General features: G+C 50.1%; 7 protein-coding genes and 2 long non-coding RNA genes across 14 annotated transcripts; 2 read left to right on the forward strand and 7 right to left on the reverse strand.

Annotated features, from left to right (window-relative positions):
- Positions 1–8,463: 8,463 nt before the first annotated feature.
- On the reverse strand, positions 8,464–22,757 carry LOC128827539 (interferon-inducible GTPase 5-like). Its single transcript, XM_054011486.1, has 3 exons — positions 22,661–22,757; positions 21,650–21,719; positions 8,464–12,611 (listed from the first exon to the last, which is right to left on the reverse strand). The coding sequence occupies exon 3, from the start codon at positions 12,608–12,610 to the stop codon at positions 11,372–11,374; it is 1,239 nt and encodes a 412-aa protein (XP_053867461.1). The 5' UTR covers position 12,611; positions 21,650–21,719; positions 22,661–22,757; the 3' UTR covers positions 8,464–11,371.
- Positions 22,758–37,532: 14,775 nt separating this feature from the next.
- Positions 37,533–43,211, reverse strand: LOC128827548 (uncharacterized). The gene is made up of 4 exons (XR_008442978.1): positions 43,075–43,211; positions 38,816–38,896; positions 38,156–38,227; positions 37,533–37,833 (listed from the first exon to the last, which is right to left on the reverse strand). It is a non-coding gene; the product is annotated as an uncharacterized LOC128827548 (long non-coding RNA).
- A 5,323-nt stretch (positions 43,212–48,534) lies between these two features.
- Positions 48,535–59,411, forward strand: LOC128827538 (interferon-inducible GTPase 5-like). Of its 4 annotated transcripts, XR_008442971.1 has the most exons (3): positions 48,537–48,802; positions 54,613–57,579; positions 58,240–58,324. XR_008442971.1 is itself a non-coding variant. In XM_054011485.1 (2 exons), the coding sequence occupies exon 2, from the start codon at positions 54,614–54,616 to the stop codon at positions 55,856–55,858; it is 1,245 nt and encodes a 414-aa protein (XP_053867460.1). In that variant the 5' UTR covers positions 48,537–48,802; position 54,613; the 3' UTR covers positions 55,859–57,690. The 4 variants fall into 4 exon arrangements, 1 of the variants encoding a protein (XP_053867460.1); XR_008442972.1 differs by lacking the exons at positions 54,613–57,579; positions 58,240–58,324 and adding an exon at positions 59,140–59,411 and having other exon boundaries at positions 48,535–48,802; XM_054011485.1 differs by lacking the exon at positions 58,240–58,324 and having other exon boundaries at positions 54,613–57,690.
- Positions 59,412–76,102: 16,691 nt separating this feature from the next.
- LOC128827545 (matrix metalloproteinase-2-like) lies at positions 76,103–77,773 on the reverse strand. Its single transcript, XM_054011493.1, has 2 exons — positions 77,691–77,773; positions 76,103–76,640 (listed from the first exon to the last, which is right to left on the reverse strand). Exons 1-2 carry the CDS (start codon positions 77,704–77,706, stop codon positions 76,246–76,248), a joined length of 411 nt encoding a protein of 136 aa, XP_053867468.1. The 5' UTR covers positions 77,707–77,773; the 3' UTR covers positions 76,103–76,245.
- A 4,306-nt stretch (positions 77,774–82,079) lies between these two features.
- Positions 82,080–92,162, reverse strand: LOC128827546 (uncharacterized). 3 transcript variants are annotated; one of them, XR_008442975.1, is made up of 4 exons: positions 91,981–92,162; positions 91,369–91,485; positions 90,701–90,749; positions 82,080–86,444 (listed from the first exon to the last, which is right to left on the reverse strand). It is a non-coding gene; the product is annotated as an uncharacterized LOC128827546 (long non-coding RNA). The 3 variants fall into 3 exon arrangements; XR_008442976.1 differs by lacking the exon at positions 91,981–92,162 and adding an exon at positions 87,355–87,522 and having other exon boundaries at positions 91,369–91,510; XR_008442974.1 differs by lacking the exon at positions 91,981–92,162 and having other exon boundaries at positions 91,369–91,510.
- On the forward strand, positions 91,294–96,829 carry LOC128827535 (interferon-inducible GTPase 5-like). Its single transcript, XM_054011478.1, has 2 exons — positions 91,294–91,413; positions 95,319–96,829. Exon 2 carries the CDS (start codon positions 95,365–95,367, stop codon positions 96,688–96,690), a length of 1,326 nt encoding a protein of 441 aa, XP_053867453.1. The 5' UTR covers positions 91,294–91,413; positions 95,319–95,364; the 3' UTR covers positions 96,691–96,829.
- Positions 96,830–101,332: 4,503 nt separating this feature from the next.
- On the reverse strand, positions 101,333–111,117 carry LOC128827540 (uncharacterized). Its single transcript, XM_054011487.1, has 5 exons — positions 110,979–111,117; positions 109,167–109,243; positions 105,935–106,288; positions 104,646–104,993; positions 101,333–104,267 (listed from the first exon to the last, which is right to left on the reverse strand). Exons 2-5 carry the CDS (start codon positions 109,234–109,236, stop codon positions 104,074–104,076), a joined length of 966 nt encoding a protein of 321 aa, XP_053867462.1. The 5' UTR covers positions 109,237–109,243; positions 110,979–111,117; the 3' UTR covers positions 101,333–104,073.
- A 4,284-nt stretch (positions 111,118–115,401) lies between these two features.
- Positions 115,402–119,563, reverse strand: LOC128827542 (phospholipase A2 inhibitor gamma subunit B-like). Its single transcript, XM_054011489.1, has 5 exons — positions 119,457–119,563; positions 118,899–119,015; positions 118,228–118,380; positions 117,502–117,642; positions 115,402–115,756 (listed from the first exon to the last, which is right to left on the reverse strand). Exons 1-5 carry the CDS (start codon positions 119,503–119,505, stop codon positions 115,542–115,544), a joined length of 675 nt encoding a protein of 224 aa, XP_053867464.1. The 5' UTR covers positions 119,506–119,563; the 3' UTR covers positions 115,402–115,541.
- An 11,706-nt stretch (positions 119,564–131,269) lies between these two features.
- On the reverse strand, positions 131,270–135,501 carry LOC128827543 (phospholipase A2 inhibitor gamma subunit B-like). The gene is made up of 5 exons (XM_054011490.1): positions 135,292–135,501; positions 134,734–134,850; positions 134,066–134,218; positions 133,445–133,585; positions 131,270–131,634 (listed from the first exon to the last, which is right to left on the reverse strand). The coding sequence occupies exons 1-5, from the start codon at positions 135,338–135,340 to the stop codon at positions 131,420–131,422; spliced, it is 675 nt and encodes a 224-aa protein (XP_053867465.1). The 5' UTR covers positions 135,341–135,501; the 3' UTR covers positions 131,270–131,419.
- Positions 135,502–140,170: the final 4,669 nt, after the last annotated feature.

Genomic DNA, 140,170 nt, shown 5'->3' on the forward strand with positions numbered 1-140,170 from the left:
AGTAGTGAGGGTGATGATGGGATGGGAAGAAGGCAGGGAGCCCAGTTTACAAGCAGGGAACGGGATTGGGGCCACGGTGGATTTGGAAGGACCTTGGGCATGGAGAAGGGAAGAGGAAAATAGAGGCAGAGGAGAAATGGAGCATGGAGAGAAGCAGGTGCTTCCACCCTCGAATAGAGCCACAGCCTCCATTTCACAAACAAGAATGGCCACTTCCTTGAACCCCTGGAGATATGTTCCCCACCGAGCCCAAGCAGATAATTTTAACACACGCAAGGCACTTACTGGGTTGGGACGGTGTCTCCTGTGCTGCATCGTCTTCCCCCTGCTGCATGGCCACCAAGGAGTCCAGAGACCTAGGGGGTTGGCCCACGTCTCAGAAGAGGGTGTCTGCTTCTCCAGCACTATGCCACACACCATGGTAGCCTGCATTAGGGTTTGCAGCCTTGCGCTGGAGCTGTCTCTCATGACAACGTCCATTTTGTCATCTAGACAATTGATGCTAGAGGTGCTCAGAAAACTGGGATTTCTACCCTCAGCCCCCTCAATCCCTTTGTACTTCCTCAATATCCCCCCTCAGGAGCACCCCCAGTCGCCCATCAGAGAACACCACAAAATAACACACCCCCCGTCCTCCCCAGGAGCCTAAAAAGTGGCTCCACTCATGGTAGCAAGGCCCCCTGGTGGCTAGGCAGGGCATAGCAGTTGTCTCCCCATACGACACCGCCTCCAAAGGTCGCTTCATTGCTGTGGTGGTCTCTTTTCCCACAACCTGACCTTGCAGCCAGGTGTAACAATGTGGCCTTTGGCGGAGACACTACTGAAAGTATCAATTCAGGACAAATTGCTTAGAGCAGGGCAGCCCCAGCCCCAGGCTGGGGGTCCTTCATTACTCAGGCACCAAACCAGCCAAACGGAGAGGACTTTGGTTATACCTCACTGGCTAACCAGAAGTCATACAAGCAATTCCCTCAGACACTCCAGTTCCCTTTTATCACCACCAGCACCACTCCTTATGGGAATGAATGGCTATGAAAACCAATACCCCAGTAAAAGAAAAAAGGTTCTCCCGATCGCAAAGGAGCAAGCCCCAGACCCAGGTCAATATACAAGTCAGATCTTACCCACAAATCACGTTGTTGCCAATCCTATAGAATCTAAAATCCAGAGGTTTATTCATAAAAAGAAAGAAATATAGATGAGAGTTAAAATTACTTAAATGGAATCAAATACGTACAACAATTGCAAAGTTCTTAGTTCAGGCTTGATGGGATTACTGCTGATTCAAACCAATCAAATCTCTGGAGTACAAACATCAGAGCCTGGATGGGTCGTTCAGTCATTTGTTCAGAGCTTCAGTTTCTAGCAAAGTTCCTCCAGAGGTCAGAAGCAGGACTGAAAACAAAATGGAGGGGTTTCCAGGGCCTTTATATCCTCTGCCTGGTGGAAGGAAACCCCTTTTTCTCACTGTGGAAAATCACAGCAGCAAGATGGAGTTTGGAGTCACATGGGCAAGTCACATGTTCATGCATGACTCAGTTTGCAGGCGGCAGCCATTGCTCAAATGCTAACTTGAACGTTCCCAGGAAGGCTCCTCAGATGTGGATTGGAGTCTCCCAAGGTCCATTGTCAGTTGAGTGTTTCTTGATTGGGCACTTACTCAGAATAGTCTCTTCGCAAGAAGCTGACCAAATGCTTCACTGATGCTACTTAGAATCAAACACATTGAGATACAAGTACATAGCCAATATTCATAACTTTATTCCCCCCCCCTTACAGTGTAACAGAAAGTTCAACCCAGCTATAGTCCAATGACCTTACAGCAGGTCTGTCTGTCTCTGGGCTCTGTGGTCTGTACACACCTAACCTCAGGGGGGTTCCCCCCACCTGCCTCAGTGGCTAGAAGTGTTACAGACAAGCCACTTAAAATATATAACATTCAGGGGAGAAATGAAACTTAGGCTCCAAATCCCACCCCTTTTTACAGGATCAAACCCTTCCCTACCTGTCACCGGGTGTATTTAAAATAAAAACTGACAGGTAAATAACAGAAACCAGAGAACATTTATTACCTAACATCTTAATAACAAAGATAATACATTTGGCAGTTACAAAGTCCCTAACAAAGAAATGACAGCAGCAAGGAATAAAAGAGGAGAGAAAGCGAAGAAGGAGTGGGGGGAGGTTTCATAATCACCTGACTACAAGCGCTGGACATCCCGATATCCTGCTATTCCAGGGCCTACCTCTGCAGTGGTGGGATGGACAGCAGCACCTGGATTGCTCCGCCCGAGCTGTCCCTGAGCCGTGAGCGATGAACTGACGGCGACCTGACAGCCACTGCTTGGGCTGCCCAGAGCACCAAAAAGGGTGGGGTCTCTCTCTCTCTCTCTCTCTCTCTGTTTCTAGGCAGAATAGACATCATAGGACAACCAAAGCTTCTACAGGGCAACTCATGGGAAGCCAGGGAGTGAACTTATTTAAAAAAGAGCAAAAGGGGGTATTATCCCTACAGTAGGGGAACCCAGGCCCTCCCTGTACTTCCGTGCGCCAATCCCAGAACCATGTCTCTGTTTAGCCAATATCTATTCCTATCCAGTATTTTTAAAATTTGTAATATTGCTTTGTGAACGGTGCCCCATTGTCCTTGTAGAGATATTAAAGAAAGTACTAATAGTGATTCCCCCAAGTGACAGTGACCCCCCCTCCCCCCCGGTTTGTCCCCCACACTTTAAAATCCAACAGTTTCACCACGTACAAAATCCTCTTGGGTCTTCTGTTAAAACTTGTAAGCTCCTGTCTGTAGAAACCATTGATTGTATCTGTCCTGTGAAAGATACTTTATTACTATGTAAAACTTACAAACAAGTTAATTGACTTTGTTCTTGAAGTGAACACTACGTTACCACGCCTGCTGTGAGCCTTAAGCCGTTAACTACTCTGTGCGCTTCAGGTAGTTTATTCTGTAATTGATACAATGTGAACAAACACTATAAGCCATTAAGTGACTTTCATTTCATTAAAAAAAAAAAAAAAAAAACAGGAGTACTTGTGGCACCTTAGAGACTAACAAATTTATTAGAGCATAAGCTTTCGTGGACTACAGCCCACTTCTTCGGATGCATATAGAGTGAAACATATGTTGAGGATATATATATACACACATACAGAGAGCATGAACAGGTGGGAGTTGTCTTACCAACTCTGAGAGGCCAATTGAGTAAGAGAAAAAAACTTTTGAAGTGATAATCAAGATAGCTCAGTACAGACAGTTTGATAAGAAGCAAGTGTGAGAATACTTACAAGGGGAGATAGATTCAATGTTTGTAATGGCTCAGCCATTCCCAGTCCTTATTTAATCCTGAGTTGATTGTGTCTAGTTTACATATCAATTCCAGCTCAGCAGTCTCTTGTTGGAGTCTGTTTTTGAAGTTTTTCTGTTTTAAGATAGCCACCCGCAGGTCTGTCACTGAATGACCAGACAGGTTAAAGTGTTCTCCCACTGGTTTTTGAGTATTATGATTCCTGATGTCAGATTTGTGTCCATTAATTCTTTTGCGTAGAGACTGTCCGGTTTGGCCAATGTACATGGCAGAGGGGCATTGCTGGCACATGATGGCATATATCACATTGGTAGATGTGCAGGTGAACGAGCCCCTGATGGTATTTTAGGTGCCTGAGCTTGTCACACAAAACCCCACTCTCAGTGTGACACTCTGCACTCCCAGAGGATGTGATCATTCATTTCTGTGGCCCGGCCTGTCTCTCACAGCCCATCTCTGGGAGGGTTTATTAATTAAAGCCAAGTTACTGGTTAAGCCACAGTGGCCAGTAAGTATTCGGAGTAGAGCGACCTCATTCGTTCTCCCAGGTTCTTGCAATTTGTCATTTTCAGTTTTAGGGCAGGCGTCACAACATCTCTCTCTCCGTTGATTTCGGTTTTTAAACTCCTGTTGACGTAGAGGGATGTCTGTGGAATTAAAAAAAAAAATGAAGTATTTTTTTGCTAATTTTCCCACCACCTCATTTCCTGCTATCCCAGTGTAACCCCCAGGAGCTTGCCTGGGTCGATGGGCAGAGGAGCTCTGTGCGCTGGTTGCTCACAGAGAAGCACGCGCTGTCCCTGGGAAGGAGGGGGAGCCAAGACAGATTCTGAGTCTGCTCGGCTCCCAAGAGAGATGTCCCTCTCAGGGAGCTGAAGGGATGGTGGGGGAGAAGCCATTTTGGAGCAGTCTGGAGCCAGCCAGGGAGGGAGTTGACTGGCTGTGTGTGGGGCTGAGGAGACCCAGGCCTGCATGCAGGGTCCCCCCTGAGAACTGGTCTATAGGGATCTGGAAGCCAGATCCCGCAGCTTGAGACCTTCCCGGTCCAAGGTGACTCCCAGTTTGTAGAGTTTGGCTGGGAAAACTACTCCTAGCCTGGCTGAGTGAGCTCCCCAGCTCCCTAGGTGAGACTAGTCACCCCAGGGCACCACTGCTCTGGCTGCTAGTCCAGCTGGGAGTGTGTCTGGGTGCTGGGAAGGGAGAATAAGGTTTGAATTTATGGGCGGTTGGTTTAATAGGCCAGGGGAGGCTATACCTCCCCAAACAGCAGCTGACCCCCCCACCTTTAAGAGCAGGGATTCCTGGGCTCCCCCCGCCCCCCCGCTCGGCCTGTTCCCCCTGAGGACCCCACCTCCCGCTGCTTGCTTAGTCACTCCTCTCCTCCCCAGTGGATTAGAGGAGCAAGCAACGAGGATGAGCAGCAGGCAGGGGGGTGACCAAGGAGGGGGCTGAATGGAAGCAGGCCCTGGGGTGGACGGGGGTGGAGCATGCACAGGGCTTTGGGGGGAGGGGGCCCAGCGAGGACAGGCCTTGGGGCTGAGTAGTGGGTGGAGCCACGGTCCAGGCTCCACCCTCCCCAAAGGCGGGAGCCATGCGCCACCCATGTTTGGAGTTTAGCACAGTTTTGTAATGTGCACCCAGAGCCCTGTACCCCTGGGTGGGGATGGGAAATCCTGGCACCTGACTCCTGCATGAAGAGGATGCCTGCCATCAGTGATCGTCAGCTCCTCGGCAGCAACTGAGGAGTCCAGAGCCAGCTCTGAACCTGAGGATCATTCACAGAGTCGTGAGCGCACCATCTTTTAGTCAGTCACTCAGGGAGGTTGTTTGGGAGACCCCCAACTCCCTGAACTGTGTCCTCAGGCCAGTGGGTCAGGGTTTGGGGATTTTATAAACTGCTGCCTATTAAAGCTGTGGAAGGACTTACCAACGTATCCCACGTGTGAGTCCTTTGGGCTGTCCCGAACCCAGGCAGCCACATCACTAGCAGCTGCACAGTTGGTATCGTGGTCATCAGCCATCACGGGTCCCTACAAAGTACACATGCCAACGGGACACTAACTTTACATTTGCTATATCAGGTCACGTGACCGGGGAAATTCATGGGTAGTATCGGCGTGGGAACCAGTGACCCTGAGAATCGTATTTTACCCTGTTCTGTTCTATTTATCACCTGTTTAATAGAAATATTGTGTTGAAGATACTGTGGGTGTTTGTGTTATTTCTTGGGAGTCTCCAGCTCTCTGGCAAGTAAGTGGGGGTTACCCTGTGCTTAGAATCTTCCTCCCACGCTGCCCTGGTGAACCCGCCAGGAAGGAGTTACAGGGTGGAGGCACCGCCAAATAAATTCATATGGGAAGAAATAAAGAAGTTACACTCTGCTGAGCAGGTGGAGGGACACAGAAGAACCCAGGCCTGTCCAGCAGAACCTGTAAGCAGATTGGCATTAAAGGAGGTAAACTGGGTGGAGAGGAGGCGCTACACCAGCTATCCAGGCTGTCTCTATGTTTATTTCCATCTGTCCCAACTCTGGTGTTAGTAACAACATTTTGTTTATATCATTTCTATTTCCATTTGTGATTGCCAGTACTAATTGTCCTGTCAGTGCATCTGACAAGATGATCACGGAGGTGGGACACACTTCCAGTATCAAAGCTGGCGGTGCTGTGCAAATGTGGGTACCATCCTGCTGTAGTGGGGGGTGTCTCCATGGTTACAGTCCTTCTGTGGCAGGGTCTCTGTGGTTGCCGTGCTGCTAATTGGGGGTCTCTCAGTGGTTAGAGTCCTCCTTGGTGTGGTCTTCATGGTTAGAGTGGGGCGGGGGCTGGGAGTCAGGACTCCTGGGTTCTGTCACCAGATCCTGGAGGGGAGCGAAGTCTAGTGGCTAGAGGGGGGGAGGAGTGGTTGGGAAATGGGACTCCTGGGTTCTGTCCCCAGCTCTGAGAAGGGAGTTTGATCAGCTGGGCCAGAAGGCCTGACTAGGCTGTAAAGACTGAATGCTCTTCTCTCTCCTAGAAGGGTTCCTCCAAGGCAGGTTGGCACAGGGGGGAAGAGGGAGGGTTGTGGGTTGGTTCTACTTAATGCTATCCCCGCTCTGGGGTCACACAGAGCAACCAAGAGCTGCCAATCCAGCACCTCCCTCGCCGCCTCCAGTCACTGAAATGCACGCAGAGAGAAGGAGCCTATTACATAGCTGGAGTTTCATTCACTAATCAATTTTCCTGCACTCTGCTGTGTATATTATTGCCACCTAGGTGTTTTTTTTAAGATTTATCCTTGTCTGGGTATTGCCAGATCCCTGCCTTCAAAAAGAATGGGACAGGGCCCCCAAAATCATGAGATAAACAAATAATCAATGTGGGGTTCTTTTCATTTGTTCTCTGGTGCCTTAGCCATTATGGGTCATGTGTTCAAGCTTGTGTCCACAGTTACTTAAAAAAGAATGAAAGCTGAGATTCTCACATCATCACCTGACTCCTGGAGCTGGGACTTCAAGGAAAACACCAAACATTGTGAGACTCGTGATGAACTCGTGGAAGTTCGCAATACTGTTGTGTTTATATTTGCATTGTGTGCAGGGAGAAGTGGCTTCTTGTGTCACTTTGAATCAAATAAATGAATAAAATACACTGATACCCAAATTCATCACTGAACGTAGGAATTGCCAGACTGGATCCAGCCCAAGGTCCATCTAGTGCAGTCTCCTGTCTCTGATCGTGGACAGGGCCAGATGGTCCAGAAGAAGGGTAAGAACCCCACAGTACCAAATGTGGAATCATCTGCTCCCTGCTACCCGTGCTTTAGTCTCTAATAGTTAGAGATCGGCTTAAACCCCAAAGCTAGAAGTTTAGTGTCCCCACCAAAATTTTCCATTATGTTTCTTTCTGACAACTCTGACTATTATATCCAACTAAACATCCAACCCCCTGTGACGCAGCTGTATGGAATATGTTGGGCACTTTGTGATATTATTGATACCAATATTATAAATTGCAATGAGTCTGAGCAGAGAGGCTATGTAAGGTATCTATGAAAATGTTATAATTTGCCAAGTATGATCATCTTGTTTCTATGTCTGTATCTCCTTTGTATTGTGAGTTATAGAGACATAGGGTACATCTGTATTTCCAAACGTGTGCTTTGTTTCTGGGTGACACCCCCAGACAGACTGGCATCAGCACTGCCTAGCCCGTTCAATGGTCCATCAAGGGTATTCAGCTGTACAATTAACCCTTTGAAAGGTGCCAGGGGATGCACCTTATGTGTCAGCAAGGCATGTAGTGGCAGGCTGGAGGACAGAGAACTTTTCAATGTCATGTGCTTTGCAGCTTATGTTTGGGACACAGGAAGCACAAGCCACATGGCAAAAGGAATCTAAAGGGCAGCTGCATCTTCTCCATTTTGTTTTCATTCCTGCTTCTACCTCTGGAGTAACTTTTCTACAAAATGAAGCTCTGAACAAAGGACTGAAAGATGCATCCAAGCTGTGGATCTGTTCCCGGGGGACTTTCAAGCCAGAAAACTGACCAACCCTACTAAGAACCTGATTTATAGACTTCGACTTCTTATGTATGTATCTGATTGATTTGGCAATTTAACCAATTCTCTTTTCCTTCTTTTCTTTTATAATAAACATTTAGTTTTAGATAATAACAGATTGCCTGGCAGCGTGGTATTTTGGGTAGGATCCAAACTAATATTGACTGGTAAAGTGGCTGGCCCTTTGGTTTCAGAAGAACATTTGGTATAGTGAGCAGAGGTTTTAAATAACTTCTCACTGTACTGAACCGGTTTGCTGATTGGGAGCCAGAGAACTGGAATGCAGTAAGGGGGAGGGGGGTGATTTCTTTTTTAGCTACTTGATAACCAGTGTGGGGGATCAGGAGTACCCTTGTTGGCGAGTCTAACTTCAGTGTTAACCACCAGTTTTTGAGAGAATCTGCTCTCCTTTTTTCAGCCTGCCCTGAGCTTTGAATTTTCAGAGAGGGCTGTCCTAGGCACACCAGGTCACATCTCCTTCCCAAGATATAAATATGCAATCCGAATACCCAACCTACAGGAGTGGAGTCCAAGCATGGATCCAGTTTATGCCCCTTAATCCACGTTTTCCTAAGAGCAATTAAGCTCAGATGCACAAGTGTCAGATTAAATTCTACAGCAATTTATTGAAGGATAAATGCACTTCTACAAGGTTTGGAATTAATATCAAACCACAAGCAACTAGTACATGGAGCAGTGAAATTGAATCCACACAGATTACCAGGTATGAAACACTGAGCAAATGAATAGTAACAGTTTGATACATAGCATCACATGAACCAATAGCCATGAGAGACAAACACCCTGTGATTACAATCCCAGCACCTCAGCTCAGTCTGAGCAGGGTCGGTGGTTCCCGGACACTCAGGCAAATCTAAACTCAGCATCAATCAAGCAAATCAGGGATTAAACGCATCAGCAGTAGCTCAACCCGCAGCTCAGGGTTGTCAATTGCAGAGGTGAGATTCTCAGTAACCATTAAGCCTCTGATACACGTTTAGCAGCCGGATGCTTCCAAACTCTGCTCAGGGTACAACTTCGTTACAGGTTAATAACAGCCTTGAGTTTCATCACCTCAGCCAGAGAACAGAAACTTTAGCCAACCCCTGGGATGAGACTGGGTAAATGGCTGTGCATGGAGGAGCAGATCTAGAGCTGTGTAAATGGGATTGAATCAACAGAGCTACGTCCATTCACGCCAGCTGGGGATTTGCTCCCAGGGGTTTCTCAGAGAGGCCATTTCAGGCTACATCTACACTTGGAGCTGAGGGTCCAGGTGGGTTTTCACTCAGTACATCTAGCCCATACCGCCATTCTCCATGCTGCCATGATTACACCACCATATTCCACATGCTAGCTCCAGGAGAGCGATCGTGAGGGTGTCTCTGCGAGCTGGGCATCGCACCCCTAGCTCCAAGCATAGACAGACTCTGACTTGAGCTCCGGGCCCTGAGTTCAAGCAGCAGGAGCGGACATCTGGGTTGCTGAGCAGGCTACAGCTCCCAGATTGTTATCGTCGGGCTGCTCAGAATGTGGATGTGATGAACTGTGGAAGATTATCAGCCATTTTGTGTAACTGTGTCTGCTATTCACCTTCCATTTTGTGTGTCCGTGTCCACTGTACATCATCCATTTTGTATGTCTGTGTCAGCTATACACCATCCATTTTGTTTGCAGGCTTCCATGTTGGATTCTGTTCGCCATTTTGAGGCCTCAGCTCAATCCAGTTTAATCTACTTTATGCACAGCCTGTTGTGAGGCAATACCGAGACATCTCCGCTGCTGGGAGGGGAGCGTAACACCCCATAGAGCACTGGAACAGAGAGCTGTCGAAATGACAAGCAGGGTCTGCTGACTTTGTGATGACTCTTAACGGTTGCCCCACCCCTATGAAAGAGTTGGGGGGGATGGAGTTTCGCAATAGGAGCCCAGATTGCTGGTTGGTGTCTGTGGTTAAGAATTTCCTTTGCTAAAGCCTGTGTGTTTTGCTTCCCTGCCACATGTTCCCCAAGTGGTTAAAGGGCAAGTTCCGAATTTCCACAGCTGCGCTGAAATTCTGAGGTTGTTTCCATGCTGACATAGCTACGGCGATGAAGCTGCGCTGATACACAGTCTCCATAGTGCAGACAGATCCGTAGGTCCAGTACTGCAGATGTAGTAACATAGTATAGATGCTTCCTACATCAACAAAAGGGGGTTTTCCACTGATGTCATTAATCCTCCTTTCCAGAAGAGAGGAGCTAGGTTGACAGAAGAATTCTTCTATCGATTTAGCCGCATCTACACCAGGGGTTACTGACCTAACTACAGTATTCAGGGTCTTTGTGTGACATTTTTCACAGCCCTGTGCAACGTGGTTAGGTTGATCTAACTGTCTAATGTAGGCGAGGCCTGAATGGTGCTGAGAGTTCACACCTCTGCCTGGTGTTATTAGTGACACAGGTGAGGAGTGTGTGTTTAATATGGTATTTCATTGGACAGTGTCCCTTTTCCTGTGGGATGATCAGAAGTAATTGTAGAAGCTGGGAATTCGACCTCAGTTTTGTCTGTTTCCAGCCTTATTAAAAATCATCTTCATTTAACAGAAAAGAACCTAGCTGTTCCCTCCCCTCCCCACACCTTAGTCAGTCTTTCTCTCGTCTGTCACATTACATGTGAAAAGGAAGGAAATGCCACCTCCTCTCTACTCAGATCCAGTCCCCACTTGCCATGGGGTTGGTGTCAGATCTGTTGCTCTTTTGTTCTCTGTCACGGGATGTCTGGCCCCTGTGACTGAAGTGGGTACAACCTCACTTCTCCCTCCTTGTGCTAGAACAGGAGCTCCCAGCTGGGACAATTAAGGGATGGGCTGCACTGGGGTAATACAGGTCCAAGATGGTACTTCTACACTGCATTGTATCCCTGGGTCTATGGGACCCGAGCTTGTGGACTCGGTGTTTCCAAGCCTGCACTTGAGTGTCCACACTGCACTGGAAACCTGGGTTTACAAGTGCTGGACCCGGGTCTCAGGGCTGTGCTAGTGTGTCCACACTGCACTACGCAAACCTTCTGATTGGGTCTGCAGCTTGAGCTGTGTCCACACTGCAGAATGACAGGGCTTGGACCTGAGACTCAGCAGGACTAGGGCTCTGACCCACCCCCCAGCAGGGTCCTAGGTCCTATTCCCGAGTGCTCACTGACCCGAGTCAGACTGATTTGGGTGAGGAAGGAAGCAGGGTTTAGGCTCAAACCTGAGTCAGAGCTCAGGCTTACTGTGCAGTGTGGACAGACCAGGGACCCACTGAGGGGGGACTGGTTGAGAGAGAGAGAGAGTGGAAACAGGAGCAGCAGGACTGCCAGAGGCCCCGGAAGCGGAGGCAGTGAAAGTCGGCAATGCAGGGGTGAGCCAAGAAATGGTTTTGGCTCCTGGTTTGTTTAAGTTTGGGACAATAAAATTACAGAAAGGAGGCTTGGGGTGTGGCAGTTTATCCTGCAAAGCTGGGGAGAAGCTCTACTTTGGGACATTGTTATTAGTTATCCTCTGCTCCCTCCAAAGCCTTTTTCAGGACTCGTTGAGTATCTTCTGCAACTTCATCCAAAAACGTATGTAGCATTTCATAGGTGACATTGTAAGATCTCTCTGCTGCTATCCCAGTGCCAATCAGTGGTACCACGCTGATAAAATATTTAACTGTCATCATATTTTCCCCTGTAGCCTCTCTGAGCCGCTTCAAAGCCTCTTCTCTTGTTATATCTTTGGCCAAAGCACACTGCATCACAGATTTCAGCTCATCAGCAGACATCCGAACTTGTTTAGCAAGTGATTTGAGTGAATCATCATCCAGGCCAAAGGACTTGCAATACTCTCTCATGTTCTCCACCAGGATGTCGACATCGCACTTAACTGAGAGAAATGGGAGAGGAACAGCAGCGAGAGCGCACGACTTCAGGGCTTGTTTCCAGATCTGTTCCTGCAGGGCCTTCTGTTTCTCTTTCAAGATTTTTTCAGAGGTGCTGGGCAGGGCACAGATGAGAACATGTCTCTTGTGAGTGTCGAGGTCATTTGCGAAAGTCTGCTGCAGTAGGGGAGAATCGTACTTGTGAAAGTCCCATCTTGACACCAGGAAAACCTGTGGGGAGATGATGCCTGATTCTTGCAGGTGCCTCATGCATCTATTTCTCATTACCTCTAGAGTTTTCTCCTCTTTGAAATTTCTTTTTCTTTGTTCATTATCCAAGTCCACATCCACCTTGGAGCGAACAAAGTAAAACTTCTTCCCCATCCTCTTGATTTCTTTGGCAAGTTTGGTATCAGTCTCTGTGAAGCGCAGGGCTGCGATGATGATGAAGAAATCATACTGATCAAGGTTCATATCTTTGACATATGTTTCTGTTGGATACTTTGGTGATCCGATCCCAGGTAGATCCCACACAATCACATTTGGGTGAATGGGATGGGGGTAAGCAGTTGGAACCTTTGTTGTTTCATTCACCCCAGTCTCAGCTGCACCACTGTCATCATCGTTCAGGCTCCTTATGGCATTGATGAAAGACGACTTCCCAGAGCCCGAGTTCCCTGTGATGGCGATGTTGAGTTTGGTATTTCTTAGCAACTGATCAGACTTTTTCACCACAGAAATGGCTTTTGACAAGTTCCCAACTTTGACAGCGGTCTGGAATTCTTCAGTTTCCTCCTCAGACAGACCGGGAAGTTTACTGCCCCATTTTGAAAACAAATCATCCCAGTGCGTTTTTGAATCTTCTGTCATCCTGGGAGAAGAAACATAAATTCCAGTCAGGATTAGGAATTTTCCCTCCCAGGGCTATTTACTATCAGAACTGCATGTGGAACAGGCTGGTCTGAGTTGGAACAACAGCAGCTGGGCAGGGAGCCAGGGCAGAGGGGCGCCAATGACAGACACTGACTGAACCTGGCCTGAAACCCACAAGCTCCTGTTTGCAGGACTAGAGACTGGAGTGGCGAGGGCGGCCCAGGCACTGACCCTGAAGAGCCCCAGGGACCCAGACAGGAACCACAACCACTGCATCTCACTCTGCACTGTAACTGTTTAACCCTCTATACCTAGGGTCTCACAGCCCTATGCAACGTATCTGGGTCAATCTAATTGTTAAGCGTAGGCCAGGCCGTAGTGTTGCTGAGCATTCACACCTCTGCTTGGTGTTGTTAGTGACACAGGCGAGGAGTGTGTGTTTAATATGGTATTTCATCAGACCGTGTCCCCTTAAGCTTTTCCTGGAGGGAGATCAAAAGAAATTGTAGACGCTGGGGATTTGACCTCAGTTTTGTCTGGTTCCAGCTGTAGTAAAAATAATCTTCATTGAAAAGAAAAAAACTAGTTGTTCCCTCCCGTCCCCCAGTCTTAGTTAGTTTCCCTCTCTTCTGTCACATTACATGTGAGAAGGAAGGAAACACCCCCCCCCTCCTCAGTCCAGTCCTCACTAGTCATGAGGTTGGTGTCAGACGTGTTGGCCTTTTGTTCTCTGTCACAGGGTTGCTGGTCCCTGTGACTGAAGTGGGTCCAATCCTCCCTCGCCCTCCCTGTGCCCGAACAGGAGCTCCCAACTGGGTTAATGAAAGGGGCGGGACTGCACTGGGGGCGTGTAGCGGGGTGGACACCCGCTGCTGCCTGGGAAGGGTTAAAGCCAGTCCTGCAGAGGGCTGGGGCTGTGGGAAAGGCTACCTAGGCTGATTGGGGAAGTAGCTGCAGTTGGGCCATGCCCCAATCAGGCCTCAGCTGGTCTGTATAAAGAGGCTGGGAGCCAGGAGCTCAACAGTCTCTCTATACACTCAGAGAGAGAGAGGGGCCTGGCTGCAGGGAGCGAACAGGGTACCTGAGTGGAGCAGGGCTGGGGACAGGCTGAGGAGCTGGGGAGCTCCAGCCTGGAAAGCCCCAGGCTGCGGCCTGGTAATAGGCCAAGGGGTACTGGGGGTTGCAGAGGGCAGCCCAGAGGTAGGCCAAGGCAGCAGGTCCAAACCCAGCCTTGCCTGTGATGAGTGGCCTATACTGCAGTCTGCCCCAGGGAGCAGGGGCTTGATAGTGACTGGCAGTGACCTGGTACTGAGGTGAGGTGGGGTTTGTGGGTGGGGGTTCCCTGGGGAGGGGAAACCCAGAGCAAGGGGTTCTGCCAGAGGGCAACCCCCCAGATAAGGGCACCGGGGTCCTGGGAGGGACATGGGGGCCAGAAGTCATGACAAGATGGATCACTGGCCTGCAAAGGGCGCTCTGGATGCTGGACTGAGCTGATTCCCCAGACAACCAGCAGGAGGTGCTGCAGGGGTGAGTCCGACCCCTTACAGGGCGATACAGGCCAGAGAGGGCACGTCTACACTGCACTGGAAACCTGGGTCTGTGGGACACAAGCTTGTGGATTTGGTGTTTTCAAGACTGCGTTTGAGCGTCCACACTGGAGTGGGTATGTCTACTCAAGCTGAAAATGACACCTTCCCTCTCCACTGCAGACATATCCCTAGACAGAGCTGGTCACGTCACCTTGGGATGGTTGTCTAACACTTCACATTATAAGCCCCTCTTTTCAGTTGCTTATAACTTTGCCAAACTTGAACCAGTCACCCTGAAGTTTCCTAGGACAGGCATCTGCCTCAGGCAGATTTTTGGTACGTTTCTGCTCAGATGGCTCGGGCCATTTCCAAGAGCGAAGGTAAGGGAGGAAAAGCACATTGTTTTTCCAGATGAAGAATTCTTACAATGGTTTCATTGAGAAGCTCTAGTGCCCCCAAGCTTTGGAGCAGGGACCTCAACACCTGAGCTTTAGCAGGAGGACATGCCAGGGACAGGCCTTGACCATCTCTGTGAAAACCCTTCCCAGACTGGTCAACTTAAGTTCTTCCCAGTGCAACCGACCCCCAAGCCCCAAATAAAATTCCTGATTGCAGATGTGTAACCTAAGAATTTGACATCTAAATTCTCTGAAGACTGTCTGTACTGAGTATGCTCCATCCCAGCACTGAGCAGAACTTTTCCTGCAATTGTTTCTCACAGCTGGCACTGGGACACAGAGGGGTGGAGAGACGGGACTGAGAGATGCCGGAGAGGACAAGGGCAGAAGGCTCTGTGATTACTACCCTCCAGAACTTATAAGGTTCCCATGACTCAACCTTCCTCTGCTGTCAGTGAGTATCCATGAAATCCACTGGCAAAGAGCATCTCTCATTCCCCTCGGCCACTCTGAACATATACAGTGTGACGATAAAGTCTTCAATTACAAGGCCACCTTTCTTTTTCCTTCACAGAGCCTGAGCATTTCCTTAGCTGTGCACCAAAATATCCAGAAGGAGCCTTGCAGACTGTCTGGGGCAGAGTAACATTCGAAAGCAACCTGCCCCGTGCAGGACCTGGGTTACATGTACACAGGTGGTGCCCGGGATCCTGTTTATCCCCTCCCCAGCCCTGTTGCGCTTGCAGTTTACCCCCGGCCCCTCCCTTGCTCCAGGGACCAACCCTTATTTAAATCGGAGTTTTGAGGAAAAAACCCACGTAAAGATACATTATATCTCATCATGGAATAGGGATTATACATTCGAATTCTATAGTATGAGACAATATATTCATGTCATGTTTAAGAAAAGTTTTGTAAATGAGTTCTAACAGTTCATGGAATGAAGAACCTGATCTTATGGGGTTCCAGGGTCTTCTGTGAAGATTATTTAGGTTAATCTTTCTATCTACCCAATGGGACTCAGTGTTCAGTCTAGAAGATGCCGTCAGAGAGGCTTAGTTTTGCAGTTCTCAAACTGTGGATTTGTGTCTTCAGAGGTAACATGCTTGTTAACAGTAAAAATGTTTTAAATAAATAAATAATATAGAGAAGTGAGAAATAACAGACCTCAACGCTATTGTCCCTCTGCAAATTTGTGTACACAGAGTCAATCCCTTACCTCTCTCTAAAAGTGAAAAGTTTCAAAAAGTTAAATGAATAGAAGATTGTTGGGGGGCGGAATAGATCTGGACAAGGAGAAGTCTGGAGATAAATGTGAGAAGTGAGGGACATATGCTTTTTTGTTAAAATATTATGTTTGCTGTTCAAGAAAAAAATCCAGAATACTTAACGTTGTTGTTTTAGTAAAAAAAACAACAACACAATTTAAATGTCTGTCTGTTGATGTTCTCCTCCTAATTCAGCGTGGCAAGAAAATCCTCCAAATATGAATGATTGAGATTGGAGATAGTTCACCTCCCAATGACTTCATAAATATCTGCTTCAATTATCTTTGGTAAATGAAATAACCAAACAATCATTCATTTTCTGATATAGCTGTAAAACTCATCTGAAAAGTTTTTAAAATAGATCATGGCTTAGAAGTGTAGAGTGTAAAAAGAACAGGAGTACGTGTGGCACCTTAGAGACTAACAAATTTATTAGAGCATAAGCTTTCGTGGGCTACAGCCCACTTCTTCGGATGAATATGTTGACGTCACCAGGCATTACCATCACCCTAGGGGACTCAGGAGGGTGGAAAATCACAAGTGTCAATGAAGCCTTCCTGTACTAGGCCTGAACCAAACTCCTTCCATGTTTAAACTCTAATCGACCTCAAAAGCCAGGTACAAGTGGAATGTGTAAGCAGCCCGCTATCAGTGGTAACCCCCCTTACCAGTACCAAGCGGTAATAATGAGGCCTGCAGACCACTGGCTGAAGGAAAGATAGTAAATCAAAGGAAAGGGACAAGATAGTAATTCAAGGAGTCTTATTAACGAGCTGAATTTATAGCTGCCAACCTAATCTAACTGAAATGTAATTGCTATTTGCCTAGTAATTGTTACCAGGGAAGGGAGGGGTAGAGGGAGAGGAAGGGAGGGGAGGGGGGGGGGATGAGGCTTGACTGCAAAATGTATAAAAGAAGAAAAGCTGTTTCTGTTAGTGTGCTTGATTTGAGACGTGCCAGTCTCCTTGCACCACTTTGAGATCTCAAATAAACTTTGCTTGCTTCTCCACCTGGTGTGTTCATTGACGCGAAGCACACCGGGCAACGAACCCACTGTTGCTGTCCTCGAGCACACCTGTGCTGGCAACAGTTTTGGCGCCCAACGTGGGGCTCAAGGCTGAAATTTAGCCTTGCCCGGATCCCTCCTGGAGGCCGATGGATTACGATGACAACCGACGCCCAGAGCGCTCACCAGTGACTTCATCGGGGGCCTCGGTGAAGACGTGGTTTGCTCGACCCCGGAGGGCACAACGGTGCAACGCGCTCGAGTAGTGGAGAAGCAGCTGCGGGCGACGGTGGGGAACCGGTCCTGTGGATAGGGCAACGGTGCAGAACCGGACCCTTGGATAAGGTAGAAACAGTCCAGTGGGGACTTTATCTGTCTTGACCTGGGGACGCCCAGAGTCTCCCTAATATGGGGCAGGGACAGAGTATGGCAGGCAGGGCAAGGTGTACACCCTTGGAATGCATTCTGGTGAATTGGAAAGTGTTTGGATCGGATCCGTTGATTAAAAGTAAACTGAAAAGATACTGTACAGTAGACTGGCCTCGATATCAGCTAGAGGACCAGGAAAGGTGGCCACCGGAGGGATCACTCAATTATAATACGATCCTTCAATTGCTTTTGTTTTGTCAGCGTACGGGTAAATGGAATGAACATATGTATGTACAGTTGTTTATGTTGTTAAGAGATAGGTCAGATCTGTTGCAAAGGTGTAATTTGACTCCGACAGGTTCGGTAGTAACTATTGTTAGTCCCCAGAACCCTCCCCCGGTTGTGATGGCAGAGTCGGTGTCCCCTTCGGCTCCAACACCCCCACCGTATAAAGATAGGGTGCCTCAGGTCCCAGAGATTGCCCCCTCGGTGGGATTCTATCCATTGATTACTGAGACTCGGATAGCCCGTCCTGGAGCAGACAATCGCCCAGCCACTACAATGCAGGTTTATACCCATGTGCCTTTTAACCCAGTGGACCTAGCAGCTTTTAAGGCACAGGCAGGGGAATTCTCTACGAACCCAAGCAAGTTTATCTCGGTCTTTGAAGGGTGTCTGGCTAGCCATAAGCCTGACTGGGATGACTGTAATGTCCTTATGCGGACCCTGCTGTCTGAGGTGGAGCGTAATCAGGTTGTGTCTAAGGCACGGGAGGAGGCACAGCTTAGACATGAGGCAAACGCAGCAAACGTTCCTGTTGCTGCAGTTCAGGTCCCGACAGCAGACCCCCGGTGGAATCCCAACGTGCCGGCAGATCTCACCTGTCTCACTATACAAGGAGCTCCTATTACAGGGTCTCTGACACTCAGCTGTCCGACATAACAATTGGGCTAAGCCGTATGAGCTAGTACAGGAGCCAAAAGAGAGTCCGGTTGCTTTTCTGCAGCGTATTCGGGATACCATCAGGCAAACTACTAGTGCAAACCCCGATGATCAGGCTACTGAGGCAATTATGAAGGGTATCTTTACCAGCCGTGCGGCCCCTGATATTAAAAGGAATTGCAGAAAAAGGAGGATTTGATGGGCATGACCATGGCACAGATTTTGGAAACTGCAAACAGGGCTTACAGCCTTAGGGAGGGAGAAAAGGAAAAGAGGCAAGTGAAAATGATGGTTGCAGCAGTACAGGCTGGTGGCAGGGGAAAATTCCAGGAAGGTGGAAGGGGCTGGGGAATGAGAGGACGTGGACGTGGGCACCCTGGCTCACAGGAAAGGCATCTGGGTCGCAACCAGTGTGCCAGATGCCGAAAGGAGGGACAGAGGAGCAGGAACATGACTGTCTGGAAATCATAGATGTCCAATATTCCAGCCACCCAGACTTAAAAGATCAACCCCTCCCTAATGCTGATTATGAGTGGTATACTGACGGCAAGCCCCGCCCCCAGGAATCGGGCCCCGCTCTTGCTAAAGCCGGCCCTGGCCTGCTGGTCTCCCATACAGCAGCAAAGGTCGAAGGACACAAGAACTGGATCCATCACTCTCGTCTAAAAGCAGTGCCCGCTCCTGAACGGTGGACCGTCCAGCCTGCAGAGAAGACTGCCAGCGACGATCTGGGATTAAAACTGTTGTTCAAAAGACAATAAGGCCTGCTGGGGATGACCTGTGATCTCTTTGGACAGTCACAGCGCACTCCCCATGAGAACTCTGAGCGTTGGCTGTGTTTGTTTTCACAGGGCTGGCCTAACCTGGTGGCCTGGTCCCTTTTGCTTTCAGTCTGTCTGCTATTGGTAATTGTTATTTTGTGGGTATTTGGGGAATTGTAATTGTTAGGCCCTAGGGTCACCTGCCCAGCATGGAAACAGGTCCAGGGTCTGCCACAGTGGTACTCTTTGCCGTAGGGATATTCCTCTCGTTACCTTCCGTTTCCCCCCCAACCACATGCAGGATGGAAAGGAATCCCTACTAACTTGGAAACAAACACATATGAGTCCTTGAAGGTTTGCTTTGCCCAAGAGTTCAACCTCTCTAACTGCTGGGTATGCTCCCAAGTCCCGCACCACGCAGCAGGGTTACCCTGGAGGGCAGTTCCCCAAAATTGGTCAGATATCTGTTGGGGATGGTTCAGTAGGGGAAGAAACACCTCGGGTACCCCCTTGTCACAAAACTGTACCATTGAATCCCAGTATGCATTAAGGGACGACCCTTGGGAGCCGCAGGCCAACTCAACGCAGATCCCTTCCCCTATTAGGCTGCTGTCAGTGGCCCCCGGGTTGGTGTGCTATAGACAGTTCAAGTCCAGCCATCACACCTCGTCCGCTGGGAATAGCACCTGTCAGTATTATTTATCCCCTGACAGTGACGCTTCCATCCCTGTCTATGTTAATGGCAAATTCGACTTTACAGTTCGGTTCGCAACATTTAGTGACAAAGAAACAAATAGGTGGTGCCGCGGTTATAATGGCTTGGTAGGAAATGGCCACTCCTTTTACATTTGCGGAATGTCTGCCTATAAGTGGCTACCGCATCGGTGGTATGGGAGCTGCTATCTAGGATATCTTGCCCCTCCCCTTCGTGTCCTCCCTAAACTGCCCCCTGGCCGTCCCAGGCAGCGTAGATCTTTGTATGCCACCCCAGAGCCCATTAGAGAAGGAGACAGGTTGGGTATGATCCGCCTCCCATCCTATGGGGTGGACGGCTAACCCAATTTTATCACAGGCTCTCTGTGTTTCTCACCAAGTTCGCCAATGAAACCTTGGCCATAGAGAAAAGCCTTAACTCAGAGCTTTACCAGCTCCGGTTGCTGTCCCTGCAAAATAGACAGGCCTTAGATTATGTTTTAGCCTCCCAGGGCGGGGTGTGTGCCCTTATTGGGAGTGAATGTTGTACTTATGTCCCGGAAGACTCAAAGAACATTAACAAACACATCCTGTCAGCCGAACAGGCTTTCGAGCAGTGGGAGGCCCAGGAAAGGGAACCCACGGGTTTCGATTCCCTTTGGAGTTGGTTGCCCAACCTAGGAGGACTGGGAAATGGCCTTGTGCGTCTCCTCCTCACTGGTGTGGTACTGTGCCTGGTCACCCTCCTCCTGATGGCTTGTTTTAAGATGCTCCTCCGTAAGCTTTGTGCCCCCCGTTCCCCAGAAATCCCGGCATACCCTCTCATTGAGAACCCCAGCTTCACAGCACTCAATCATATCTTGTCCACAGAATATGAGAAAACTCAGCCAAAAGCTTGTTGAGTATTCTCAAAGGAGGGAGTTGTTGACGTCACCAGGCATCACCATCACCCTAGGGGACTCAGGAGGGCGGAAAATCACAAGTGTCAATGAAGCCTTCCTGCACTAGGCCTGAACCAAACTCCTTCCATGTTTAAACTCTAATCGACCTCAAAAGCCAGGTGCAAGTGGAATGTGTAAGCAGCCCGCTATCAGTGGTAACCCCCCTTACCAGTACCAAGCGGTAATCATGAGGCCTGCATACCACTGGCTGAAGGAAAGATAGTAAATCAAAGGAAAGGGACAAGATAGTAATTCAAGGAGTCTTACTAACGAGCTGAATTTATAGCTGCCAACCTAATCTAACTGAAATGTAATTGCTATTTGCGTAGTAATTGTTACCAGGGATGGGAGGGGTAGAGAGAGAGGAGAATGGTGGGGGGGGAGGAGGGGAGGAGTAGTGGGGGGTGGATGAGGCTTGACTGCAAAATGTATAAAAGAAGAAAAGCTGTTTCTGTTGGTGTGCTTGATTTGAGACGTGCCAGTCTCCTTGTACCGCTTTGAGATCTCAAATAAACTTTGCTTGCTTCTCCACCTGGTGTGTTCATTGACGCGAAGCACACCGGGCAACGAACCCACTGTTGCTGTCCTCGAGCACACCTGTGCTGGCAACAAATATGCATATGCATCCGAAGAAGTGGGCAGTAGCCCACGAAAGCTTATGCTCTCATAAATTTGTTAATCTCTAAGGTGCCACACGTACTCCTGTTCTTTTTGCGGATACAGACTAACACGGTTGCTACTTTGAAAAGTGTAGAGTATGTACCTTCTAAAACTGAAACCTACATCTGAAGAATATGTATTAAGGTTATAACGACCAACAAGAATGCACTTTTATATAGAAAACCATGATTAAATTGAATCTTTCTGACTAGTGATTTAAATCATGATTTAAATCAAATCCACCCTTCCCCCTGTGCTCCTGCCCCTGGCCCCTTTAGTCCCCACGGGGCCCACAACTATGTTTGGCGCCAGGCCCACAAAAAGTTAATCCGGCCCTGCAACTAAAATCAAAACTGGTGTGGAGAAAATGCATAAGGAAGTGCTATTTATCCCTTCCCATAAAACAAGAACCAGGGGTCAACCAATGAAATGAATAGGCAGCAGATTTAAAACCAACAAAAGGAAGTACCTTGTCACACAACGCACAGTCAACCTGTGGAACTCCTTGCCAGGGGATGTTGTGAAGGCCAAAACTGTAACTGAAATCAAAAAAGAATTTAGTAAGTTCCTGAGGACAAATCCATTGATAGCTATTAGCAAGATGGTCAGGGATGCAGGCCCCTGCTGTGGGTGTCCCAGAACCTCTGATTGCCTGATGGTGGGACTGCTCGACAGAGGATGGATTACTTGAAGATTCCCTGTTCTGTTCATTCCCTCTGAAACATCTGGCATTGGCCACTGTCTGAAGACAGGACACTGGGCTAGATGGACCATTGGTCTGACCCTGTGTGGCTGGTCTTATGTTCTAATCTGTAACCCCTAGCTTTTGTCTTGTGCCTACATAGGTGTTACATGGTGCCTTCCCCTTTAATGGTCTCTAACAACGTGTTACCACTTAGGTTAAACAATCTGTCCCACCTTGTATTTAGCTGTCACATGGAGCACCTTCCCCAGACCTGAAGAAGAGCTCTGAGGAACTTCATAGATTGCCTCTTTCACCAGAAGTTGGTCCAATGAAAGATGTTACCTCACCCACCTTGTCTCTATCATAAATTTTAGCATCATTTTCTTTTGTCACATTTTCCCAGGTGGAAAAATGGTTAAATAAATAAATAAATAAATAAAATTATATCAAAAGCAGTAGGGAAAACCCCACTTCCCCTCAATTTTTTTACACCTACCTGCCACACCTGTGTGTTGGATCGCTCAGACAATTCAACAAAAGGGTTCCCCAGAAACCTCTAGCCAAAAAAATCAGACAATGGGCCAGCTCCCCTCCCGCACTGCCCCCGAGGACCCACAGGCAGGGGAAGCACAAACAGAAGCACCCATGTGTGGGGGTGGCTGGTTCCGAAGGCAATGCCAGGGGCCCCAAAGCTGCCTGTCCCTAAAGCTAAAGGGGTTCCAGTGCGTCCAACCTGCAATTGCAAGTTACCCTGTCCCTTGGCAGCATCGTGGGGCGGCCGATCTGGGGCCGTACCTTATGCAGTCTGTGCTGATGCACCGTCCTGTGTCCTCCTGGTGGGTCGGGGGAATCGATCGTTGCTGCAGGAACAGAATCAGCAATTACGGGGGAAACTCCTGTGGAAGCAGGGAAAGGAAGAGAGGGTTTAAGTGCAGCCATTTAAGTGTCAGAGACAGAACAACTGTTCTGTCAAGTCTGAGCCTAATATGGCGAGACCTGTAGAAGCCGGGCTCACGTCAGAAGCAAGAGGAAAACAGCAGAATAGTCAGTGTGACCCAGCCTTGAGAGAACGTTTGAGAAGAGAACGTGAGAAAATACTGCAATAGGTAGGAAATAGCCTAAATAAAATGCAGAAGGTTTTAATTAATGCACGTCACAAAGAGGTATAAATGCATGTGTGATTTTGCTTGTATTTTGGAGAAACTGAGGCAGAGATGCTCTCTGTCAGCCGTGCTCTTCCCCTGCAATTGCATGTCCTGAATAAACCTGTCTCTGATTTTGTTGCTTTCAACCAGAGAGTGGAGTCCGTTTCTTCCACACTCCCCAGAACTTTGCTTCAGGGGCTGAAAAAAAGAGAAGGGACTGACTTTTTTCTACTGATTAAAGAGTTTTCTGTTTTTAGCGAGGCAGGGGTCAGGGCTGAGCAGGGAGCGGGTTCTTGTAGCCTGGGGTGGAACAGGATTCGTCCCTCCCCTAAGGGAAAACATCCTAGATTAACCCTGTTCAGTGTTTCTGATATTATATTTTCCCCGTTCTCTCCCCACAGCTGCAGAGTGAATCATTACAGCCATTGCAGGCCCTCTTCTCTTCTCCCCAGGGCAGCCCAGTAACCCCTTCCTCAGCCCTCTGCCAAGCAGAGCCTATCCCTGAAATCCCAACCCTTGCTGGTGCACAAAGAGACACATGGGAAATTGTTCCCCTCCCAAGCTCTCTCTCGACAAGGGTGAGGGGGCAAAGGGACATCTGCCCTGGGGCCTGGTGATTTAAAAGGACCCAGGGCTTCTGGCAGCAGCCGGAGCCCTGGGCCCTTTAAATTACCAGCAGAGCCCGGGGTGGCACGGGCCATGCAGCGCTGACGGGTTAGCTGTGGGAGTCTAGTCCCAACACCCCCTTCTGCCCAAAGCCTCGCCACTTCCGGAGGCCTGGAGATGTGCCCTCCCACCTTGCCCAGGGGCCTGGCAGTTCTGTCGGCAGCCCTGGATATGCTGAGATCAGGCACTGGGCTGATTCTGCATCATTTTGTGTCGTCATTTCCACCAGTGCACAACGAGTCTCGACTGCTGCTATTCTGGATCAAAACAGTTGTCTTCTCACTTTGCACTGGTGTGAACGAGTGTGCGAGGTGCAGGCAATGGAGAATCTTTCATTGCAAAAACACCCCGGTCTGATTCCCAGGGAGCTTTGTGACAGGCTCAGGAAACGATCTGCATCCTGTGCCCCTGGAAACCGAAAGCAACGGGCTGAGCTGCCCCTTTCCCAGAAATGGGAGGAACCTGGGAAGCGGGGTTGGCTCTGAGGCACCGAACTACAACCAAAATTCCTACAGCCCTTAACACTTGCAAGGAAACACAGGTGAGGGATCGGCAGAAAATCATAGAATCGTAGGACTGGAAGGGGCCTTGAGTTCATCTAGTCCAGGCCTCTGCACTCATGGCAGGACTAAGTATTATTCTAGACCATCCCTGACAGGTGTTTGTCTAACCTGGCATATGGAGCTGTTTAGCCTGGAGTCCATCCAACAGCAGCTTGAAACCTCGTCTCTCTCCCCAACAGAAGTTGGTCCAACAAAAGATATTAGCTCATCCCCCTCATCTCTCTCATAAACTTAATGTAAGCAGAGAAAGAGTCCCGCTATTGTGGGGAACTTTCCTGGCTTCTGCACCACCCTGTGTAATCGGAAAGCGAAAAGGTCTGAGTCCTCGCTCCAACACCATTCACCCAGAGGCCGGCCTGCCCTTGACGATTCCCCTTCCACTGTCCCAAAACTTGGTCAGGGTCCCACGGAGGCTGCATCCCCAGTTTTGTCATGGTCACTTAGACCAGAGGCTAGGATGTCTCCACCATAGGCGTTGACTCTGTGGGTGCTTCGGGGCTGGAGCACCCACGGAGAAAAATTAGTGGGTGCTGAGCACCCACTGGCTGCTCCCTGTGGCCCCACCCCCTTACTCCAGCTCACCTACACCTTCGCCTTCTCCGCGAGTGCACCACCGCGTCCTGCTTCTCTCCCCTCCCTCCCAGCGCTTCTGCCACGAAACAGCTGATTCGTGGGGCAGGGAGGGAGAGGGGAGGAGGGGGAACATGGCGCGCTAAGGGGAAGAGGCAGGGCCGTTGCGGGGATTTGGGGAAGGGATCTAATAGGGTCAGGGAGGGGGCAGAGTTGGGGCAGGAACTTTGGGGATGGGGTTGGAATGGGGGCAGGGCCAGGGGCAGGGAAAGGGTGGAGTCGGGGTGGCACCAGGGGTGAGGGGCAGGAGCACCCACTGGTGCCGGAGAAAGTTGGCACCTATGGTCCCCACTCCAGGGTGCTCTCTCCATACCCATACGCCCCTACATCCCCCAGGCAGGGGAAGCACAGACACAAGCCCCCATGTGTGGGGGCGGCTGGTCCCCAGGGGAATGCAGGGGCCCTAAAGCTGCCTGTGCCTAAAGCTAAAGGAAGTAGTTAGTGGTCCAAGCACATCAAATACCCAACAGCAAGCTCCCCTGTCCTCTGGCAGAATCGTGGTGCAGCCGACCTGGGGACGTACCTTACACAGTCTGTGCTGATGCACCGTCCTGTGTCCTGGAGCCCCTGGGGGGTCGGGGTAAACCAGCCTTTGCTGCTGGAACAAAATCAGCTGCTGGGGGAAACTCCCCGAGACTTTGCTTCAGCCGCTAAAACCAAGAGAAGAGACTGAATTTTCTCCACTGATGGACGAGGTCCCGGTTCTAGTGAGGCTCTGGGCAGGGCTGAGCAAGCAGAGGGTTTTTGTAGCCTGGCTGGAACAGGATTCGATCCCTCCCCTCGTGGGAACAGATCCTAGATTAACCCTGTTCGGTTTTTCAGTTATTTTTCTGTTGTCTGTGTCGGCAGAATCTGGATGAGCTCTCCCCTGACATCCAGTGGTGAGCTGTGGAAGAGGCCTTCCGGAGCTGATCTCCTTCGCCTGGGCACACCCACCCTGCCTGGGGGCTCAGCACAATGGGATTGCTTGCCCGAGACATCAGATTGGGCTGGTGTTGGATGCCCAGTCTCCTTGTTATTGCGGAAGGTAATAAAAGATTATTATCTGTGCAAAGGTGAAAGTAAGCCGGTGCACCAATAAGAAAGTGACCAGCTGGGGCAGGGCTCTGATCCAGCCCCCTTACCCCGGCCTGGCCCCACCCCAAGCTGAGTCCGGGAGTAAAGCCCTGGGCACGTGGGACTGGCAGCCCGGACCCCAGCGCACGTGGCCGGCAGCAGAGCCTCAGGCATGCGGGGATAGCAGCAAAGCCCTGGGCGCGCGGGCCCAGCAGCAGAGCCCCAAAGGGGAGGTTACGATACGACAGTACCTCTAAGAAATTTAAGTTACTTTCACCCCTGATGGTGGGTGAGTGAATTTCTTGTATTGGATCAACTTGTGTTGGGGAGAGAGACAAGCTTTCGAGCTGCTGTCGGGTGGCTGCCGGCTAAGCAGCTCCACGTGCCAGGCCTTCGCCTGAGTTTCCTTGCAAGAGTTAAGGGCTGTAGGAATTTTGTTTGCAGTTCGGTGGCTCAGAGCCAGCTCCGCTTCCCGGCTTCCTCCCATTTCTGGGAAAGGGGCAGCTCAGACTGTTGCTTTCGGTTTCCAGGGGCACAGGATGCAGATCAGTTCCTGAGACTGTCACAAAGCTCCCTGGGAATCAGACGGAGCAGTTTGAGGGATGAAAGATTCTCCATTGCCTGCACCTCGCACACTCATTCACACCAGTGCAAAGTGGGTGTACAACACTTTGATCCAGAATAGCAGAATTCTAGACCCATTTTCCACTCATGTGGAGAATCCGCCCAGTGCCTGATCTCAGCACATCTCCCAAGAGGGGAGAAACACAGAAGGGGAACAATTCCCCATGTGTCTCTTTGTGCACCAGGCAGGGGTTGGGGGCAGAGAGTTCAGGGTTTCAGGGACAGGCTCTACTTGGCAGAGGGCTGAGGAAGGGGATACCAGGCTGCCCTGGGAAGAAGGGAAGAGGGCCTGCAATGGCAGAGGATGAAATAATTCACTCTGCAGCTGTGGGTAGAGAGGGCGGCTGGTGAAGTGGCATCTGGCAAAGAGGGGTGATGATCGGCGAGCAGGACGGCTGGCGGGGGAGAGGCGAGCAAGTGTCGCAGCAGCGGAGCGAGTAAGATGCTTTCTTACACCCACCACCCACACTGGGAGGTGAATTCTGCAGATGCACCTCTGAGCTTTGGGCCTTCCCTGGCCAAAGATAGCAACTGTGCGTGGGGTGCAGAGAAAGGTCGGGCACGTAAAAGAGACTTTTGGGTTGCTGGACTTAAGACCCTGAGGGGAAAAGGACACTGCCCAACCTACCTAGGGGGCGGGTCTTTTGCTCATGGTCTATATTTATGAACCCTGTTTGTGGTGTTTTCCCAAAGTCATGCCGAGTTACTTTCCTCTTTTTACTAAATGTTTTTTGCTACACTCAGGGCTTGTCTATACTTACCGCGCTGGTTCGGCGGCAGGCAATCGAACTTCTGGGTTCGATTTATCGCGTCTTGTCTGGACGCGATAAATCGAACTCAGAAGTGCTCCCCGTCGACTCCGGTAATCCTGCTCGCCGCGAGGAGTACGCGGAGTCGACGGGGGAGCCTGCCTGCCGGGTGTGGACCGCGGTAAGTTCGAAGTAAGGTACGTCGACTTCAGCTACGTTATTCACGTAGCTGAAGTTGCGTACCTTACTTCGATTTGGGGGTTTAGTGTAGACCAAGCCTCAGACTCTGTGCTTGTGTGTAGGGAAGTATTGCCTCTTCCACAACCTCCCTAGGCAATTTTTCCAGTGCTTAACCACCCTGGCAGGAAGTTTTTCCTAATGTTCAATCTAAACCTCCCATTCTGCAATTTAAGCCCGTTGCTTCTTGTCCTGTCCTCAGAATTGATCTCATTTTGAATTGTTTTTCCAAGGTAGTGGTGTGTGTACATTTCTTGGGTGGTGACTCTTCTTAGATGCTCCTGGAGTACAGCATCAAACTCAGCCATCAGCTCCACAATATTAAGGAAGTTTCCATTGTTTGGCACATACAGCTGATCTGAAGTGCCACGCAGTGCTAGGTTTTGGGTAGCAAACATTCTCACAATGGCAATGAGCCTTTTCAGAACATTTTGCAAGTAAAGAGACTCTGATCCAATCTTCTCTTGATGCTGATCATCTATGGCGGCCTTTAACCTGAGTCTCATCTCAAGTTCTTTCCACCTATGGCATGCTCTCTGGTGATTTGCTGCTGTTAGCCAAATGGGCTCGTTTCCCCCTGGAGCTGCCCAATTACCCCAAGGAGGCACGGGAGTCGAGAAGACGGCTTCAAGTTCTTTATTGATCAGTCAGCTGAGCGGGTGTCCCCCTCGACTCATGCCAGAGGGAGGAACACACCTTACAAGCACAACTGGGCTTCTTTTATACAGAGAGACAAACAACTTAGCGTGTCTAAATTCTGCTAACCTATGCATTGTTTAAATTCAGTTCTAGGAGTAATCAGGATACATCTGTTTAGCTTCCCGTCCTTCACATTCCTTTCCCAGGGTCCGTCCAACCCCCTCCCCTTTTCCATATATCTTCTATACATCCTGTATACGTGCAGCTTCATGCATGGGAAACGACAGTGAGAACTGAGATAAGCATCTTTACTGGGATAACAAGCAGAAGCCGAGATAAACATGTTTTTCGGTTTTTGGGCCTAACACTGCCTTCTCATGGCATGTCAGATTTCTAGCCAGATTTTTCCAGTCCTTCGTTCCTGTAGTACCCAATGTGGCTGGAACATTAGACTGGAAGAGTTTGCAACAAACACAGTATGCAGCATTCTGGGTTTTTGAGTACTTTAAGCCATGGCCTCTCCACTTTGTCACCATTGGGGATTTGACGCCAGTAATGTGTTGGATGGAAACTTTTATTTTCATTGTCTTTGTGGAATATGAAGTTTTTCACTTGCTGTGGCCCCTGCAGTACAAGGAAGTCCCTCAGGCTACTGCTCAAGTGGGTCCACAGTCCTGGATCATCTAGACTCCACCACACTCTTCTCTGATCTACACTTTTCTTCAGGGATGTGCCTGGTTACATCATTTGAGATGGAGATATGGATGCTGCAGTAGCTGCCAGGTCACCTGCCCTCTGACTAACTGGACGATCAGGCACCACTCCCATCCTCACTGGGGCCGGAAGGCTCAGCGTGAACATTTGTGTCTGTGTATCTCAGGAGAGCTCCTTCCTGCTGAGATAGAAAAGCTTCCTTTGCTTTCTTTCTTTTTCTGAATGCTGCCCCAGAGTGGCATTTTCTTCTTTCACTCATGACTGCTGGTCTGTGCCAGCTACAGTGGCTCTGAACACTCAGTTGAAGGGGACAAATAAGCAGGCTGGTAGCAGGGCCTGAGTGTGGGAAGATATCAGCGTCTTAAGGGCCTAATTGGCTCCTACTACTTCAGTTGACTGCCTGTTCTCCTCAGGTGGGTTCAGGGAAGCAGCAGGAAACAGGAAGCTCCCTAAGAAGCTGGTGTGAATCAGTCCAGGCTCCTGGGGGTGCTGGAGAGGTACACAAGAGGCTCCTCCACTTCTCTCTCCCTGCAGCTCCTGCTGCTTTCTGTTATTCCCTCTCACCTTTTCTCCTGCCTGCCTGTTATGTCTCTTGTGCCCTCCTTCCTCCAGCCCAGCACTCCACCATCTCTGTGCATCTAGAGCAGAGAGAATACATAGGCACCCGCAGCAGACCCAATTTTCTACACTCTGGGTCCTAGTGGCGCCCCCCCACCCTCCCGTCTGGCACCTGAGGTGGCCGCTTCAGTTCACCTCATGATAAGGCCAGCCTTGGAGACTCCCTCACCTCCCCCACCACAGCAGGACTGCACCCACATTTGCACAGGATCCCCAGCTTCGATACAGGAAGTGTGACCCACCTCTGCTGGTGTAGCGCCCCCTCTCCACCCAGTTGCCTCCTTTAATGCCAATCTGCTTACAGGTTCTGCTGGCCAGGCCGAGGTTCTTCTGAATCCCACTCAGCAGGGTGTAACTTCCTTATTCTCTTCCAGTATGAATTTATTTGGTGGTGTTTCTACCCCCCACGCTCCTTCCTGGCAGGGTCACCAGGGCAGTGCTGGAGGAAAATTCTAACCCCAGGGTAACCCCCACTTACTTGCCAGAGAGTTGGAGCCGCCCAATAAATAACACAAACACCTACACTATCTTCAACACAGTAATTCTGTTAAACAGGCGATAAATCTAACAGAGCAGGGTCAAGCACTACCCATGAATTTCCCCAGTCATGTGACCTGAGATAGTAAATGTAAAGTTTTAGTGTCCCATTGGCACGTGTATTTTGTAGGGGCCCGTGATGACCACGATACTTTCCGTGCAGAAGTTAGTGATCTGGCTGACTGGGTTCAGGACAGCCCAAAGGACTCACACGTGGGTATAAGGTGGTCAGTCCCTCTGCAGGTTTAATAGGTAGCAGGTTATAAAATCACCAAACCCTCACCTCCGGCCAGAGGACAGAATTCAGGGAGTGGGTGGGGGTCCCCCAAACAACCTCCCTGACTAGCTACCTAAAGATGGTGCCCTCACAACTCCGGGAATGATCCGCGAGGTCACACTGTGCGGGGACTCCCTTTTGAGCCCCAGGCAGTACTGAGCACCCAATGCTAGCAGGGCAGATGTGGCTTTCAGGGGACTGCTTGCTGCCTGGGGACTCCTGGCAATTGCATGGGTTGCAGGTGCCTAATGCCACCACTTCTCCATCAGACCAACTGGGGGCTTACGGTGACATTCTGTGGTCATAGAACCTGAGAACCATCCATGTACTGGAATCCAGGTCCTGCCCTGGACAGCTTGATTTATAATGGCTGTTGTGCATGTGAGTTACTCTGCTCCTGCCGTCTTCCGGAGCTCCTTCTGGGTATCTTGGTGCACAACTTGGGAAATTCTAAGGCTCTACATAAAAAAATTGATCTTGTAATTTAAGGCTTTATCATCAATATGTATCTGCACAGGGAGGGTGAGGGGCATGAGAGATGCACTTTGCCAGTGGATTTCAATGATAGTTGCTGATAAAAGAGGAATGTTGAGACATGGGAACCTTAAATCCCATTACAAGTTCTGGAGCATAGCAGTCCTCTCCAGCATCTCTTAGTCCCGTCTCTCCACCCCTCTGTGTCCCAGTGCCAGCTGTGAGAAGCAGTTGCAGAAAAAGTCCTGCTCAGCGCTGGGTTGGAGCATCCTCAATACAGACAGTCTTGAGAGAATTTAGCTGCCAAACGTGTCGACTGTGCTGCATATCTGCAAACAGGAATTTTTTTTGGGGGGGGGGGGTGCATGTGTGCAGTGGGAAGAACTTAAGTTGGCCAGACTGGGGAGGGCTTTCACTAAGATGGCCAAGTCATGTCCCTGGCATGTCAACCCGCCAAAGCTCAGGTGTTGTGTTCCCTGCCCCAAAGCTTGGGGATACTAGCAATTCTCAATGAAACCGTAGTAGGAATTCTTCATATGGAAAAACGTATTAGTTTTGCTCTGGGAAATGGCCAGAGCCACTCTGAACTGAAACTTTCCAAGAAACTTCATCTTGAATGCTTAAAGTTTGGCAAAGGTATAAGCAACTGAAAATAGGGTCTTATCATGTAAAGTGTTAGGCACCCAAACCAGGTGGTGCTACCAGCTGTTCCCGTGGATATGTCTATAGTTGAGAGGGAGGGTGTCATTTTCAGCTTGAGTAGACATACCCTTTGATTGAGCTGGTGTGCTGAAAGCTGAAGTGTAGCCACAGTGGTCTGAGAGGTGGGAGGGGCTAGCTGTCCCATGTACGTAGGTTGGGTCTCAGATTGGATAGTATTCGGGTTGCCTTGGTCCTCCTGCTGTTGCTACATTTCTATTTCTTGCATGCTCATTCAATTAGAATGAATACGGGTATGTCTTCTAGAGCTACATAAGAAGTGGGCAGAGTTAAGGTTACATAGGCAGAAATTTGGCAACTCCCTGTAAAAATTGTATAAAATGACCACAAAACCAATAAGAAGTTGACGGTTTTGTACTCAGTTCTATAGGACTTTGCCATAAGGGCAAGCTTACTGGCAAATCTTCATTCCATAAATGCTTTAACAAATTATGTCTACATGTTTCTTATGATCATAGAAACTCGGGCAGATTTTGCTTGTGGGAGTGTCTTAGATACACTTCAGCTGCTACTTTGCAATATGTCTGTGACAGGGCATTCCATACGCTTTATGAAAATAGACTTATGAATATGAATATGACATAACTGGGATATGCTTTATGCAAAATGCCTCCTTTGAGATATTCTTGGAAAAGTTGTACTCTACTGAATATGATTTTCTCATTTATATGCATGTATCGTTGTGTAGCTCAAGTTAGGAATATGAAGTATAAACCTGTGTTATTTATGTAGTCATGCTAAGTGAGGGCCATGAAGGGTACTTCAGGATCTTAATGGCCCATTGTCAAGAAAACAATGAAGTCTAAATGGACTTGTTTTTCCTGTAAGCCCATGAGGAGGGGCTAGGAGGGGCGCTGTGAAAGCCTGAGACTGTCACCTGATGCTGGAATCCATCTTGGGTGCTTTTTTTTTCTACAAGAGCAGAGGAGAAGTTTAAACTGAGCACAAAGGATTCCCACCTCTTGCAGAGCCTATATCAGGGTGGGAAGCCAAACAATGGCCTGCTGCCAGTCATCAGGACACCCCTGCTTACCACCCAGGGTGTCTACTGGAAACAACTAACACTGAACAGGGGGAAAGGGTGGAGCCCAGACTGGAAGTGAGTCTAGGCTGTGGAAGTGATCATAAGAACAACTGTTGGGTAAGATATTACATGTAACACGTTTTTAGCGAATCTAGTTTTGGTTGCGTGTTGTGTTTTATTTTGCTTAGTAACCTGCTTTGTTCAGTCTGCTATCTCTTATGACCACTTAAATCCTACTTTTTATACTTAATAAAAGCACTTTTGTTTATTAATAAACCCAGTGTAAATAATTGTTACCGGGGGGAGGGGGCAAGTAGCTGTGCATATCTCTATACAGAGTAAGATGGATTTATCTGGGGTTCAGGTCCCATGGGGAAGAGGGGGCGGCTGAGGCAAGTCCATTTAGATGTCTTCCCAGAGCTGAGCTGATTTCAGTGTTTGTATTTGTCATGGACTCACAGATCGTGCCCACTCTTGGCCCCGTGCGGTCCGTGGGGGGTGCCCCTTTCAGTGCGACAGCCCTTCTTGGGGGTCCACTCTCTCTCGGAGTCAGGCCCCCTCCACCTCCTGGAGCCGCACCTCTCTGAGCCTTAGCACATCTGTCTCTGCCCGTGGGCCCCCTCAGGGAGTCCCCTCGCTCTGGACCCCCGGGGCCTCCACCCCTGAAGGGGTTGATGCAAGCCTGTTCTCTAGACCGGAGTGACTCTCAGCCAGCACAAAACAGGAGGGTTTATTGAGAGGTGAACACAGCACAGGAAACTCTCTGACCCTCAGGCCTGGCCTCCCTCAGCCCAGCACATCCAAGTCTTCCTTGCATCCAGTTGGGCTCTGCCTACTCCCCCTCTCCAGCCCAGAGCCCCCCTGCTTCCCAGCTGGGCATCTGAGATCCCCGGCCTCAAGCCCCGCCTCTGTCCATTGTCTTCTCTCCAGGTAAACAGGGTCGTAAACTGGGGCCTCCTCTCCTCGCTTCTGTCCTCTGGCTGGAACCGGCTGGTTAGGTCACTGGGTTCTCACTCTGCAGCCCATTGTCCTCCCACTGGCCAGAACCGGCTGCAACTCCTGAGCTGGGTCTCCAGGTCGCCAGGTCACCAGTCGCTGAGGTCTCCATCCTCCAGGCCATTGGCTGGGGTTCCAAGTTCCCTCTCCGGTCCTCTGTAACAACAAACTCCCTCTCCCACCACCTCGTTAAACCAGTAACACCCAGGGAAACTGAGTCCCACCCCCTCTGCATGCAAACCATTGAAACCCCACAGAAAACAAGAAACCCCCCACTTCATCACAGTATTATACTGCAGTGGGCTGATATGCTATCTCTTTGTCAGTGCTGACGGAGGTCCCAAGGGGGTCCCAGTGACTGAATCCATCAAATGTCTTCAAACAATTAGCGGCAACTCATCAATGTTAGAGAACAAGTGAACAAGGTGCAGACCAGGGGAGAAATTCTTACCGAGTGCTCCTGGGGACCTTAAAGAGTGATCGTCACTGGAAAGGAGCAGAGGAGATGTCTTTATCTCTCAGTCTCTCTTTCCCTCTTATCTTATATATGAATCAGGTATTTGCTCTGGTGTGTAATAAAGACCCTGAAAAGCTCCAAATGTATTTAGTTTTATCTTTCCATCCCTTCTCCTGCTATTGCCACATACAGGCAGGTGTGCACACTGTTCCTGCTACTGACAAAATCACCTCTCATCTCCATCCCTTCTGCTGGGCAATAAAACCAATGCAAATAGAAATCAGACTCACTTTAAGGGTGCGGCAGATTGGATTAAGCCCAAGGTTAGGATTCAGGACTTCTGGGTTCTATTTCCAGACCCCCATGTTCCCCACATGTAATCACTCCCCTCCCAGAGACAGGAATAGAAACCAGGAGATTGAACTTCCAACCTTCCCTTCTCTAACCCATCAGACCCTGTATCCTTCCCTTCCACAAACGCAGGTTTACACTGCAGTGTAGATGTGCCCTCTTGGAGCTGGATAGCCCCAAGTGCAGTCCTGCCCCCTTAATTGGCCCAGCTGGGAGCATCTGTTCTGGCACAGGGGAGGGAGGGGATTGGACCTGTGACACTGCTTCCCATCTTTTTCATAGTAATGTTATGATATGCTTGTGTCACAAGCATAATGGATTTTATGCAAGATGAGTCTTGTGAGATGTCATTGGAAAGGTCATGATTTACTGACCATGGTTATTCTATTTGTATGCATGTATCGTTTTTGTATCTAAAGTTAGGAAGATTGACTCTACATCTGTACTACAAAAGTGTTTACACCTTGGGAATGCCCACCAGACAGAATGCAATCAGTCTGGCTGGTTAGCTGGGAACAGACAATGAACCATTAGGGAGAACAATAGGTCTTTGAAGGTACTAATCTCCCACCTTCCTAAGAAGCATCCTGGGATGCTTCAGACATCCTTGGACTCATGGCTGCTTTGGTATTGCAGGGTCATGTGATCAAATCACCTGGTACTGGACTCCATCTTTGACTACTAATATTTTTCCACTGAGGGGAGGGGAACCACACTGGAAAACAGAGTTGCCTCCATATGTAAATCCTATTTAAGGCAGGGAAGTGAGTTAATCAAGGTTCATTCTTCACAGAATCCCTACCGAGGATGACTGCTGAAAACATATAAGAAACAAGGATGGGGGAAGGGGGATGTACTGAACCCACACTGGAAAATGTGTCTGGCCTGTGAAAGAAATACCTGGAGTTTTAAGGGGTAAGCAAGAACAGCTTATCTTAAGAACTTCTGCAATCTGCCTAAAACAACATTCAAGGTGAGAAATTACTACTTCATAGAATCATAAAAGATTAGTGTTGGAAGAGACCTCAGGAGGTCATCTAGTCGAAACCATGCCCAAAGCAGGACCAACTCCAACAAACTTGTAACCCATTTCTTTAGAGTATTAAGCTTAGTTTGTGTGTTTGCTTTATTTGCTCAATAAACTGCTTTGATCTGTGATCCCTTATAATCACTATCTTTTGTAGTTAATACACTTGCTTTTGTTTTCTCTAAAGCCCCCTAACAATCTTCACCCACAGTCTTGTTGTGGTCATTCTGGACAGGAGCTAGGGTGTCCACACTCTGGGGTACTCCCTCTGCACAGGATGCCTCCCTGACCCACTGATCCCTGCAATAAGTTCAAACCAAATACAATTTGTTAAACAGCAACTGTAAGAAAAATAAGGAAAATGGAAAAGGTTAATAGAAGAAGAAATCCCGCCCTGTGGGCACGAGGACATCACAACCAGCCATCTCTGGGAGATAAAGGAAGTTCACAGCCTGTTCCTCCTCCCTCCCAGGCCCTGGCTGTGCTGTGGTGACACCGTGGGTCAGACCCTATTCTGGCGGTGCCCTCATGACCTCAGGCGATGGGGGCAAGGCCCTTCTCCCCAGCACTGCCCCCCTCATCGGGGTCATGTCCCCCCCCTTGCTCTTTTCAATTGCTCACCACACTCAGCTGCAGGATTACGTGTGGCAGGGCCAGCATCTGCTATCCTGGTATGGCCCCACAGCTCCCCTGCAGCTCCGCCCTGGCTCCCTGTGGGTGTGGCTGGTCTGCACTACCCCGGCTCCGGCTCCTCTCGCTCAGCGCTGCTGCTCTGTCTCTAGCCTGGTTCGACCTGCTGCTGTCCCCTTAGCTCTGACCTGCCCTGCCTCAGCCAGCCCCAGCTCACACAGAGGACAGGACCCCGAGCCCCTGACTCTCTCATTGGTCTGTCTGCTGTGTGTATTGGGCTGATCTGGAGTGTTGTCCTCTCCACATTAACCCGGGAAGTCTCAGTCTCAGGTTCCTGATTCGTCTTTGGCCCTTTTCCTTTCTTCTGGTGCCGGGAGAGGGCCGGATCAAAAAATCCCAAGACTAAGTTTCAGTAAGGGGCCAACAGCCCCCTACCATTTAGCCTGTTAATCCCATCCTCAGCAATTGAATTTCCTCTTCTCCCCAGGGCAGCCTGTTAAACCCTCTTAGGCCTGGTCTACACTACGAGTTTAGGTCAAATTTAGCAGCGTTAAATCGAATTAAGCCTGGACACGTTCACACGACGAAGTCCTTTTTTTCGACTTCAAGGGCCATTTAAACCGGTTTCTTTACTCCACCTCTGATGAGGGGATTAGCGCTAAAATCAGCCTTAGCGGGTTGGAATTGGCGTAGTATGGACGGAATTCGACGTTATTGGCCTCCGGGAGCTATCCCACAGTGCTTCATTGTGACCGCTCTGGACAGCACTCTCAACTCAGATGCACTGACTAGTTAGACAGGAAAAGCCCCGCAAACTTTTGAATTTCATTTCCTGTTTGCCCAGCGTGGAGAGCACAGGTGACCACGCAGAGCTCATCAGCACAGGTAACCATGATGGTGTCCCAGGATCGCAAAAGAGCTCCATCATGGACCGAACGGGAGGTACGGGATCTGCTCGCCATATGGGGAGATGAATCAGTGCTAGCTGAACTCCGTAGCAGTAAACGAAATGGCAAAATATTAGAAAAGATCTCCAAGGCCATGAAGGACCGAGGCCATTACAGGGACACACAGCAGTGCCGCGTGAAAATTAAGGAGCTAAGGCAAGCCTACCACAAAGCCAGAGAGGCAAACGGAAGATCCGGGGCAGAGCGCAAACATGCTGCTTCTATGCAGAGCTGCATGCGATGCTAGTGGGTGCAGCCACCACTACCCCAACCGTGTGCTTTGACTCCATCAATGGAGAAACACACAGGGAAGCGGGTTCGGGGTAGGAGGAAGATGAGGATGAAGATAATGTAGATAGCTCACAGCAGCAAGGAAGCGGAGAAACCGGTTTCCCCAACAGCCAGGATATGTTTATCACCCTGGACCTAGAACCAGTAACCCCCAAACTCACCCAAGGCGTGCTCCCAGACCCTGAGGGCACACAAGGGACCTCTGGTGAGTGTACCTTTATAAATATTACACATGGTTTAAAAGCAAGCGTGTTTAATGATTAATGATTAATTTGCCCTGGCAATCGTGCCCAGTACAGCTACTGGAAAAGTCTGTTAACGTGTATGTGGATGGAGCGGAAATCCTCCAGGGACATCTCCATAAAGCTCTCCTGGATGTACTCCCAAAGCCTTTGCAAAAGGTTTCTGGGGAGGTCTGCCTTATCCCGTCCGCCATGGTAGGACACTTTACCATGCCAGGCCAGTAGCATGTAGTCTGGAATCATTGCATAACAAAGCATGGCAGCGTATGGTCCCAGTGTTTGCTGGCATGCAGACAACATCCATTCCTTATTGCTCTTTGTTATCCTCAGGAGAGTGATATAATTCACGGTCACCTGGTTGAAATGGGGTGATTTTATTAAGGGGACATTCAGAGGTGCCCGTTCCTGCTCGGCTGAACAGAAATGTTCCCCGCTGTTAGCCACGCGGTGGGGGGAGGGGGTGAAGTGATCATCCCAGAGAATTGGGTGTGTGTGGGGTTGGTAGTTGGGTTTGTGCTGCATGTTAACCCGGAAACCGCAGCCCCTCCTTTTACATTGCAAACCCATTTTAAATGGCCAACCCAACGGGTGCTTGATATGGGAAATGAGGGCGCTACTGTTTGAAACCATTCCCACATGTTAAGAAGGTTAATAAAGCCAAAAGACCGTGGCTTACCATGGCTGCCTGCAAGCCGAAATCTGTTGCCTGGCACTGCGTGAGTGATCTCTCATACCAAACCGGCAGGCCCTCAATATAAGAGGAAAAATGCGACCTTGTAACGAAAGCACATGTGCTGTGTAATGTGAACAGCAAAATTTAACGTGAAAGAGTGTACCCATTGTTCTCTAAAATGTCTTTTTTAACCACCTCTCCCTTCTCCTCCACCAGCTGCAAATGTTTCTCCTTCGCAGAGGCTAGCGAAGATTAGAAGGAGAAAACGGCAGACTTGGGATGATATGTTCTCGGCGCTCCAGATGTCCTCCCACGCTGAAAGAGCACAACAGAATACGTGGAGGCAGTCAATGACTGACTACAGAAAAGCACAATATGAACGAGAGGAGCGGTGGCAGGTTGACTTTTGCCCAACAATTTCTGTTCTTCTATGTGTCTGACAATTTTATTCTTTACTGTTGTTTAAACTAATTTGCCCGATACTGACATTAGACTTACCAGTCTGTAATTGCCGGGATCACCTCTAGAGCCCTTTTTAAATATTGGTGTTACATTAGCTACCTTCCAGTCATTGATACCTTCCCCCTATTCATGACAGGGACACTCACCAGAACTTCCCCCTTCACAGATACCCTTCCCCATGTTCATGACAGGAACACTCACTTGAAATTCATCATCAACATTCTTTTTTGGAGGAGTCGTCTGATGCAGCTGAGCTAGGAATCAATCATCCAGCAGCGTCGTCTACGGAGAAGGTAAGGTAGAAGGTATCCAGTTACCACTTCCTGTGCTTGCTTGTGTGTATGTTAGGTTAAGGCTCTATTGTTATTTCCCTCCTTTCCGTTCCTGTTCATAGAATCATAGAAGATTAGGGTTGGAAGAGTCCTCTGGAGGTCATCTAGTCGAACCCTGCTCAAAGCAGAACCAACCCTAACAAACTTGTAACCAGTTTCTTTAGAGTATTAAGCTTAGTTTGTGTGTTTGTTTTATATTCTCAATAAATTGCTTTGATCTGTTTGCTATCCCTTATAATCACTTTAAAACTATCTTTTGTAGTTAATAAACTTCTTTTTGTTTTCTCTAAAGCCTTCTAACAGTCTTCACCCCTGCCATAAATAGAGAGGGAAGGAAAGTATAAAATCCCTCCTTGGCAGCTGCACTAAATTGCCTTACCAGTAAGGGGTTAAATAGTTCAAATAACATAGTTGGCACTTGACCAGAAGAACCAATGAGGAAAGGAGATACTTTCAATCAGGGTAGGGGAGAAGGTTTTGGTTGTGCTCCCTCTTTGTCTTGGAGGGATATTTTGCGGGGGGGGGGGGGGGGGAGAATAGGGATTCCAAGTGACCCTTCCCTGAATTTTTGTGTAAATCACTTGGTAGTGGTAGCAATACCATCCAAGGACAAGGAAAGAAATTTGTGCCTTGGGGAAATTTTAACCTAAGCTGGTAGAATATAAGATTAGAGGGTATTTCATGCAGGTTCCCATATCTGTACCCCAGAGATCAGAGTGTGTGTGGGGGAACCCGGAAAACCACCAGTCTTGTTGTGGTCATTCAGGACAGGGGCTACGGTGTCCCCACTCTGGGGTGCTCTCTCCACCCTGGATGCCTCCCTGACCCACTGATCCCTTCAATGAGTTCAAACCAAATATAATTTGTTAAAAAGCAACTGTAAGAAAAATAAGGAAAATGGAAAAGGTTAATAGAAGAAGAAATTCTGCCCAGTGGGCACAAGGAGACCACAACCAGCCATCTCTGGGAGATAAAGGAGATCCAGAACAGGGCAGTAGACATGTCCTCCAAGCTGCCTAGAGTGGCTCTGTGGGAAGCAGCCAATCAGGGCTCAGCAGGCTAGTATAAGAAGAGCTTCAGGGCCAGAGCAAATTCAGTTCTTTGCTAAAGCTGGAGGAGAGGGAATGGTGCTCTGGGCTGGCTGCTGGGATTCCACCAGGAAAAGACCTTGTGATAAGGCTCAAGAATGAACCGAAGCTGTGGGGAAGTGGCCCAGGAATTGTAGCAGCAGCCAAGTTTATTTAAAGGGACATGGTGGATGGCTGCTCTCGATGGGGTTCTTGGGCTGGGACCAGGAGTGGAGGGCAGGCCTGGGTCCCTCCCCACTAGCCCCTGGGAAAGTGGCCTGGACTTTGATATGCCCCAGAGGGGGAGCAGAACTTCTTTAGTGACCCAGATGAACAGCTGGGGCCAGAAAGTCCCTGTGAGGCAAGGAGAGACCCAGGAGAGAGCCCTGGGGGGACATAGCCCCAAACTAGGGACAGGAGTGCTTGACTAGCAGGGAGAATTCAAGAGAGCCCAGAAGGAGTGTCATGGTATTGATTTGAACTGGGACCATATAGAACATGGTTGCAACCAAAGTCCTGTAGTGCACCAAATCTTATGTAAAGGGGGGTCATATAAGGTGTCTAAGACCAGGCTATGGTTTGCTGGTTATAATTATGGTGTCTATATGTGTGTAACATTTTTGTAGTTGAAGTTATGAATATTGACTCTATACTGTCTGTATTTCAAACTTATGCTATGCTTCTAGGTGACATGGGGGGGGGGGATAGCTCAGTGGTTTGAGCATTGGCCTGCTAATTCTAGGGTTGTGAGTTCAATCCTCAAGGGGGCCATTTAGGGATCTGGGACAAAATCAGTACTTGGCCCTGCTAGTGAAAGCAGGGGGCTGGATTTCATGACCTATAAGGGTCCCTTCCAGCTCTATGAGATAGGTACATCCCAGAAAAGTCGGTGCCAGCTCTGCCTAGCCTGCTTGATGGCCCAATAAGAACCATCACCTATACAATTGACCCAGTGAGAGTAGGCAGATATGCCCTGTAACTCAGCAAAGTATGTAGGCACTTGTCCATGTGACTCCAGACTCCATTTTGCTGTAATTTTCCACAGTAAGAACAAAGAGGTGATCTTACACCTGCAAAAGACTATAAAAGGCTGATGCCTCATCTCCATCTTGTCTTCAATCCTGCTTCATACCTCTGGAGGAACTTTGCTACAAACTGAAGCGCTGAACAAAGGACTGAAGGACCCATCCCAGCTGGGGATGTTCCAGAGACTTGATTTAAACCAGCCGTCTATTCCATCACTGCTACAAGCCTGAACTATGAACTTTGCCATTACTGTACATAATTGATTTCATTTAACCAATTCTAGCTCTCATCTATATCTTTTTTTTTTTTTTAATGAATAAACCTTTAGATTTTAGATTCTAAAGGATTGGCAACAGTGTGATTTGTGGGTAAGATCTGATTTGTATATTGACCTGGGTCTGGGGCTTGGTCCTTTTGGGATCGAGAGAACCTTTTTCTTTTTATTGGGGTATTGGTTTTCATAACCATTTGTCCCCATAACGAGTTGCACTGGTGGTGATACTGGGAACCTGGAGTGTCTAATGCTCTGTTTTAGCAATTTGTCCTGAATTGGCACTCTCAGCTGGGTCCCGCCAGAACCAGCATCGTTACAAGCGGCTGAGACAGTTCAAACCAGGGTACTATGATAGCTGCTGCTGGACTGATTGAGGAGCAAGCCCAGAGATTAGGCTGCAGAGAGCACTGGGATAGGTCCCCTGTTGGACTTACATCTGGGAAGGGGGTTGTCTTATATCACATACTGACTGTGGACTTGGCTGGAGGGCTGACTCACTGAAGACCCACCACAAACCGAGAGAGAGAGAGTGTGCAGACAGCCAAGGGGTGCACGTGAGAGAGGAGTGCAACCCCATCACACTATCCATAAAATCAGACAATTTTGCTGGAATCTTTGATGGTGTTTGTTTTATCCACAGTTGTTGTTTGGGTTCATAACTTGACAGAGATAAGGCCCCACTGCGCTTGTAACGACACAAACAGCTCCCTCTCCCAATTCACTACTGTGGCCCAGTGCTTATCGAGATGTCTGGTCACCCTAGGAATGTGCAGCAGGGGATGGATCACTTGATGATTCCCTGTTCTGTTCATTCCCTCTGTGGCCCCTGGCACTGGCCACTGTCGGGATAGATGGACCTTTGGTCTGACCCAGTCTGGCCGTTCTTATGTTGCACAGACCTCTAGTGAGGTCCAAAGGGATTCTTGTTAATGCAAGGTGTGACACTCTGTGCCTCAAAGCAGGACTCAGGAACTCCATAATCACCGCTGACATATCACTAGGATGTGTTTTGTACTAAGTCTGCCTTGTGAGGTATCATTTTAAAACTCTTGCTCTGTTGGACATTAATATCCTGTTGGATTGTGCGTGATCTCAATGTCTGGGAAGTTATCATGGGCAGAGTGTGACCGGTGAGCATGGGTAGTCTAACCCCGGCTGGCCCTCCCCTTCTGTCTGGGGCCCTGCCCCTTCCACCCCTTTCCCCCACCGGAGCCAAGGGGCCTTCCCCCAGCTCCAGAGTGCCTGGCGGGCACAGTGTGCTGGGTAGGTCGGCAGCACAGCCCCTCCTAGCCCCAGAGTGCCAGGTTGGCAGGCGGCGTGAGCACCGGCTCCAGCTGCCCAGACTCCCTGGCTGCAGCCAGCCCCCTCCATCCTCAGCCGGGGCAAGGGCACCAGAGCCCTCCCAAAAGTGCAGGAGAACCCCCTTGAGGTGAAGGTGAAGGCAGGCAGCCCCCTGCCTGTGCTCCAGATCCCCCACCCAGAGCAGGTGCCCCCACACTGCCCGTGCAGCTCTGTCTGACCTGGCTCTGGCTGGGGCAGGGGGCTCACATCCACAGCCCAGCCATGATAAGAGCCAGGCACGCAGCTGTGGGGCGCTGCAGTGGACCCTCCACCTGCCCAGAGTGTGTGTGGGGGTGGCTGAGAGCAGCCCCTGGCCTATTTCCCCATCCTCTAGGCTCCCCACCTATCTGGGGCAAGAGGACAGTCTGCAATCTGCAGCTCCTCACAGTTCCTCACAGCCACCCTGCGTGTGGCTCTTACCGTGGCCAGACTGTGGCTTCGAGGCCCGACCCCTGGCCGGAGCTGGGTCCAGGACAGCTGTGCATGCAGCTGTGGGGAGCCAGTCTGGAATCTCAGCCCCCCACACTCCGGGCAGATGGCGGGCTCGCTGCAGCTCCCCACAGCTCCCTGGGCTTCCTGCTTGCCTGGCCAGGGTGTGGGGTGGAGGGGCCTCGGGGAGAAGAAGAGGGGAAGGGGGCGGGGTCTGCCCTGTCAAAAAGTGGACAGGTCCACTTTCAAAAAGTGGGAGGGCTATGTCTCCCTGCCCCCCATCCCATGGTTCTGGCACCACTGGCCTGGGGCTCTGGTGGGAAGCAGGAGGCGGCTGGGGGTGAATGAGTTTCGAAGGTCCAGGAAATGGGGAATCTTTCATCACTCAAACAGCCCCAGCTGATTCACAGGGAGCTTTGTGACAGTCTCAGAAACTGATTTGGATCCTGTGCTCCTACAAACTGAAAACAAAAGGCTGAGCTGCCCCTTTCCCAGAAATGGGAGGAAACCGGGAAGTGGGGCTGGCTCTGAGCCACCAAACTGGAAACAAAATTCCTACAGCCCTTAACTCTTGTGTAAGCAGAGTCCGGATGAGCTCCACCCTGACATCTGGTGGGGAATTATGGCGAGTGTGGAAAAGAACTTCAGGGGCTGATCTTATTTGCATAGGCACACCCACTCGCCTGGCATGAAACAACAGCAACTCAAAGTGGTTACTTTGGCTGGTGTGGGATCCCCAGTTTTCTCTGTTATTGGGGTAGGAAGAATAAAGTTTTGTTACCCTGATTCTGTGAATCAAGGCCAGTGGAACTGTTGTATGACAGAGGGACTCACCAGTAATTAAGTAGCACTTGTTAGACAAGGGACCTGGGTTCCACAGCCCAATGAATTGAGAGAGGCTGGGGGTAGGTAGGTGTATCTGATAGGGTGGGGCCCTTTTTGGGTGTCTGGTGCGCTAATTGCACTACCTTCTCTCTCCACTGTTGAATGTCACAGTGAACTTTGATTCCATTAGGAGTCTAGTTACAGGCTGCTGAGCTGAATTCACTTTGGGCCAATGGCACACTAGCACTGGGGCTCCCCTACTATGAGCTGAAGTCACAAAAGAGCTAAAGTTATTAAGAGCTGAGATCACTGAGGCTGTGTTAAATACTGGGGGAGCCTGAAGCTATATTGCTAAGCGGCTGGTGGAGCTCACAGGTCAGTGAGCGGAGCCATTTGTTGAGATGGCTGGAGCGGCTCACAGGTCAGTAAATGGAACAGCTCGTAGAGCAGAGCAGTTCATGGGATCATAGAATCATAGAATATCAGAGTTGGAAGGGACCTCAAGAGGTATCTAGTCCAACCCCCTGCTCAAAGCAGGACCAATTCCCAACTAAATCATCCCAGCCAGGGCTCTGTCAATCCGGGCCTTAAAAACCTCCAAGGAAGGAGATTCCACCACCTCCCTAGGTAAGGAGCCGGGGGGATGGAATCTAGGGGGCGGTGAGGGGATGGGCAGGGAAGGAATCCAGGGGGCGGTGAGGGGTGGGGTAAGAAGCCAGGAGAGGAACGGGGGTTCAGGGCTACCCTGGGGGACGGGGTAAGGAGCCATGGGGATGGGGGGGGGAAGGAATCCAGGGGGCGGTGAGGGGATGGGCGGGGAAGGAATCCAGGGGGCGGTGAGGGGTGGGGTAAGGAGCCGGGGTGATGGGGGAGAAGGAATCCAGGGGGCGGTGAGGGATGGGGTAAGGAGCCGGGGTTATGGGGGAGAAGGAATCCAGGGGGCAGTGAGGGACGGGGTAAGGAGCCGGGGGGATGGAATCTAGGGGGCGGTGAGGGGATGGGCGGGGAAGGAATCCAGGGGGCGGTGAGGGGTGGGGTAAGGAGCCGGGGTTATGGGGAGCACGAATCCAGGGGGCGGTGAGGGGTGGGGTAAGGAGCCGGGGTGATGGGGGAGAAGGAATCCAGGGGGCGGTGAGGGGATGGGGGGGAGGAATCCAGGGGGTGGTGAGGGGTGGGGTAAGAAGCCGGGAGAGGAACGGGGGTTCAGGGCTAGCCTGGGGGACGGGGTAAGGAGCCGTGGGGATGGGGAGGGGAAGGAATCCAGGGGGCGGTGAGGGGTGGGGTAAGGAGCCGGGGTTATGGGGGGGAAGGAATCCAGGGGGCAGTGAGGGACGGGGAAAGGAGCTGGGGGGATGGAATCTAGGGGGCGGTGAGGGGTGGGGTAAGGAGCCGGGGTTATGGGGGGGAAGGAATCCAGGGGGCGGTGAGGGGTGGGGTAAGGAGCCAGGGGGATGGAATCTAGGGGGCGGTGAGGGGATCGGGGGGAAGGAGCCGGGGGGATGGAATCTAGGGGGCGGTGAGGGGATGGGCGGGGAAAGAATCCAGGGGGCGGTGAGGGGTGGGTAAGGAGCCGGGGGGAAGGAATCCAGGGGGCGGTGAGGGGTGGGGGAAGGAGCCGGGGGGAAGGAATCCAGGGGGCGGTGAGGGGTGGGGTAAGGAGCCGGGGGGCTGGGGGAGAAGGAATCCAGGGGGCGGTGAGGGGTGGGGTAAGGAGCCGGGGGGCTGGGGGAGAAGGAATCCAGGGGGCGGTGAGGGGTGGGGTAAGGAGCCGGGGGGCTGGGGGAGAAGGAATCCAGGGGGTGGTGAGGGGTGGGGTAAGGAGCCGGGGTGATGGGGGGGAGGAATCCATGGAGCGGTGAGGGGTGGGGTAAGGAGCCGGGGGGATGGGGGAGAAGGAATCCAGGGGGTGGTGAGGGGTGGGGTAAGGAGTCGGGGTGATGGGGGGGAGGAATCCATGGAGCGGTGAGGGGTGGGGTAAGGAGCCGGGGGGATGGGGGAGAAGGAATCCAGGGGGCGGTGAGGGGTGGGGTAAGGAGCCGGGGGGATGGGGGGGAAGGAATCCAGGGGTGGTGAGGGACGGGGTAAGGAGCCGGGGGGCTGGGGGGGAAGGAATCTAGGGGGCGGTGAGGGGTGGGGTAAGGAGCCGGGAGAGGAACGGGGGCTCAGGGCTAGCCTGGGGGACGGGGTAAGGAGCCGGGCAGGGCTGGGGGGGGAGGAATCCAGGGGCGGTGAGGGGTGGGGTAAGGAGCCGGGGGGCTGGGGGGGAAGGAATCCAGGGGGCGGTGAGGGGATGGGGGGGAAGGAATCCAGGGGGCGGTGAGGGGATGGGGGGGGAAGGAATCCAGGGGGTGGTGAGGGGTGGAGTAAGGAGCCGGGGAGAAGGAATCCAGGGGGCGGTGAGGGACGGGGTAAGGAGCCGGGGGGCTGGGGGGGAAGGAATCTAGGGGGCGGTGAGGGGATGGGGGGGGAAGGAATCCAGGGGGTGGTGAGGGGTGGGGTAAGGAGCCGGGGGGAAGGAATCCAGGGGGCGGTGAGGGACGGGGTAAGGAGCCGGGAGAGGAAAGGGGGCTCAGGGCTAGCCTGGGGGACGGGGTAAGGAGCCGGGGTGATGGGGGAGAAGGAATCCAGGGGGCGGTGAGGGGATGGGGGGGAGGAATCCAGGGGGCGGTGAGGGGATGGGGGGGAGGAATCCAGGGGGGAAGGAATCCAGGGGGCGGTGAGGGACGGGGTAAGGAGCCGGGAGAGGAACGGGGGCTCAGGGCTAGCCTGGGGGACGGGGTAAGGAGCCGGGCAGGGCTGGCGGTGGAGCCCAGCCCCTGCCACTCACGGCGTGACAGTGCGGCACGTTGACGCGCCCCGGGCGGGGCTGGACAGTTCCTGCAGCACCAGCCCCAGGCAGCCCCGCGCTTCTCTCCCGGTCGGAGCCGCCGCCACTGCACCGGGCGGGGGGGAAAGTGCCGCGCGCTGCGGCGCCCACTGCTCACCCCGCTGCAGGGCGCCCCGCAGCGCCCCGCGCTCCGCCTCTGTCCCGACCTCCCCGATCACGATCAGCAGCGCGTGCCTCCGTAGCTCCCAGCCGCGGCGCCCGCCAGACAGCCCGGGCGCTGCTGTATCCATGGCAACCGCCCCGTCAATGATCTCCATGGAAACCTCTAGCCGCTACTGCAGCGCGAAGCAGGTGACTGGCGCGCGGCTCTTAAAGAGATGGCAGGAAGTGGACTGGCTCGTGGTGAAGGCTGCGGCGGAACCCCACAGAGAGATGGCCGGATGGCCTTGGATCACGTAAGGTGCCCCCTTAACACCCTGCGTGCCCCCCTTTTACTCTGGGGCTGCACTGACCAGGGACAGAGACTTTGGGGGTTCTTGAACTTTTGGGACTTTGGGGGATTGCTGGACCCAAGAGACTTTGGGGGTGTTGGACTTTGGGGACTCTGGGTGATTATTGGGTTGCTGGATTCAAGAACCAAAGGGAAAGGACACAGCCCAATTTGCTGGGGTGGGTCTTTTGCTCATGGTTTGTGTTACGAATCCTGTTTGTGGTGTTTTTCCAATTTAATGCTGGGGTTGTTTACCTCATGTTATTAAACATTGTCTGTTACACTCAGACTCTGTGCTTGCGAGAGGGGAAGTATTGCCTCTTAGAGGCTCCCAGGGGGTGGTATGTAATTGTCCCAGGTCACTGGGTGGGGGTTCAAGCCGGTTTTGCATTGCGTTATTGAAACGGAACCCCTAGATACAGAACCCGGCCCTTGTTGCTGCCAACTTAGATGGGCAGAAGGGTTACACTTGCAAGGAAACACAGGCGAAGGCCTGGCACATGGAGCTGTTTAGCCAGCAGCCACCCAATAGCAGCTCGAAAGCTTGTCTCCCTCCCCAACACAAGTTGATCCAATACAAGATATTCGCTCACCCACCATCAGGGGTGAAAGTAACTTAAATTTCTTACAGGTACTGTCATATCGTAACCCCCCTTTGGGGGGGGAGGGGGCCAGAGGAGGGGGTTTGCTGGTGTTACAATATGACAGTACCTGTAAGAAATTTAAGTGTGACATGGAGTGGGGGGGTCTGAGGGCAGCAGGTTGGTCTGTGTGTGTAGGGTGGAGTGCGGGGCGGGGGGCGCTCATGGCTGGGGAAGTTCCAGTTGCTGACCCTGCAGCACCCCTGGGCTCCTGGCTACCAGCCCTGTGCTCCTGGGGCTCTGTTGCCGGCCACGTGTGCTGGGGTCCCGGCTCCCTGCCCCATGTGCCCAGGACTTTGCTCCTGGCCTCAGCTTGGGGTGGGGCCAGGACTGGGTAAGGGGGCTGGATCAGAGCCCTGCCCCCAGTTGGTCACTATCTTATTGGCGCACCGGCTTACTTTCACCTTTGCACAGATAATAACCTTTTATTACCTTCCGCAATAACAAGGAGACTGGGCATCCAACACCAGCCCAATCTGATGTCTCGGGCAAGCAATCCCATGGTGCTGAGCCCCCAGGCAGGGTGGGTGTGCCCAGGCGAAGGAGATCAGCTCCGGAAGGCCTCTTCCACAGCTCACCACTGGATGTCAGGGGAGAGCTCATCCAGATTCTGCCGACACAGACAACAGAAAAATAACAGAAAAACCGAACAGGGTTAATCTAGGATCTGTTCCCACGAGGGGAGGGACCGAATCCTGTTCCAGCCAGGCTACAAAACCCCTCTGCTTGCTCAGCCCTGCCCAGAGCCTCACTAGATCCGGGACCTCGTCCATCAGTGGAGAAAATTCAGTCTCTTCTCTTGGTTTTAGCGGCTGAAGCAAAGTCTCGGGGAGTTTCCCCCAGCAGCTGATTTTGTTCCAGCAGCAAAGGCTGGTTTCCCCCGACCCCCCAGGGGCTCCAGGACACAGGACGGTGCATCAGCACAGGCTGTGTAAGGTACGTCCCCAGGTCGGCTGCCCCACGATGCTGCCAGAGGACAGGGGAACTTGCTGTTGGGTATTTGATGTGCTTGGACCACTAACGGTTTCCTTTAGCTTTAGGCCCAGGCAGCTTTAGGGCCCCTGCATTCCCCTGGGGACCAGCCACCCCCACACATGGGGGCTTGTGTCTGTGCTTCCCCTGCCTGGGGGACCTAGGGGCGGTGGGGGAGAGGAGGGGAGCCGTCCCTTTGTCTGATTTTATGGGGAGGCTTTTCTGGGGATCCCGTTTGTTGAATTGTCTGAGGGATGCAACGCCTGGGCCTGGTGAGCAGGGGGATAAAACTGTGGGAAAGGGGAGTTTTCACCACTGTCTCTGACTTTGTTTTCAGTTGGGACAATCAGAGAAAAGTAAGAAAATGATGCTAAAAGTTAGGGAGCTGTTGGCCCCACACTAAAACTTAGTGAGGGTTTTTTGTTTTTTGGGTTTTTTTTGGTGGGCCTCTCCCGATACCACAAGAAGGGGGAAGGGCAGAAGGGGAGTCAGGTTCCTGAGACTGACTGTCCCTGGGGCCAATGGGCAGAGGGTCACACTCCAGCGCAGCCCAAGGGACAGCTGAGGCAGGTCAATGAGGGAGTCAGGATCTCAGGGTCCATCCTACATATGAGCTGAGGCTGCCTGAGCCCAGGCAGGGCAGAGATAATGGGAGAGAAGCAGCCGGAGCTGGCCTGGGGGCAGAGGAGGGGGAGCCGGGCACTTGGGTGGCACAGACCAGCTGCTCCGACGGGGAGCCAGGGCCGAGCTGCAGGAGGAGCCCTGGGGCCAGAGCTGGGAAAGCTCTGTCTCAGTCCCGTCTCTCCACCCCTCTTTGTCCCAGTGCCAGCTGTGAGAAACAATTGCAGGAAAAGTTCTGCTCAGCGCTGACATGGAGCATACTCAGTACAGACAGTCTTCAGAGAATTTAGATGTCAAATTCTTAAGCTGCACATCTTATTGCTCATCTGCAATCAGGAATTTTATTTGGGGCCTGGGGCTGGGGGTCGGTTGCACTGGGAAGAACTTAAGTTGGCCAATCTGGGGAGGGTTTTCACAGAGATGGTCAAGGCCTGTCCCTGGCATGTCCTCCTGCCAAAACTCAGGTGTTGAGGTCCCTGCTCCAAAGCTTGGGGGCACTAGAGCTCCTCAATGAAACCATTGTAAGAATTCTTCATCTGGAAAAACAATGTGCTTTTCCCCCCTTAGCTTCGCTCTTGGAAATGGCCCGAGCCATCCGAGCAGAAACGTACCAAAAATCTGCCTGAGGCAGATGCCTGTCCTAGGAAACTTCAGGGTGACTGGTTCAAGTTTGGCAAAGTTATAAGCAACTGAAAAGAGGGGCTTATAATGTGAAGTGTTAGGCAACCATCCCAAGGTGACGTGACCAGCTCTGCCTGGGGATATGTCTGTAGGGGAGAGGGAAGGTGTTATTTTCAGCTTGAGTAGACATACCCGCCCCAGTGTGGATGCTCAAACGCAGGCTTGAAAACACCGAGTCCACAAGCTTGTGTCCCACATACCCAGGTTTCCAGTGCAGTGTAGACGTGCCCTCTCTGATCTGTATCACCCCAAGTGCAGTCCTGCCCCTTTCTTTGGCCCAGCTGGGAGCTCCTGTTCGGGAACAGGGAGGGAGAGGGAGGATTGGATCCACTTCAGTTAGAGGGACCAGCAACCCTGTGACAAAGAACAAAAGACCAACACATCTGACACCAACCCCATAACTAGTGGAGACTGCACTGAGGAGAGAGGAGGGGGTGTTTCCTTCCTTCTCACATGTAATGTGTCAGAAGAGAGAGAAACTGACTACGACTGGGGGACGGGAGGGAACAGGTAGTTGTTTTCCTTTCAATGAAGATTATTTTTATTACAGCTGGAACCAGACAAAACTGAGGTCAAATTCGCAGCTTCTACAATTTCTTTGATCACCCCACAGGAAAAGCTTAAGGGGACACGGTCTGATGAAATACCATATTAAGCACACACTCCTCACCTGTGTTACTAATAACACTGAGCAGAGGTGTGAATTCTCAGCAACACTACGTCCTCTCCTACACTTAACAATGATATCAACCCAGATATCGTGTACTGGGCTGTGAAAAATGTCACATCCTGAGCACCATAGTTATGTTGAGCTAACCCCTGGTGTAGAAGTGACTAAATCGACAGAAGAATTCTTTCGTCAGCTTAGCTCCTGTCTCTTGGAAAGGTGGATTAAATAAATCGATGGAAAAAACCGTTTTGTTGATGTAGGAAGCATCTATACTAAGGTGCTACAGCTGCAGTACTAGACCAGCCAGAGTGGAGACATGGCCTATGGGTCCGTCTGCACTACGGAGACTGTATAGCAGCGTAGCTAAATTGTCGTAGCTATGTCAGTAAAAAAAGTAGATGCACCCATGCAGAAGGAAAGGGTTTTTCCATCGCTTTAAGTACATCACTACCCCCAGTGATGGTAGCTACATTGACAGATGCATTCTTCCATGGCCATAGCTGCATCTACACTGGGGTTAGGTCGGCATAACCACATTGGTGAGGGGTGTGCCAGATCTGGGACAAGTCTACTAATTTCTAACTCTGGGGCTCCTAAACCACTCCTGGGGCCAGATCTCTTCTTTGGCATCCTTCCTTGGGAGGTGGGCGCTGCTGGCCACCTGCCCTCGACTCCAGCGCCACTGCTGAGACCTCCAGAGTGCCCCAAGTTGTCTGTCAGTAGCATCAGAATTCCAAAGAGGCTGTGAAAATGCTGAACTTGCATTTTAGCCTTCTGGGGAACATGTGGCAGGGAAGGAAAACACACAGGCTTTGGCAAACGAAATTCTTAACCACAGCCACCAACCAGCCACCATGCACTCCTATTGCGAAACTCCATCCCCCAGCCATACAGGGCTCCATGCGACCCCATTGTTTCATGGGGTGTAATGTAAAGAGTCATTACAAAGTGAGTAACCCCCTGCTTGTTATATCAATGGCTCTCTGTTATAGTGGTCTCTGGGGTGTTATGCTCCCCTGCCAGCAGGGGAGATATTTCGGTATTGTCTCACAACAGTCTGTGCATTGACCAGATTAAACTGGATTTCAATCCAGGCCATAAAAACATGAATAGAATCCAACAAGGAATCCTCCAGACAAAATGGATGGTGTATACCTCACATGGACACACAAAATGGATGGTGTATACCTCACATGGACACACAAATTCGATGGTGTATACTTCACACGGACACACAAAATGGATGTCATAACTTGGTTCAGACGTTCCACAATCTGTCACGTCCACATTCTGAGCACTAAGACAGTAGCAACCTGGGAGTTGTAGCCTGCTCCTCAGCGACCCAGATGTCAGCTCTTGCTGCTTTAATGTAGGACCGTGAGCCCAAGTCAGTCCATCTACACTTGGAGCTGGGGTGCGATTCCCAGCTTGCAGAGACATCCTCACACTCGCTCTCATGGAACTAGCACACTAAAAATAGAGTGTAGCTCTGCTAACATGGGCAGTAGCGGCATGGGCTAGCTGTTCTGAGTACAGACTGTGTGGTTGTACCCTGAGCTGCAGATTGAACTACTGCTGATGCATTTACACACTGATTTGATTGATTGATTCTGCGTTTACATGTGCTTGGGATTGCAATCACAGTGTGTGTTGGGCTCTCATGATGAGTGGTTCATAAGATGCTATGTACCATCCAATCACTGTTGATTTGCTCTATGTTCCATACGCTGAATCTACATTGGTTACCATCTCACTGCTCCACATATTCATTGCTTGTGGATTGATCATCATTCCAAACCTTGCAGAAATACATTTATTCTTTCATAAACTACTGTAAAATTTCATCTGACACATTGTGCTTCTGAGTTATATTGCTCTTAAGAAAACATGCATTAACAGGCATAAACTGGATCCGTGCTTGGACTCCAGCCCTGCAGGTTGGGTATTTGGACTGGATATTTATATCTTTGGGAAGGGGGTTGGATAATTGGTCGGATATCAAGAATACTAGAGTTGTCATAATTAACCATAACAAAAATGTTGGTGGGGATGTTAAACCTCCAGCTTCTGGGCTTAGCCCAATGTCTAACTATTGGAGAACAACGGGGGCAGGTTATTCCACATCAGCTGTTGTGGGGTCCTTATACTTTCCACTGAAAAATCTGGTCCTGACCACTGTCGGAGACAGGAAACTGCACGAGATGGAGCTTGAGTCTGAGGCAGTTGCTGTCAGTTGGCTTGCGTGTGTGTGTTTGTTCCATGTGTTGTCCAGTTCTGCGGTGGCAGCGGGTTCAGCAGACCTCGATAGTACTACTTTGTGCGGTTAAGTGCTGAAGGTTCCAATGTTGTTGCCTTTAAAAATGCTATCCAGGGTGCCTGGTGCTACGGTCCTTGGAGCTCTAGTGTTATCATTATAAACAGCAGATAAAGCAGTCTATTCATTCAGAAGACCTCAATGTTACTCATAAAAAGGCATGGTGTGGTGACAGAAGCACTTGGACGGGTTTACTGTCCCAAAGGCACAGCACCCTGGCTCCATGGTTAGTGGTTCACTGACACCTGAGTGCCTAGTAGCAAGGAGTGTGTCAGTCAGCAGCAGGAATTTTTACTGTCCCCTCGGCCACCCAAGGGGTTAAGGTAAAGTACCCTGATGTTTATAGGCTGAAACAAACGTCTGGAATACACACCTTACACACCACCTTATGTATTCCAAGACATCTATCTGTTACCTCCCATTGTTCCTTATATCTTGAATAAAACATCCCTATTCATTATTTTGCCAAACCAACTTATCTTGTACTAGATTGGGATGCATCTGTATTAGCTGGAATATATTTATGTAAATACCCATTGCCTTGTACACTAGCATCAACTTTGGTAAGTTCATGTACTGGATGCTTATCTGTTTTAGTACATGGCCTGACTGTGGTTCACAGCCTTTAGTTCAGGCTTTAGATCTTGCACCAGGCCCAAAACTCCAGGCTCTCTCTTTGCTACACTTGGTTCCACTCATGATCTACGCTCCAATCAAGAGACCGCCTTAGGGCACCCCTGACAGAGGCATATTCCCTGCAGTATTGTGTCAGTCATTCAAACCCCTCCTGGGCTTTGCCTTGGAGCAGCAGGCCAAGGAAATCCAGCTTGGAAATCCGCCTTACCCCAGCCATTTATTTGGGCAGCTGATTTCATGAGACTCTGGGCATGAAGCTGGGCTGCTGCATCTCTCCACCTGCACTGCCCTGACTATTTCTGCTCTTGGAGCTCAGGGGAACACTTTGATTGTCAGGGTTGGTCATTTCTGCCCACCAAGTAATGCTTTTACAGTACCTGCCCGTTAAGCCTTGCCACCCGGCATCACACATTGGTGTAATTTTAGTAGTTGCCCAGTACGTCAAACCCCTGGGGTGCCTGTAGTGTGCCAGGGGAACTGTGACTTGGACTCAAGCACTCTAGGTACTTTTGCAGCTAGGCCTTGTCGAGGTGAGCCCTGCTGGGTCACAGTAACCGCTCAGCGATGTGACTAAGGGGAAATGCCACCTGTTCCCTTCCCGTGGCAAGTGATAATTTTGTCTCCTGGGGGCGATAATGCTTTGGTCTCATTTTGGTTGCTGGGTTTATGTGCTGGTGCTGGGTGCAATGAGTAGCCTGGACATACAGGGGGTCAGACAAGATAATCGAGGGACTCCTGCTGCCTTTAAACTTTATGTCTCCAATAGTCTGACCCTACTGACCCTGGGTTAGTAAATAGTCGCTGGGAGGGAAAATCCCTAATCCTGACTGGAATTTGTGTTTCTTCTCCCAGGATGACGGAAGATTCAAAAACATATTGGGCTGATTTGTTTTTAAAATGGGGCAGTAAACTGCCCGGTCTGTCTGAGGAGGAAACTGAAAAATTCCAGACCGCTGTCAAAGCTGGGAACTTCTCAGAAGCCCTTTCTGTGGTGAAGATGTCTGATGAGTTGCTAAGAAATACCAAACTCAACATCGCCATCACAGGGAACGCAGGCGCTGGTAAGTCGTCCTTCATCAATGCCATAAGAAGCCTGAATGATGATGACCAAGGTGCTGCCAAGACTGGGGTGATTGAAACAACAAATAATCCCACTTCCTATCCCCATCCCACACAACCAAATGTGACTGTGTGGGACCTGCCTGGGATTGGAACAACAAATTTTCCAGCAGGAACATACCTGAGCAAGATGGAATTTACTCGCTATGATTTCTTCATCATCATCGCAGCTGGGCGCTTCACTGAATCTGACACCAACCTCGCCAAAGAGATCCAGAAGTTGGGGAAGAAGTTTTACTTTGTCCGCTCCAAGGTGGACACGGACTTGGCTAATGAACAAAGAGGAAGACGGAATTTCAATGAACAGGAAATTCTGCAGAAAATCAGAAATGACTGTGTGAAGAACCTGAAACAATTAGAGCTGGACTCCCCACAGGTTTTCCTGGTCTCGAGATGGGACTTTCACAAGTACGATTCTCCCCAACTGCAGAAGACTTTGGCAAATGACCTCGACACTCACAGGGGACATGTTCTCTTCTGTGCCCTGCCCAGCACCTCTGAAGAAATCTTGGAAGAGAAAAAGAAGGCCCTGCAGAAACAGATCTGGAAACAAGCCCTGATTTCGTGCACTATCAATGCCGTTACTTTCCCATTTCTCTCTGTTGAGTGTGATGTCAAGATCTTGGTTGAGAACATGACAAAGTACTGCAAGAGCTTTGGCTTGGATGAAGATTCACTCAAATCAATCGCTAAGCAGGTTAGGAAGTCTGTTGATGATCTGAAATCTGTGATGCAGTGTGCTCTGGCTAAAAATATAACAAGAGAAGAGGCTTTCAAGCGGCTCATAGAGGCTACAGGGGAAGGTATGATCAAAGGTAAATATGTTATCGACATGATACCACTGATTGGTATGGCAACAGCAGCAGTGCAATCTTACAAAGTCATCTATGAAATGCTACGTAGGTTTTTGGATGAAGTTGCAGAAGATGCTCAACGAGTCCTGAAAAAGGCTTTGGAGGGAGCAGAGAATAACCAATAACAGTGTCGCAAAGCAGAGTTTCTCCTCAGCTTCCCAGGATAAACTGCCACAGCCCCAGTCTCCTTTTTGCAATTTTATTTTCCCAAACTTGAACAAACCAAGAGACAAAACAATTTCTCAGTTCACCCCTGCAGTGCTGACTGTGTGTGAATTCTCAGCAGCACTATGACCTGGCTAACTCGTAACAATTAGATTGTCCTAGCCATATTGAACAGAGCTGTGAGAAATGTCACACACTGAGTACCGTAGTTAGTTCACCTAACCCTGGGGTAGATGTGGCTAGTTCGATGGAGGAATTCTTCCGTCAACCTATCTCCTGTCTCTTGGAAAGGTGGAGTAACGACATCAATGGAAAAAATCCTTTCGTGATGGCGAAAGCAGCTACTTTGGTGCTACCTCTGCAGTACTGGAACACCCGGAGTGCAGACATGGCCTACGGGTTGCCTGCACTATGGAGACTGTATATCAGTTTAGCTGCATTGCCGTAGCTATGTCAGCAGAGAAGCAACCTCAGAATTCCAGCGAGGCTGTGGACGCTCTGAACGGGTATTTTAACCTCTTGGGGAATATGTGTCAGGGAAGGAAAACACACAGACTTTGGCAAAGGAAATTCTTAACCACAGACAGCAACCAGCAGACATGTGCTCCTCTTGCAAAACTCCATCCCTCAGCAACACAGGGCTCAGTATGACTCCATTGTTTCATACGGGGGTGGGGTCAACCATTAACTGTCATCACAAAGTCAGCAGACCTTGCTTGTCATCTCGATGGCTCTCTGTTCTAGTGCTCTATGGAGTGTTAAGCTTCCCCCCCCCTGCCCCCAGCAGGGAGCTGTCTCGGTTTTGCCTCACAACAGGCTGTGCACGAATAAGATTAAACTGGATGTCAGCCCAGGCCTCAAAATTGTGAACAGAATCGAACATGGAAGGCTGCAAACAAAATTATGTGTGTCTGTGTGCGTATACCTCACACAGACACACAGAATGGAGGATGTATAGTGGACACGGGCACATAAAATGGATGTTGTATAGTGGACACAGATACACAAAATGGCTGACGTAACTTTGGTTCAGACCTTCCACTATCCGTCACGTCCACATTCTGAGAAGCAAGACAATAACAACCTGGGAGCTGTAGCCTGCTCAGTGACCCAGATAGCAGCTCTCAAATTTCTTTTGGCCCAATCCTCTAATTTGTCTAGGTCCCTCTGTATCCTATCCCTACCCTCCAGCGTATCTACCACTCCTCCCAGTTTAGTGTCATCTGCAAACTTGCTGAGAGTGCAGTCCACGCCATCCTCCAGATCATTAATGAAGATATTGAACAAAACCGGCCCCAGGACCGACCACTGGAGCACTCCGCTTGAAACCGGCTGCCAACTAGATATGAAGCCATTGATCACTACCCGTTGAGCCTGACGATCTAGCCAGCTTTCTATCCACCTTATAGTCCATTCATCCAGCCCATACTTCTTTAACTTGCCAGAAAGGATACTGTGGGAGACGGTATCAAAAGCTTTGCTAAAGTCAAAGAATAACACATCCACTGCTTTCCCCTCATCCACAGAGTCAGTTATCTCCTCACAGAAGGCAATTAGGTTAGTCAGGCATGACTTGCCTTTGGTGAATCCACGCTGACTGTTCCTGATCACTATCCTCTCCTCTAAGTGCTTCAGAATTCATTCCTTGAGGACCTGCTCCATGATTTTTCCAGGGACTGAGGTGAGTCTGACTGGCCTGTAGTTCCCCGGATCCTCCTTCTTCCCTTTTTTAAAGGTGGGCACTACATTAGCCTTTTTCCAGTCATCCGGGACCTCCCCCGATCGCCATGAGTTTTCAAAGATAATGGCCAATATCCGCCAACTCCTTTAGCACCCTCGGATGCAGCGCATCTGGCCCCACGGACTTGTGCTCGTCCAGTTTTTCTAAATAGTCCTGAACCACTTCTTTCTCCATAGCGGGCTGGTCACCTTCTCCCCATATTGTGCTGCCCAGTGCAGCAGTCTGGGAGCTGTCCTTTTTTTGTGAAGATAGAGGCAAAAAAATAATTGAGTACATTAGTTTTTTTCCACATCCTCTGTCACTAGGTTGCCTCCCTCATTCAGTAAGGGGCCCACACTTTTCTTGACTTTCTTCTTGCTGCTAACATACCTATAGAAACCCTTCTTGTTACTCTTAACATCTCTTGCTAACTTCAACTCCAAGTGTGATTTGGCCTTCCTGATTTCACTCCTGCATGCCTGAGCAATATTTTTATACTCCTCCCTGGTCATTTGTCCAATCTTCCACTTCTTGTAAGCTTCTTTTTCAAATCACTCACTAAGTAAGTTAGGAAGAATGTTGCTGATCTAAAATTTGTGATCAAGTCTTTTCTGGCCATAGATATTACAAGAGATGAGGCTTTGGGCAGGTCTACACTTACTTCCTGGTCCGGCCGTAAGCAATCAATCTTTTGGGATCAATTTATCGTGTCTTGTCTAGACACTATAAATCGATCCCGGATCGATCCCGGAAGTGCTCGCCGTCGACACCGGTACTCCAGCTCGGCGAGAGGAGCCTGCCTGCCGCGTCTGGACTAGTGGTAAGTTAGAACTAAGGTACTTCGAATTCAGCTACGTTATTAACGTAGCTGAATTTGAGTACCTTAGTTCGAAGTGGGAGGTTAGTGTGGACCAGGCCTTTGAAGCATGTGTCAACACTGTCTCTAGTGCCCTATATTGCTGGTGTAGGTCTTCTTCAGATGTACTGAGGACTTTTGGAATATCATACAACATACCAAATATACTGCTGGGTTCCTTGAGCTGCATGAAACGTTCTTCAACTGACTGTATTGCATAATCCAGCACCTGTTCAAAGAATTCAACTTTGAATTATTGTTTGGGGTCTCTTACGGGATTATCCTGTGCCTTGTAATCAAAATGTCTTCTTCTTTGGTGACTCTCTTGTATTCTTGAATGGATGGGAAAATAGCTTCAGTGTGAAGTTCCTCTGCAAACTTCTGTGCACTCGTCACACCATTTTGAAATCCCTCATCTGACCAGTAAGACTGTAGGTATGACTTTGCTTTGTCCAGTTGTTCCATTGCTCCAGATATATCAAGGTCAACACCTTGGAGTCTTTAGCTTACAACATTTATGTCAAACAGTATGTCATGCCACAACACTAAGCCACACAGATATTTGAAGTTATGTATGTTTCTGGTGATTCCAGAACTTATATAAAGGTGGGAAGCCAAACAATGGCCTGCTGACAGTCATCAGGACATCTTTGCTTACCACCCAGGATGTCTACGGGAAACAACTGAAACTGAACAGGGGGAAAGGGTGGAGCCCAGACTGGAAGTGAGTCAAGTTTGTGAAAGTGATCATAAGAACAACTGTTAGGGTAAGATATTACATGTAACACGTTTTTAGTGAATCTAGTTTTGGTTGCGTGTTGTGTTTTATTTTGCTTAGTAACCTGCTTTGTTCTGTCTGCTATCTCTTATGACCACTTAAATCCTACTTTTTATACTTAATAAAAGCATTTTTGTTTATTAATAAACCCAGTGTAAATAATTGTTACCTGGGGGGGGGAGGGCAAGTAGCTGTGCATATCTCTATACAGAGTAAGATGGATTTATCTGGGGTTCAGGTCCCATGGGGGAGAGGGGGCGGCTGAGGCAAGTCCATTTAGATGTCTTCCCAGAGCTGAGCTGATTTCAATGTTTGTATTATACTGCAGTGGGCTGATATGCTATCTCTTTGTCAGTGCTGATGGAGGTCCCAAGGGGGTCCCAGTGACTGAATCCATCAAATGTCTTCAAACAATTAGCGGCAACTCATTAATGTTAGAAAACAAGTGAACAAGGTGCAGACCAGGGGCGAAATGCTTACCGAATGCTGCTGGGGACCTTAGAGAGTGATCTTCACTGGAAAGGAGCAGAAGAGATGTCTTTATCTGTCAGTCTCTCTTTCCCTCTTCTCTTATATATGAATCAGGTATTTGCTCTGGTGTGTAATAAAGACCCTGAAAAGCTCCAAATGTATTTAGTTTTTTCTTACCATCCCTTCTCCTGCTATTGCCACATACAGGCAGGTGTGCACACTGTTCCTGCTACTGACAAAATCACCTCTCATCTCCATCCCTTCTGCTGGGCAATAAAACCAAAGCAAATAGAAATCAGACTCACCTTAAAGGCGCGGCATATTGCATTAAGCCCAAGATTAGGAATCAGGACTTCTGGGTTCTATTTCCAGACCCCCATGTTCCCCACATGTAATCACTCCCCTCCCAGAGACAGGAATAGAAACCAGGAGATTGAGCTTCCAACCCTCCCTGCTCTAACCCACCAGACCCCGTACCCTTTCCTTTCACAGACGCATAGTGTTGCAGGTGTGGGACGATTCCCAGTGGCTGTGAAACTTTTGCATGCGTAAGGGCACTTTCATAGAACTTTGTGACTTGCTTTCCCCTGCCCTGAAGCTCCAGAATACCAGGAACCCATATCCCTATCTTGTCACCGGAGCACCAAGCCACCGAGTACATAAACCACAAGGGGTACTTTTCAATGCTGCTGCAAGCCCTGGTGGATCACAAGGGACGTTTCACTAACATCAACGTGAGATGGCCGGGAAAGGTACATGATGCTCGTGTCTTCAGGAACTCTGGTCTGTTTCAAAAGCTGGAGGAAGGGAATTTCTTCCCAGACCAGAAAATAACCATTGGGAATGTTGAAATGCCTATAGTTGTCCTTGGGGATCCAACCTACCCCTTAATGCCATGGCTCATGAAGCCGTACACAGGCAGCCTGGACAGTAGTCAGGACCTGTTCAACTACAGGTTGAGCAAGTGCAGAATGGTGGTAGAATGTGCATTTGGACATTTAAAAGCGCGCTGGCGCAGTTTACTGACTCGGATAGACCTCAGCGAAACCAATATCCCCATTGTTATTACTGTTTGCTGTGCGCTCCACAATGTCTGTGAGAGTAAGGGGGAGACATTTATGGTGGAGTGGGAGGTTGAGGCAAATTGCCTGGCCGCTGATTACGCACAGCCAAACACCAGGGCGGTTAGAAGAGCACAGCAGGGCGCAGTGCGCATCAGAGAAGCTTTGAAAACCAGTTTCATGACTGGCCAGGCTACGGTGTGAAACTTCGGTTTGTTTGTTCTTGATGGAACACCCCCCCCACACACCCCGTTCACTCTACTTCCCTGTAAGCTAGCCACCCTCCCCTCCCCCCTTCGATCACCACTTGCAGAGGCAATAAAGTCATTGTTACTTCACATTAAGGCATTCTTTATTAATTAATCACACAAATAGAGGGATAACTGCCAAGGTAGCCTGGGAGGGGTGGGGGAGGAGGTAAGCACCTGGTGAGGTGAGAGAGAGGGAAGGACAAGGACACACTGCACTTTAAAACTTAAAAACTTTAAAACTTATTGAAGGCCAGCCTTCTGTTGCTTGGGCAATCCTCTGGGGTGGAGTGGTTGGGGGGCCAGAGGCTCCCCCACCACATTCTTGGGCTGCAGAACTTGGGGAGGAGGGCTGTTGGTTACACAGGGGCTGTAGCAGCGGTCCATGCTCCTGCTGCTTTTCCTGCAGCTCAACCATATGCTGGAGCATAACAGTTTGATGCTCCAGCAGTCGGAGCATCGACTCTTGCCTTCTGTCAGCAATCTGACGCCACCTATCCTCTTCAGCCCGCCACTTACTCTCCTCACATTCATATTGTGTTTTTTTGCACTCTGATATTGTCTGCCTCCACGCATTCTGCTGTGCTCTTTCTGCATGGGAGGACATCTGGAGCTCCGAGAACATGTCATCCCAAGTCTGCCTCTTTCTCCTTCTAATCTTCACTAGCCTCTGCAAAGGAGAAACATTTGCAGCTGGTGGAGGAGAAGGGAGAGGTGGTAGTTAAAAAGACACATTTTAGAGAACAACGGGTACACTTTTTCACGTTAAATCTTGCTTTTCACATTACACAGCACATTTGCTTTTAGTTACAAGGTCTCATTTTTCCTCTTGTATGGAGGGCCTGCAGCTTTGGTGTGAGAGATCACTCACGCAGTGCCAGGCAACAGAATTCGGCTTGCAGGCAGCCATGGTAAGCCACAGTCTTTTGGCTTCTTTAACCTTCATAACATCTGGGAATGGTTTCAAACAGCAGCGCCCTCATTTCCCATACCAAGCGGCCATTGGGTTGGCCATTTAAAATGGGTTTGCAATTTAAAAGAAGGGGCTGTGGTTTCTGGGTTAACGTGCAGCACAAACCCAACTAACCCCCCTCCCTCCGCCTCCACCATGATCGCTTCACCCCTCCCCCCCACCGCGTGGCTAACAGCGGGGAACATTTCTGTTCAGCCGAGCAGGAACAGGCACCTCTGAATGCCCCCTTAATAAAATCACCCCATTTCAACCAGGTGACCGTGAATTATATCACTCTCCTGAGGATAACAAAGCGAGATAAGGAATGGATGTTGTCTGCATGCCAGCAAACACTGGGACCATACGCTGCCATGCTTTGTTATGCAATGATTCCAGACTACGTGTTACTGGCCTGGCGTGGTAATGTGTCCTACCATGGTGGACGGAATAAGGCAGTCCTCCCCAGAAACCTTTTGCAAAGGCTTTGGGAGTACATGAAGGAGAGTTTTCTGGAGATGTCCCTGGAGATTTCCGCTCCATCCCCATACACGTTAACAGACTTTTCCAGTAGCTGTACTGGCCGCGATTGCCAGGGCAAATTAATCATTAATCATTAAACACGCTTGCTTTTAAACCATGTGTAATATTTACAAAGGTACACTCACCAGAGGTGTCTTGTGCGCCCTCAGGGTCAGGGAGCACGCCTTGGATGAGTTCGGGGGTTACTGGTTCCGGGTCCAGGGTGATAAACATATCCTGGTTGTTGGGGAAACCGGTTTCTCTGCTTCCTTGCTGTGACCTATCTTCATTGTCTTCATCCTCATCTTCCTCCCCGTCCCCAAAACCCGCTTCTGTGTTGCATGATTCTCCATTGATGGAGTCAAAGCACAGAATTGGGGTAGTGGTGGCTGCACCCCCTAGCATGGCATGCAGCTCCGCATAGAAGCGGCATGTCTGCGGCTCTGCCCCGGACCTTCCGTTTGCCTCTCTGGTTTTGTGGTAGGCTTGCCTTAGCTCCTTAATTTTCACGTAGCACTGCTGTGCATCCCTGTTATGGCCTCCGTCCTTCATGCCCTTTGAGACTTTTTCTAATGTCTTGGCATTTTGTTTACTGCAACGGAGTTCAGCTAGCAGTGATTCATCTCCCCATATGGGGAGCAGATCCCGTACCTCCTGTTCGGTCCATGCTGGAGCTCTTTTGCAATCCTGGGACTCCATCATGGTTACCTGTGCTGATGAGCTCTGCGTGGTCACCTGTGCTCTCCAGACTGGGCAAACAGGAAATGAAATTCAAAAGTTCGTGGGGCTTTTCCTGTCTACCTGGCCAGTGCATCTGAGTTGAGAGTGCTGTCCAGAGCGGTCACAATGGAGCACTCTGGGATAGCTCCCGGAAGCTAATCCCGTCGAATTGCATCCCCACTACTCCAAATCCGACCCGGAAAGGCCGGTTTCAGCGCTAATCCCCTCGTCGGTGGTGGATTAAAGAAATTGCTTTAAAGAGCCCTTTAAGTCGAAAAAAAGGGCTTCGTCATGTGGACGGGTCCAGGCTTAAATCGAGGTAACGCTGCTAAATTCGACCTAAAATCGTAGTGTAGACCAGGCCCAGGATGACACATCACGTCCTGCGATGCCACCCTGGGACTTCCTTTTTCTATCTGCAGACTGCTAGTAGCTTCTGCACTGCCAACCTTTTTTCTTTTGACTCTCCCTGTGGCTCCTGAGACTCAATCCTTAACTTTGCTCCTAAAGGTCCTGTATCAGCCTGAACTAACTCGCTCGCCCTACTTCTGGTAATTGGCCTGGAGGGGGCTTATTCCATCACCCTCCCACTTCCCTGGTCTTTCTCAAGTGAACAGAGAGCAACAGTAACTGAAGTCCGAAGGTGCAAACAATTAGATGTTTATTGGGGTGAACGTCCAGCAAGCTTAAATCCAAGTTCCTTTTTCCTTATTTTCGAATCCCAACTTACTTCCTGTTTGTCCCTAATTTATATAGTAATATATTCAGCTATACATTAACCAATCATTTCACTGAAATCTATCTAACCAATCCTAACATATTGTAACATAATTCTCTAACCAATTATATTCCACTACCCTAATTAACTTACACCTAGCAAAATTAATTATACAGCAGACAGAAACAATTAGAGGACCAGACAGAGATCATGTAAATAAACAATAGGAAAGTGGGAACTATAATAATAAAACAATACAGAAGTGAGGATTTCACAAGTACACCTGCAAAGGCATAAGGGTTTCCCAACTATGTCCATTAATAAGTGAGTTCTTACCAAACAGAAAACTATCAAACTAAATTTCCTGTTACATCTTCTAGGCTCTTCCCTTTCTCTGGAGGTGATAGATGGGATCCTCTGTCTAACAGCCCCAGATCGCCTTAGTTCAATACGACTGGTTTGCAATGTGTGAGGATGTGACCGGTCGCTTTCCGGCTTATGGCTGCTCCCACTGCTTAGCCAAAGGCCTTCGCTTAAGAACAAGGCCTCAGACTGTCACAGAGGCCTTGTTCTTAAGCTAGGAGAGAGAGGCCCTTACACAGGCAGACAGTGATTTTGATTCTTTGTATTATACCTCTATAACTAGTTAAGTGATAAAAATACACCTAAGTTCTTAAAGTCTAGGCCTTTACAGGCAGGCCTGAATGTCTATATTCTAACATGGCCCTGCAGGTTTTTTTTATTTCTGTCGGTTCCACCATGCCAATAGGGATGGGAAGCGATTCTTTGTCCTTCTTTAACCCGTTTCCTATTTTTTCCAACTCTCTGATTCTTTCCAACAGCCGACCACGGTCTGATTTATAGCCGTCCAGTGATTTTAAGCTGGCATCCACTTGCTCCTGCCAACAATGTGCTTCCTCTCCTGCTTCCTGTACCTGGTACCTTCACCGTTCTAACGTTTTCTTTAACTCCTGCTTCTTCTGGAAAAGTACTGACTGCTTCTTTGACACTACATGTGGCCGATTCATTAAATCCTGAATAACTTTTTTTTTTTATTTAAAGTTTGCTGGGCTTTCCTGAGTAACTTACATTTTTTATTTGTAGTTTGCTGGAAAAAAATAAACCATGAGCAGACATTTAATAGCTATTTCCTTCACCAGTTTAGCCTTTCCTTTTTTCTGCTCTGTTTTTACATTAAACACCTCGGTTACAATGCTCAGAGATTATCTCGCTATTTCTAAATTGTACTAAAGCACCTCCATGTTCCTGAATGTATTTTCTGACAAAGTTTTCTAAAGCCATACTGCCGGTAACACCAACAGACTCTACTCTTGCCCTTGCTCCACTCATCTTAACATGTAACATAGAACTTATTTTAATATTTTATTTTTAAACAAAGAATTTAATATTACTATTGACTAACTTAGGTAATAAACTATCTAATGAACGCTCTGCTGTTCTTTACTCTGAAACTGAAGGCGTTCCTTCACAGAAACAGTAGGAAACAACACTCCAAACCGCATTTTTTTACACTTAGTTTAATAAGCCCCAAGTAAATGATAGAGGGGTGGGGGCACGTTCCCCTCTCTTCCGTCATCGGGTCTGATGCTACTGCTAATATTTTATTGGTACCATTTGTTATAACTTCAACCTTCAACAAAACCCCTTAACCTTGCGTATCACTTGAAATAATACTATTACTCTTTATCTTGCAAGATTAAATTTAAAACATCTAAGCTAAACATCAACAGTGCATAACAGGAAATATTGGGATTGCTGCCAAGAAACAGTCACAGGAAATCAGGTTCCTGTGTTCTTAAGAGTGAGAGAGTAAGACACACAATCTTGCTCTCTAACTTTAACTCTTTACTTTTGCCTCAGGTGAGATTCTCGGGTCTAAAGATGCCTGGAATCCCTGAAAACCCCTATTACACGCTCCTCAAGTCTTTTGGCTGGCTTGCCAGCCTGTTGCCTGATTTAAGAGGCTAATATTAATTGGGATAGTATGGGTTTTCAGCTCGCCAATCGGTTTGATCAGAAGATAAAAGTTCTTGTCCCAAATCAGGCTCCACAGAATTTACAAAGGACCCTCGGGGGGGAATATGACAGGAAGCTTACACTGAGACAGATATAGCCTTAAAGACTTTTTATTAAGATAAATGAAGTAGTAATTAAATGGTAAAATAATCAGAGTTACAAAGTTACAATTGTGTTACTGCTGTTCAAAAGATACATATGGTATTATGGTGTTATATGCTACAAAGCTTTGGTTAATATACTCACACCCTTCCCTGATAACCTGGTGGTGAGAGAGACAGGACCAGGCTCACCTCTGGAGGTTCAGGTTCCTCAACCCTTGAGTGAGAGGTGCAAAGCTTAGAAGAAGCTGAAGCTAAGAGCTACCAAAGCTAACTTAGAGTTTACTTAACTAACTTAAACTTAAAATTAAAACCTAATAACCAAAACTAAGAACAAAAGCTTAGGGAAACCAAGCTTAGCCTCGTCCCCTTGGAACTTAGGAAGTTTAAGAAAAACAAGTAAAGACTCTCCTTTTTACAAGGTGGGTCACCACTTTTATAGGGCACAGGTGCCGGAACCATCCTCCTATATGTAAACTTCAAAAATGTTAGGGTCACTTACTCCATAGGCTAGTATGTTTGTACGTATTGGTGACATGTACATACATATTAATAACATTAGATCATACACGTGTTGTTTTTGTTCTCCCGGTTATTTTGGTTCTTTCCTTGTGGTGTGCCTGTTAAGTTTGAGGGTACAGACTTGGAAACCCCCTATGCCATTCTACCATTATTTATCTATCTGGGTGAAAGGTCCCAGACATGCTAACTTTGCCTTAGCTCAACATACAGGGTATGGCCTATAGGTCCCTTGCATTACAGCCAAATTTACTTTAATATGAATCTTTAAACCTATTACAATAAATCAAATACTTAAGCTATAAGGAAAGATATTATATAATGAGCAAGCAGGTTAATCCTATAGGCTACATGTATCTAATATAGTGTGTTGAATTGAAGTGTTTGGGAAACTCCATTTGAGATAAGCAGGTTTGTGCACATCATTTCTATTAATAAAGGGAGGGACTTTGTAGGAGCTTGTATTAGCCAGGAGAGGGCTGGGCAGTACAGGATGTAAATTTCCAGGGAAAACTCTGGGGCTGGGAGTGTGCTGGGGTCACCCTGCGGGGTAATTCAGGCTGGTAAAAGCCCAGGCCTGACTGAGAGTTTGCAAGTGAACACAGCTGGGTGTGGCTTGCATGCTGGAGGCAGTGAGCTGGCCGGCTGGAAGTCTACAGCAGCAAAGCATGTAAAGGGCACTCCAGGGTAGAGTGTCGGTCTGACACAGTTACTCACTAGTCTAGACTGTACTCACAGATGCATCAACAGGGGAATCGTGAGCTCACCTCTGTATTTGGCACTCATGTGATCGCTGTTGGAATCCTATGTCCAGTGGGTGCACCAAGCAAGCTCTGTCAGGCTCAACGGAGAGCGTTATTAAGCCCTTGTATGTAGAAAGACCCCTTAGCACCAAAGCCCATCCTGTCCACACCCAGCCTCCCACATCCTCCCCACTCTGCATCCAATCCAGCCCACCCTCAGCAGGGCCAACCCAACAAATTGAAAAATCATGAGATTTATTTATTTTTTTAAAAGATGGGCTGGTGCTTTTAGGTCTGTCATATGATCATATGATGTCCCCAGATGTGTGTTGCCAACTCTCGTAACTTTTTTGACCCTCGTTGCAAGACCTTTCGCTAGAGGCACCCAGCTGAGCTCCAAGTGCAAAACTGGTATAAAATGCTGCTAGGTGGTGCAGAGATTCCAGCTCCACTGCAAGCCCCACAGTTCCCATGAATGCTGTGTCCCACCAGCCCCACATTTCCCTGCCCCCAACTCCTCAGATAATGCTGCTCCCAAAATTCTACATCTACCCATTCCCTCGTCTCCCATCCTCTGCATCAATTCGCCCTCCCAGCCCCACATTTCAGTTAATTCATTCTGTGTCTCCCCCCCAATTCCCATGTGAGTTCTGCCCCCACCACCCACATCTGCCAAGTGGTCACCCAATGAAATTAATAGACAAAGAACAAGCAGTACTTTTTCCACACAACATACGGTTAACCTGTGGAACTCATTGCCATGAGATGTTGTGATGGGTAAAGGTATAACGGGGTTCAAATAAGAACTAGACAAGTTCACGGAGGATAGGTCCATTAATGGCTATTAGCCAAGAAGATGGTCAGGGATGCAAGCTCATGCACAGGGTGACCCTAAACCTCTGACTGTCAGGAGCTGGGAGTGGATGACAGGGGTGGATCTCTCCAAAATTGCCCGGTTCTGTGCACTGCCCCTAAAAGTGTGGCTCTGCCACTGTCAGAGAGAGGGTGCTGGGCTAGATGGACCCTTGATCTGACCCAGTCTGGCTGCTCTCATGTTCTTCTGAAGCCAGAATGTGAACTTCTAGCCTGACCTCTTGTATAGCATGGGACATAGAACTGTCCGAATTAATTCCTGTTTGAACTGGAGTGGATCTTTTAGGAAAAAGATGCTTCCCCCTCATTGAGCCCAGAGATCCCCCCCCCAGCTGCTTCCCCTGGACCCCTCTCAAGACTCAGGACCTGCAGGAGGAGATGCAATCCAGCCCACCCTGGGGTGAAGAGCTCAGTGAGGATGTTGCAGGGGAGACACCGGCCCCCTGAGTCCCTTTCATGCGTTAAATGTCTCTGCTCGGGCTTTGTGAGGAGCCTGGTTCTGGGGTTTCATGGGACACTGCTCTTGTCATTTGTGTCCTGGTGGACGTGACTCCATTCAAAGCAGCCGCCTCTCTGAACATTCCTGTGGATGTTGCCTCTAGGCTGCTCCCTCCTGCCCAGTCATGGCGTTGCAGGGGACGTTGCCATTTCCTCAGCCACGAGGGTCAGTCCCAGCTGGTCCCTTCTCCGGGCTGCCTTGCTGGGTCTTCTGTGGCCAAGTCACACAACAGCCCAACCCCCCTTCCAGGGTTTAGTTCTAAACAAATAAGATCCTTTGCCCTGCCTGAACACAAAGCTTCTTTCACCCCTCCAGGGGCTTGACTCTAGAGTTCAGCCCCTCTCCCTTGTCAGGGTATTGACACCTCCCCCCAGCATTTCCCAGACCAAGTACCACCTAAACCAGCCTTCTGCCCATCCTGGGCTTCTACCTCCTTCCCTGGTCTTCACAGGCCCTTGTCCTCTCCGCTCTAAGGCTCTGTCCCAAGAACTGTGCCGTTTCTGTAGCTCTGCTTTCTCAGCTCAGCCAACCCCAGCGACTTGCTCTTCCTCCAGGCCTTTCCCACCTCTCATGGTTCGGCTCTGCTACCTACCCCAATAAAGGAGAACTAACAACTTAAAATGCCTTGTTCAAAAATTTTACGTAACACTTAACTTTCAAACGCCTGAACAGCAAATGTAACTTTTCTTGTCTGTATAATAAACACTGGCATTTTTATCTTGCGGAAGCAGAGAAAGAACTGACAGGAAGGGGATGCAATGCATGACAGTTCGTTAGCAAAAGTTAGGCTAACGATAACCCTAATAAAGCGAGATTTGGAGAAGCGAGGAAAGTGTGAGGCGAGTGGGAAAGAACTGTGTGAGAAGTTGTTGCGACCTTGTGTAGATAATGTGTAGATAATATGGAATGTAGACTAAGAGTCTACATTGGTGAGCAAAACAAGATATCAGAATGACCTATGTATAAACAAAATGCAGCTGTTGCTCATTATTGTCTGTAATAAAAGGTATCAATGCTTGCTGTAATTGTTTACCTGTTGAGAGACCTGTTTAGCTCTCTCCCTCTGCGCAATTGATAGAGAGAAAATAAAGCATCTGACTTGCTGTACCCAAACAAAAAGTGAGAACTCTGTTATTCTCCGACAGTCTGTTTGAATAATCAAAGTGGTGCTTTCCGTGCCTTCTTGGTTGCAAAGATTTGAACTGCTTCCTGAAGGTCCACAGTCTGGGCCAGCTCGTGCTCTATTGTGATGGTTGCAAGGCCGACCAGCCTCTCCTGTGTCATTGTGGAGCGTAGATGTGTTTATTAACTTCAGCTTGGAGAAGCTGCGTTCTCCACTGGCAACTGTTACAGGAAGTGTTAGAAGTATGCGCAGAGCAACAAAAGCATTTGGCAAGAGGGTGGTCATCTTATTTGTGCACATATATTCCAGAACAGCCTTTGGAGTTGATCCTGCCAAAATGTATCTTGAAAGGGCTTTCAGTTCATCACCTAAATTACTCACATCAATATCGCGCATGTCATCACGTGTCAACACTGTCTCTAGTGTCCTGCATTGCTGGTGTAGGTCTTCTTTAGGTATAGTGAGGAGTTTTGGAATATCATACAACATCCCAAATATATTGCTGTGTTCCTTGAGCTGCATGAAACATTCTTCAACTGACTGTATTTCACAATCTAGCACTTGGTTAAAGAATTCAACTTTGAATTGTTGTTTGGGGTCTATTATGGGATTATCCCATGCCTCGTAATCAAAATGTCGTCTTCTTCGGTGACTCTTGTATTCCTGAAGGGGTGGGAAAATAGCTTCAGTGTGAAATTCCTCTGCCAACTTCTATGCACTCTTCAGAATGTTTTGAAATTGCTCATCTGACCGGTAAGACTGTGAGTATGACTTTGGTTTGTCCAGTTGTTCCATTGCTCCAGATATATCAAGGTCAACACCTTGGAGTTTCTTGCTTACAACATTTATTTCAAACAGTATGTCATGCCACAACACTAAGCCACACAGAAATTTGAAGTTATGTATGTGTCTGGTGATTCCATTTCCCTCTGCCACTGTTCTCCCACGAACAGTTCTTGTCATACCATTATCCTCCATAATGGCAACTATGGCATCATCTATCTTCCCAATTTGGTGTTTGATAGGCTTTATCGCCTCCACTCGACTTTCCCATCATGTGGCACTCAGTGGTTTCAGTGTCAGAGAGGATATTCCCAGATGTTGCTTCAAAATTTGCCATCGATGAGTTGATGCAGAGAAAAATACATAGATGCTTTGAATTACATTAAAAGATTCAGCAGCCTCACTAGAAGCTGATGCTGCATCACTGACCACCAAGTTCAATGAATGAGAACTGCCTGGGACAAAAAAAGCTCGAGGGTTCAACTCTCGGATCCGTGTCTGCACTCCTCTGTTCCTTCCTCTCATGTTGGCACCATTATCATAGCCCTGACCTCTCATGTCAGCTATCACAATTCCCGTATCTTCCAGCTTTTTAAGAAGCACATTTGTCATACCAGCTCCTGTAGTATCATCAATGCCAATAAATTCCAGAGAATGCTCTCTGACAGTCACCATTGCAGCGACATTTTTCACTAGGTTGTGTTATTGTTACAAAACGCACCATTAAAATCATTTGTTCCATATGGCTGATGTCAGGTGTGCAGTCCAGAATAACAGAATAATATCTGACGCAATCTTCTGTTTGACTTTTGTTGCCAGTAACTGTATAATCTCATTTTGAATTGTTTTTCCAAGGTAGTGGTGTGTGTACATTTCATGGGTGGTGACTCTTCTTAGATGTTCCTGAAGTACAGCATCAAACCCCGCCATCGGCTCCACAATTTTAAGGAAGTTTCCATTGTTTGGCACATACAGCTGATCTGAAGTGCCACGCAGTGCTAGGTTTTGGGTAGAAAGCATTCTCACAATGGCAATGAGTCTTTTCAGAATATTTTGCCAGTAAAGAGACTCTGATACAATCTTCCCTTGATGCTGATCATCTAGAGTGGCCTTTAACCTTAGGGTATGTCTACACTACGGGATTAATCCGAATTTATATAATTCGAATTTGGGAAACAGATTGTATAAAGTCGAATGTATGCGGCCACACTAAGCACATTAATTCGGCGGTGTGCGTCCATTTACCGGGGCTAGCGTCGATTTCTGGAGCGTTGCACTGTGGGTAGCTATCCCATAGCTATCCCATAGTTCCCACAGTCTCCCCCGCCCATTGGAATTCTGGGTTGAGATCCCAGTGCCTGATGGGGCAAAAAACATTGTCTCAGGTGGTTCTGGGTACAGCCTCACCCCTCCCTCCCTCCATGAAAGCAACAGACGGCAGACAACCATTTCACGCCTTTTTTCCTGGGTGAACACTGCAGACTCCATACCACAGCAAGCATGGAGCCTGCTCAGCTCAAGATAGCAGTCATGAACATTGTAAACACCTCGCGCGTTCTCGTGCAGTTTATGATGAGCCAGGACCAGAAAAACGAGGCGAGGAGGTGGCGACGGCAGCGCAGCGACAAGCGTGATGAGGACATGGACATGGACACAGAATTCTCTCAAACCGCAGGCCCCGGTGCTTTGGAGATCATGTTGTTAATGGGGCAGGTTCTATCCATGGAACACCGATTCTGGGCCCAGGAAACAAGCACAGACTGGTGGGACCGCATAGTGTTGCAGGTGTGGGACGATTCCCAGTGGCTGCGGAACTTTCGCATGCGTAAGGGCACTTTCATGGAACTTTGTGACTTGCTGTCCCCTGCCCTGAAACGCCAGAATACCAAGATGAGAGCAGCCCTCACAGTTGAGAAGCGAGTGGCGATAGCCCTGTGGAAGCTTGCAACGCCAGACAGCTACCGGTCAGTCGGGAATCAATTTGGAGTGGGCAAATCTACTGTGGGGGCTGCTGTCATGCTAATAGCCAAAGCAATCACTCAGGTGCTGCTACGAAAGGTAGTGACTCTGGGAAATGTGCAGATCATAGTGGATGGCTTTGCTGCAATGGGATTCCCTAACTGTGGTGGGGCCATAGATGGAACCCATATCCCTATCTTGGCACCGGAGCACCAGGGTACCCAGTACATAAACCGCAAGGGGTACTTTTCAATGGTGCTGCAAGCACTTGTGGATCACAAGGGATGTTTCACCAACATCAACGTGGGCTGGCCGGGAAGTGTTCATGACGCTCGCGTCTTCAGGAACACTACTCTGTTTAAACGGCTGCAGCAAGGGACTTACTTCCCGGACCAGAAAATAACCATTGGGGATGTTGAAATGCCAATATTTATTCTTGGGGACCCAGCCTACCCCTTAATGCCATGGCTCATGAAGCCATACACAGGCAGCCTGGACAGGAGTCAGGATCTGTTCAACTACAGGCTGAGCAAGTGCAGAATGGTGGTAGAATGTGCATTTGGCCGTTTAAAAGGTTGCTGGCGATCGTTACTGACTCACTCAGACCTCATAGAATCATAGAATCATAGAATATCAGAGTTGGAAGGGACCTCAAGAGGTCATCTAGTCCAACCCCCTGCTCAAAGCAGGACCAATTCCCAGCTAAATCATCCCAGCCAGGGCTTTGTCAAGCCGGGCCTTAAAAACCTCCAAAGAAGGAGACTCCACCACCTCCCTAGGTAACGCATTCCAGTGTTTCACCACCCTCCTAGTGAAATAGTTTTTCCTGATATCCAACCTGGACCTCCCCCACTGCAACTTGAGACCATTGCTCCTTGTTCTGTCATCTGCCACCACTGAGAACAGCCGAGCTCCATCCTCTTTGGAACCCCCCTTCAGGTAGTTGAAGGCTGCTATCAAATCCCCCCTCATTCTTCTCTTCTGGAGACTAAACAATCCCAGTTCTCTCAGCCTCTCCTCATAAGTCATGTGCTCCAGACCCCTAATCATTTTTGTTGCCCTCCGCTGGACTCTTTCCAATTTTTCCACATCCTTCTTGTAGTGTGGGGACCAAAACTGGACACAGTATTCCAGATGAGGCCTCACCAATGTCGAATAAAGGGGAACGATCACGTTCCTCGATCTGCTGGCAATGCCCCTACTTATACAGCCCAAAATGCCGTTAGCCTTCTTGGCAACAAGAGCACACTGTTGACTCATATCCAGCTTCTCGTCCACTGTGACCCCTAGGTCCTTTTCAGCAGAACTGCTACCTAGCCATTCGGTCCCTAGTCTGTAGCAGTGCATGGGATTCTTCCGTCCTAAGTGCAGGACTCTGCACTTGTCCTTGTTGAACCTCATCAGGTTTTTTTCTGCCCAATCCTCTAATTTGTCTAGGTCCCTCTGTATCCGATCCCTACCCTCTAGTGTATCTACCACGCCTCCTAGTTTCGTGTCATCTGCAAACTTGCTGAGAGTGCAGTCCACACCATCTTCCAGATCATTAATAAAGATATTAAACAAAACCGGCCCCAGGACCGACCCTTGGGGCACTCCGCTTGAAACCGGCTGCCAACTAGACATGGAGCCATTGATCACTACCCGTTGAGCCCGACGATCTAGCCAGCTTTCTATCCACCTTACAGTCCATTCATCCAGCCCATACTTCTTTAACTTGGTGGCAAGAATACTGTGGGAGACAGTATCAAAAGCTTTGCTAAAGTCAAGAAATAACACATCCACTGCTTTCCCCTCATCCACAGAGCCAGTTATCTCATCATAGAAGGCAATTAGGTTAGTCAGGCACGACTTCCCCTTCGTGAATCCATGCTGACTGTTCCTGATCACTTTCCTCTCCTCTAAATGTTTCATAATTGATTCCTTGAGGACCTGCTCCATGATTTTTCCAGGGACTGAGGTGAGGCTGACTGGCCTATAGTTCCCCGGATCCTCCTTCTTCCCTTTTTTAAAGATGGGCACTACATTAGCCTTTTTCCAGTCATCTGGGACCTCCCCCGATCGCCATGAGTTTTCAAAAATAATGGCTAATGGCTCTGCAATCTCACCCGCCAACTCCTTCAGCACCCTCGGATGCAGCGCATCCGGCCCCATGGACTTGTGCACGTCCAGTTTTTCTAAATAGTCCCGAACCACTTCTTTCTCCACAGAGGGTTGGTCACCTTCTCCCCATGCTGTACTGCCCAGTGCAGCAATCTGGGAGCTGACCTTGTGCGTGAAGACAGAGGCAAAAAAAGCATTGAGTACATTAGCTTTTTCCACATCCTCGGTCACTAGGTTGCCTCCCTCATTCAGTAAGGGGCCCACACTTTCCTTGATTTTCTTCTTGTTGCTAACATACCTGAAGAAACCCTTCTTGTTACTCTTAACATCTCTTGCTAACTGCAACTCCAAGTGTGATTTGGCCTTCCTGATTTCACTCCTGCACGCCTGAGCAATATTTTTATACTCCTCCCTGGTCATTTGTCCAATCTTCCACTCCTTATAAGCCTCTTTTTTGCGTTTAAGATCAGCAAGGATTTCACTGTTTAGCCAAGCTGGTCGCCTGCCATATTTACTATTCTTTCTACACATCGGGATGGTTTGTTCCTGCAACCTCAATAAGGATTCTTTAAAATACAGCCAGCTCTCCTGGACCCCTTTGCCCTTCATGTTATTCTCCCAGGGGATCCTGCCCATCTGTTCCCTGAGGGAGTCAAAGTCTGCTTTTCTGAAGTCCAGGGTCCGTATTCTGCTGCTCTCCTTTCTTCCTTGTGTCAGGATCCTGAACTCGACCATCTCATGGTCACTGCCTCCCAGGTTCCCATCCACTTTTGCTTCCCCTACTAGTTCTTCCCTGTTTGTGAGCAGCAGGTCAAGAAAAGCTTTGCCCCTAGTTGGTTCCTCCAGCACTTGCACCAGGAAATTGTCCCCTACACTCTCCAAAAATTTCCTGGATTGCCTGTGCACCGCTGTATTGCTCTCCCAGCAGATATCAGGGTGATTAAAGTCTCCCATGAGAACCAGGGCCTGTGATCTAGCAACTTCTGCTAGTTGCCAGAAGAAAACCTCAGCCAAACCAATATCCCCATTGTTATTGCTGCTTGCTGTGTGCTCCACAATCTCTGTGAAAGTAAGGGGGAGACCTTTATGGCGGGGTGGGAGGCTGAGGCAAATCGCCTGGCTGCTGATTACGCACAGCCAGACACCAGGGCGATTAGAAGAGCACACCAGGAAGCGCTGTGCATCAGAGAAGCATTGAAAACCAGTTTTATCACTGGCCAGGCTACAGTGTGAAATTTCTGTTTGTTTCTCCTTCATGAAAACCCGCCCCCTTTATTGACTAATTCTCTGTAAGGAACCCACCCTCCCCCTTCCCCCAGCTTGCTTTCAAACCAAATAAAGTCACTATCATTTAAAAATCATTTATTCTTTATTAATAGATTATAAAAAGAGGGAGGGAATCCGGGTGGGGTTTGGGAGGAGGATCGGCGGGAAGGAAAAGGCCACTAAAAAAAGGTTAAAAAAATGACAGCCTTTTGCTTGGGCTGTCCACTGGGGTGGAATGGGAAGGTGTATGGAGCCTCGCTCCCCCCGCCCCCCCGCGTTCTTACATGTCTGGATGAGGAGGCTATGGAACATGGTGAGGGCGGGGGGGGTTATATAGGGGCTGTAGTGGCACTCTGTTATCCTGCTTCCGTTCCTGAAGCTCCACCAGACGCCGGAGCATGTCTGTTTGCTCACGCAGCAGTCCCAGCATTGCATCCTGCCTCCTCTGATCTTCTTGCCGCCACCTCTCATCTTGAGCATCTCTCCTGTCCTCACGTTGGTCCCTCATGTCCTCACGTTCACTGGCTTCTTTCCTATACTTTGAAACCATGTCCTTCCACTCATTCAGATGAGCTCTGTCACTGCGGGTGGATTCCATGATTTCTGCGAACACATCGTCTCGCGTCTTCTTTTTCCGACGCCTTATCTGTGATAGCCTTTGGGACGGAGGAGGGAGGCTTGAAGAATTTGCAGCTGCTGGAGGGAGGGAAAAAAGGAGAGAATTTTTTAAAAAGATACATTTTGCAGAACAATGCTTATACCCTTTCACGGTGACCAACACTATTCACATTACATAGCACATGTGATTTCTGTGCAAGGTCGCATTTTGCCTCTTAATATTGAGTGCCTGTGGCTTTGCTGCTAGAGATCACAGACGCAGGTCCGGGCAACAGAATTCGGCTTGCATGCGGCCATGGTAAGCCATTGTCTTTCGGCTTCTGCGCCCTCCTTTCCCACATACCAAGCAAAGCCCGTTGAGTGCTGCGGTTTTCCTGTTAACCTTCAGCAGCAAAAAACAAACTAACCACCCCCCCATCCAATTCTCTGGATGATCGCTTTATCCCTCCCCCCACCGCGTGGCTGGTATCAGGGAAGATCCCTGCAGGAACCAAACTAACACCCCCCACTCTGCCATGAATTCTCTGGGATGATCGCTTTACCCCTCTCCCCACCACGTGGCTGGTATCAGGAAAGATCTCTGCTAGCCAAACTCGAAAAGCTCTGGGCCAATTCCGCCCCCCCGCTGCGCTTGGCTAACTGCAGGGAAGGATTTCTTTTCAGCCACAGGCAAACAGCCCAGTAGGAACAGCCACCTCTGTCCCCTTAATAAAATTCCCGTATTTCAACCAGGTTACCATGAGCGATATCACTCTCCTGAGGATTACACAGCGAGATAAAGAATGGATGTTGCTTGAATGCCAGCAAACACCGGGACCATACGCTGCCCGGCTTTGTCATGCAATGATACCAGATTAATTGCTGCAAGCATGGCGTGGTCAAGTGTCCTACCATGGAGGAGGGAATAAGGCTGCACTGCCCAGAAACCTTGTGGCAAGGCTTTTGGAGTTCCTCCAGGAGAGCTTCATGGAGATGTCCCTGGAGGATTTCCGCTCCATCCCCAGACACGTTAACAGACTTTTCCAGTAGCTGTACTGGCTGCGAATGCATCCCAAGTCCTCAGGGCAAAGTAATCATTAAAAACCCTTGCTTTTAAAACAAGTTTTATATTTTAAAAGGTAAACTCACCCGAGGTCCCTTCCATGGGGTCGTGGTCTTGGATACTGGGTTGGGAGGGTTGGGAGGGTACTTCACTCAGGCTGAGAAAAAGATCCTGGCTGTTGGGGAGAACAGAGTGCTGTGTGCTCTCCGCAAGCTCCTCCTCCTCCTCCTCCTCCTCCTCTTCACCATCTGCAGAATCCTCAGGTGTAGCTGATGAGATTATCCCCGACCCGGAATCCACGGTCAGAGGTGGGGTAGTGGTGGCAGCCCCCCCTAGAATTGCATGCAGCTCGGCGTAGAAGCGGCATGTCCGTGGCTCTGACCCGGAGCGACCGTTTGCCTCCTTTGTTTTTTGATAGGCTTGTCTGAGCTCCTTGACTTTCACGCGGCACTGATCTGAGTCCCTATTGTGGCCTCTCTCCCTCATGCCCTTAGAGATTTTTTCAAAAGTTTTGGCATTTCGTCTTTTTGAACGAAGTTCTGCTAGCACTGAATCTTCTCCCCATATAGCGATCAGATCCAGTACCTCCCTCACGGTCCATGCTGGTGCTCTTTTTCGATTATCGGCCTGCATGGTTACCTGTGCTGATGAGCTATCTGTGGTCACCTGTGCTCTCCACGCTGGGCAAACAGGAAATGAAATTCAAATGTTCGCGGGGCTTTTCCTGTCTACCTGGCCAGTGCATCCGAGTTCAGATTGCTGTCCAGAGCGGTCACAATGGTGCACTGTGGGATAGCTCCCGGAGGCCAATACCATCGAATTACAGCCACACTAACCCTAATTTGAAATGACAAAATCAATTTGGGCGCTACTCCGCTCGTCGGGTTGGAGTACAGAAATCGATTTTAAGAGCCCTTTATTTTGAAATAAATGTGTTCGTTGTGTGGACGGGTGCAGGGTTAATTCGATTTAACGCTGCTAAATCCAAATTAAAGTCATAGTGTAGACCAGGCCTTAGTCTCATCTCAAGCTCTTTCCTCCTATGGAATGCTAAACTAATCTCAGCAGCAGCTGTTTCTTTTGCATCCACCACACTAATCTCTGATCTCCACTTTTCTTCAGGAATGTGCCTGGTTACAACATTTGAGATGGAGATATGGAGGCTGCAGTAGCTGCCAGGTGACCTGCCCTCTGACTAACTGGAAGATCAGGCATCTCCTCACCACTCACCTGCTTAGATAGAAAAGCTTCATTTGCTTTCTTTCTTCTTCTGAATGCTGCCCCAAAGGGCGTTTTCTTCTTCCACTCATGACTGCTGTTCTGTGCCAGCTACAGTGGCTCTGAACACTCAATTGAAGGGGACAAATAAGCAGGCTGGTAGCAGGGCCTGAGTGAGGGAAGATATCAGCGTCTTAAGGGCCTAACTGGCTCCTACTATTTCAGTTGGCCACCTGTTCTCCTCAGGTGGGTTCAGGGAAGCAGCAGGAACCAGGAAGCTCCCTGAGAAGCTGGTGTGAATCAGTCCAGGCTCCTGGGGGTGCTGGAGAAGTACACAAGAGGCTCCTCCTCCTCTCTCTCCCTGCAGCGCCTGCTGCTTTCTGTTATTCCCTCTCATCTTTTCTCCTGCCTATTATGTCTCTTGTGCCCTCCTTCCTCCAGCCCAGCACTCCACCATCTCTGTGCATCTAGAGCAGAGAGAATACATAGGCACCCGCAGCAGTCACAATTTTCTACACTCTGGGTGCTAGTGGTGCCCCCCACAGCCTGGCACTGAGGCGGCCGCCTCAGTTCACCACATGGTAAAGCCAGTCCTGAGTGTTCGCTAGAGTTGGTCAAAACTCAGACTTTCCATTCGGCAGGAAATTCTGACATTTCAAAACTTCTATTTGTCCCAAATCAGAACAAAAAGTTCAAATTTTGAAATTTTGAAACCAGGAGGGCTGAAGAGTCAGAGAGAGACGGTTCAGGGGGTGATTGACCCCTGGGAGTGTGTGACCAGCGAGAAGGACTGTTGCAGTAACAGGGTCCCCCGGGGGGATTGCAGCGAGTGGTCCCAGGGGCAGAGGAGTCTGCAGCTCGACCCTGGCAGAGAGGGGGTGACCTGAAGAAGGGCTGGCACACTAGGGGTCCCCCTGGAACGGTGGAAAGCAGAGAGCACGGGTCGGCGAGTGGCCAGCAGGAGGATGGATGCTAAATGCCTTAAGAGTGACCTGGTGGAGCTGTGCAAGCAGAGGGGGCTGCGCATTGGGAGGTCCACCAAAGAACAGCTCATTGCCCGGCTGGAGGAGAGGGATCGCTTGGATGAACCGAGCCCTGTCCCTGAGAGAAGCCGCCCGGTGGATGCAGCTCAGGCCTCAGGGCCTGACATGGCTGGGAGGGGTCAGACTGCTGCCGAGGACATCCCGAGACCCTGCCTACCTGTGCCTAGGGGAGGGGTTGGGGGAAGCCCAGCGAATACCGAGGGCCCCCTGACCCTGCCGGCCAGCAGGGGATCGTCCTGGCAGAGCTCCCCGTCCCGGGAGCGGATGCGGCTGGAATATGACAGGGAGCTGAGACTGAAAGAGCTCGAGTTAAGGAAGCAAGAACTGAAGCAGGAATGGGAAGAATGGGAGAAACAGTGTCAGCATGAGGAGAACCAACGTCAGCATGAGCTGGAACTGGCCAGGCTGAGGAGCAGTGGGGCCCCGGTTGCGGTGAGCGAGGGGGGACCCAAGACTGCAAAGAGCTTTGATAAGTGCTTCCTGGCCCAGCGTAAGGAGGCGGAGGACATGGATACCTTCCTGACGGCCTTTGAGAATACCTGCGAGCTGCTCCAGGTTGACCCTGCAGACAGGCTCCAGTTTCTCATCCCCTCACTGGACTCCACAGCCAGGGAGGTGTACAGCCGACTGAAAGGGGCGGAGACAGGGGACTACGAACTGTTCAAAAAGGCCCTGCTCCGCGAGTTTGGGCTGAGCCCTGAGATGTACCGGAAAAGGTTCTGGAGTCAGCGTAAAACCCGTGAGGTCACATACCTACAACTGGCCAACCGGGCGCAGGGGTATGCCCGCAAGTGGACAGCTGGGGCCCAAACTAAAGAGGAGCTGCTTTACCTATTTATACTGGAGCACCTGTATGAGCAGTGCCCATCCGACCTGAGTTGATGGACCAGAAGCCAGAGAACCCGCAGCACGCAGTCCAGCTGGCCGACGAGTTTGTGGACAGTCGTGCAGGGGATAACAGGGAGGAGTCCAAAAGGAACAGGCCCCCCCACGATGCAGAAAGAGAGTGACCCTGGGACCTCCCAAAGGGGAAACATGGAGAACCCCCTCCCAAGGGGAACACCCAGCATCAGGGCCAACTGACCGGCTCGAGGGGACCCACGGGACATGGGCTGCTATTACTGTGGCCAGAGAGGTGACATACGGACCCAATGCCCCAAACTCAGGGACAGACTGAGCAAACCGAACCCACAAAGGGTCAACTTGGCAGAAACCCAGCCAGATGAGGGGAAGACGGCCCAGGCTCCGGCTGCGCCGGGGAAGCGCCTGGCCTGGGGCGCAGGGTCTGGAGGTCTGGGGGCTGCCCGGCAAACCGTGAAGCCGGTAGCGTTTGGGCAGCCCTTTTCACGTGGCTGGGAGGGAGGTGGAGGGGGAATGCAGGACTTTGGGGAAGGGGCGGGGCTGGGGTGGGGAAGGGGCAGAGTTGGGGCGGGGACTTTAGGGAAGGGGTGGAGTTGGGGAGGGGCCAGGGCCCCATGGAGTGTCCTCTTTTTAAAAACCTTTAATATGGTAACCTTAGTAAATCATGACACAAAATGGTGCAGAATCAGCCCAGTGCCTGATCTCAGCATATCCAGGGCTGCCGACAGAACTGCCAGGCCCCTGGGCAAGGTGGGAGGGCACATCTCCAGGCCTCCGGAAGTGGCGAGGCTTTGGGCAGAAGGGGGTGTTGGGACTAGACTCCCCCAGCTAACCCATCAGCGCTGCATGGCCCGTGCCACCCGGGGCTCTGCTGGTAATTTAAAGGGCCCAGGGCTCCGGCTGCTGCCAGAAGCCCTGGGTCCTTTTAAATCACTGGGCCCCGGGGCAGATGTCCCTTTGCCCCCTCACCCTCGTCGGGAGATAGCTTGGGAGGGGAACAATTCCCCATGTGTCTCTTTGTGCACCAGGCAGGGGTTGGGATTTCAGGGATAGGCTCTGCTTGGCAGAGGGCTGAGGAAGGGGTTACTGCGCTGCCCTGGGGAGAAGAGAAGAGGGCCTGCAATGGTTGTAATGATTCACTCTGCAGCTGTGGGGAGAGAACGGGGAAAATATCAGAAATACTGAACAGGGTTAATCTAGGATGTTTTCCCTTAGGGGAGGGACGAATCCTGTTCCACCCCAGGCTACAAGAACCCGCTCCCTGCTCAGCCCTGACCTCTGCCTCGCTAAAAACAGAAAACTCTTTAATCAGTAGAAAAAAGTCAGTCCCTTCTCTTTTTTTCAGCCCGTGAAGCAAAGTCCTGGGGAGTGTGGAAGAAACGGACTCCACTCTCCAGTTGGAAACAACAAAATCAGAGACAGCTTTATTCAGGACATGCAATTGCAAGGGAAGAGCACGGCTGACAGAGAGCATCTCTGCCTCAGTTTCTCCAAAGTACAAGCAAAATCACACAAACATTTATACCCCTTTGTGACATGCATTAATTAAAACCGTCTGCATTTTATTTAGGCTATTTGCTATCTACTGCAGTATTTTCTCACTTCCCCTTGGGGAGATAACTCAGTGGTTTGAGCACTAGCCTGATAAACCCAGGGTTGTGAGTTCAATCCTTGAGAGGGGCAATTTAGGGATCTGGGGCAAAATCAGTACTTGGTCCTGTTAGTGAAGGCAGGGGTCTGGCATCAATGACCTTTCAGCGTCCCTTCCAGTTCTAGGAGATGGGATATCTCCCTATATTATAAACATCATTATCTCAGGGCTTGGTCACAGTGACTATTCTGCTGTTTTCCACTCGCTTCTGACGTGGGCCCGGCTTCTACAGGTCTCGCCATATTAGGCTGAGACTTGACAGAACAGTTGTTCTGTCTCTGACACTTAAATGACTGCACTTAAACCCTCTCTTCCTTTCCCTGCTTCCACAGGAGTTTCCCCCCTAACTGCTGATTTTAAGTATTCTGGATTTTTTTCTTCAACAGCAAACAAAATATTTTAACAAAAAAGCATCTGTCCCTCGCTTCTCCCATTTATCTCCAGCCTTCTCCTTGTCCAGATCTATTCCGCCCCCCAACAATCTTCTATTCATTGAACTTTTTGAAACTTTGCACTTTTAGAGAGAGGTAAGGGATTGACTCTGTGTACACAAATTTGCAGAGGGACAATAGAGTTGAGGTCTGTTATTTCTCACCTCTCTATATTATTTATTTATTTAAAACATTTTTACTGTTAACAAGCATGTTACCTCTGAAGACACAAATCCACAGTTTGAAAACTGCAAAACTAAGCCTCTCTGACGGCATCTTCTAGACTGAGCACTGAGTCCCATTGGGTAGATAGAAAGATTAACCTAAATAATCTACACAGAAGCCCCTGGAACCCCATAAGATTGGGTTCTTCATTCCATGAACTGTTAGAACTCATTTACAAAACTTTTCTTAAACATGACATGAATATATTGTCTCATACGATAGAATTCGAATGTATAATCCCTATTCCATGATGAGATATAATGTATCTTTACGTGGGTTTTTTCCTCAAAACTCCGATTTAAATAAGGGTTGGTCCCTGGAGCAAGGGAGGGGCCGGGGTAAACTGCAAGTGCAACAGGGCTGGGGAGGGGTAAACAGGATCCCGGGCACGACCTGTGTAAATGTAACCCAGTTCCTGCACGGGGCAGGTTGCTTTCGAATGTTACTCTGCCCCAGGCAGTCTGCAAGGCTCCTTCTGGATATTTTGGTGCACAGCTAAGGAAATGCTCAGGCTCTGTGAAGGAAAAAGAAAGGTGGCCTTGTAATTGAAGACTTTATCGTCACACTATTTATGTACAGAGTGTCCAAGGGGAATGAGAGATGCTCTTTGCCAGTGGATTTCATGGATACTCGCTGACAGCAGAGGAAGGTTGAGACATGGGAACCTTATAAGTTCTGGAGGGTAGTAATCACAGAGCCTTCTGCCCTTGTCCTCTCCGGCATCTCTCAGTCCCGTCCCTCCACCCCTCTTTGTCCCAGTGCCAGCTGTCAGAAACAATTGCAGGAAAAGTTCTGCTCAGCACTGGGATGGAGCATACTCAGTACAGACAGTCTTCAGAGAATTTAGATGTCAAATTCTTAGGCTGCACATTTTACTGCACATCTGCAATCAAGAACTTTATTTGGGGCTGGGGGTCGGTTGCACTGGGAAGAACTTAAGTTGGCCAGTTTGGGAAGGGTTTTCACAGAGATGGTCAAGGCCTGTCCCTGGCATGTCCTCCTGCCAAAGCTCAGGTGTTGAGGTCCCTGCTCCAAAGCTTGGGGGCACTAGAGCTCCACAATGAAACCATTGTAAGAATTCTTCATCTGGAAAAACAATGTGCTTTTCCCCCCTTAGCTTCGCTCTTGGAAATGGCCCGAGCCATCCGAGCAGAAACGTACCAAAAATCTGCCTGAGGCAGATGCCTGTCCTAGGAAACTTCAGTTTGGCAAAGTTATAAGTAACTGAAAACAGGGGCTTATAATGTGAAGTGTTAGGCAACCATCCCAAGGTGACACGACCAGCTCTGCCTAGGGATATGTCTGCAGTAGAGAGGGAAGGTGTCATTTTCAGCTTGAGTAGACATACCCGCCCCAGTGTGGACGCTCAAACACAGGCTTGAAAACACTGAGGCCACAAGCTTGTGTCCCACAGACCCAGGTTTCTAGTGCAGTGTAGACGTGCCCTCTCTGACCTGTATCACCCCAAGTGCAGTCCTGCCCCTTTCATTGGCCCAGTTGGGACCTCCCATTCGGGCACAGGGAGGGGGAGGGAGGATTGGATCCACCTCAGTTACAGGGACCAGCAACCCTGTGACAGAGAACAAAAGACCAACACGTCTGACACCAACCCCATAACTAGTGGAGACTGGACTGAGGAGCGGGGGGGTGTTTCCTTCCTTCTCACATGTAATGTGACAGAAGAGAGAGAAACTGACTACGACTGGGGGACGGGAGGGAACAGCTGTTTTTTTTTCTTTTCAGTGAAGATTATTTTTACTTCAGCTGGAACCAGACAAAACTGAGGTCAAATTCGCAGCTTCTACAATTTCTTTGATCGCCCCACAGGAAAAGCTTAAGGGGACACTGTCCAATGAAATACCGAATTAAGCACACACTCCTCACCTGTGTTACTAATAATGCCGAGCAGAGGTACGGATTCTCAGCAACACTATGGCCTGGCCTACACTTAAAAATTAGATCAACCCAGATATCTTGTACTGGGCTGTGAAATATGTCACACCCTGAGCACCGAAGTTAGGTTAACCTAACCGCTGGTGTAGAAGTGGCTAAATTGACAGAAGAATTCTTCTGTCGGCTTAGCTCCTGTCTCTTGGAAAGGTGGATTAAAGACATCAATGGAAAAAAACCCTTTTGTTGATGTAGGAATCAGTTGGGGGCTGATCTAAAACCTCTCCAGCGCATCATCAAAGATCTACAACCTATCCTAAAAGATGATCCCTCACTCTCACAGATCTTGGGAGACAGACCTGTCCTCGCTTACAGACAACCCCCCCAACCTAAAGCAAATACTCACCAGCAACCACACATCACTGAACAAAACCACTAACCCAGGAACCTATCCTTGTAACAAAGCCCGATGCCAACTCTGTCCACATATCTATTCAAGTGACATCATCAGGGCCGGCGCTTCCATTTAGGCGACCTAGGCGGTCGCCTAGGGCACCAGGATTTGGGGTGGCAGCAATTCGGTGGCGGGGGGTCCTTCACTCGCTCCAGGACCCGCCACCAAAGTGCCCCGAAGACCGGGAGCGTGGAAGGACACCCCCCCCCCCCACCGCAGAATTGCCGCCAACAACCGGGAGCGCGGAAGGACCCCCGCCTAGGGCACCAAAAACCCTGGCGCTGCTCCTGGACATCATCATAGGACCTAATCATATCGGCCACGCCATCAGGGGTTCGTTCACCTGCACATCTACCAATGTGATATATGCCATCATGTGCCAGCAATGCCCCTCTGCCATGTACATTGGCCAAACCGGACAGTCTCTACGCAAAAGAATTAATGGACACAAATCTGACATCAGGAATCAAAATACTCAAAAACCAGTGGGAGAACACTTTAACCTGTCTGGTCACTCCGTAACAGACCTGAGGGTGGCAATTTTGCAACAGAAAAGCTTCAAAAACAGACTCCAATGAGAAACCGCTGAGCTGGAATTGATATGCAAACTAGATACAATCAACTTAGGCTTGAATAGGGACTGGGAATGGCTGAGCCATTACAAACATTGAATCTATCTCACCTTGTAAGTATTCTCACACTTCTTATCAGCCTGTCTGTACTGGGCTAGCTTGATTATCACTTCAAAAAAAATTTCTCTTAATTGGCCTCTCAGAGTTGTTAAGACAACTCCCACTTTTTCATGCTCTCTGTATGTGTATATATATCTCCTCAATATATGTTCCATTCTATGCATCCGAAGAAGTGGGCTGTAGTCCACGAAAGCTTATGCTCAAATAAATGTGTTAGTCTCTAAGGTGCCACAAGTACTCCTGTTCCTATGTCTTTAATTTCCCCAAGATGGTCCCAGGAATGGCAGCACTCAGGGGTGGCAGGTAAGAGATGTTCTGCTGCAGGGTGGGTTGGTGAGATTGATTCTTGGTGTCCTTTTAGCAGCTTCTTCGTCGCTGCAAGTCAAAGGGACAAATGATTTTAAATGGTTGCTATGAAAATGGCTTCTAGCTACTCTGTGTTTACCATTCCACACTCAGCTCCACCCTGATAACCCAGCCAAAGACCACTCCAGGGGCTTTTCCTTAGAGCTGGGCAAAACTGTTTGGCCAAAACGTTGTTTATTTTTTTGCAAACAATGCAGGTTTGGTGACACTGAAATGTTTTGTGAATTTCAGTTGCTTTTGCCAAATTTTCCATTCGGGGGGGGCACACCCTAATTGCAGGAAAGAACAGACATGTTTTGTTTTGACATTTTGTAAATGAAAAGTTTCAAAGTGGCTTTTTGTTTCACAATTTCCACCGATTTCTTTAATTCCACAATGATTACAAAAATGGTAGAACTGAAATGTAACATTTCCTTTGTCCCAAACAAATTTTTAACTTGTTAATTAGCTGACAATTTTTAAAGTTCTGTTTTCGGCTGTGTTCCCCTGACTTTTCAAAATGGCCAACAAACTGCAAAATCCATTCTTTCCCCAGCTCTAGATGCATAGAGTCATAGGACTGGCAGAGAGCTCAAGAGGTTTTCTAGTCCAGTCCCCGGCACTCATGACGGGACAAAGTATTATTTAGATCTGAGGCCACACGTTGGGGGCTCATGTGGGGTCAAGTGTCCCCCTCAGCAGCTGGCCCAGGTGAGGAGCGAACCAGAGATGGAGAGGGGCCAGAGCCACTTCCCTCTGCTGGGATGCTGCCTGCTGCCCCATCCCAGCCCCACGCGTGGCTTTGACTGTCACTAAAAAACTGTTGTTTGTGTTAATGTATTTAGCTTTCTATGCAAAATCCTAAAGGGGCCGATTCAAGGTGCTGCCTGCCCCTGCCATAAGTTACAAAACCAGAAATAAAATGAACCAGCTCGCTAACCCAGGGCTATTTTCTGGGAGGGCCTGTGTGTTCCACAGCAGACAGCCGCCCGCCCCGTCTTCAGCCCACTCCCTTTGCTAGCAGAGCTCAAATGCAGGGCCGGATTAACTTTTTCTGGGCCCGGCGCCAGAAACAGGTAAAATCAGATCTTATACTGGAGTCCCATTTCTGTGGATTAAAATGGTGGTGGTTAAGCAGCGCCCCGTGCTCAGGTTCTGGGATGTCCTTTTCTGCAAAGAATTCAAATGTTATTATTTATGTAAACAGTTTAATTTGTGAAACATGGACCCATTTCAGGTTTTTTTTAATACGGTATACCAGGGTCGGCAACCTTTCAGACGTGGTGTGCCAAGTCTTCATTTATTCACTCTAATTTAAGGTTTTACATGCCAGTCATACATTTTAACATTTTTAGAAGGTCTCTTTCTATGAGTCTATACTATATAACTAAACTATTGTTGTATGTAAAGTAAATAAGGGTTTTAAAATGTTTAAGAAGCTTCATTTAAAATTCAATTAAAATGTAGAGCCCCCTGGACCGGGGGCCAGGACCTGGGCAGTGTGAGTGCCACTGAAAATCAGCTTGCGTGTCACTTTTGCCTATCCCTGCGGTATACCAATGGGCTAAGGCAGTCCACTATGGAGTAAGGGCCTATCCATTTTTATTCCAGTCAGTGACCCCTTTTTCCCATATTAAGGTACATGGCTTGGTCCTCTGTTTCCAACAAGGCTGCCTTGTGGGCCTTTGTTTCTGAATTTTGTTGTTCATGTGTTCGATGGCCGGATTAACCCTCTACTGACAGGTGGTTTTATTTTCTTGTAACTTTGAGCCATTGAAAATAATCATGCTGGGTTATATTAGAGCGCTCTCCTTCACCCTGTACCAGGTACCTAGGATCAATCTCTAGGCGCATTGGATGTCCAAACAGAATTTGAAAGGGTCGAATTTTTGTCCTTAGTCTATTACTGCTGTGGATGGCAGCCAACATCAGAGGCAGTTTATCCAGCCCGTCTTTCCCTGTGTGATTTACTACCCTCCAGAGCGCTTCCTTAATAGTGCGGTTCATGCGCTCTCCTTGGCCTGAGGCCGGTACGGTATGTGGAGTTTTTGTTTAATTCCCAAGGCTTGTATCAGTGTGGTAAAGATTTCTACTACAAAGGTTCCCCCATTGTCAGAATCTATTATTTCGGGGGTGCCACTACCTCATTAAAGAACTTTTTGGCACTACCCTGGTGCTGTTATCTTTCGTGGGAAATGCCTCCACCCATCCTGAAAAGGAATCGATTATCACCACTAAATACTGGAATCCTTCCTTCCTCCTTGGCAATTTATCAAGAACATCAATTTAACCCTGTGCCACGGCCCGAGCCTTCGTTGGTGCATCATGCGTTGCCAGTGCGGAGGACGAGCCTTGTCCTGAGCGCACCGCACATAGTGTCGCATCCATGTTTTAACATCATCTTTCATACACTCCCATTCTGCTACTTGCTGTAGCCTTCTTAAAGTGCCTTCCACTCCTTCATGCATCAACTGATGGGCTACGTTAAACAACTCCTGTCTTTTGGTTTTCCCTGGAACTCGGTCTGTAGCGCCATCTGTTGGCTCAGATGTGTCAGCACAGACGTCCCTTTTCTGATGTCTGGTTACAACCGCTATGTCGTGCTGTCGGGCTATTGTATCTACCTGGTTATTCCAGGCGGCCTCCATACCGTTCCTTTACTCCGGGCCGGCTCCAGGCACCAGCCAAGCAAGCTCATGCTTGGGACGGCAGATTCCCTCCAATCCTAGGATGGCATAGCCGCCCTTTTTCTTCCTTTTTTCTTTTGGTTCGCTGCTCCGGCCGCCCTGTAGGGGGTGGCGGAATGGAGGAGGGGAGCGCCCTGCTGGGAGCGGGCTGTGCGCTCCGTCTGCCCCAGCTAGTGCCAGGTCTGCAGCAAGCCTGGCAGTCTGCATCCTTCCCTCCTCGCTGACCTTCAATTCACCTGCAGGCGGGAGCGGCGTGGAGCCCTCCCGGTAGGCAACGCGGCGGGAAGAGCCGAGTGGCGAGCGCCCCGGCTGAAGGAAGCCCTGGCTGCCCCCCTTCTCTCTCTCCCCCCACTAGCTGGGGCGCACACTCCGCTGCCCTGGGGCATGTCTGCAGCGCAGGGAGTCCCGCTAGCTAGAGGGCAGACGTTGCCTGCCCAGCGGCTCGCCAGCACAGCTGGGGGAGGCAGCCGCAAGCCGCCAAGTAAGTGGCACTGAAAGTTTGCGCCCTGTATTTTTTTTCTTATTTTTTTTTTTTTTTGGCTTGGGGCGGCAAAAAAGCCAGAGCTGACCCTGCCTTTACTGTGTGACTTTACATGTCGCACCTTTAACTGGTTAGGGTTCTTTGTTAGCCATATTTCCATTCCTCTGAATATGCAACATCCTTTACATCTACTACTTTCCACCCATTCCTATACCAATCAGGTTGTGACAGGTTTGGTCACCGAGACCCCCCTTGGGACGGTCACCTGACGTGCTGAAGTTACCTCTGAGCCCGTTTTGATCCACTCAGCACAGGGGCTTCTCAGTTAACAGGGACTTTCCCAGCGCCCAGTGTTCAGCCTTTCTGGGAAATTTGCAATTTGTACAGTTCTAGCTTCTTCTGAGCTTTACTCTCACTCCGTTTGCTTACTTTTCTGTCCCTATTTCCCTTACCCGAAATAAGCAAACAGAAAATCACAAACCAGTAAGTACTTTGTCTGTTCTCCAGCCACCACACTTCAAACTCACTTAAAATCACTACCACTATCTCAAAGCAATCAGCTGTGCACAGACCCTGCTCGACTACGCCACTGTGACAGGTTCGGTCACAGACCCCCTTGGGACTGTCACCTGATGTGCTGAAGTTACCCCTGCCAGCTTGGGACTCCAGAACCCTGCCTTGTTGAGCCAGACACACTAGCCTGCTGCAACCGGACTGGACCGCCTGACTTGCACCGCTGCGTGGTACTTTCAAAAGGAACTTAGTGTCCCAAAAAGCAAAGAGGAAGATTGCACAGAATACAATTATGTTCAAAGTTGTTAGTGATACCAACTTCCCACTGCTCCTGGAAAAGCAACAGGTAATCGGTACGTAATCATTGCAAATCAGACCTCACACAGCAAACTCTTCACAGCTCAGGAATTAAGCAGGTGTAGGTGCATCACCTGCTCAGGCAGCTCTCTGCTATAAATGTACATCGGTACAACTACAAATCCACCCCCCTGAGCGATGCCCTGGAGTTACTCCACATTTACACAAACCGATGGATGGTTCACAAAGAACGATTTTCAAAATGTTGTAAGCTGGCCAAATCAAAATCAGATTTCAGCTGGACGCACCTGGCTGGAGTTCTGAATTTCCACTTTATACTTCCACCTTTGACCTGATCTGTTTCAAACAAAACAAAAACAAACACACAAAGAAATTTACAATAACCGAAGTGTATATTTTTTCACTATCTTTGCTGTCGGAAAAAAAGATAAAACTGTTTAATTGCTTAAATGTTCCAGAAAAAAAAAATTCACCCTCAGGTAACAGTCAGAGCTCTGTGCAGGTTGATTATAGACAATGCAGTGAAGAGGGGATTGAGGGAAAAGGGTAAGAAATGAAGTGTCAGACACTAAGCAGTTCCTGAGCCACTGTAGTGGGATCAGAATTCCCGGCCCCTCTGCTTGTAGAAGCAAAGAGGACAATGTGGGACTCACACACACGGATCTAAACCCCTTAAATCAATTGAAAAGTGTCTGGGTGGAGCTCACAGAAATTAGACTTGAACTTTTTTGTGTGTTGTTTTAATAGATTCCGTGGTACTTTCAAAAACAACAAGGAATCCAGTGGCACCTTAAAGACTAAGTCCTTGTTGTTTTTGTAGATACAGACTAACACAGCTACTCCGGATATTTTCAGTTTCCGTATTACTTCATTGCAGACTTACAGGAAGAGAGAGAGAGAGAGAGAGAGAGAGAGAGAGACAGCTGAAACACACACGATTACCCTATGTCTTTACCTTCCCCAAGAAGGTCCCAGGAACGGCAGCACTCAGGGGTGGAAGGTAAGAGATTTTCTGCTCCAGGGTGGGTTGGTGAGATTGATTCCTGGTGTCCTTTTAGCAGCTTCTTCGTGTCTGTAAGTTGAAGGGACAAACGATTGGAAATGATTGCTATGAAGGCCTCACTGAAAACAGCTTTTAGATACTCTGTGTTTACACATTCCACATTCAACGCCACCCTGATAACCCAGCCAAAGACCACTCCAGGGGCTTTTCCTTAGAGCTGGGCAGAACGGTTTGGCCAAAACATTCTGTGTGTGTGTAAAAAATGCAGGTTTGGTGACACTGAAATGTTTTGTGACTTTCAGTTGGTTTTGCCAAATTATTCGTTTCGGGGGGAAGGGCAGCCTAATTGCAGGAAAAAACAGACATGACATTTTGTAAATGAAAAATTTCAAAGTCGCTTTTTGTTTCCACAATGATTAAAAAAATGGCAGAACGCAAAGGAAACGTTTCCTTTGTCCCAAAACAAAACAAAAATTTAACTTGTTAATTAGCTGACAATTTTTAAAAGTTCTGTTTTCCACTCAACCCCAAATGCTTTTTATTCCCCTGAGTTTTCAAAATTACCAACAAACTGCAAAATCCATCCTTTCCCCAGCTCTAGATGCATAGAGTCATAGGACTGGCAGAGAGCTCAAGAGGTTTTCTAGTCCAGGCCCCGGCACTCATGACAGGACAAAGTATTATTTAGACCCGAGGCCCCAGGTCGGGGGAGGGAGGGGGTCATGTGGGTCAAGTGTCCCCCAGCAGCTGGCCTGGGTGGGGAGCGGACCAGAGCCGGAGAGACGGGGCAGGGCCAGAGCCTCTTCCGTCTGCTGGGACGCTGCCTGCTGCCCACCCCCTCCCCAGGCGTGTCACTAAAATTTGTTGTTTATGTAGCTTTGTTTTCAAAATCCTAAAGGGGCTGATTCAAGGTGCTGCGTGCACCTGCCATAAGTTACAAAACCAGAAATAAAATGAACCAGCTCGCTAACCCGGGGCTAGTTTCTGGGGGGGCCTGTGTGTTCCACAGCAGACAGCCGCCCACCCCGTCTTCAGCCCACTTCCTTTGCTAGCAGAGCTCAAATGCAGGGCCGGATTAACTTTTTCTGGGCCCGGCGCCAAACATATTTGTGGGGCAAGATGCAAGGGGGCGGGATGGTCAGTCTCCAGAGTGAGGGGCGGGCTGGGGGCAATGCGGCACAGCGTGGGGGGAGCAGCCCCGCTCTGCACAGTCCAGCAGGAGGGCCCTGTTTACAAACCTGCAGCTGCCAGATGCACACTGGCCTGCCCAGCCCTGTGCTGTCAGCATCTCCCTTCCCCTTGAGGGTGGGCCCATACCACACCGTCCCCCTGCCCAGTGCCCCACTCTTATGCCCAGTGCCCCCTCACCCAGAGACCTCCACCACAGATCTTTATGTCCAGCCCCGACCCCTCCCAGAAACCTCCCCCACTGGCCTCCCACCACAACTACACAACACCCTGAACACCACACTGCTCGCCCAGCGCCCCCCCCCATAGACTGCCCCACTGCCCACCACCTTCCTCACGGTCCCACCATCACAGCTGCACAGCGCCCCATATTCCTGAGGGGCTTCTGCACCCCAAAATTAAAAATTCTGCGCACAATTCTGCAAAGTGTATTTGTCAATAAATAGATGTGGAGGCTCCAACATGGCAGTAGGGAGCATAGGCCACTGGTTGCATGGAGCTGGGAGATCACCCCCACCCCACCCCGGGACAGGGACCCGGCAGTGAGGCTGCACCCGACCCTGACACAGTGCAAGGGCCAGGCCTGCCCCAGAAACACCTGGGGCCCTGTCCCCCTGTGCCAGGCTCAGTCCGGCAGCTGGATCCAGCAGAGGGACTAGGTGTGGGGGGATCCAGGTGGGGGTAGGAGAGTTCTCTGTGGGGCAATCTGGGTGCGGGTGGCTCAGTGGGGGATCTGGATGCACAGAAGCTCATTGGGGGGTTCCAGGTACAGGGGCAATGGGACTCTGCAGGGGGTCCAGGTGCAGATGTTTGGGGCTCAGTGGGGAGGGTGTCAGGGGGGCTCATTGGGGTGGTACAGAGGCAGGGGAGGTGGGGCTTGTCAGGGTGAGGGTTCGATGGGTCTGCTTAGCAGGGGAGCCCCAGCTTCTGTCAAGGGGATGCCTTCCACATGCTGGGCTCCAGCGTCCCCCATCCTCTTCTCTTCCCCATCCCATGCCCCTTCCCCACTGCCCCATCTCCTCCCCACCCCACCCCCTTTCTTCCCCACTGCCTCTTTCCCCCTAGCCCCAGCCTGCCCCTGCCCTTCCCCCCCCTAGGCACTCACTGTTGTACAGAAAACAGGAGGCTCCCAGCACACAGCAGGGGAGCGCAACCAGCACTAGGACCCAGAAAGTGGCATCCTCTGAGCAGCACCCTCTTTTTTCAGCCGGGCAGCTCTGTGCTTGCAGAAAGGGGGGGGGCTCCGTGTGCCCCCCATGCCTCGCCCCTGTTTGGGGGCACTGCACCCCAAGCTAAGCCCCTGGGCGTTCTCAGCTGCAGGGGATCTGTTTTCATTCCCCTAGGAGTACCCTCCCCAGAACTCCCACTGCCCCCCAGAGACCCACTGCCCCAGGCCCTTCCTGCCCCCCAGCCACACTCTCCGGGGGGCCGGCTGGAAGTGCCTATGTTCATGCCTGGGCTGATCCCGCAGCACTGCTGGGGCCGGGCAAGGATCCCTCTGGCCCCTCGGAAGTGGCACAACCAGCCAGGACAGAGCGGGAGCTCGGCCTGCCCCCCTCCGGACTCACATGCCTGGAGGGGCCCAGTAGGGCCGTCCCTAGATATTGTGGTGCCCTATACAGCCCCCCCCGTGGTGGGGAATTAGCCCCAGGCCTACACGGGGGGGGGGAGGGGCTGCGCCCAAGGTCTGTGGGGGCCAGAAGCCAGCTTGTGGGGCTGGGGGGAAACTGCCTCCCAGCACAAGCCAGTGGGTGCTCACGCCCCCTCACCCCCAGCCCTGCCCCAACTCCACCCTTTCCCCACCCCTGTCCCCATTCCAACCCCTACCCCAAAGTCTCCGCCACAACTCCACCTCCTCCCTGCCCCTATTAGACTCCTTCCCCAAATCTCCGTCCCGGCCCCGCCTCTTCCCCGAGCTTGCCGAGTTCCCCCTTCTCCCCCCTCCCTCCCAGCTGGGCGAAACAGCTGTTTCAAGGCACAAGTGCTGGGACCTAGGGGGGAAAAGCGGGCACATGGCGTGCTCAGGGGAAGAGGTGGAGGCGGAGGTGAGCTGGGTGGGGAGCTGCCGGTGGGTGCAGAGCACCCACCAATTTTTCCTTGTGGGTGCTCCAGCCCCGGAGCACCCACAGAGTCGGCGCCTATGACTCAGTGGGTACGTCTACACTGCAATAAAACATCTGCAGCTGGTCCACGTCCCCCGCGGGGCCCAGAACCGGGATCCTGCCCAAGCCCAGACGTCTGCACTGTAATTTTATTGCTCCTCATCCCAAGCCCCCGGAGCCCGAGTCAGCTGACACGGGCCACCCACGGGTGTCTTATTGCCGTGTAGACGAACCCAGTGTGTCTATTTCCCCATTCGGCTTGTCCAATGGACAAACCAACAGAGAAATGCCATCAAGTTGCATGTAGGACCTCACTTTGCTTGGCCAAAATATAATAGTCCTAATAATACAATAATTAAAGGGCAGCTCCCCAGCTGGGGTCAATGGGCCGTAGCTCCATTGGAGTCAATGGGGCCAGATCCCAGCTGGGGTCAATGGGCCGTAGTTCCACTGGGGAGATTGGGGACTGATTCCCAGCTGGGATAAAACAGCCGTAGCTCCAGGATCTGGGCCTAGGTCTTGAGGACGTATGGTAGATATAACGGCAGGGTCATATGGGAGATTCATTCCATTTATTTTTAATAACTGAAATATTTGTTCTCCTTTTCAAAGGCAGGAAGCTTAGGTCGATTGAGCAGCTCCCAGGAAGGTTCAGTAAATGTCCATTGACCCAGTCGTGGTTGGGAATAAATCTCCCACTATGAGCGAAGAAGAATTCAAAGTTGCTGTCCAAGGAGGAAACCTTAAAGAAGCAGCTTCGATAGCACAGCGGATGATGAAGTCACCCGGATTATTCGAAATTGCCGTTGTTGGAGAGTCGGGCTCTGGAAAGTCATCGTTTATCAATGCCTTCCTGGGCTTAGCTGATGATGATATAGGCGCCACTGAGGTCGGGATGGTGGAAACAACAGAGTTGTCAACCCTATATTCACATCCTGAATACCCTAACGTTTTCTTATGGGATCTTCCAGGAATTGGAACACAACATTTTCAGTCAGTTGAACACAAGATGACTGATACATACGTCTCAGGATATGATTTTTTCCTTATTGTCACTGCTACACGCTTCAGAGATATCCATGCCAACCTGGCACGGAAGATCCAGGAGAACGCGAAGAAGTTTTATTTTGTGCGCTCCAAAGTGGACCAAGACTTGGGGGCTGAAAAGAGAAAAATAAACTTTAGTGAGGCGAGAACCCTGCAGCAGATCAGAGAAAACTGTCAAGCCCATCTACAAAGAGCAGGAGTGAATGACCCTCAGGTTTTTCTCCTCTCCAGCTGGGAATCTGACAAGCATGATTTTCCCCTCCTGAAGGAAACTCTGGATAAAGAACTCCGCCATGCTATGTTGCAAAACCTGCTGGATACCTCATGCAGGACCCTGCAAGAGAAGAAAACAGACATGCAGAAGACCACACAGAAATCAGCTACCTTGTCGGGCGGTCCTCGTGCTATTCTTCTTCCGGGTCTCTCTCTTGTTGCTGACACAGCTGCCTTGGTGGATTGCATGAGAAATTACTGCAAAAAGTTTGGCCTGAATTCTGACTCCCTCTCTGCACTCGCTGAGCAGGTTGGGAAGCGGGAGGAAGATCTGAAGGCCGTGATAAAGTCTCCACTGGCCACAGAAATAACAACTGACCTTGTACTGAAGCTGCTGGAGAAGTGTGCAGGTGAGGGAGTGACGTATCTGACTTACTTTGCCTGGAGTATGCCAGTGGTCGGGTCACTGTTTTCTGCACAGGTTTCTTTTGGCACAACAGTGTTTATGCTGGATAACTTTATAAGCGACCTTGCTGAAGATACCCAAAGAGTCCTGGCAAAGGCTTTGGAGGGAGAAGAGAAAAAGTCAAAACAACATCACCAAGAAATCAATTTGCCTGTAATGCATGAAAAAAAAACAACCAATCCAATCTCAGCTGGAGGCAGGTGTGACACTGGCAGACCAGATGCCAGCTCATGCCAAGACTCTAGGCCTCAGCCCTGACAAATTCGTAGCTGGAAACCAGTCTGTGTGTGAGGATTGTTAATATAGCTGTTAAGCATACAAAAATGTGTTCAGACGTTAGGAAATACTTCTGAGTTGCTGCCTGCGTGAATCTCACTTTTAATGTCTGCATCCCCTGCTATATGTAAGGTAATACTTGAGGGCTCTGTAAAAATGTTTGCTCTGAAACTATAAACCCAGTCAGGAAAGAAACCTCATCAGGTGTGATATACTGGTTTGCCCCGGGAGGGGTTATCTCCTGCCCATCAGGAAGGCTTATTGTTCTATTTTTACAACAGGCTACAGAAAAGCGAAGTCAGTGCAAACTAAAATGTCATACAATGACTTGTTTAGACTGCTGTCACGGACTCACAGATCGTGCCCACTCTTGGCCCCGTGCGGTCCGTGGGGGGTGCCCCTTTCAGTGCGACAGCCCTTCTCGGGGGTCCACTCTCTCTTGGGGTCAGGCCCCTCCACCTCCTGGAGCCGCACCCCTCTGAGCCTTAGCACGTCTGTCTCTGCCGTGAGCCCCCTCAGGAAGTCCCCTCACTCTGGACCCCCGGTGGCCTCCACCCCCGAAGGGGTTGATGCAACCCTGTTCTCTAGCCCAGAGTGACTCTCAGCCAGCATGAAACAGGAGGGTTTATTGAGAGTTGAACACAGCCCAGGAAACTCTCAGGGCCTCAGGCCTGGCCTCCCTCAGCCCAGCACATCCCAGTCTCTCTGCACCCAGGTGGGCTCTGCCTGCTTCCCCTTTCCAGCCCTGAGCCCCCCCTGCTTCCCAGCTGGGCATCTGATACCCCCGGCCCCAGGCCCCGCCTCTGTCCATTGTCTTCTCTCCAGGTAAACAGGGTCGTAAACCGGGGCCTCCTCTCCTCGCTTCTGTCCTCTGGCTGGAACCGGCTGGTTAGGTCACTGGGTCCTCACTCTGCAGCCCATTGCACCAGGCTGGGTCCCCACATCCTCTCTCCGGTTCTCTGCAAAACACACTCCCTCTCCCCTCCCCTAGTTAAACCAGTAACACCCAGGGAAACTGAGTCCCACCCCCTGCATGCAAACCATTGAAACTCCACAGAAAACAAGAAAACCCCCCACTTCGTCACAACTGCTCAATAGACTATCCTGAATGAATGCAAAGTCTTCTGTGAGTGACGAGGTTCGGAAACAGACGCTTAATCCCAAAACACGCATGTTTAGTGGAGTATAAAACAAGTCTGACAAGAGGAGAACACACAGGCTACTGAACATACACATTATAGTAGAGTCACACTGGCCTGTGTGAGCAGGTCAAGCAATTACCTTTTAAAGGTATAAACCATCAGCTATCACGTGGTTTGCAGTGCTATTGCTTGAAATGACCTACTTAGGAGGGGACTGGCTGGCTCGGGAAGTGGGAAACGGGAAACGGGGCCATTCCCCTCTAGGAGGCGCCGGCCCCAATCCAGCCCCCAGTGAGGACTGGCTGGCTCAGGGCGCAGAGAGAGATATGACGCAAACTGAACAGTGAGGGAGGGATTCAAACCCATTTCCTAGCCAGGAAACCTACAGCATTAATAGCGATACACACAGTGTTTCTATCAGCGACCGTCTTCTCGAGGGCCCCAGGCTAGTCTGGCGGGAGGCTTGGGACAGAGGAGAACACGAGGATGCAGAAATTTGCGCACCCCTGGCTCTGCCCCAACTGTGAAAATGCGTCCCTAGGGCTGCAGGGAAAGCAGCAGTGGCTCCCGCAGCAGACCACACAGATGGCAGAGCTGCCAGGCCCAGATTTCAGCCGCTGAGCTGAGATGCCAGGACCTGTGCAGCCCCCCGGGAGCGCCCCATCCCAGGCAGCACGGAGCCTGCTGCTGAGTGGTGAACAAGGAAGCAGAGCTAAAAGGATGAGAGAGGAACCGAGGGATGTGGTTTGTTAGCCCACTAGCCTTGGAGTCAGGAGACACAGGGTGTGTTTCTGGCCTGCTTGGGGTCTCGCTCTGTGCCTCCATTTCCCCTCCCACCTTTTGTCTGTTTGTAAACTCTTAGGGGCAGGGACTGTCTCTGGCTGTGTTTGTTCAGCACCCGGCATGACGGGACCAAGATCTCGGCTGTCTCTTGCTGTGTGTCTGGCAGTGCCGCCATTTTAGATGTCAGGGGTGGGGGCAAATTTAACCTTGATTCGAGGAGCTACTCAGGCACCTGAAAACTCAGGTTTTTTGGGAGATAACAACTTAGAAATTAGCTGACAGGCGCACTGTACCTAATTCCTATATAAAGAAAGAAAAAAATATAAATACAACCACCAATTAAAGCCATATTTTATGTTTATATGTAAGTTTAGAACAATCAGGAGACAATACAGCAAGATATTCCCAACCCCAAGCCTTGAAGTACCATAAGAACATAAGAAGGGCCAGACTGGGTCAGACCAATGGTCCATCTATGCCAGGTGTTCCAGAGGGAAGGAACAGAACAGGGAATCACCAAGTGATCCATCCCCTCTCGCCCATTCCCAGCTCCGGCAAACAGAGCTAGGGACACCATCCCCGCCCATCCTGGGTAATAACTGTAGATGAACCTAACCTCCATGAACTTAGCTAGTTCTTTTTTAAACCCTGTTATAATTTTGGCCTTCACAACATCCTCTGGCAAGGAGTTCCACAGGTTGACTGTGCGTTGTGTGAAGAAATACTTCCTTTTGTTTGTTTTAAACCTGCTGCCTATTAATTTCATTTGGTGACCCCTAGATCTTGGGTTATGGGAAGGAGTAAATAACACTTCCTTATTCACTATATCCACACCAGTCAACATTTTATACACTTCCATCTTATTCCCCCCTTTGTCATCTCTTTTCCAACCTGAAAATTCCCAGTTTTATTAATCTCTCCTCATACAGAAGCTGTCCCATCCCCCTCACCCTTTTGTTGCCCTTCGCTGTACATTTTCCAATTCCAATAGATCTTTTTTGAGATGGGGTGACCAGATCTGCACGCAGTGTTCAAGAGGTGGGTGCACCATGGATTTATATAGGGGCAATATGATATTTTCTGTCTTCTTATCTTTTCCTTTCCTAATGATTCCCAACACTCTGTTCGCTTTTTTGATTGTCGCTGCACATTGAGTGGATGTGTTCAGAGAACTATCCACAATGATTCCAAGATCTCTTTCTTGAGTGGTAACAGCTAATTTAGACCCCCTCATTTTGTATGTAGAACTAGGATTATGTTTTCCAATGTGCATTTGTAGCGGGGTGGATACCGCTCCTGCCCAGAGGGGTTTAAAAAGTGGTCCAGGAGGGCTTGAATGCTGTAGCTCTAAATTCTGGGCTAATTGGGGAAGCGGCTGCAGCTGGGCCATGCCCCAATCACAGCCCAGCCGGCCGTATAAAGAGGCTGGGAGCCAGGCCCTTAGCAGTCTCTTGCTGCACTCAGAGGGAGATGGGCCTGACTGCAGGGAGCTTAGGGCAGGGTACCTGAGTGGAACAGGGCTGGGGAAAAGCTGGGGAGCTCCAGCCTGGAAAGCCCCAGGCTGTGGCCTAGCAGAAGGCCAAAGGTACTGGGGGTTGCAGAGGGCAGCCCAGGGATAGGCCAAGGCAGCAGGTCCAAACCCAACCTTGCCTGTGATGAGTGGCCTATACTGCAGTCTGCCCCAGGGAGCGGGGCTAATTGGTGACTGGCAGTGGCCCTACACTGAGGCGAGGTGGGGTTAGTGGGTAGGGGTTCCCCTAGGAGGGGAGATCTAGTGTGTGGGTACTGCCAGAGGGCCGCACCCAGAGCAAGGGGTCCTGGGGTCCTGGGAGGGACAAGGCGGATCACTGGCCTGCAGAGGGCGCTCTGGTGGCTGGATTGAGCTAATTCCCAGGATAACCAGCAGGAGGCGCCGCGGGGTGAGTCCGACCCCTTACGGCATCACTTTGCATTTACTTTCATTTATCAGGTTTGGAGCCTTAATAAAGAACTAATAACTTTAACTGGTAAATAAAATTCATGCAGCAGATTTGCTCAATATCATTGTCCTTACCACGTCACACCAATCCCCCTCAAACACTCCACACTTGTTTATTTTCATGTATATTACCTTTTGGAAAATTATAAGCAAGCAAATATGTGCACTTTTAATTTGTGTATCTCATTCCTCATGAAAAAGTTAAGAAGTCTAAAGTAGTTGTGTTTCTCCTCAAACATTCTTCTGAAACATGGAATGGCTAACAAATTAGAGAACAATTTTGTTTTAGCACAATCTAAATAAAAAGGATGGCCAAAAAGCTATTCAAGTGATAATTGGAAAGAAAATATTACAATAGATTGGCCAACATGGATTTCCCATCAGCTCTGACACATCTGAAGGTGTATTTCCAATATATAAAAAAATGACTTTTTCCAATGGCAACGTATGTTCTTTTCTTATTAAGTTACTCAGTAACTAGAAATAAAGTCTTATTGTAATCTATTTATACCGTGCATTTGCTAGTTCTCCAGCACAAATGAAAACCAATTTAAGAATTGAACTTTTAGCCTCTGGAAACTGTTTGGTTCTATTATGGAATATAGGAATCCTGAGTATGTATCTACAGTGATGTTAGAGGGGTTTCGTTTCACCCCCTCCCCTGGTTCTTGTCATGCAGATAGAAAGCAGAAGTCCCAAGTGCAGGCAATAAGATGTTTATTGGGGTTAGTTCCAAGCAAACATATCCAGAGCTCTACACGCCGGCACAGTCTGTTCCCCAGCGTTCCCTTCCCAGCTCTGACACCGCACAGCGTTTACCCCGTGCCCCCCTTCCCAGCTCCGATGCCGCAGAGCCCAGCCCATGTCCCTGTTCCCCATTCCCACCACCTCCTTCTTAGCAGGCCCCAATATACCTGCAATGCACGTGCTTAGTCACACCCCTTACAACTTACGGTCATGCTCCATTCTGGGGGGTTGTATGTCTGGGGTCTTTGTCCTACCTCTCTTGTATCCCATGGGAGGGGTAAGGAGTGAGGTTGTTTTCTGGCCAAGGTCAGGCTTTTAGCATTTCTTATGTCTGCGCCCCCTGCATCCACCATGCCCCTCCTAACTGGTTGGTTGACCTTGGCTTGAGAAAGGACCAGGCAGCCTCCCAGTGAATGCTCATAGATTACTTTCCCATCATGCCCTGTAACACGTTAGCTCTATCCCAGGTCTCTTCCCATTATACTAACCAACCCAGCTGGCCAGGCAGAAGCAACACACGCTGTCCTTGTTCACACACATTAGTAAGGATATAAAAGTATCAAAAAAATCAAACCCAAAATTCTCTCTCAGGCAGACATACCAGCTATATACAAACAAGTGACCCAACTGGGTCATTCTTAACTGTGCCTTAATGAAAATACAGTCTGACACGAGACGTCTTAAATGTTAAGAAAATTTGCCCTCTAAACAATGTATTTTTAGGGCATACTCAGACACTAAGAAGTTAGGAAAGTGACCACTTCTAAGGCTGTAATAACCAGGGAGGATTAAGAACCCTCCAGGAACCGTTAAAAAAATATATATATATATCCCAGAGGTCCATAGACTAACTGAAGGAAGAAACCATTTGTATTTGCTGATGGAGACGCCGAGGTACAGACAATAACACCCTCTGGTTTCCATCAGGAGCGACTGAAACGTCTCAGGGCAGCACCGACGGTGACACTGGAAATAAAACTGCCCGGCTTTGTGGGGGAGACTCCTGGAGCTCAGCTCTCACCAGGTCCCTTCTCTGGGCCAAGGCTGCCCAGGACCTGCCCTCCCCTGGCTCCCATCCCACCCGCGGGGACCGAGGAGCTATTTCCCCACAGGAAGGGCTTTGAGTGCCCGCTGGTGCCGGGGCTGCGAGCGCTGCTGCTGGCTGCGGGGGCTGGCAGGGGGGCTAATGGGCACCTAGACTCTCAGCCGCCCAGCCGGAGGGGGCATGTGGGGATCTCGTTATACCCGCTCTGCTCAGGGTGGGGACGGACAGAGCCACGCAGACAGCTCTCAGCCACACAGGACATAGCTGGGGAATTCACATTTCCCACAGCCCAGGGCGGGACAGGCGGGGGCGGGGACAGCCCTGTGCCAGCAGCAACTTCTCAGACCCCACCCAAGGCCTTCAGGGGAGCACGGAGCAGCAGTTCCTCTTCCTGTTTGCACTCCATTGTGATAGGAACCTGGGGTGTGGGAGGAGCAGGTGCCCTCCCTCTGTAAATAGTGCCTCTGCCAAGCGGGCATGTCAACATGGCTATTCTTAGCCTTGCAGAGCACGTCCAAGTCAATTGATCCGGGCACTAAGACCTGTGTAATTTCTCCCTTCCCTCTGGGCAGGGAAGATAAAACTGTTGCTTTCTCCTGTAGGCTGCAGCTCTTCAGCAGAGCGATTGTGGTCAAAGTGCCATGGCTGAGTGTCAAGTACCTTCCCGGCGTGTGTCTGCTGTGTGCACTGTCGGCAGAGGTGGATCCGGCTTCCTACGACAGGGTGATACAATTTCATGCATCACCCAGAATTCAGAAGGTCCAGAGACAGCTCCCCAAACCATCACAACCGTTGGCACCAACCGTCCCCCAGAACACCAGGGGAGCGGGGAAAGAACTGTGACTCCCTGGCCAGTGGGACTCCTAGTAAATCGTAGGCACCTGGTTTTGCTGGCAGAGGGACACAAAAATAGGACATGGGCCAAATTCTCTGGTGGCTTAAATTGGAGTTACATGAGTAGAGAGTTTGGCCCCATGTCTGCTCTGCCTCCTACAATGACACTTTTATCTTGTGCAAAATGGGCAAGGAACACTTTGAGAGAGCCGGCTGCAAAGCACGCGCCCTGTGACGGTGGAATTCCTTGGCTAACGTTCGCTGCAGGCGGGGGAAATCAAACTTGTCAGGGTCCCAGCTGGATATAAGGAAAACGTCTGTTTCTCCTCCCAGGTGTGACATACACTCCTCTCTGATCGTCTGCAGGGCGCTCTCCTCACAGTCGTTTTTTCTCCTTGCAGACACCTCATCCAAGTCCACTTTGGAACGGACAAAGTAAAACGTCTTCCCCAGCGTTCGAATCTCCTCCACAAATCTGGCGTTGGTGTTTGTGAAGCGCCCACAGGAGATGGCAATGACCAAGTCACACTCTCTGAAGTGATGCTGCTCAAGGAAAGTGTCTGAGGGACAATTCATTATCCCGATCCCTGGCAGGTCCCATAGCGTCACGTTGGGGTGTCCAGGATGTGAATAACCCTTGGGCTCCACCATCATTTCTCCCACCACCCCAGTCTCAGCAGCTCCTGTATTGTGTTCTTTCAGACCCCGGGTGGCATTGACAAAAGACAACTTTCCAGATCCCGTCTCTCCGACTACGGCAACTCTGAGACTTTCATTCTTGACTGCCTCACTGACCTCTTCAAGGTGGTAGCAGGAGTGTGTTTGGCTTTTCTGATTCATTGGCTGTCAACCGGTTTGAGAGGCTGGTCTCCGCCCTCCTGCTGTTTCCGTTGGGACCAAAACTGAAAACTCTTTAATTTGCGCAGCAGGAAACGACGGTGCTTGTTAATGATAATAAACGCTATAATTAATAACGGAACTGAAAACACGGCATAGTACACATCTAGTGATGGCCGGTCACTCACAAAGCCTGTAAAACACAAACAGAAAACAAAATAAAAACTCTCATGGATGCTATTGGCACATTCTCAGCCCTTCCCTTCCCACCCCTTGTGCAGTCTAACATCTGCTTCGTTTTTCCCCTGCCCCTGCACATTAAGCAGCACCTTTCGTTGAGGTATCTGCAAGGCCTTTTCCTTGTGTGGCTAAAGTGGGGGTCAGAAGCCAGCAATGCACGGATGTCTCATATTGACCCTAGGGGGAAGCAGGGACACCCTGGACCAGAGCTATCAAGGTAGAACCTGCCAAGGCTGGGAAAAGGTTAAGGCTACATCAAGGTAGATACCTCAAGCGCTTTTCTCAAGTGTAGGAAAACCCCTCGGGGCTTGTACTATACACTGTCCCGTACCTTCCACTGTAACTTGCATCCACACAGAAAACCGCCCCAGTTCCGGCTTGACATGGCAGATGTAGAATCCCTCATCCTGGCTGCGAACTCTCCGTAACGTCAGGGACGCATTTCCCTGCGGGAATCTCTCCGGGTGGAGCTGTGTTCTGTCCTTGTAAGCGACATCTTGTCTCTGCAACTTGTCCATCCCGTTATAATAACTGTGAACCAGGAGATCCGGCCCCTCGGCTTCTTCCTTCTTCCAGGTGATGTTCAACGGCTGGAGGTTTAATCCGCATTCAAAGGGGCAGCTCAGGGTGACGTCCTGCCCCCGCTGAGCTACGATAGGAGACTTCATTTCACTCTCCCCTTAATGAGAAACAAGGCTCAGAATTATTTACCCCAGCTCCAGAGGCAACTTTTTGTCACATTCCCCCTTTTACACATATAAACATGCCACACTCATAACATGCACACAACACGACAGACACCCAGCACACCCACCACACTTATATGACACACACACAACAACACACACAGACCTTCCAAGTTACCGAGAAGACTATATTACTTTGCAAAATTCACATCCACAGAAAGGCCTAGAACAGAGGTAGGCAACCTATGGCACGTGTGCCAAAGGCGGCACGCGAGCTGATTTTCAGTGGCACTCACACTGCCCGGGTCCTGGCCCCTGGTCCAGGGGGCTCTGCATTTTAATTGAATTTTAAATGAAGCTTCTTAACCATTTTAAAAACCTTATTTACTTTACATACAAAAATGTTTAGTTCTATATTATAGACTTATAGAAAGAGACCGTCTAAAAACATTAAAACGTATCACTGGCATGAGAAACCTGAAATTAGAGTGAATAAATGAAGACCTGGCACAGCACTTCTGAAAGGTTGCCGACCCCTGGCCTAGACCATCACCAGCCCTCCACTTGGGCTGTCAGTGGGATTTGAACCCATGACCCTTAGAACTAAAGGTACGTGCATCTATCATATGAGCTGAAAGAACACCTCCAACAGCTATTAACACTCTTAGGCTATTATCTCTTTAGGTGATACTGCCACTACCAGGGGACAAAGGCAAGCACTGTGCTTGTGTGGGCTAAACCTATGTGTAAAAACATAACACTACAGGGTGGCTGAAAGTCAAGGCAAAGCGCTGCTGGCGCAGACGTGGCCTGTGTCTGCACTGGGGGATTGTGGCGCTTTAGCCAGACCTGGCTCTGCTGGGCGATCACATCATACACAGTGAGTGACTGTGTCTCAGACGCTCGGACAGGGACACAGGCAGAGGAAACCTACTTAGCACGGCCAGTGAAATCTTCTGGGTCAAGGTTCCCAGCTCAGAGGTGACGTAGCAGAGGTAGGAGCCCTCGTCCTGGAAGCGCACAGCCCTGAGTCGCAGGGACGCATTCCCTTTGTGGATTCCCTCTAGGTACAGCTGTGTCCGGTCCCGGTAAACCTTGTCCTGTCCCTGCCACAGGTCCCTCTGCCCATAGTAGCTGTGAACCAGGAGAGCTGCTCCCTCGGCTCTTTGCATCTTCCAGGTGATGTTCAGTCGCTGGAGTTTTACCCCCGGTATGTGGTGGAAGGTGCAGTCCAGAGTGATGTCCTGTCCATAGTGAGCTGTGATGGATGGCTGTGCTCCAGCGACTCCTTAAAGGGAAGCAGAGGTTGGTGGGGGAGCGTTTCAGCTGGGGAATCAGACCCCTAGTTCACAAGTGTAGAAATAGCTTATGCTCTAGGGGTTGTACTGATATAACTGTATCAGTGGAAAAGCACATATGTAGCTAACATATGGGGCAGCGCTGGGGGATGGGATTTGCAGGGGGTAAAGCCACCCCAACATTTGCCTTGTAGCCACCCCTCCTAGAGCTGGGCACCCTGCCAGCAGCTACCAGCCGCTCTCTGGCCTCCCATCTCCCGCTGCAGCAGAGTCTCCCCTTCTTTGGGAAGGAGTTCGGTGGCTGGCGCGGCACTGGGTGAACTCGCCCGATGCCAGAGGGGGCCGTGCCCACGTGGGTCTCTGCTGAGCTGAGCCGGGGGCAGGGCACCTGTCTGGGCTGGTGCCCCTGGCTCAGGAGTGGGGGCTGCAGCTGCTGCTGTTCTGAACAATCATTCAGGCTCCTGGGTGCTGGGCTTAAAGAGACAGCGCGCTGACACACCCACTCAGGCACACTCACGGGCTCTCTCACACACTGCCCCCCCCTCCACACACACACACTCATACACACACTTGTATTATTAATGTTGTTGCTGTTGTTATGTCTTGGTACTCCCTGTCGAAATGTGCAATGCGCGTATACGCGCTGCAATTTTATTCTTTCAAAGTTTAAGGGTTACTCTACTGTTATTTGAGATTTTTGGCGGGTCTGTGCATTTCATAATTTTATTTCTCTCCTATGCTTGTATTTAATTCTTTCAGTAGTGAGTTCTAAAATACCTGACCTGTCCTGGTTGGAGTAATTACCATTATTACCATTATTACCGTACTGTGCTTTGTCAGTCATTATTTTAAGTGGTACAATCAAATAATAGTATCCTTCTAGTATGTAAAATTAGCTCGTACTCACCTTAGCAGTGCCAGTTTAAAAAAAATAATAATAACCAAAACAGGGAGGGATAGCTCAGTGGTTTGAGCATTGGCCTGCTAAACCCAGCATTGTGAGTTCAATTCTTGAGGGGGCCATTTAGGGATCTGGGGCAAAAATCTGTCTGGGGATTGGTCCTGCTTTGAGCAGCAGTTGGACTAGATGACCTCCTGAGGTTCCTTCCAATCCTGATATTCTATGATAATTTTAGACACTGCGCAGATGAAGGTCACTTATTTTCAAATTGTATTTTTAAATATATCTGTAAAATAACTTAAAATTTGTACAAAAATAAACGTGGTTCCAAGCTGATAGTAAGAGTAATATTGGAGTCAAATGTTAGTGAGTCACGTATGACTGCCTAGGAAGGAGTATTGCAGAAAGGAATCTGGGGGTCACAGTGGATCACAAGCTAAATATAAATCCACAGTGTAATTCTGTTGCAAAAAAAGCGAACATCATTCTGGGATGTATTAGCAGGAGTGTTGTAAGCACGACACGAGAAATAATTCTTCCGCTCTACTCCGTGCTTAGACTTCTGGAGTCTTGTGGTTAGGTGTAAGCTGGAGTCTTGTGTCCAGTTCTGGGCAACACATTTCAGGAAAGATGTGGCCAAACTGGAGAAAGTCCAGAGAAGAGCAACAGAAATGAGTAAAGGTCTAGAAACATGACCGATGAGGGAAGATTGAAAGAACTGACTTTGTTTAGTCTGGAGAAGAGAAGACTGAGAGGGGATGTGATAACAGTTTTCAAGTCCATAAAGAGTTGTTACAAGGAGGAGGGAGAAAAATTGGGAGAAAAATTGTTCATGTTAACCTCTGAGGTTAGGACAAGAAGCAATGGGTTTAAATTGCAGCACGGGCGGTTTAGGTTAAAAATTTTCCTAACTGTCAGGGTGGTTAAGCACTGGAATAAATTGCGTAGGGTGGGTGTGGAATCTCCATCATTGGGGATTTTTAAGAGCAGGTTGGACAAACACCTGTCTGGGAAGGTCTAGATAATACTTAGTCCTTCCATGAGTGCAGGGGACTGGACTACATGACCTCGTGAGGTCCCTTCCAGTTCTACGATTCTCTGATTGTAAATGGTAAACATAAATGTCAAAATAATTAGGAAAAAACCCTTAATCATAATGACAGGTTTCAGAGTAACAGCCGTGTTAGTCTGTATCCGCAAAAAGAAGAACAGGAGTCCTTGTGGCACCTTAGAGACGAACAAATTTATTAGAGCATAAGCTTTCGTGGACTACAGCCCACTTCTTCGGATGCATATGCATAGTCCACGAAAGCTTCTGCTCTAATAAATGTGTTAGTCTCTAAGGTGCCACAAGTCCTCCTGTTCTTCTTAATCATAATGTTAAAATTAAGTAACTACATTTTTAGTGGAGTGAAAAACAATTGGCTAAAATAGAGGAGATAATGGCAGGAACACAGAGTGTGTCTGCGAGAGAAAGTGGGCTGATTTTAAGTAGATTTTATTTATTGGTTTTCATCTCTACGAAAGACGGTGTACAAAGTATCAAGCGTGTGTTTCTGAGATCTGCGCTAACGCTCCAGAACTGCTACCACCAGGCTTGGGGTGGGGAACACCTTGCTGAGTTATCTCTTGATTGTTCTACGCTTACATATATACGTAAAACGTGGCTTTCATTGGTGTGTTTCGTTTTCTTTCTTTCTATAGAAATTAGACACAGGGCTCCTGTCAGCTGATTCCCAAGTTATTATCTGAAAAAAACTAGAGTTTTCAGGTGCCTATATAGCCCCTTGGAATCACGATTAAAGTTGCCCCCACCCCCAAAATCTGAAACGGCGCCACTGGGACAGACTGGAACCAGCTAAAAAAAAGGGGGGGGGCACATGGGGCAAACCCAGGAGGGAAATGGACAATTAAAGTGACACCAGATCACTCAATAGAAGCAGGAGAGTGAAGCAGGTGGCACGTACCATAGAGAGTCCACAGAGCCGTCAAAAGCAGCGACCAGCCAGGGCTCGTTCCCACCCTGACTCTGACCATTTCAAATCTGCAAGAGAAGGAGAGAAAATGCTCCGATTAGCTGCATTCCAGGCACCAGCCCCTGGGAACAACATTCACACGGGCCCTGCAGCCCCGGGTTCCCTGCAGCCCCACTCACCCCAGCGCAAACCGGGAGTCACTCCACTGAAGGCCGCTTAACTGGGCCTGATTCTCAATCACATCCTGGCTCCTTTGCCGAGGTCTTGCAGTCAGCCAGAGGTTTGTAAAGGGGATTTAGTGTGGATGAGAATCAGGATGAACAGTTTTAAGCTGGGGTAAGTAGCATTTGCATGCAAAAGGGGCCAGATCCCAGCTAGGGTCAATGGGCCGTAGCTTCATTGGAGTCAAAAGGGGCCAGATCCCAGCCAGGGTCAATGGGCCGTAGCTCCAGTGGAATTAATGTGATTATGCCAATTTCCACCTAACCCTTAACGGGGGTCTATAGAAATTACACTCACAGCTCTAGAATCAAATAGAAACTCAGAGCCTGGTTTTCATTTACACTAAGGCCCCTTTAAAACTCTCTGGCAGTGTAACGGGGCTTTAACATCGGTGAAAAAAACACGTGTTTCCACTTTAAGCCCCTTGTTCACTGCCACAGCAGTGCAATAGGTCTTCAGTGTGAATGAAATCACACCCCCACATCATTTCCGCAGGTTTTTTTTAACCACCCTATAAAAGTTCAGAGAGGGAAAATAATTCTCTATTATAGTCTATGCGATGCTTTAAACAAAACCCGTTTGGGTTGCGCATTGCACTCTATTCAGCGCTGATAAGGCCTCGGCTGGAGTACTGAGTCCAGTTCTGGATACCACACCTGGGGAAAGGGGTGGACAAATTGGAGGAAGTCCAGAGGAGGGGAGCAAACATGATGAAAGGTCTAGAAAACATGATGTATGAAGAAAGATTGAAAAAAAAACAGGTTTGTTTAGTCTGGAGAAGAGAAGACTAAGGGGCGGGCGGACCTGATATCAGGTTTCAAGTAAATCAAAGGTTGTTATAAATAGCAGGGTGATAAATTGCTCTCCTTAATCACCAAGGACAGGACAAGAAGCAATGGGCTTAAATTGCAGCAAGGGAGATTTTGGTTAGACATCAGGAAAAACTTCCTGTTTGGGTGGTTAGGCACTGAAACAAATTTCCTAGGGAGGTTGCAGCATCTCCGTCACTGGAGATTTTTAAGAGCACATTGGACAAATCCCTATCAGAGATGGTCTAGATAATACTTCATCCTGCCTCAGTACAGGGGATGGACGAGACGACCTAGCGAGGTCCCTTCCAGCCCTGTGATTCTATGATTGCCGGTCATATAGGGTGACCAGACAGCAAATGTGAAAAATCAGGACGGGGGGTGGGGGGAGACGTAATAGGAGCCTATATAAGAAAAAGACCCAATAAATTGGGACTGTCCCTATAAAATCGGGACGTCTGGTCATGCTACGGTCATATGACTCAGCAGTCATTTTATTTCAGAGTAGCAGCCGTGTTAGTCTGTATCTGCAAAAAGAACAGGAGTCCTTGTGGCACCTTAGAGATTAACACATTTATTTGCGCATAAGCTTCCGTGGGCATCCGATGAAGTGGGCTGTAGCCCACGAAAGCTGATGCTCAAATAAATGTGTTAGTCATTTTATTGTTCATTTTGCAGCTGCCCTTTGAAATGTCTCTTGTAGTTACAGGCAAAAGGCAGCGGCATCAGGAGCAGCAGCAAATGAGAGCCAGACGAGAGAGGAGTCTCTTACCTTCCACCCCAAGTGCACCAGATCCTCCGACCTCCTCGATGAACTCAGAGGAGCAGAATAATCCCCGCGTGTTCCTCCATCTTCCTCCCTTCCTGTGTCTCTCGGCCTCGCTGAGCTCTGAGGAACATGGAAAGTGAAAGTAAATTAGGCAACTATCTAGAGCCCGGAGCAAAGTTCAGCTCGCTCAGGGCTTTCAGGGGAGTGGAGGATCAGGCCCGCACACCCGGAGTTTGTCGCCTGTCACCAAACTCACCATCCTCCTGACCAGCGATAGCCCCCCAGTGTGTGGTGTATTAAAACTGCTCCCCGTAGGAATGTGCTATCTGTAGCAGTTATTGATGTGTATAGATTGTAAGAACCTGCTGTTGTAAAAAACTGCTACTTGATGTAGCAACCTAAACCTCCCTTGCTGCAATTTAAGCCCATTGCTTCTTGTCCTATCCTCGGCGGTTAAGAAGAACAATGCTTCTCCCTCTTCCTTGTAACAAGCTTTTATGTACTTGAAAACGGTTATCATGTTTCAATAGTCCCTCAAAGGTCATGTTTTCTAGACCTTTCATCTTTTTTTCCCCCCTCTTCTCTGGATTTTCTCCAATTTGTCCACATCTTTCCTGAAATGTGACATCCAGAACTGGACACAATACTCCAGTTCAGGCCTAATCAGTGCGGAGTAGAGCAGAAGAATTACTTCTTGCATCTTGCTTATAACACTCCTGCTAATACAGCACAGAATGATGTTCAGTTTTTTTACAGCAGCACTGTTCACTCATATTCAGCTTGTGATCCACTATGACCCCCAGTTCCCTTTCCGCAGTTCTCCTTCCTAGGTAGTCATTTCCCAGTTTGTATGTGTGCAACTGATTGTTCCTTCCTAAGGCCTGGTCCACACTAACCCCCCACTTCGAACTAAGATACGCAACTTCAGCTACGTGAATAACGTAGCTGAAGTCGAAGTACCTTAGTTCGAACTTACCATGGGTCCACACGCGGCAGGCAGGCTCCCCCGTCGACTCCGCGTACTCCTCTCGCGGAGCAGGAGTACCAGCGTCGACGGTGAGCACTTCCGGGATCGATCCCAGAAGATTGATTGCTTACCGCCGGACCCGGAGGTAAGTATAGACGTACCCTAAGTCAAATACTTTGCATTTGTCCTTATTGAATGTCATCCTGTTTACTTCAGACCATTTCTCCAGTTTGTCCAGATCATTTTGAATTTTCATCCTATCCTCCCAAGCACTTGGAAACCCCTCCCTGCTTGGTATCGTCCACAAACTTTATAAGTGTATACTCTCTAAGCCATTATCTAAATCATTGATTAAGATTTTGAATAGAAACATATCCAGAACTGATCCCTGCAGAACCCCACTCGTTATGTCCTTCCAGCTTGACTGTGAATCAGTGATAACTATTCTCTGGGAATGATTTTCCAACCAGTATTTCATCCACCTTATAGTAGCTCCATGTAGGTTGTATTTCACTGGTTTGTTTATGAGAAGGTCATGGGAGACAGTATCAAAAACTTTACTAACGGCAACATGGACCATGTCGACCACTTCCCCACATCCACAAGGCTTGTTACCCTGTCCAAGAAAGCTACCAGGTTGGTTTGACACAATTTGTTCTTGACAAATCCATGCTGGCTGTTACTTATCACCCTATTATCTTCTAGATGTTTGCAAATTGATTGCTTAATTATTTGCTCAATTATCTTTCCAGGTACACACATTAAGCTGACTGGTCTGTAATTCCCCAGGTTGTCCTTATTTCCTTTTTTATAGATGCGCACTATATTTGCCCTTTTCCAGTCTTCTGGAATCTCTCCCATCTTCCATGACTTTGCAAAGATAATTGCTAATGGCTCAGATATCTCCTGTCAGCTCCTTGAGTGTTCTAGGACACATTTCATCAGGCCTTGGTGACTTGAAGACATCTAACTTGTCTAAGTAATTTTTAACTGCAGTATGTGGGACACTCTAGGCGAGGTCTCTATGGTCAGGATGGGGGGTCACTGCAGTGAGGGGTACTCTAGTCAGGGTCTCTATGGTTAAGGGAGGGGAAGGGCACTGGATAGGGTTGCCAGGTTGTCTCTATCTCACAAAACTGGGTGACTGGATGAGAAAATGGCAGGTGAACAGCTTCCATATGAGGAGAGATTAAAACGATTGAGACTGTTCATCTTGGAAGAGAGATGACTGGGGGAATACAATAGAGGTCTATAAAACCCTGAAAGGCACAGAAGAAGTAAATAAGGAAGTGTTATTTACCCCTACACATAACACAAGAACCAGTCATCACCTGATGAAATTAAAAGGCAGCAGGTTTAAAACAAACAAAAGGAAGTATTTCTTCACACAACGCACAGTCAACCTGTGGAACTCCTTGCCAGGGGATGTTGTGAAGGCCAAAAGTATAACTGGTTCAAAAAAGGAATTGGATAAGTTCCTGGAGGATAGGTCCATCAATGGCTATTAGCCAAGATGTTCAGGGATGCAACTCCAGGGTCTGGATGTCCCCAGCCTCTGGCCACCAGAAGCTGGGACAGGACGACAGGGGATGGATCACTCGATAATTGCCCTATTCTGTCCATTCCCTCCAGGGCACCTGGCATTGGCCACTGTCGGAAGACAGGATACTGGGCTAGATGGACCATTGGTCTGATCCAGTTTACTACAGTAGAAGAGATTGGAGACCCAGGCCCAATGAATGGCTATCTAATCTAATCTTATCTATCTATCTATCCATCCCAAAACAGACCCCTCTATCTCTCCATTACATATACACCCTACAATCTATCATTTTTTCTCTCTCTCTCTCTCCCCACCCCCGCCAGAGACACCCATCTGATTCATTGACTCCAATGGAGCTACGGCCCATTGACCCCTGCTGGGATCTGGCCCCATTGACGCCAATGGAGCTACGGCCCATTGACCCCAGCTGGGATCTGTTTATATTTTACATACCTGCCCCCCTTCTGGGTAATCCCAGAGCAGAGCAAGTGAGTGGAAGACACTAGTCCAGTCCCAGCTCTGATGGGAAGCCAGGCCCAGCTGCTCCATGGGATGGTGCATGATGCCCCCTAATGGTCACTGACCAATATTCTGGGCCATGGGGGAGGGCTCTTTCCTACCTCCTCAATCAGAGATTGATGGGCTCAGAAACAGGCAGTGTGTGTCCCTTTTACACCCATCTCTCTAATGAGGCTGTGGATCATCTCATTGTCTGTCCGAATGGCCAATCATGTCTGAATCCTGGCTCTGGCGGTTTCCAATGGCAGGGAGTTCCGCAGGTTAATGCCATCTCAACAGAAAAAAACTTATCATTTATCCTCTTTAAATCTAAGGTTTTAAAGGGGCAGCTCCACAGAGTTAAGGGGTCATCCACATTATCCATGGTGGGTGGGTCTCTGTTGATCCTAGAGGGCTCTCTCGCTTTCCCCCCACCCTCTCAGTGGGATGGTTTACTGTAGCACCGATGTAACCCAGATCCATACCAGTGTGTGTCTGTCACTCCCTCTAGTGGCTGGATCCTGTAAAGTGGTTTAGGGAGGTGTGTTGCCACACACACAGCTACAGATGTGTCTCCTTTAATTCCAATGTTAAACTCTCCTGCATTTGTCCCCTCCGAAGTCCAAGGTTCAATCCTGGTGCCTGGTATCTTTCCAACACCTGCTCTGTGCAGGAAGCAGAGCTGCCGTGGCATGTGGTGGTGGGGGGAGCTGCTTTAACCCTTTAGGATCTCCACCCCTGGTTGGTGGATCTTGCTACAAAAAATATTTACGTTAAAAAAAATCGGGTTTTTCAGCTGAATATTTTTCAGTTTTATGACAAAAAATTGGAATATTCTAAGAAATACCCCCCCCCATAAACAAACCCCATTTTCCAACAGACTCTAGGGCCTGTAGGAGTGTGGGTGTGGTATGGGCGATGGCTGTGTCCCTATAGTTAGTTAGTGTGTGTGTGTGTGTGTGTGCTCTTCTGATTCCACTGTTGGGAGTCATCCTAGATCTAAACAGCTACAGAACTGGGTTTCTGATACCCCCACGACCCCCGCTAGAATTAAACTTGGGGAAATCAGCCCAATTATCACAAACACACACACGTAATCCCAGACACAAACCCGCACACGCACACACTCATTATCTCACACACAGACACATGATCCAAAACTCACGGTTACACAGACAATCCAGGACTCAGAATTATACACACCACACACACGGTCCAAGACATGATTACACACACATAAGATTTGCTATCACACAGAGATGCACACACACAGTCCAACACTCATGATCACACACAGACACAGACAATCTGAGACTCGTGTTTGCATACACCCAGAGTCCAACACTAGCAATGACACACAGACAGACACACAGTATCTGAGATTCATGATTACAGACAGACACACACAACAATTTTCTCTTGTCTGTTTTATTCCGTTAATGCCACTAAAGGGGAAATGAATCTGAGCTGAGCGTGGGAGCCTTTAGCAGGGGTGCGCCCGCCTGCCACCTGCGGTGTGGTTATATAGGGCCACATGGCTGGGACGTGGGCATCGGGATCACGAGAGGACGTTCGCCAGCAGGACGGTAATGAGGGCTGGGAGGACGAGTCTGGCTGGTTCCGGAGCCATGCTGGTCGCACGGAAGGCTGGTCTGCATTCGGCCTTGCTGTAATCCATATTGAACTCTGCAAAGGCCCCTTCGAACTTTTGTATATTGGTGCAGTCAGATTCGGTGGCGCAGCCTTTCATGGTGGTGTGCACGGTTGTCCCACCTGTGGGGGACAAAACAGCGGGGTCAGTGTCTACGGACCTCTGGCCTCTTACGGCTCTGACCCTATACAACACCCTCCCCCTCCTCCTCTGCGCCATTCCCTGCTGCCCATCTAGACCCACTCCCAACAGTCTCCCCTCCTCTGCTCTGATATAGTCTCACTCTGTGGACCTCTGGGCAAGTCATGTAGGGCTTTGATCCCTAATGAACTTTGGAGCAGGCCTGTGTTAGTCCCACCATTCCCCTGGCAATGGTGTAGCTCACCGATGGTGGCAGTAGTGGGATCCTTAAGAAGCTCTCAGTCGAGGCGTCTGTACAGAACCTGGCATGTTGGGACTCCCAATTTCAGCCAGGTGGGGTCATGCAGCACCTTGCACAGCAGGGATCCCCATTTCAGACAAGGGGTCTGTGCAACATCCGGATCAAAAAGGTCCCGATCTCAGTTGGAGCATTATACCATTCTACCACCAGTAAGAATGAAATATCTCTGGGACCATCAGGTCAAACCAGTTGGTGGATTTCTGCAGCAGTCCCAGGGATGGTGTGTTTGTGCCATCACTTTTTCTGTATTACTTTTGATTTGTAGAACAGTCGGCTCTAGAGACACCACGGCAGTGTGGGGGCCCATTGTGCAGGGTGCTGTGCATAGGACAGTATCCCGTCTCCATCAGTGGCCAGCACTAGATTCTGCAGAGAAAGGGACCAAAACCGCGCAATAGGTGGGATAATCTCCTCCTACTCTAGGTCTCGTCCTGATTGCTAATAGCTAGAGATCACCTTAAGACCTGAAAGAGGAGGTTCAATATCCCTGCCAACATTTTTAAGATCATTTATTATGATCACTCTGATAAGCATACAATCCCTTTTTGAATCTTGCTCAACTCTTGACTACGGCAATTTCTTGTGGTGGGGAGTTCCACGGACTAACGGTGTATTGACTGGAAAATGTGTTTCCTTTTTCATAATGAACTTGTCCCTTTTCAATTTCAGTGAACATTCGCATATGTCCTATCCTGTGACAGCAGGCGTTCAGAAGTTCTCGATCTCCCCGCTCTTTTTTCCAGTGAAAAATGCAGATTTGACCACTGGGAAACATTTTGCGAATTCAAAGTTAAAGAATTGTTTCAGTTGGAAGAAACCCCATAAAAAAAAACTCTGGAAAAAAATAGAAACTTTTCACTCTTTTGGTTCAAAACAACTTGTCCTTCCAACATTTTTTTTTTAAAAGAACAACATTAACAACCCCTCAAAATCAAAACCAGATGTTTCGTTTGACCCCAAATGAAACTTGTTGAAAGTGCCAAAAAAAAATTAATTTTCGATTGGACCTGAAACAACTATTTTCTTCCTATTTTTTGATGTTGGCATAGAACTAAAGATCGATCTACCTAGCTATCTCCCTTATTTGTTCAGCTCTCTGCTTCTCTATCACAATCATAATTTCATATGTTCTATCACGTCGCCTCTCTTATGCCCAAGGAAAAATAACCCCAGTTGGTTCCCCTTCTTTCCACAGGCTTTTCCAGACCTTCCTTGTCACCTGTCTCCAAACCCTCATGAATTCTAAAATAAAACCCCAACGGGTGCGTAGGGGAAACAGAGGCACAGTGAGGAGAAATCACCAGGACAGAATCCAGGTGTGCTGAGGCTCTACCCAATTCTTCCCCGCCGCAGGGGATCGCCGGTGTGCGTGGCTCGTTCCTGGATGGGGAAACCTGAACAGAGAAACAGCCAAATGGCCATTACCGCTTTTCACGGTGCCGCTCATATGGATGCACTGGGTCTGGGCTCCTGTGCAGTCGATGATCTCTTCGCTGCAGTGATGGGTAAACACCGAGTAGCAGGCTGGGCAGTGCAGGCCGTTCAGGGTGGTGTTAGCCGGGGGCACTGGGAAGAAGCGGAGCAAACGCAGTCAGCTCGGGGGACGAGCCCCAGGAGGCGTCGGGGCAGGGAGAGCAGCTGGGGGCTGCACAGCTCAGCCCTGGGTGCCCCTGCAGGGGGAGCTGTAGCTCCGGGGACACCGGGGGCAGCAGGGGCAGGGGAGAGGTTTGCAGCAGGGAGCCCTGGACCCCGCCCTGGGTGGGGCCAGCTGGGTTCACACCTGGCAGGACCCTAAAGCCCCGCCCACTAAACTCCACCCAGCTAGGATCTGAGTGTTGTTCAATGGGGCGCCCCCTGCAGGGCAGGAGGACTACTCCCGGGGCTGATTGTTATTTCATGGGGCGCCCCCTGCAGGGTGGGAGGACTACTCCCAGGGCTGAGTGTTATTCAATGGGGTGCCCCCTGCAGGGTGGGAGGACTACTCCCGGGGCTGAGTGTTATTTCATGGGGCACCCCAATGGATTCTTGCATAATCCTTTTTCCATCCTCCCACAGAGACTCCTGCAGGGGTCAGGAGGAGGAGGAGAGGACGTGAGGAAGGGGAAGAGCTGGAGGGAGAAGGAGCAGGGAGACAGAGACGGAGCTGGTTACCGGTAACGGAGGCTGTTTTACAGGCCTGCCCCACACAGCAGGCGATGTTCGTGCTCATGGATATCCCGTTCCCAAAAGTCATGTAAAGAGGACTGAGGCCGCATTGGCTGGAGGACACGCAGGCCTTGATAAAGGTAGGACTCTTAATCTTGCCTGCATGGGAGGAAAAGGAGATGAGGCTTCATTCGCTCGTGTTGCTGTCTCCGCCTCCCCATCACAACTCTTCACATGCATGATCAAGATGGGGAAACTGAGGCACGGCGTACGGGAGGAATGATTCATCCAAGGTCAGTATAGAACCAGGAGTGCTGATACACACTGCTGCTTCCACCCCCTCAACCTAACCCTCTAGATCTCTCTCCCTTTCCCAGAACCAGGGATGGAACTCAGGAGTCCTGGCTCCCAGCCCCCACTACTCAAACTCACCAGACCCCACTCCCTTCCCAGAGCCAGGGATGGAACTCAGGAGTCCTGGCTCCCAGCCCCCACTACTCAAACTCACCAGACCCCACTCCCTTCCCAGAGCCAGGGATGGAACCCAGGAGTCCTGGCTCCCAGCCCCCTGCTCTAATCCACTAGACCTGCCCACCTCCTGGTCCTGGGAAGGGAATGAAGGATGGCTGACTCCAAATCAGACTGTTCAGGGCTGGTTCAGGGTCTCCGGCACCCACCTGCTACGGTTTCTGTTTTAATGATCCCACAGGAATCCATTCGCTCACTGCAGACTTGCTCACCGCCCGTACAGCTGTCACTTGTGCTGAAGCAAACCTCGCACGAAACACAGGTCCCTGTGGAAGGAAAGGCAACACGATTCATCTGTGCACAGCCCTCACTCCACTCTCTCCAGTCCCATTGACTCCAGTGGAGCTACGGCCCATTGACCCCAGCTGGGATCTGGACCTGAATTTCTTGGTTTTGTTCCAGTGTCGTCCCTCCCTCTATTGCAAAACCGAGTGAGGTAGCTGAGAAAGGGGGAGAAATCTTTCCCTCTCCTAGAGCTCGGTGGGAGCTGGAGGTCCCCCTCTCCCCAGAGAAGATCGGTGGGGAGAATTTCCCCCAGACGGGACAGGTGGCGAGCAGCCCCCCAGCCCAGGGGCAAGATCTCAGCACTGAGGCATATTTCACCCCGGGAAGGAGAGCTGCTTCCCTCCAGAGCAACTATTCCAGGGTGGGTCTTTTTGTATCAGCGCCGGGCAGGGGTTCCAAGACCCCCGAAATGCCATTCTCACCTGTGTCCAGCAGGGCCGAGAGGAGGCAGAAGAGGAGAGGTGTCTTCATGCTGCCAGGGATGGAGCCGGACTGTGCTGTGAGCCAGGGGTCTTTGATGCAGGAAACTTTCTGGCTGGAGGTTGGCAATTATCCACAGAGGCGAGGGCGATGTTGCAATTAGCGTCACCCAGCCCAAAATGGGAAGCAGGAAGGATTTTAATTGGAGGCCTTGGAATGTCAACATGGAGGCCCCCCAGGAATGTAAGGGCTGGATGCGGTGTTCATCACACGCCCGTGGGCGGCTCAGTGCACTGCCCTGGGTTTGATTCAGGACTTGGGTGCTGGCCCCATGGGCTGGGGTGACGCCCGGCACCTGCAGCGGGTTGGGGGGACAGGTGCTGGGTTTGTGGCAGTTGCTTTCTCGCCGGATTGGAGGGGCTGAGGACGGCCCTCCACTGGGAGGTGGTGCCGGTGGAGCGGGACGATGGGGGACCCTGGCACTGGGGAGAGTGTGGGGGCATGCAGAGAGTAGGGGTGCCAGGTTTGCCCAGGTTGGCCCCTTCTCTGGGGTAGCTGCAGGGCCGGCTCCAGGCACCATTCTTGGGGTGGCACAGTCCGGGCGGCATTTTTTTTTTTTGCTTGGGGCAGCAAAAATGGTAGAGCCGGCCCTGGATAGCTGTCCCCGGAAATCTGCGAGGCGTTCTGTGCACGCGACCAGGCGGCCGGTGTCACGGGGTCAGGATCATCCCAGGTGTCCTGGGTTTTTGTATCTCAGAGGTGGGAACCCTAGAGCCTCTGGCATTGGGGGGGGGGGGGGTTGGGGTACGGGGTAATGCGGGGCACACAGAGCCCCTGGCATGGGGAGGTGGGGGCACACAGAGCCCCTGGCCTAGGGGGCAGAAGGAATGGGAAAGCACAGAGCCCCTGGCATGGGGAAGGGGAGATAGGGGACATGACAGATCCCCCAGCAGAGGAGGAAAGGGGGCCCTGCTGTATTAATTTAGACGGACTAAGGAGGCCGGAGGGGTTGGCCTAACCCTGTCACTGTCCAGCATTAACCAGTGTGAAGCAGGGTGGGGGTCTGGCACATAAGATCCCAGCACATGGTGAGGGTGTGATGTTTAGTCCAGTGGCATCAGGTTTTTTGCAGCAGTGTTACACTGTTTACTCATATTCAGCTTGTGACCCACTATGACCTCTAGATCGCTTTCTGCAGTTCTCCTTCCTAGGCAGTCATTTCCCATTTTGTATGTGTGCAACTGATTGTTCCTTCCTAAGTGGAGCACTTTGCATTTATCCTAATTGAATTTCATCCTATTTACTTCAGACCATTTCTCCAGTTTGTCCAGATGATTTTGAATTTTAATCCTATCCTCCAAAGCACTTGCAACCCCTCCCAGCTTGGTATCGGCCCCAAACTTTATCAGTGTGCTCTCTGTGCCATTGTCTAAATCACCGATTAAGATTTTGAATAGAAATGTATCCAGAACTGATCCCTGCAGGACCCCACTCGTTATGCCCTTCCAGCCTGACTGTGAATGACTGATAACTACTCTCTGGGAACTGTTTTCCAACCAGTTTTGCATCCACCTTATAGGTTGAATTTCCCTAGTTTATGAGAAGGTCATGGGAGACAGTGTCAAAAACTTTACTAATGGCAACCACTACCCGGTATGTCGACCACTTCCCCACATCCACAAGGCTTGTTACCCTGTCAAAGAAAGCTATCAGGTTGGTTTGACACAATTTGTTCTTGACAAATCCATTCTGGCTGTTACTTATCACCTTATTTTCTTCTAGAAGTTTGCAAACTGATTGATTAAATATTTGCTCCATTATCTTTCCAGGTACACACCTTAAGCTGACTGGTCTGTAATTCCCCAGGTTGTCTTTGTTTCCCTTTTTATAGATAGGCAGTAGATTTGCCCTTTTCCAGTCTTCTGGAATCTCTCGTGTCTTCCATGACTTTTCAAAGATAATTGCTAATGGCTCTGATATCTACTCAGTCAGCTCCTTGAGTGTTCTAGGACACATTTCATCAGGTGTTGGTGACTTGAAGACATCTAATTTGCCTAAGTAATTTTTAACTTGTTCTTTTCCTATTTTTGCCTCTAGTCCTACCTCATTTTCACTGGCATTCACTATATTAGGCGTCCAATCGCCACCAACCTGCTTGGAGAAAACAGAAACAAAGAAGTCATTAAGCACCTCTGCCATTTCCACGTTTTCTGCTATTGTTTCCCCCCCCCCTCGTTAAATAACAGGCCTACCCTATCCTTGGGCTTCCTCTTGCTTCTAATGTATTTGCAGAATGTTTTCTTGTTACCCTTTATGTCTCTAGCTAGTTTGATCTCGTTTTGTGCCTTGGCCTTTCTAATTTTGTCCCTACCTACTTGTGTTATTTGTTTATATTCATCCTTTGTAATTTGACCTAATTTCCACTTTTTGCAGGACTCTTTTGATTTTTAGATCATTGAAGATCTCCTGGTTAAGCCAGGCTGGTCTCTTGCCATCCTTCCTATCTTTCCTGTGCAGTGGTATACTTTGCTCTTGCGCCCTTAATAATGTCTCTTTGAAAAACTACCACTGGTCTTCAATTGCTTTTCCCCTTAGACTTGCTTCCCATGGAATCTTACCTACCAACTCCCTGAGTTTGCTACCGTCTGCCTTCTTGAAATCCATTGTCTTTATTTTGCTGTTTTCCCTCTTACCGTTCCCTAGAATCATGAACTCTACCATTTCATGATCACTTTCACCCATCTGCCTTCCACTTTCAAATTCTCAACCAGTTCCTCCCTCTTTGTCAAAATCAAATCTAGAACAGCCTCCCCTCAGTAGCTTTCTCCACCTTCTGAAATAAAAAATAGCATCCAATACATTCAAAAAACTTGTTGGCTAATCGGTGCCCTGCTGTGTTATTTTCCCAACAGATGGCTGGGGAGTTGAAGTCCCTCATCACCACCAAGAACATAAGGTTGTTCGTATTTGCTGACTTTTCCTAATTTGCTAAAATCTGCTATCTGATGTAGCAAATTCCTACAGAGAGCAGTTTCTTACAGGAAGAGGTGTGTGAAACTGCTAACTGTAGGAATGTGCTCCCTGGAGTAGGGACAGGTCCTATTTTGCTAGAAACTATCTGATGTAGCTAATTGCTACAGATAGCAGTTTCTCACATTCTATGGTGTGTGAAACTGCTCTGTGTAGGAATTTGCTGCCTGTAGTAGGGAGAGGTAGTGAATTGTTACCATTAGCAGTTATTGATACATATGGTTGTTCTTATGTGCTGACTTGTCCTAGTTTGCTAAAACTTGACAGTGCTGTGGGATGGAAGCTTAAAGTATTCAGCTTCCAAACGACCCTGCCTGGAATCATTGTAGTGGGACACGGGACACGTGGAGGATAATTTAAAATCTTAATTTCGTTAGGGTTCGTCTTCAATATACTTCTATGCTGGTGCGATCTCTGACCATTACAGTCCATCAACCGAGCAGACACACACAGGCAGCAATGCACTTGTCCTGTTGCCTTGACTGAGAAAGGTTTCTGATCAAATGGAGGGTAGATTCCGGCAAGCTCCTGGGGTAATATCTCATTGGGGATTTGGTGTGTGGTTCTCATACCCCATTTTCTGTTTCTTACCATCATGCCAGCTTTATTTATTTTATTTTTTTGCAAGTCACATAATTGCCGTATAAGCCGCAGTCCTCCATGCTCTCTGGAAAAAATCAATACAACGTTGTCAAATGATGGTTCCACTGGAACCAAAACTGTAAATAGAAATCTTGATTTATTCATTCCTGTTGATTACTCCAAAAAAATTAACTTGTTTGCAAATACTTTTCCTTTTTGGGGGGGTCATAGTTTGGATTGGATCACTGCTTGCAACTTCTGCCAAAAAACACTCCTTTTCATCCGTGTCTGTGACCTCCACCTTTATCACTTGGCTGTTGTGAGGCTTGTGGGACACATCGCCTCCCATTTCTCCTACCTCTTCTGAGGAGACTTTTTTCATCCACAGCAGTTTCCATTTCCATGTTGTCCTGTAATCTGTTTTCAGCACCTAATGTTGGGGGCTCTTTAAATAGTTTTAAGGGGGAGATACTGTACATAAATCCTAAAAGTTTCCCTGAGATGGTTTCTAATTTAACTCTTTTACCCTCTACAGCGGTGCCTTTGTATGGTCCACGGTAGGTAGGTTTCAGCGACCCTCCCTTTCTTGTTTTCCTTCGTGCATTCAGTAACATGGCACTGTCCCCAACCTCCCAATGTTATTATCCCATGTTTACGAGTCTTAGTTTTGGCATACTGTATCTGTTGCTTTCCTTGTGCTTTAGAAATATTAGTAAGACCCATTTCAATGTCAGAAGCACGTCTAGATTCCATATTTAGGATGTACCCTTTGTAGAACGGTTCATCGAGTTCCTCAAAATCTGTCGGCTTGGTAAACAAATGGAGAAGTCGTGTTTGTACAATGCACAATCACAGAATAGCATATGCACCTGAAAGCTGATGGCTCTTAAAGAGACATAGTGTGTCGTTTTCTGAGACATGGTCTGGGAATGTTGTGTCAAAGCCATACAGTAGTTGAAAGGGTGACATTTTGGCTCTCATGTTTGGTTTTGATCGCAAAGAAAATAAAATGTCACCAAGAAATTCGTCCCAATTACTCCCAGTATCATCAACCAACTTCCGCAATGCTCTGTAACAAATGGTGTTGGATTATTTGTGGGGGGGGGGGAGGGGAAAGGACTGTCTTTACTGAGAGAAATTGTAGGCAATCCAAATGGCGTAAAGAGGCCATCCTAGTTTATTGGTACAATTAGTTTTTCTTGAAATAAAAGACAAGTGAACTTGCACTGTACTAAAATTTTGAAGCAGTTTGTAGCTTCTGTCCTAGCGCATTCTCCTTGCTATTCATACTGTAATTTTCCCAGCTGTAAAATTACTTTTGGATGGATTTGTTTGTGTTTTCAGCCAAACCATTGGTTTGTGGGTGGGCTCTTTAAGCTCCAGCTTTGGTGGAACTGGCCGTACTGCTCCCTAAAGGCTCAGGAACGAAGAGGTGCATAAGAACAAAATATCATTTATTTATTAAAATGCCTTGACTTGACTTCCGGGTGTATAACTCATGTTTTTAGAATTCTTGTGGTTGTCAAGGTATCTTGGGATTGTAGATGTGTGTACATTGTGTTCTGAAGGCCAAAACTATGTACTATGAATTAGATCAGTCCCTCAGGATAGGTACATCAGCTGTTAGCCAAGATAATCAGAGCTCCATGCTCTGTGCATCCCTAAAGCGTCCTCTGACTGCCAGATGTTGGGAGTGGACAATGGGATGGTTCACTCAGTGATTGCCTGTTCTGTTCATGTCCTTAGAAGCACCTAGCACTGGCCACTGTCACAAGACAGGATACTGGACCAGATGGACTGTTTGTCTGACCCACTACAGCAATTCTAACATTCAGCAAAAATTACACTTGATTTTTGCCTTTGAGAAAGATGTTATAGGAGATAGCAAACTGCCTTTAGTGAATATTTGAGAATCAAGTTGTACACACAAGCAATGGCATGCGGAAAAACACTAGGGGCTAGACCGAGCAGCCAAACAACAGCTGCAAAAATGCTCTCCTCATTGGTGGATCGAATCAGGACAAAGTTTTGACACTAGGCCAGAAATTCAGTCAGGCTGGAAGTTAGATGAGCCAACAGAATAAACGTCTGCTCTAAAAATAAGAAGAAAACAATAGAATTAAAAAGTCAGGGAGTCCCAGCAGCAGAGAAGACAATTTGGGAAACTGGGAGCTCACAAGAAGCAGAAGAACCGTGTCTGGCAAAAGCCACAAGGGCCAAAATCTGCTCCCAGCCTGGTGTAAATCAGGAGTAAGTTAGGTTAGGGGAGGGGAGGGTCACTGCAGTGCGGGGGCGCTCTAGGTGGGGTCTCTGTGGTTGGGGGAGGGGAGGGTCACTGCAGTGCGGGGGCGCTCTAGGTGGGGTCTCTGTGGTTGGGGGAGGGGAGGGTCACTGCAGAGTGGGGGCGCTCTAGGTGGGGTCTCTGTGGTTGGGGGAGGGGAGGGTCACTGCAGAGTGGGGGCGCTCTAGGTGGGGTCTCTGTGGTTGGGGGAGGGGAGGGTCACTGCAGAGTGGGGGCGCTGTAGGTGGGGTCTCTGTGGTTAGGGGAGGGGAGGATCACTGCAGAGTGGGGGCGCTCTAGGTGGGGTCTCTGTGGTTAGGGTGGGGGAGGAGCACTGCAGAGTGGGGGCGCTCTAGGTGGGGTCTCTGTGGTTGGGGGAGGGGAGGAGCACTGCAGAGTGGGGGCGCTCTAGGTGGGGTCTCTGTGGTTAGGGTGGGGGAGGAGCACTGCAGAGTGGGGGCGCTCTAGGTGGGGTCTCTGTGGTTAGGGGAGGGGAGGGTCACTGCAGAGTGGGGGCGCTCTAGGTGGGGTCTCTGTGGTTAGGGTGGGGGAGGAGCACTGCAGAGTGGGGGCGCTCTAGGTGGGGTCTCTGTGGTTGGGGGAGGGGAGGAGCACTGCAGAGTGGGGGCGCTCTAGGTGGGGTCTCTGTGGTTAGGGTGGGGGAGGAGCACTGCAGAGTGGGGGCGCTCTAGGTGGGGTCTCTGTGGTTGGGGGAGGGGAGGAGCACTGCAGAGTGGGGGCGCTCTAGGTGGGGTCTCTGTGGTGAGGGGAGGGGAGGTCACTGCAGAGTGGGGGCGCTCTAGGTGGGGTCTCTGTGGTTGGGGGAGGGGAAGGTCACTGCAGAGTGGGGGCGCTCTAGGTGGGGTCTCTGTGGTTGGGGGAGGGGAGGGTCACTGCAGAGTGGGGGCGCTCTAGGTGGGGTCTCTGTTGTTAGGGGAGGGGAGGGTCACTGCAGAGTGGGGGTGCTCTAGGTGGGGTCTCTGTGGTTAGGGGAGGGGAGGGTCACTGCAGAGTGGGCGTGCTCTAGGCGGGGTCTCTGTGGTTGGGGGAGGGGAGGGTCACTGCAGAGTGGGGGTGCTCTAGGCGGGGTCTCTGTGGTTGGGGAGGGGAGGGTCACTGCAGTGGGGGGGCGCTCTAGGTGGGCTCTCTGTGGTTAGGGTGGGGGAGGAGCACTGCAGAGTGGGGGCGCTCTAGGTGGGGTCTCTGTGGTTAGGGGAGGGGAGGGTCACTGCAGAGTGGGGGTGCTCTAGGCCGGGTCTCTGTGGTTAGGGTGGGGGAGGAGCACTGCAGAGTGGGGGCGCTCTAGGTGGGGTCTCTGTGGTTGGGGGAGGGGAGGAGCACTGCAGAGTGGGGGCGCTCTAGGTGGGGTCTCTGTGGTGAGGGGAGGGGAGGTCACTGCAGAGTGGGGGCGCTGTAGGTGGGGTCTCTGTGGTGAGGGGAGGGGAGGGTCACTGCAGAGTGGGGGCGCTGTAGGTGGGGTCTCTGTGGTTAGGGGAGGGGAGGAGCACTGCAGAGTGGGGGCGCTGTAGGTGGGGTCTCTGTGGTTGGGGGAGGGGAAGGTCACTGCAGAGTGGGGGCGCTCTAGGTGGGGTCTCTGTGGTGAGGGGAGGGGAGGTCACTGCAGAGTGGGGGCGCTCTAGGTGGGGTCTCTGTGGTTGGGGGAGGGGAGGGTCACTGCAGAGTGGGGGCGCTCTAGGTGGGGTCTCTGTGGTTAGGGGAGGGGAGGGTCACTGCAGAGTGGGGGTGCTCTAGGCGGGGTCTCTGTGGTTAGGGGAGGGGAGGAGCACTGCAGAGTGGGGGTGCTCTAGGCCGGGTCTCTACAGTTAGGGTGGGGGAGGAGCACTGCAGAGTGGGGGCGCTGTAGGTGGGGTCTCTGTGCTTAGGGGAGGGGAGGGTCACTGCAGAGTGGGGGCGCTCTAGGCAGGGTCTCTATGGTCAGAATGGGGGGGTCACTGCAGTGGGGGGGACTCTAGTTGGAGTCCTTGTGGTTAAGGGAGGGGAAGGGCACTGCATAGGGTTGCCAGATGTCCGGTTTTCGACCAGGATGTCCAGTCGAAAAGGCAGCCCCGGCCAGCACCACTGACCGGGCCATTGAAAATCCGGTAAGTGGCGCAGCGGGGCTAAGGCAGGCTCCCTGCCAGCCCTGGCTCTGCATGGCTCCCGGAAGGAGCAGCATGTCCTCCCTCCGGCTCCTAGGCAAAGAGAAAGTCAAGGGGCTCCGCACGCTGCCCCCGGGCCACGCCTCAAGCACCCGCTCCACCGCTCCCATTGGCCAGGAACCACAGCCAATGGGAGCTGTGGGGGCAGCACATGTGGATGGGGCAGTGCGCGGAGCCGTCTGGCTGTGCCTCCGCATAGGAACCGGAGGGGGGACATGCCGCTGCTTCCGGGACCCACCTGAGGTAAGTGCTGCTTGGAACCTGCACCCCTCACCCCCTCCCGCACCCCAACCCCCTGCCCCAGCCCTGATCCCCCTCTGAAGTCCTCAGCCCCAGCCTGGAGCACCCTCCTGCACCCCAAATCCCTCATCCCCAGCCCAACCCCAGAGCCCGCACCCTCAGCCAGAACACTCACCCCCTTCGTCCCAACCCAGAGCCCTTTCCCGAACTCCAAACCCCTTAGCCCGTCTTGAGCCCCCTCCTGCACACCAAATCCCTCATCCCCAACCCCACACCAGAGCCCGCACCCCCCCTCTCTACCCCAACCCCCTGTTCCAGCCTGGAGCCCCCTCCTGCACCCTGAACCCCGCATTTCTTGCTCCACCCCAGAACCCGCACCCCCAGTCCAGAGCCTGTACCCCCTCCCACACCCTAAACTCCTGCCTCAGTCTAGGGGGCTCACTCTAGGGGTGAGGTCTCTATGGTTAGGGCGGTGGAGGGACACTGTAGTGTGTGGGGCACTCTAGGTGGGGTCTCTATGGTTTAGTGGCAGGGAGGGAAGTGTGGGGAGGGAAGCATACTGCAGAAGTTCCCCATAGTGCCCCACTCCTCTGAGTGCCCCATAGCACCTCGCCCCTATAGATCCAGGCTCCGCTCCTCCCCGTTGTGTTTGGGTCAGATCCTCAGCCCGGTCAAAGCCGTCCGGCTCCCTCTTTTTGAATGATACATTTTGTGGTACAGGATCGCCAGGGTAGTGTCTCTGGTGAAGATGCTGGTGAAGATGCTGTAAGCTAACAGGCGAGAGCTCTCCCCTCGGCTTGAGAACTCTGTCACTGCAAGATTGATGTTGACAGGAGACGCTCTCCCTCCGCCGTAGCGCTGGCTGCACAGGGTAGGTTAAGGTCGGCATCACTACGTCGGGGTGGATTTTTCACAGCCGGAGAGAGGTAGTTATCCTGCAGTGGGCATGTAGTGTAGGCCAAGCCAGAGACAGAGCCGAACAGGGACAGAAGGAGCGTGGTTTACTGAAGCTGGCGGGAGAGCAATCAGGATTCAGGAGACACTTGTCCCCTGCAGGTTTCTGGCTGACGTACCGACCTAGGCTCAGGAGCCAGGATAAAATGGCCTTTGGGTGCTTTCATGCTGTTTCTGCTCGGAGAAGTGGTGAGCAATTCTCATTGTAACGGACAGCCTTCGCTTTAGGGCAATATTTACTTCCAGTCCCCGTCCCCCCCCCCCCCCACACACACACACAAACACACACACACCTTTCTTTTGTTGTATTGAATTCTTCCATGGATTTAGCTCCTGCCTCTCAAAGAGGTGGATTAAACTACACCCACAGGAGAACCTCTCCTTACACTAAATATCATATTGCCTCTCTATCAATCCATGGGATACCCACAGCTTGAATACGGCATGCAGATCTGGTTGCCCATTCTCAAAAAAGATATATTAATATTGGAAAAAGTGCAGAGAAGGGCACCAAAAATGATTAGGGGGATGGAACAGCTTCCATATGAGGAGAGATTAAAAAGATTGAGACTGTTCATCTTGGAAGAGAGACAACTGGGGGGATATGATAGAGGTCTATAAAACCCTGAAAGGCGCAGCGAAAGTAAATAAGGAAGTGTTATTTACCCCTTCACATAACACAAGAACCAGTCATCATCTGATGAAATTTCTAGGCAGCAGGTTTGAAACAAACAAAAGTAAGGATTTCTTCACACAAAGCATAGTCAACCAGTGGAACTCATTGCCGGGGGATGTTGTGAAGGCCAGAAGGATAACTGGTTCAAAAAAGGAACTGGATAAGTTCCTGGAGGATAGGTCCATCAATGGCTATTGGCCAAGATGTTCAGGGATGCAACCCCAGGGTCTGGATGTCTCTCAGCCCTTGGCCACCAGAAGCTGGGACAGAACAACAGGGGATGGATCACTCAATAATTGCCCTGTTCTGTCCATTCCCTCCAGGGCACCTGGCATTGGCCACTGTCAGAAGACAGGATACTGGGCTAGATGAACCATTAGGGTTACTTCTGGTTTACTAAAGTAGAAGTGATTGGAGACCCAGGCCCAATGACTGTCTATCTATCTAGCTAGCTAGCTATCCTGATAGACCCCCCTCTATCTATCCCCATACATCCCCTCTATCGATTGACACCAGCAGGGATCTGGCTATATTTTACATATCCTTCTGGGTAATCCCAGAGCAGAACAAGTGAGTGGAAGACACTAGTCCAGTCCCAGCTCTGATGGGAAGCCAGGCCCAGCTGCTCCATGGGATGGTGCATGATGCCCCCTAGTGGTCACTGATGGAATAATCTGGGCCATGGGGGAGGGCTCTTTCCTACCTCCTCATTCACAGATTGATGGGCTCAGAAACAGGCAAGCCTGTGTCCCTTTTACACTCCTCTCTCTAATGAGGCTGTAGATCATCTCATTGTCTGTCCGAATAGCCAATCATGTCTGAATCCTGGTGCTGGCAGTTTCCAATGACAGGGAGTGCTGCAGGTTAACGCCATCTCAACAGAAAAAACTTATCATTTATCCTCTTTAAATCTAAGGTTTTAAAGGGGCAGCTCCACAGGGTTAAGGGGTCATCCACATTATCCATGGTGGGTGGGTCTCTGTTGATCCTAGAGGGCTCTCTCGCTTTCCCCCCACCCTCTCGGTGGGATGGTTTACTGTAGCACCAATGTAACCCGGATCCATACCAGTGTGTGTCTGTCATTCCCTCTAGTGTCTGGATCCTGTAAAGTGGTTTAGGGAGCTGTGATGCCACACACAGCTATAGATACGTCTCCTTTAATTCCAATGTTAAACACTTGTGTGTTTCCAAGGTTCAGTCCTGGTGTCCAGTATCTTTCCAACAACTGCTCTGTCCAGGAAGCAGAGCTGCCCTGGCATCCCCAGGCGAGGTGTGTGTGTGTGTGGGGGGGGACTGCTTTAACCCTTTAGGGTCTCCAGCCCTGGTTGGTGGGTCCTGCCACAAAAAAATATTTATGATTAAAAAAAAAATCAGTTTTTTCAGCTGAACATTTTTCAGTCTTATGACAAAAAATTTGGAATATTTTAAGAAATCCCCCCTCCCCCCCCCAGTAAACAAACCCCATTTTCCAACAGACTCTAGGGCCTGTAGGAGGGTGGGTGTGGCTTCTGATAGCCCCATGACCCCCGCTAGAATTATACATGGGGAAATCAGCCCAATCATCACAAACACACACACGTAATCCCAGACACACACACACAGACTGACTATCTCATAGACAGACACATGATCCAAGACTCACGGTTACACAGACAATCCAGGACTCAGAATTATACACACTACACACACACACACACAGTCCAAGACATGATTACACACACATAAGATTTGCTATCACACAGAGATGCACACACACGGTCCAACACTCATGATCACACACAGACACACACAACATGAGACTCATGTTTGCAAACACCCAGAGTCCAACATTCACAATGACACACAGACAGACACACAGAATCTGAGATTCATGATTACAGACAGACACACATGACAATTTTCTCTTGTCTGTTTTATTCCGTTAATTCAACTAAAGAGGAAGTGAATCTGAGCTGGGCGTGGGAGCCTTTAGCAGGGGTGTGCCGGCCTGCCATCTGTGGTGTGGTTATCGAGGGCTGTGTGGCTGTGCCTCGGGCGTGGGGATCAGGAGAGGACGTTCGCCAGCAGGACGGTAATGAGGGCTGGGAGGACAAGTCTGGCTGGTTCCGGAGCCATGCTGGCCACACGGGAGGCTGGTCTGCATTCGGCAGTAGGGAGATCCGCACTGAACCCCGCAAAGGCCCCTTTGAACCGTTGTATATTGGTGCAGGCAGACTCGGTGGCGCAGCCTTTCATGGTGGTGTGCACGGTTGTCCCACCTGTGGGGGACAAAACAGCGGGGTCAGTGTCTAGGGACCTCTGGCCTCTTACGGCTCTGACCCCATACAACACCCTCCCCCTCCTCCTCTGCGCCATTCCCTGCTGCCCATCTAGACCCACTCCCAACAGTCTCCCCTCCTCTGCTCTGATATAGTCTCACTCTGTGGACCTCTGGGCAAGTCATGTAGGGCTCTGATCCCTAATGAACTTTGGAGCAGGCCTGTGTTAGTCCCACCATTCACCTGGCAATGGTGTAGTTCACTGATGGTGGCAGTAGTGGGATCCATAAGAAGCTCTCAGTCAAGGCGTCTGTGCAGAACCTGGCATGTTGGGACTCCCAATTTCAGCCGGGGAGGGGGGGGCATGCAGCACCTTACACAGCAGGGATCCCCATTTCAGCCAAGGGGTCTGTGCAACATCCAGATCAAAAAGGTCCTGATCTCAGTTGGGGCATCTATTATACCATTCTACCATCAGTAAGAAAGAAATATCTCTGGGACCGTCAGGTCAAACCAGCTGGGGGATTTCTGCAGCAGTCCCAGGAATGGTGTGTTTGTGCCATCACTTTTTCTGTATTACTTTTGATTTGTAGAATAGTTGGCTCTAGAGACACCACGGCAGTGTGGGGGCCCATTGTGCAGGGTGCTGTGCATAGGACAGTATCCCGTCTCCATCAGTGGCCAGCACTAGATTCTGCAGAGAAAGGGACCAAAACCGCCCAATAGGTGGGATAATCTCCTCCTACTCTAGATCTCGTCCTGATTGCTAATAGCTAGAGATCACCTTAAGACCTGAAAGAGGAGGTTCAATATCCCTGCCAACATTTTTACAATCATTTATTATGATCACTCCGATAAGCATACAATCCCTTTTTGAAACTTGCTCAACTCTTGACTACAGAAATTTCTTGTGGTGGGGAGTTCCACGGACTAATGGTGTATTGACTGGAAAATGTGTTTCCTTTTTCATAATGAACTTGTCCCTTTTCAATTTCATTGAACATTCGCATATGTCCTATCCTGTGACAGCAGGCGTTCGGAAGTTCTCGATCTCCCCGCTCTAGTGCTCAGTCACATTTTTCAGCTGAAATGTTTTTTCAGTGAAAAATGTAAATTTGACTACTTCGAAACATGTTGTGAATTCAAAGTCACCAAATTGTTTCAGTCGGAAGAAACCCCATACGAAAAACTCTGGGGAAAAAATAGAAACTTTTCACTCTTTTGGTTCAAAACAACTTTTCCTTCCAACATTTTATTTTTTTAAAAAACTTTAACAACATTAACAACCCCTCAAAATCAAAACCAGATGTTTCATTTGACCCAAAATGAAACTTTTTCTGACTTTTCAGTTTGTTGAAAGTGCCAAAAAAATCATTAATTTTTGATTGGACCGGAAACAACTATTTTCTTCCAATTTTTTTGGTGGTGGCATAGAACTAAATATCTATCTACCTAGCTATCTCCCTTATTTGTTCAGCTCTGTGCTTCTCTATCACAATCATAATTTCATATGTTCTATCATGTCGCCTCTCTTATTCCCAAGGAAAAATAACCCCAGTTGGTTCCCCTTCTTTTCACAGGTTTTTCCAGACCTTCCTTGTCACCTGTCTCCAAACCCTCATGAATTCTAAAATAAAACCCCAACGGGTGCGTAGGGGAAACAGAGGTACAATGAGGAGAAATCACGGGGATAGAATCCAGGTGTGCTGAGACTCTACCCAATTCTTCCCCACGGCAGGGGATCACCGGTGTGCGTGGCTCGCTCCTGGATGGGGAAACCTGAACAGAGAAACAGCCAAATGGCCATTACCGCTTTTCACGGTGCCGCTGATGTGGACGCACTGGGTCTGGGCTCCTGTGCAGTCGATGATCTCTTCGCTGCAGTGATGGGTAAACACCGAGTAGCAGGCTGGGCAGTGCAGGCCGTTCAGGGTGGTGTTAGCCCGGGGCACTGGGAAGAAGCGGAGCAAACACAGTCAGCTCGGGGGACGAGCCCCAGGCAGCGTCGGGGCAGGGAGAGCAGCTGGGGGCTGCACAGCTCAGCCCTGGGTGCCCCCTGCAGGGGGAGCTGTAGCTCTGGGGATGCCGGGGTCAGCAGGGGCAGGGGAGAGGTTTGCAGCAGGGAGCCCTGGATCCTGCCCCCGGTGGGGCCAGCTGGGTTCACACCTGGCTGGAGCCTAAAGCCCCGCCCACTAAACTCCACCCAGCCAGGGGCTCAGTGTTGTTTCATGGGGCGCCTCCTGCAGGGTGGGAGGACTATTCCAAGGGGCTCAATGTTATTCAATGGGGCACACCAATGGAGTCTTTCATATTCCTTTTTCTATCCTCCCACAGGGACACCCCGCAGGGGTCAGGAGGAGGAGAAGGGGACGTGAGGAAGGGGAAGAGCTGGCGGGAGAAGGAGCAGGGAGACAGAGACGGAGCTGGGTACCGGTAACGGAGGCTGTTTTACAGGCCTGCCCCACACAGCAGGCGATGTTCGTGCTCACGGATATCCCGTTCCCAAAAGTCATGAAAAGAGTACTGAGGCCGCATTGGCTGGAGGTCACGCAGGCTTTCATAAAAGTAGGACTCTTAATCTCGCCTGTATGGGAGGAAGAGGAGATGAAGTTATATTTGCGGGTGTTGCTGTCTCTGCCTCCCCACCACAACTCTTCGCATGACTGATCATGCTAAAGATGGGGAAACTGAGGCATGACATATGGGAGGAATGACTCATCCAAGGTCAGTATAGAACCAGGAGTGCTGATACCCACTGCTGCTTCCACCCCCTCAACCTCTCTCCCCTTCCAGATTGGGAGATAGAACGCAGGAGTCCTGGCTCCTAGCCCCAGCCCCTACACAAACTCACCAGACCCCACTCCTTTCCCAGAGCCAGGAATGGAACCCAGGAGTCCTAGCTCCCAGCCCCCACTATTCTAACTCACGAGACCCCACTCCCTTCCCAGAGCCAGGGATGGAACCCAGGAGTCCTGGCTCCCAGCCCCCACTACTCTAACTCACCAGACCTGCCACCTCTTGGTCCTGGGAAGGGAATGAAGTAGGGCTGACTCCAAATCAGACAGTGTTCGGGGCTGGTTCAGGGTCTCCGGCACCCACCTACTACGGTTTCTGTTTTAATGATCCCACAGGAATCCATTCGCTCACTGCAGACTTGCTTACTGCCTGTACAGCTGTCACGTGCACTGAAGCAAACCTCGCACGAAACACAGGTCCCTGTGGAAGGAAAGGCAACACGATTCATCTGTGCACAGCCCTCACTCCACTCTCTCCAGTCCCATTGACTCCAGTGGAGCTACGGCCCATTGACCCCAGCTGGGATCTGGACCTGAATTTCTTGGTTTTGTTCCAGTGTCGTCCCTCCCTCTATTGCAAAACCGAGTGAGGTAGCTGAGAAAGGGGGAGAAATCTTTCCCTCTCCTAGAGCTCGGTGGGAGCTGGAGGTCCCCCTCTCCCCAGAGAAGATCGGTGGGGAGAATTTCCCCAACATGGGACACGTGGCGAGCAGCCCCTCAGCCCAGGGGCAAGATCTCAGCGCCGGGGCATATTTCACCCCGGGAAGGAGAGCTGCTTCCCTCCAGAGCAACTATTCCAGGGTGGGTCTTTTTGTATCAGCGCCGGGCAGGGGTTCCAAGACCCCCGAAATGCCATTCTCACCTGTGTCCAGCAGGGCCGAGAGGAGGCAGAAGAGGAGAGGTGTCTTCATGGTGCCAGGGATGGAGCCGGACTGTGCTGTGAGGCAAGGGTCTCTGACACAGCAAATGTTCTGGCCAGAGGTTGGCAGTTCTCAGAAGAGGCGAGGGCGATGTTGCAATTTGTGTCACCCAGCCCAAAATTGGAAGCGGGAGGATTTTATCTGAAGGCCTTGGACTGTCAACAGAGAGCCCCCTCGGCAGCGGGCTGGGGGGACAGGTGCTGGGTTTGCTGCAGTCGCTTTCTCGGCTGGGAGGTGGTGCCGGTGGAGCGGGACAATGGGAGACCCTGGCATTGGGGAGAGTGTGGGGGCACGCAGAGCTTAGGGGTGCCAGGTTTGCCCAGGCCAGTCCCTTCTCTGGGGTCACTGTCCCGAGGAAATCTGCAAGGGCGCTGTGTGCACGCGGACAGGTGGCCGGTGTCATAGGCTCAGGATCATCTCGGGTGTTCTGGGTTTTTGTATCTCAGAGCTGGGAACCCTAGAGCCCCTGGCATGGGGGGGAGGGAGAATGGGGGTGACACAGAGCCTCTGGCATTGGGGGGAGGAGGAATGAGAGGGCACAGAGCCCCGGGCATGGGGAGATGGGAGCACACAGAGACCTTGGCATATGGGGGAGGAGGAATGGGGGGCACAGAGCTCCTGGCATGGGGGAGGAAGGGCACACAGAGCCCCTGGCATTGGTGGGAGGGAGAATGGAGGGGGGCAAAGAGCCTCTGGCATTGAGGAGAGGAGGAATGAGAGGGCACAGAGCCCCGGGCATGGGGAGATGGGAGCACACAGAGACCTTGGCATATGGGGGAGGAGGAATGGGGGGGCACAGAGCCCCTGGCATTGGGGAAGGGGACTGGAGGCACGACAGAACCCCCGGCATAGGAGGAAAGGGGGCCCTGCTGTATTAATTTAGATGGACTAAGGAGGCCGGAGGGGTGGCCTAACCCTGTCACTGTCCAGCATTAACCAGTGTGAAGCAGGGTGGGGGTCTGGCACATGAGATCCCAGCAGACGGTGAGGGCGTGATGCTTAGTCCAGTGGCCGGTCTCTCTCCCCAGGGTCCCTTCGGTTCGGGACCCCGAGAGGGATTGGTGGGCAGAACAGCCTCCCCTGCCCCCCGCTCAGGGCCGGCTCTGGCTTTTTTGACGCCCCAGGCAAAAAAGCCTCCCACCGCCCACTGCCCCCCGCCCCAGGCGGGGAGCGCGGCAGGGGAGGGCGCCGAGTCCGGCCACGGGCCCGCTCTCCCCAACCGGCCGGAGCGCCAGAGGGAGGGCGGAGAGCCCAGCTGGGGCTCCGCTCTCCCCGGCGCCAGAGCGCCGCTGGTAGGGCAGCGAGCCCAGTCGCGGCCCCACTCTCGGGCTGGAGCGCCGCACCGCGTCGCCCCCCTCCAGGTGCCGCCCCAAGCACATGCTTGGTGGGGTTGTGCCTGGAGCCGGCCCTGCCCCCGCTGCTTCGCCCATTGATTAGCCCTTGTTTCCAACATGCTGGGCGCGGGGCGTTGACTCACGGGCCCTTGAGATACATCAGGCGGCCATTTTTTTTGGGCTCGTGCCTCTCCCTCCACGTTCGTCCCTCGTCCCTCCATGTCGGCTGCTCTAGGGGATCGGGACAGTCATGATCTCGCACTTGGCTGGTTATCAGCACCACACACAGACCCCTGGCTTGGGGGGCAGGGTGCGGTCCCCGGGCACAGGGGGAGGGGTAAATTGGGCGCACAAAGTCCCTGGCATGGGGGGTTCCAGGGAGTCCTTGAAACATTGGTAGCTGGGAGGAGGGCAGGGTTGGCCGGGAGTCTCCCAAAACAGGGCTCGATCTCCCAGCCAGTCCGGGAGATTTTAGGGGCTGACAGTCCGGCGGCGCAGTGGGGCTAAGGCAGGTTCCCTGCCTGCCCTGGCCCTGTGTGGCTCCCGGAAGCTGCTGGCACGTCGCTGCGGCCCCGGGGGGGGGGGGGGGGGGGCAGGTGGGTCCACACATTGCCCCCGCCCCAAAAGCTGACTTCAGAGCTCCCATTGGCCACATCCCGTATCCCCATCCTGCACCCAACCCGCCTGCCCCAGCCCTGAGCACCCTCCTGGAGCCTGCACCCCCTCCCACACCCAAACCCCCTGCCCCAGCCCTGAGCCCCGTCCTGGAACCTTCACCCCACACCCCCTCCCATACCCCAACCCCCTGTCCCAGCCCTGAGCTCCCTCCTGGAACCTTCACCCCACACCCCCTCCTGCACCCCAACCCCCTGCCCCAGCCCTGAGCACCCTCCTGGAGCCTGCACCCCGTCCCGCATGCCAACCCCCTGTCCCAGCCCTGAGCCCCCTCATGGAACCTTCACCCCACACCCCCTCCCGCACCCCAACCCCCTGCCCCAGTCCTGAGCCCCCTCCTAGAGCCTGCACCCCCTCCCACACCCCAACACCCTCCCCCAGCCCTGAGCCCCCTCCTGGAATCTGCGCCCTGCACTCCGTTCCCACCCCAACCCCCTTCTCCAGCCCTGAGCCCCCTCCTGCACCCCAACCCCAACCCCTCCCCCAGCCCTGAGCCCTCTCCCACACCCAAACTCCCTCCCAGAGCTTTCACCCCATACCCCCTCCCGCACCCCAACCCCCTGCCCCAGTCCTGAGCCCTCTCCTGGAGCCTGCACCCCCTCCTGCACCCCAACCCCCTTCCCCAGCCCTGAGCCCCCTCCTGGAGCCTGCACCCCCCTCCTACACCCCAACCCCCTTCCTCAGTTCTGAGCACCCTCGTGGAACCTGCACCCCATTCTGCACCCCAACCCCTGCCCCAGTTCTGAGCACTCTCCTGGAGCCTGCACCCCCTCCTGTATCCCAACCCCTTGCCCCAGTCCTGAACCCCCTCCTGGAACCTGCACCCTGCACCACACCCCAACCCCAACCCCTCCCCCAGCCCTGAGGCCCCCCTCCCAGAGGATGGCGGTTTGGTTTCAAAGGGGCAGCCCTGGGGGGCAGGATTGGGGAGTCATCCACACAGGCCCAGCTGGCCCCCTAGGGGCTGCTCGCTCCACACGCCCACCCTCAGTGGCTGGTTTGCGTGGTGCCCACGTACCCTGGGTGCAGGCCACAGGGGGGCGCTGGCCCCTCGAGGGGCTGGTTCCTGCGGATGGGTTTAGGGGGCCGCTGTCCCCCCACCACTGGGCCCTGCCCCTTTGGCTCCAGCCGTAGGTGTGCTGAGTCCGCCTCTGGACCGGCCAGGGTTTCAATCCTAGGCCCTGGTGGCATCGTTCCCAGAGCTGCCTTCGGTCACCGACCTGCAGGGCAAACAGCCCTTGGGGGAGCGGGACCCACGTTAACCCTTCAGGGCTCTCGCCCTGGCTAGCAGCTGTTCTGCACCAGGCGATTGTGAGTCTGCTGCTGTCGCTGCGGCGTCTGCCCTGGTAGCTTATAGCAGGCCAGCTCCAACAGCCCTGGAAATCAAGGCAGGACTGCAATGGGGTTTGGCACAGGACTGTGAGTCCATTGGCTGCAGGTTCAAGCCCACACCTGGGGCGCACAGCAGGAGCTGGGACGCACAGACAGAGGCCTGGCAGATCTGGGTTTTAATTATTTTTATTGTTTCAAAAGATAATAGCAATGTTTATAGGGTTTTTTAAGCATTTTTGTTTTCAATTTTTAATCCATTTAAATGTCCACAGCGGTGGGAAAACCAGGGCGGTGTCCCACAATGATTATGTAATGACAGCAGACCCTGAGAGTCAGAGAGTTGAGCTTCATTCGAATCTTTAATTGTCAACATCACATGTCAAAATATACAAGTCAATAGCCTTAAATCAAACGGTGCTACCATCTCAAGCAGCACGTCTCGGACTTTGCGGAGATGTAAATGTCTACTGTTATCGATGGAATTAGTTTTTCCATCGGGGGAGGGGTATGTGGTGAAATCTACATTTACTGATACAAATCAAATCTTTCCAAGCCAACATATATAGGAAACGGTGGTGAACTGTAGCCCCTTCTAGTGGCTCTATCATATAACAGGTCTACATGTCTGGTGTTGTAAGCGCAGTTCTCAAAGCTGACGTTTTAGCTGGAATCATCGCCAGGGGCATGATTTTACAGCCTGAAATCATAGGTTCATGTCCCCCATACCGCTGCACCCACCTGGAGAAGGTCTTTATGTAAAGAGATGGCCCAGTATTTTGATAAAACACTTACCGCTCAACCTCTGCCACAAGGGAGCGTTAAAATGAAAGTAATACAGCATTAACTAGTTGTATTGTATTATTTGAGCTAGTGAATTAAGCAATAGACTGAGCCCCGGCCCACCTCCCTGCCATTCCTGCCTCTGGCACTGGCCTGCTGGCTGACCTTGGAGGAGTCCCATCACACTGTTCAGTGCCTCAGTTTCCCTATCTATAAAACGGTGATAATGATTCTTCTCTCCCTTTCTCAAGTGCTTCGGGATCTAGTCACGAACCCTGCGACACAAGAGCTTGGTGTTAGCACCATTTAGCCTAGCAGACAAGGTTCAAAATTTGTAAATGTTTCTCGTGAAATAGTTGTGCAAGTCTCAAGAAGGGACACATTTTTGGGTTTCTTTGACATTTTGCACGAGCGCTTTAATTGAAAATTCGGGGTTAAAAATTGTGGGGTTAAAAATTCTTTTTTCTTGTTTTCCCCAGTTTGTGGTTGAAAAAAAGGGGAGGGGGAGGGAACAGAAATGGAGGAGTGGGACATCATTTTTTCCTAAACAATTTTTTATTACAAAAATGGAATTATTTCAAAAAAATTTACTAAACCAGTTTTTTCCCTTGCTTCCCGCAATTATCAATGGGATGACTTGTGGTGGTGAAGTTAAGTACATTAGTTCAGTATTTGCTGGTTTAGAATCATGGTCTCTAAA

This window comes from Malaclemys terrapin, chromosome 21 (assembly GCF_027887155.1).
Source record: "Malaclemys terrapin pileata isolate rMalTer1 chromosome 21, rMalTer1.hap1, whole genome shotgun sequence".
Taxonomy (NCBI): domain Eukaryota; kingdom Metazoa; phylum Chordata; order Testudines; family Emydidae; genus Malaclemys; species Malaclemys terrapin.

Bases quoted from the DNA above. Each gene is read 5' to 3' on its own strand.
- LOC128827540 (XM_054011487.1), bottom strand. From the start codon at position 109,236: ATGGTCAGAGTCAGGGTGGGAACGAGCCCTGGCTGGTCGCTGCTTTTG. The intron at 106,289-109,166 runs GTACGTGCCACC...CTTCCCTTTAAG, and splicing joins GGCTCTGTGGACTCTCTATG to GAGTCGCTGGAGCACAGCCA. The intron at 104,994-105,934 runs GTAGGTTTCCTC...TTTCTCATTAAG, and splicing joins GATTTCACTGGCCGTGCTAA to GGGAGAGTGAAATGAAGTCT.
- LOC128827543 (XM_054011490.1), bottom strand. From the start codon at position 135,340: ATGAAGACACCTCTCCTCTTCTGCCTCCTCTCGGCCCTGCTGGACACA. The intron at 134,219-134,733 runs GTGGGTGCCGGA...CCTCCCATACAG, and splicing joins TAAAACAGAAACCGTAGTAG to GCGAGATTAAGAGTCCTACT. The intron at 133,586-134,065 runs GTACCCAGCTCC...GCTTCTTCCCAG, and splicing joins TAAAACAGCCTCCGTTACCG to TGCCCCGGGCTAACACCACC.
- LOC128827535 (XM_054011478.1), top strand. From the start codon at position 95,365: ATGTCCATTGACCCAGTCGTGGTTGGGAATAAATCTCCCACTATGAGC.
- LOC128827542 (XM_054011489.1), bottom strand. From the start codon at position 119,505: ATGAAGACACCTCTCCTCTTCTGCCTCCTCTCGGCCCTGCTGGACACA. The intron at 118,381-118,898 runs GTGGGTGCCGGA...CCTCCCATGCAG, and splicing joins TAAAACAGAAACCGTAGCAG to GCAAGATTAAGAGTCCTACC. The intron at 115,757-117,501 runs GTAATGGCCATT...TGTCCCCCACAG, and splicing joins GAGCGGCACCGTGAAAAGCG to GTGGGACAACCGTGCACACC.
- LOC128827538 (XM_054011485.1), top strand. From the start codon at position 54,614: ATGACGGAAGATTCAAAAACATATTGGGCTGATTTGTTTTTAAAATGG.
- LOC128827539 (XM_054011486.1), bottom strand. From the start codon at position 12,610: ATGACAGAAGATTCAAAAACGCACTGGGATGATTTGTTTTCAAAATGG.